The 144179-nt window shown below is 38.2% G+C and overlaps 5 protein-coding genes and 1 long non-coding RNA gene across 13 annotated transcripts; 3 read left to right on the top strand and 3 right to left on the bottom strand.

The window, feature by feature from the left end:
* The first annotated feature begins 20484 nt into the window (after positions 1-20484).
* LOC114268369 (DEAD-box ATP-dependent RNA helicase 31) lies at positions 20485-31433 on the top strand. The gene is made up of 10 exons (XM_028209537.2): positions 20485-21591; positions 22474-22580; positions 22969-23024; positions 23430-23654; positions 24180-24386; positions 24510-24596; positions 25106-25201; positions 25943-26158; positions 30442-30624; positions 30969-31433. The coding sequence occupies exons 1-10, from the start codon at positions 20663-20665 to the stop codon at positions 31194-31196; spliced, it is 2334 nt and encodes a 777-aa protein (XP_028065338.2). The 5' UTR covers positions 20485-20662; the 3' UTR covers positions 31197-31433.
* A 1291-nt stretch (positions 31434-32724) lies between these two features.
* LOC114268367 (uncharacterized) lies at positions 32725-46129 on the bottom strand. Of its 5 annotated transcripts, none has more exons than XR_014362685.1 (10): positions 45068-46097; positions 43988-44176; positions 42705-42797; positions 42411-42593; positions 42228-42330; positions 41935-42120; positions 35558-38013; positions 34976-35242; positions 33931-34533; positions 32725-33083 (listed from the first exon to the last, which is right to left on the bottom strand). XR_014362685.1 is itself a non-coding variant. In XM_028209534.2 (9 exons), exons 1-8 carry the CDS (start codon positions 45278-45280, stop codon positions 33931-33933), a joined length of 4026 nt encoding a protein of 1341 aa, XP_028065335.2. In that variant the 5' UTR covers positions 45281-46129; the 3' UTR covers positions 32725-33061. The 5 variants fall into 5 exon arrangements, 2 of the variants coding, with proteins under 2 accessions (XP_028065335.2, XP_028065334.2); XR_014362684.1 differs by having other exon boundaries at positions 35129-35242; XR_014362683.1 differs by lacking the exon at positions 34976-35242 and having other exon boundaries at positions 33711-34533.
* Positions 46130-71544: 25415 nt separating this feature from the next.
* On the top strand, positions 71545-89930 carry LOC114304286 (uncharacterized). 4 transcript variants are annotated; one of them, XR_014362686.1, is made up of 4 exons: positions 71545-71769; positions 78105-78398; positions 81016-81435; positions 89527-89930. It is a non-coding gene; the product is annotated as an uncharacterized LOC114304286 (long non-coding RNA). The 4 variants fall into 4 exon arrangements; XR_003644006.2 differs by having other exon boundaries at positions 71550-71769; positions 78105-78367; XR_014362688.1 differs by lacking the exon at positions 81016-81435 and having other exon boundaries at positions 71549-71769; positions 78105-78300.
* On the bottom strand, positions 79152-83039 carry LOC114268383 (phospholipase A1 PLIP1, chloroplastic). Its single transcript, XM_082917156.1, has 5 exons — positions 82457-83039; positions 81023-81547; positions 80654-80713; positions 80115-80531; positions 79152-79712 (listed from the first exon to the last, which is right to left on the bottom strand). The coding sequence occupies exons 1-5, from the start codon at positions 83024-83026 to the stop codon at positions 79293-79295; spliced, it is 1992 nt and encodes a 663-aa protein (XP_082773282.1). The 5' UTR covers positions 83027-83039; the 3' UTR covers positions 79152-79292.
* Positions 89931-90547: 617 nt separating the features above from the next.
* LOC114304248 (phospholipase A1 PLIP1, chloroplastic-like) lies at positions 90548-102506 on the bottom strand. The gene is made up of 7 exons (XM_082917153.1): positions 102085-102506; positions 101751-101839; positions 93882-94632; positions 92444-92968; positions 92075-92134; positions 91536-91952; positions 90548-91134 (listed from the first exon to the last, which is right to left on the bottom strand). The coding sequence occupies exons 3-7, from the start codon at positions 94605-94607 to the stop codon at positions 90715-90717; spliced, it is 2148 nt and encodes a 715-aa protein (XP_082773279.1). The 5' UTR covers positions 94608-94632; positions 101751-101839; positions 102085-102506; the 3' UTR covers positions 90548-90714.
* On the top strand, positions 92722-130314 carry LOC114304271 (protein MAINTENANCE OF MERISTEMS-like). Its single transcript, XM_082917154.1, has 6 exons — positions 92722-92856; positions 127758-128408; positions 128592-128753; positions 128847-129428; positions 129510-129608; positions 129823-130314. The coding sequence occupies exons 2-6, from the start codon at positions 127908-127910 to the stop codon at positions 129946-129948; spliced, it is 1470 nt and encodes a 489-aa protein (XP_082773280.1). The 5' UTR covers positions 92722-92856; positions 127758-127907; the 3' UTR covers positions 129949-130314.
* Positions 130315-144179: the final 13865 nt, after the last annotated feature.

Here is a 144179-nt window from a genome sequence, read left to right as displayed (position 1 = left end):
CTCATGTATACAGGAAGCCTATATACTGGATCAACGTACTCGAATGGATTGTTACCGCATTCAGACATTACAGTGAACATATGGGAACATGGATAGTGTCTTATCTCATATTTCCCACAACTGCACGTGGGTTGATTCATCCGCACAATCTGTCTATTGTGACCTCGTCCACGGCGAAAAGATGTTTGCACCTCAAACACGCGGCGGGGCCTATAAGACAATATTGATACAAACTAATCAAGTTCATGTTTTTAGGTGTAATTAACTTAACAACATAACAATAACAATTTTTTCACGTTACAAACTAACCTGTCATACGATATCAACTGGAAAGTATTTCCCCTTGCGATACCCTCCTCGATAGTTTTTTACATCTCTCTAGGGTATTGGAACTCATTCCGTACATCTGTTTCAGCTTGGGCTCCCATCTCGTCAAAATATTTGACGAGCCGTCGAAATGTAAATTCAACCATAGCTGAGATAGGTAAGTTCCTTGCACCTTTCAAGACGCTGTTAAAGCACTCTGCATCATTACTGGTCAATTACCCCCCAGCAATATCCACCGTCATATGCAAGGACCCAGTCCTCAGGATTCATCTTGTGGACCCAATTGATGGCTTCTTAGTTAATAGCCTGTATCTGTTCTAAGTAACCATTACACTTTCGTCGTTGATCAGCAGTCCCTGCTTTCCATAGAAGTTGTTTGAGCTCCTTATTTTTGAACTTTGTGTTAAAGTTACTGCAAACATGTCGAAGGCAATGCCGATGATATCCAACACATTGGAGCGAGGGATTCAGCCAATGCCGCCTCACAGCAGCTAAAATACTCTCAGCTCAATCAGATATCAAAGTCATTCCCTGTCGGTCCAGGACAATATGTTCCTTGATATTTTGAATGAAGAACGACCAAGACTCCAAACTCTCCTTGTTGACAACAGTGAATGCAAGCGGTAATATTTTGCCATTGGCAGTGACAATCATTGCTACAAGCAACACACCAGTGTATTTACCGTATAAGAATGTACCATCTATAGTTATAACAGGCCTACAATATCTAAAGCCATCGATGACGGGTTTGAAAGACCAGAAAACAAAATGGAAGACGGGTATAATGGTCGTATGCCTGGTATATCTATGCTTCCATTTGACGATGGTGCCAGGATTAGATGTCTGTAATGCATGCATGAATTTAGGCAACTACCTATATGATTCATCCCAATCACCGAATATCATTTTAATTGCCTTTGCCCTTGCATGCCACGCCTTCTTGTATGATATACTATAGTTCATGGTCTTTTTGATATCTTCGATGACATTCTTAATTAGCATATCAGGTTCATTCTGCATACGACAATCAAATATGAGTTAGATTATCTGGGTGTGAACACTATAAACAAACAAATATGTATATATATGTAAACATTTATTTTTTATACTAACCGCAACTTGTCCCAAAATATGAGAAGCAATGTAACTGGAGCTAATATTAGTGTGGTCCCTGTTCATTCGTGGGTATAAACAATGGTGAGGACCCCTGTACTACTTTATTTCAAAAAGACCATGTTTCCTACTAAGAGATGCACGCAATCACCAACTGCAGTCGTGCTGTAGACACCCCATTTTTGACCGTCCTCAAGACTTGGACGTCACCGTTTGAACACCCGGTGATCATCCATGTTTGTGTTCGTTTGGAGTTCCCGGAGGTCTCGGCTACGCGCCTTACCTCAGGATCTCCGAACTCAACTGTTTAGTGTCTGGTTTTGCACCAAACACTTGTGTTTTGCCTTGGAGGGACAGGGAATGCCTTGTGAGGCATCCCCACACATCACCGGCCATGGCCAGAGGCCAGAGGCTGGTGTTTTGTTGCCATCGGCAATGTATATTGCCGGTCGACATTCTTTGTTGCCGGTCGGCAGCCCATTTTGTCAAGATGGCGATTTTGAGCAGCCGACTACTGTTCATCTGCTTTTGCAGATATTTTAATACAGCTGTATGGCATTTTGTTCCCCTCCATACACGTGTATGGAGGGATGGCCTTCTTGTTAGCTTACCTTGTAAGCTTTACAAGATTGGCTCCTCTATAAGAGGAGCTCCCCTCTCCCTTGCTTAGGGTTAGACATTTTAGAGAGAAAAAACATTGTTAGAAGCTCTGGTTCTAGGGTTAGAACTTATATACATTCTATCTCTATATCTCTCTCTCTTGAGTGTTCTAGGTGTATTTGTTCATAGTATTGCACACAAACACCTATTATTACACCTTCCCTTGGCTATTGAGGTTCTAAGGGATTGTTTTCAGAGTTTTGGAGCTGGTTTGGAGCTTCATTTGTGAAAGAAGTCTACAAGGGTAAGAAACCAGTCCCTTTATTCCCCATTTTTGCATTCTATTTTGGCCTATCTTAGAACTATTTTTGAGCTTGGTGTATAATATAAAAAAGTTATATTTTTAGGCCCTCTAATAGTTTGTTTAGGGTGTTTTGTTGTTTGAGGGTGTTTGACCCCTCTTAGGCCTTGAGAGGCCCCATTTTGTGCTATTTTGAGTGAGCTCCGGGACCTTGGTGTTTGGGCTTCCTCACCATTGAAATCTTGAGGGATTTCAGAGGTGAGGATGGTGCCTTGAGGTCCTAGGGAGGAGAGGGCCACCCCCTCTCCTTGTTATCCTTGAAATGGACCATTTTTGGCCTCTTGAGGGAGCACCTAGCTAAGCTTCATGTTGACCATGCCTTAGCTGATTTTTGTACTTATTATGTCATAATATGCTTCTGTTTTTAATTGGTTTTGGTACACCATGCATGCTTAGCATACCTACCTTGTAATGCCATGTTTAGGCCGTAACATGCCTTAGGTTGCAAACCATTGTTCAAGCATGTTTTAGGTCTAGCTTTGTGAAGCTTTTGTGCTTATTTTGCCATGTTTGAGATCTGTCCTTAATCATTTTGGTCGGCCATGACATGTTTAGTATAGCCCCTTTGCATTTTGGCTTATTGGCCTTAAGTATGTGAGGGTATAGCATGTGTTACTTGCTTTATTTCAGTGGTTTAGCACCATTTGTAGCATCATTTCAGTCCCCTTAGCATGCTTGTATGTTTGCCTTGGATGCCCCTTTGATGCCTTATGAGCTTGTGTGGTATGCTACTTGAAAGTGCATTTGTGCATGCTTTTGAATTCAAGCCATTTAGATGCCATCTAAGTGGTCTTTTGGGCTTTGTTTTATGTACTAAAACTCTGTTTTGGTCATTAAATCCATGCCATGTTTGATCTTGCTAAGTGTGGTCAAATACCCCTTTTAGCTTGCCTTGAATCTTGGACCATTGTCCCATGCTTAGCCTATCTTGTTTGCTTGGTTTGGCACCATGTTCTTGTATGATTTTCAGAGCTTAATGCATGACGTTAGTCCATGTTTGCATCCTCTTAAGTGTGCTTGAGAATTGCTTTTAAATGCTTGAAGTATTGGACACCCATTGCATGCATGTGCGCGTGTGTGTTAGTCCTTCATTTTGGGCACTTTGGCCACTATTTTAGGCCTAGTTAGGACTGCCTAAATCATGTTTAAGTCCACCTCTTTGTTTGTTGCATGTACTCCTTGTATGTTGTAGCATATTGGTGAGTTGTTGCATAGTTGAACTTAAATGATTGAATGAAGTCACATGTTTGATTACATGCTTAAACACCCACATTGTGCCTTGCATACTTGTTGGTTGCATTATCTCATGCCTTGCATGTCTTGTATGCTTGCTTGCATTATCCATGTTACATACTAGTCAACATGCTTAAGATTGCATTGCATTGGCATGCATGCTCTACCTCTTGACCAAATCATGATAGAGGTTGAGCCCCATTGGTTTGTTGGTTTGCATTGCATTTGACATCAAAATGTGCACACTTGGTCCCTTGGGCCATCATGCATGGAAATGCGCGATTGATGGTCCGAGAACCAAGGACCATGTCCCTTTGAGTCATACACATGATAAGGGATAGGATTGGTGCATATATTGCTTGAATTGCATCACCATGCTATGCCTTGCCCTCTGTTGCTGTCAATTGCAGATTCTGCAGGAATTTTCTGCCGACCGACAGAGTTTAGTGCCGACCGGCAATCCTTCCTGGGCCGATACCTTCATCAACAGCCGATGATCACATAACACTGCCGGTGGCTATTCTACTCAGCCGGTGGTGTCTCCCAATGCCCAGGGAAACAATTCTGAGACTTTGGCAATCTTTCAAGAGGCAGTGCAGGGAAAACAGAGGCAGCTTATGCATGGCAGTGCACTTCCGAGCAAGACCCGAGCATGCGCGCATCGAACCCTCTTCCCGAGGCCCTTTTTCTTGCTTTCTTAAATTAATTAATTCGTTTAATTAATTTAGTTGGTCTGTAATAATTAATTAGCTAAGTTAGTTAATTCATTATTTGAGTTATATTATTCTTTTGGTCCCTTCGAACGAGGGCGAATTTGTAATAAGTGTGGGTGAGTGTTTGCATGTCTTCCAACCCCCACTTCTTTCTCCCTTTTACTTACCTGCTTTGATGGTTAGTAATAGGACATGTTTAATTTAGCATACCTTATGCTATGCATGCGTGCATCATTCATCAGTATTGCATACACCGGGCTCGGCGCATCATGCTAACTGCATTAGTACTCCAAATCTAACTTGAATACATGCTACTTGTGCATTTTTACATGTCATTCATAGAATAGCCGAGCCTACTCTAGTGACATCCTGCATGCGTTGCATTAGGCATTTGAACATGGACTTGGATCATGCATTGATTGCTAACGAGTTCCCTGTTTTAGCTTGGAGTACTATGTAAGTATTTATGCTTTAGCATCTCGCATACGTGTGAATGTTAACATGATAGCATGCTTACCATGTGGCTAGATGCTTATGTATTATAAACTGCTTGAATGCCTGCGGGTGAAGGTTGGATTGTCTGAGTTGGAAAAACTCGTTGAAATCCGTATTTTAGCCTACTTGCGAGTAGCAAATTCCAAAATATTTTCCAAAACAAACGGATATGCAATGCTTATTCCCAAATTAGGCAATCTAGTCTATACTTGTTTGCTGTGCGCATAATGTAGTAATTCTAGGCTAATAACCGGAATAAGAACACATAACGTTTTCAAAAACAAATATCATGGTTAGTAGAGGCCGATCTTCAGATCGGGCAAGAGGGGGTGCTCATAGCTGACCTTCCCCGATCGTACCCAAGTTCCCGAGCCGAGGCAACTTTGGTGATGACGGACACGTGGCCTTTGGCACCGAGTCAGGGTTTCCTAAATTCCCCCATAAAAAAATATTTAGGTGGCGACTCTGTATCTGGCAAAGCAGTCCATGTTTGGCACTTCTTTTCAAAAATCTGTTTCTCAAAACGATTTGCCGGATTTGGACTCTTTGGTTCAGATTAAGAACCGTGACACAAAATCGAGTCCGAACTGTAGCGGGCCCCCCACGCGGGCGCGTCTACACGTGCCTACAAGCAGACACCCAAACGTCTCGCTTGATTGTTACGACCTTATACTCTCGATTATTTGTTGCATGGTACAATTTTACAGCATGTACAAGTTGCTTCTTATCAACAAAAACCATTCCTCTGTCCAACTCTGGATTTTTAGCGCTCCAGATCCGGTTACGGGGAACGACATCACGGGTACTAATGTCAAAATCACCACCCATGTGAATGTTGTCATAGAAAGGGATTTCAACTCTAGGTGGAATTGGGGCATTTTCAGGGTCAACGGGAGCCTCGGCGTCATCTTCTTCATCATCATCATCATCTGATCCGCCCAATAAATTTTCTTCATCACACATTTCATTGTCATCATCGTTTAGGGTGACATCAGGACCGTACATGTCACTATCAGCAAACTGCACATTGTTCACTGTTTCTACCATATTACCAGCAACTTCAACCGGAATGGTATGATGGCTGCATGTGGGCACATCTTGTGTGTTATTGTCAAATTCATAATCATATCCACCACGTGAACTTGATTCTACACCATGGCCCTCAAATGACTGTTGTGTGTAGCCCAGTGGATAACATTGATCTGATTCATACATAGGAGACTGAAACACTGTTGTGTTAATCTCATGCGTCAGCAATGTAGTGAACGGACGAGAATCCATCTGTGTCATGTTCGGGATATTGTGTACAACCTTTTTATCAATGTAGACTTCCAAACAATTTGGTGCTTGCCATTGGCGATAAGGATATCTACATTTAAAGGTCAATCGGACACTTTCCCCGTAACTTGCCACCTTTGACATAAACATCTCCTCCAAATTGCTAAGCGTGGTGCTAATTTGCACCGCATATATCCCTTTCGGCTCAGCATCATATGAGACGCCTTCATCGGGAACCCGAATTATGTTTCCCCCCAGTAGAAAATAATTGGAACAGTCTCCATATACTTGCTTCAATTAAGACAAAAAACATTAAAATAGCAACAATATACTTATATCTGCTTGTACTTGTAAAAGAATTACATGAATTTTAACTCATTCAATTACAATTACTTGTGACGCAAAAACTTTATTTAAGTAATCAGCAATTGTAATCCAACAATCATTATTGATTTTTTAATTAAAACATGAGTTAAAATAATGATAATGCTTTAGATTTTTTAGCTTTTTAAGAAACAAATCTTATAACACATACAAAATTAACATCATGCTCTTGTGCTATGCTTTTTACATTATTTATTAGGATTAAGATCATGCTCTTGTGCACATTAAATGTAATTCAGCTAAGTTTTAGGTCTGAAAATCTTTTATTAATTTTGGATTAATTTTGTATAAATTATATAAAAATGATTATAAATTATAAAGTAACAACATTTGTAATCATTAAATAAATGTAATTGATGTAAGTTGATTTAGGTAATTGATAAATTATAAATCTAAGTAATTTACATAAACTTATGAGTTTAAGTTGTTAATCTTGTTACTTTGAGTGTAAGTAAACTTATGAGTGTAGGAAAATCCAACAATCTTATGAGATAGGTAAACTTATGAGTGTAGGTAAACCTAACTTTACATCAAAGTAACAATATTTCTAATTTACCTAAATTTCTAATCATTACATAAATTATGAGTGTAGGTTGTGACTTTATATAAATTATAAAGTGTTGGTAAACTTGATTTATACATAAAGAAATTTGATTTATACATATTCGTGACCACGCTTGTAAGTAAAATATGTGAAAACGTGTTTTCAAAACACATTTTGAACAAAAAATCAAAAACAGCACTCACTCTTCTTTGTCACACACAAACACACTCACTCTCTCTCTGTCTCTCTCTGACAAACACACCCACAACACACACTCACATCAAACATATAATTTTTAATATATATAAATTTTATTTTATAAAATTCAGAACAATTAATTTTTTTTAATTTAATTTTTCTTTTGGAATAATTTATTTTTCCAATTAATTTTATTTTTTTTCTAATGAATTTTTTTTTTCAAAGGTGGGGGAATAACTGTCATAAACATAAATCTCAGGGGGTGTCAGTGTAATTTACCTAAATAAAAAAATTACATTTTAAGAATTAAAGTAAAAAAATAATCATTTTATATAGTTGATTATTATTTACTATTATCAATTATTATATATATTTAATATTGGGCTGAATTTTAAAAAATAAAATTTATATATGTTACAAATTATATATGTTTGATATGAGTGTGAGTGTTGTAGGTGTGTGTCAGAAAGAGAGATAGAGAGAGTGGGTGTGAATGTCTGTGAGAAACAAGAATGAGTGCTGGTTTTGAATTTTTTGTTGAATTTTTACATTTTGCTTAAAAGTGGTTATTATCCACGGGTCAACAGTAAAACCGTGGTTTGCAACCACGTTTTCTGAAGATAAAAAGAATTACTTAACAAAAGCATGGTTATGTATAAATCAAATTTCCTTAATCAGATTTACTTTAAAAAAATAATTACTTAAAATTTTATGTATAAATAAAATTTCCTTAAAAGCGTGATTTGTAACCACGTTTTGTTAATTAAAAGTGTGGATTGTACCACGCTTTTAAGATTTTACAAATTGTCCACGGGAGGGCCACAAAAACGGTAAAAGCGTGGTTTGTATCCGCGTTTTAGCTTAGATTACTATATTGCCTTAATTTGGGAAAAGCCCCAAATTTGAGCAATGATTTAATCATACGCATGTAAATGGTAACAATTTAAAAAACACTTATTTTGAGGATATTTTGATAAATCTTGATCTATTTTTTTAGTATTTCAATAAACTAGACAGATATATCAATAATTTTAAATGTGAAGACATTATGAAGATTCTTCTTTTATTTTTCTGTTCATATAATTTTATAATATAATTTATATCAAGTATTGTATTTATTCAGTGCGATTGGACAAAATTGGACAAGTCATACAAAAATCTTAAATCACAGTGCAACTTTTTTTATGAAATTATTATTTTTTTCATTGAGTTGAAATAACTCGACTAATTTTGTATGACTTGTTCTTAATTTTTATTTCAAACATTGTTCACGTAATTTTTTAAAACTGGTGGTCCAATTAGTGAGATTTAAGGACAATTAAAGAGAAGTTACTTTTATTTGCTCAAGCTTCTGCCATTAGGGACCTTAATGATAAAGTTATTTGGTAGGTTATTTCCTATGAGATTATTCCCTTAGGGAAATAACCTCATACGAAACAACGTAAGAAATAACTTAGGGAAATAACGTAAGAAATAACCTAAATAAAAAATTAATGAGCTCTCATAATTTTAAGCAATATAAATAACAGAACAAAAAAATTATCAACCTGAACCGAGTCAAACTTGAGTTTCATTAATATTAATGAGTTCTCATTATGTGTTAAAAATTAGGTGTGCTCCTTTCAGGTCTCAAGTTGAACTATCAGTATGTGTCATGTTTATAGGTATTAATTGAGATTTGTCGGATCTACGTGGAAGAGACGTTTGGTGTGGATTGTAAGATTAGTCCATAAATACGTAAATTGATTCAGACATCCGACTATCATAAAAGGTTAAAACTTAATTGAATAAACATAATGCAGGCGCATAGAGAATAAGTCAATTGGATAATTCAAGTCGGTAAAAATTATCGAGAATGAGTCATTTTATAAATCAAATATTTTAATTTTTCAAACATAATTTTTAAACAATTGTTTTTTATTTATATCAAATGTTTTGATAATAGCATTTTCCAGGACGACTTCAAAGGCCTCTTTTGGCAAAGAAGTAAAAAGTCATTTTTTTACTTCTAATTTTTTGTGGATCACCTCTAATGTTTATATCAAATTTTTTGTGGATCAAATTTTTTGACCTCTAATGTTTATATCAAATTTTTTGTAAAAAGTCATTTATTTATATCAAATTTTTTGACTTCTAATGTTTTCGTAATTTTTTGGCAAAGAGGTAAAAAGGAATTTTAGTATTTTTTTTACACGTTTTTCCAAAAAAAAATTTAAATACAAAAAATTAGCTTTTAACTTATTTCCTAAAACAACCCAAAAAAATTGTTTGTACTAGTTATAGTGGCCTAATGATGAAGCTGAAGAGATAAGCGAAAGAATAATAAGATTTAACCATAGCGACAGGACTAAAAAGCAATCAGAAATTAAATTTTCAATTCAAAAAATATAGACAGGATTCACAATTCAAAATTCAAAAACCTAATTTGTAAAAAAATAGATAGGATTCACAATTCACAATGCAATAAATATATACAGGATTCACAATTCAAAACCCAAATTCCTGAAACCATAACCCTAATTTCTGATTTCACAATTGAAAACCCTATAAAATATATTTGTAATTCACAATAAGAAGAACGTCGTCGATGACCATCTTGGGTTTCACTCAAACTATTAGCGGCGAAGGACACGGCCACCCTCTCACAACTGAAAATTTTCTCCCCCTTTCCCTTAAATTTTCTCCTCATTTTCTTTTGGCTGAACTTGCTTTTCTTTTATGCCAAACATCCCCTTATACTTTCCATAATAGAGAAAGAAAAAATGATATAATGATCAGTTGGATCTATGGACTCGGGATAATTAGTACTAGACTAACCATGACAACTTTAAACATAGTTCCTTGTAATTCAATTTTGTATGACACTGATATATATTATATGATTCTATTTTTTTTTTAATATATCGTAAATATTGTTAGGCTGTGCTTAATTTATTGGAATGAAAATAAAAGGGAATGGCATGATTATTCCTTAAATATGTTATGATTAAAAAGAAAAATTTGTGGAAAGTGAAAGTGAAAGAAAAAAAAAATAATAATTTGGAAATTTTGAAAAAAGGGATAGAAAATTTTGAAATTTTAATTATAGATAATTTTTATATAGACAAAATTAGATTTTCTTGTATTTTGCCATGTTTTTTTCCAAGAAATTATAAAGTTAGTTACGATAATGATATACAAGAAAATTATTATTATTATTATTATAGATAATTATTTGTTCCTAAAAAAAATCATATAACATTATTAAAAAAATTTAACTTATCATAAATTTCTTAAACGTTAATTTCTGATTTCACAATTTAAAACCCTAACCCTAATTGAAAAATGATTTCACATTCATCAATTCAAAACCCTAATTCAAAATCAAAACCCTCATTTCTGATTTCACATTCAATAGAAAACCATAACCCTCATTTTCTCATTTCAAACATAATATTTAAATTTTTCTAAATAGATTCAACATTCAACAGATTTCACATTCAACAGATGTCACATTGAACAGAAATCTGATTTCACATTCAACAGATTTCACAATTATAAATAGATTTCACATTTCTAAACAGATTTCACAAATTTTTAAACAGCTTTCACAATTCAAAACCTTAATTTCTCAAACCGTAATCGTAATTTCTGATTTCACAATTATAAACCCTAACCCTAATTTATTATTTCTAATTTCACAACATTTTCACATTCATGAACCCTATTCTACCAACATTATACCCACATTCATGAACCCTATTCTACCAACATTATACCCACATTCACATTTTCACAAACACAAAAACACATTAAAGTAGATAAACAGAGAGAGACAGAAGCCATACCAACGAGAGAGAGCACAGAGAGCGACAATACTGAAGCAGAGGGAGCTCGAGCACAACGAGCGAGAGAGAGCAGTAAGAGCGAGAGAGAGAGAGCAGGCAGCGAGAGTGAAAGGTGTTAAGTGTAACAAGCGTGATTGCAAAAGACGGGGCTGGGGAGATTTTATATAAGTTTTAAAAGCGTAGTTACAAACCATGCTTTCACTTAAAGAAAAAAAATCGTATAACAAGTGTGGTTCACAAACACACTTTCAAAAGAAATTTTTTTTTGCCAAAAAGCGTGGTTAATAACCATGTTTTCAGAAGAAAAAATTTTAAGCTAAAAGCGTGGTTCGTAACCACGATTTCAGAAGAAAATGTTTTTGGCTAAAAGCGTGGTTCACAGCCGCGCTTTTAGAACAAAAAAATGTAAGTTAAAAGCGTGGTTCAGAACAGGGATTTCAGAAGTAAAAAAATTTAATTAAAAGTCCTTTTGTAACCGTGCTTTCTTAATTAAAAGCGCGTTTTGTAACCACGCTTTTAAGACTTCCCAATCCTCACGCGGGACAGTGCACAGACGTGAAACGTGGTTCTGAACCACGTTTTAGCCTATTTTGGGAAATCTTTCAAAACTAGGCCTAGTTTGGGAATTGAATTGATAATTTGGCTTATTTAGGGAAATGGCTTGAGATCGCGCGATGCCGACGGTGGAGTTGTTGGCCGGCGGCGGCGGAGGTCTCGTCGCCCTCTCATTCACTGATTTCTCTCTCTCTCTCTCTATGTAGTTTGTTCAATCTCTCTCTTTCATTTGCTTCGTGTGATGTGTGATTGGCTGATATGGGCTATATATATAGGGTTCGTCTGAGACGTTGGTTGATGTTTTTCGATATTTTTTTGATTATTTTAGTCTATGATTAAAAAAAAATTGTTTAGAATAGATTTTTTGATTTTTTGATTTTTTTTAATTTTTGTGAGAAAAAATGAAATCATTATAATTTAAATGTGATATTTTATTTTATTAAGCTAAAAAATCTATTTTATCTTTTTATGGCTAAAAAAGTCAAAAAGTTTGCCATGCCAAACAAAGGCATAAGCATAATATGTTAGATTAGAGATCTTAAAAGTTCTATTAAATTTTTTTATCAAATATCTTATGCAGGTGTAGGACCGACTTGTAAGTCTCACTCATGTGAGACATCTTATAAAAATTTTGATATAACTTTTAAAATCTATAATATTTTTATTTGTCATTTTGTCTAAACATGTCTTGTGGGCATAAGATTTTAACGCCTAAGCTAAACAAAGAAAATCTAAAAATGAATTTAAGACGTGAGCTCCCTTTTAATTACTCTTTCAATTTAATGGTTTGATGATAAATTAGGAATGTAAAAATGACCTGTGGTTCAGGGGCGGCTCGAAGCCCACCCGCTGCCTAGAGTGAGCCGGACTCGTTTAGGCCCAAGCCCAAGCCCAACCCGAACTCTGGGCCTGGGCCTAGGCCTGGGCTATCATTTTGAAATCCGGCCCATCGGCTCGCTTAAGGCCCGATTTGCCCAAAGTCCAGTGTCTTTTTTAGTAGAAAATAATAAAATTTTGATAGAAAAAATTAAAAACAAAAAAAAATTGTTTAGGGCTGCCCGAGCCCGAGCCCAGACCTAGGTCCATCGGCCTCGCCGGAGGCCCGAATATCCCCTGGGCTTAATTTTCTGGCCCGTAGGCAGGGCCGACCCGACCTGAATTTTGGTAGGAACCCGCAAGACTCAACATAGACTGGGCCAGATCAAATTTACACCCTTATGATGAACTAACTAAAGTTGGATATATTTAAAACTAATTTATGTAAATTTGGCTCAAATCTGATTTGTTAATTTTATACTCGCTATAGAACTATATAAAAATAAAATATTAAAATTCATTTGACATTGGCTAAAAAATAAATAAATTTAAGTGCATTTTTAAAAAAAAACCTAGTTAGGCTTTTAACTAATTTAAACAATTCGACTCGTTTATCATTTTAGTTATGAAACAAATTTTGTGTGCACAAAAATGGACGGGAATGGACAAATTGACATCTCTACCCATTTGTAACTCTTTATTCTAGTGTCGTGAACTATGTCAATTTTCACTGATGTTGGGCACATTTTCCCTCGCATTTTCCATAGTGAAAACCCCTCTCTCCATCTTCTTAGTCAATCACTGCCCACTACCCAGTCCTTTCAATTTCCATTCTAAGGCCTCGTTTGGCAATTACATGGTTTAGTCAAAAAGTAAAAAAATCACTATAAGTTATAACATTATTCTCTTTACTATTTTGCACATCTTTTCGTAAACAATAAAAAAGTTACTAAAATAATTTGTTCCCAAAACAAAGCCTAAAATGTCCTTGTTGAAACTTTTATCTCTATCATAGCCACCTCATTCTTTCTTCTCTAATCCTCACTACTAGGGATGGCAATTTGAAACCGGTCCGACGGGGATCTGACCCCGCGACCCCGAATGGGACGGTTTTTCCCCGAAAAAAACTCTCCACGGGCCGGGGATGGTATTAAAAAATAAATCCCCGATCATTTTTTAGCCGGGGACAGGGATAGATTCCCTCGGCCCTGGCCCGAGTAATCCCCGAATATATATTCCGCATATATATATATATGTTTAGGTTACTTTTGAGACTCATTTCATTTGAGCCTCTCCCACTCACACTCTCTCTTCTCTCGGCCTCTCTCTCCCTCTCTCTGCTGCGATGCTCACGGCGTCGGCGTCGGCGTCGGTCGCTCCTCCTCTCTCCCTCACAACGTCACTCCTCCCTCACGGCATCACAGCAACGGCTCCTCCTCCTCTCTCTCAATGGCGGCAGTTCCTCTCTTTCTCTCACGGTATGTCCTCTCTCCCTCTCTCTTTCACGGTATCTCCTCTCTAGTTACTCTCTCTCTCTCTCTCTCTTTCTCTCTCTCTCTCTCTCGCTTTGTTTTTTGATTTTGTTCTTCAGATCTGGAAGTTTTGGTCACTGGTGCCAAGATCCGAGTTGAGGAGTGAAGAGACGAATCTGGGTGTGTTGTTGATGATCCTCAGATCTGGAGCTGAATATTAAATCTATTGTTGTTATTAAATCCATTGTTAAATCTGTTGTTGAATCTGCTGTGTTGTTGTTCATCAAGCTCTTTTTTTGTGAATCTGTTGAATCTGTTGTGTTGTGTTGTTGATCTAGATGGAAGCTCTTCTTTTTTTTTTGGGCCGGGGACTCTTCGAGGTCGGGGAAACCCGATCCCCGTTAGGGGACGGGGGCGGGGGTGGTGACAGGTTCCCTGTCGGGGATCGGGGCCGAAGACGGGGGAATTTCCACCATTGGGGATCGGGGACGGGGAGGGTGATCCCCGCCCCGTTGCAATTCTTACTCACTACTACTTCATAAGTACAAATTATGTTAGTGTAAACACAAAATATTTCGCTTTCATCAGGAAAACTGCATTGGACATATTTTGTGGAGAAGTGAGGTTGGGGGAAGTGATGGTTGCTGTTGACTAAGTTTCAAAAAGGGTTCCTAGTGGAAAAATAAATGATTGGCGTACATGAGGGAGCAACTAGATAGAACAGAAAGGTAGAAGAGGCATTGAATGTAGCAATATAGTATTTTGCAGTGGACTAGTGGTGGTCGACGATGGAGAAGAAGCAATTAGATACAAGAAGGGTTAAAGAGGTATTGAACATAGCAACAAAGGGCATTACAGTGGACCAATAGTGATCGGCGATAGAAATCTTGCAAAAGAAAAGGAACGAAAAGAGATAAAGGAGTTATTTTATCATCAAAATTAGATTTCATGTAATTAATATTACTTTTATCCATTTAATTTGTAAATAAGTTTTCCAAATCTTACAACCTCTATTTGCTTTCACTATAGATAGATACACTATATATACAAATATATAATAGGATAATTACATCTTAGTAGATGTCAGAAAAATATATATATTTACAAAAAATTTATAATTTTAATTATTAATATTAACTTTTTTTATTAATTTATAATTATTTTCTCAAAATCTTTCTTAGTGTAATATTTTTCCATATATAATTACGTGAAAAAACGTCAACGTTTGTTCCTCATAGCCTTCAAAATTTATTTAAGATACGAATTGTCATTGTAATTTAAAAAATAGGTAAATTACACTGACATCCCCTGAGATTTATATTTACTACAGTTTTCCTCTCATCTTTTAGAAATTACATCTCCTCTCCTGAAGTTTAAAGTTTCATTACAAATTCTTCCCCTCAGTAATTTAATTTTTTTAAATATCAATTTTGCCCTCACTGGGTAAATTACATTGACATCCCTCATATTTTAGAAATTACAATCCCCTCCCTAAGGTTTAAAGTAGCATCACCAATTGCCCCCTCAGTTAGTATTAGATGGAAAAAAAAATTAATTGAAAAAAAAAATTATTAGTAAAATTTTAAAATTTATGTTTAAAAAACTCAAATTTACAAACTGAAACAACCATTTATAAACTAAAAAAATTATCAAACAAGTTTTTATGACAATTTTTAAAATTTTTGTAAATATAAATTGAAAACTGAAAACGAAATGGTTATCAAACAAGCTTCAGATGGTAAAAATGTCGTAAAATTAACAAATAATTAAATAAGTTACCAACATAAAAAATGACTTATCAAAAGATTCTTAAGCTATGTATGGTTTGATTTTTATAATTTTTTTAAAAAAATTAAAAATTAATTTGGTTAAGAAATAAAAAATAAAAAATAATTATCATTTTTATATAATTTTTATCTTTCAAGTGGTTAGAAATATTTTTTACAAATTAAATTGAAACAGCCATACGTATGTATATAACCTGGTCAAAAGTTAAAATAATAATTATTTTTTACCCTTAAATGATAATTATTTTTTATTTTTTATTTCTTAATCAAACTAATTTTTAATTTTAAAAAAAAAATTCTAAAAATCAAATCATACATAGCCTAAGAATATTTTGATAAGTCATTTCTTATGTTGGTAACTTATTTAATTATTTGTTAATTTTACGACATTTTTACCATCTGAGGCCTGTTCGGTAACCATTTCGTTTTTAGTTTTCAATTTATATTTACAAAAATTTAAAAATTTGTCATAAAAACTTGTTTGCTAATTTTTTTGGTTTATAAATGGTTGTCTCAGTTTGTAAATTTGAGGAAAAAATGTAAATTCAAAAAATGAATTTACGTTGGTTTTTAAACAAAAATTTAAAAAAATTACTAACAAAATTTTTTTCAATTAATTTTTTTTTCAATTAATTTTTTTTCCCAACTAATACTAACCGATGGGGCAATTGGTAATGCTACTTTAAACCTTAGGAAGGGGATTGTAATTTCTAAAATGTGAGAGGTGTCAATGTAATTTACCCAGTGAGGGCAAAATTGGTATTTAAAAAAATTAAATTGCTAAGGGAGGGAATTTGTAAGAAACTTTAAACCTTAGGGGGAGATGTAATTTCCAAAATGTGAGAGAAGAACTGTAATAAATATAAATCTCAGGAGGTGTCAGTCTAATTTACCCTTAAAAAATTATAAAAATTGTTCCTTATTAGAATTTTTTATTTAACAGAATTAACTGAAAAAATAAAATTTCTAGCTATTCTCCTATACAATGATAGAATACTTGAATTATTAATTAAAATAAATTTTTGATATCATTAAAAATTATTAATTGATTTGATAATTTATTAATAAAAATTAGGCGTGGGCGCGGGATGGTTGAGGCCACGGAATCTCCAATCTACCATCCATCCATCAGATTGGTGGATTGGCGAAAATCAATCCGCATCCGTATGCTAAATCGGCAGATGTGGATTAAGCGGATTGATGGATATATGCGAATCGGTTTGGCGGTTTAAAATTTTATAAATTTTCAACATAATTCAACTTGTGCACTTCCTTAAAAAAAAAGAAAAAAAAAAAAGAGTATTACAATCAATGACTTAAAAAAGTATTACAATTACTGCATGCCTTATCCAAAGAAAGAATGTTTAAAACTTTAGAATATTATATAGTCACTGCATGACTCATTTACAAATTACAAACACAACATGCCTCATAAAGTATTACAATCTGTGGTTCTTAAAATATAAAAACAATTCAAACCACCAAAACCATGAATAGAGCAGTAGTAGAGATTGTATACCTCTATATTGTTACATCTATATCTATTTTTGAAAACAAAAATCAACCAGAATATATCATCTTTTTTATTTATTATTTTTAGAGTTAGATTTAAAAACCAAAAAATATAAACAAATAATACATTTATTTTTTTCAATTCAAAAAATATATTCAAGTTGAAAACTTTTTGTGATGCCCTAACGTTTTGTAATGTTCTCAAATGCTTATAATTGAAGAATTTCAATAAGAAACCTTGTTTATCAATTTCTTGCAAATTAAACCCTGGAAATCATGAGCGACTGTGCGAGCTAATCAGCAAACCCTAATCAACTTTGAGAACTTAAGAAACATTTTAAAATCCTGAATTAATGATTTAGAAACCCTATATTGAAAAATTATAAGAGAAAAATCCTAGTTTTCAGTAATCGTAGTTTTAGCCCGGTATCTTGCCTTTTGTTGCGAATTAGCATCATGTGGCCCGAATTATTTTTTTCCATCATTATTTTATTAATTATATGACTTAAGCATATGTTTTATTTTAAGATTTCAGATTTTACCATTTTCTTTCTTAATTATTGCATTTTGGCCCTAAAACCTTAATATTTTATTCAATAAAGGTACAACCAATATTTTATTAATTTATACAAAATATCCTCTGTATTTTATTAACAAAAAAAATCAAATTTTCATATGGGTAAATAGGGTAGCTGGCTATGGGTGGTGAAAAGGACCTAGAAGTGTATTTTTTTTATACATAGCAAATCTTGTACAAATATGCAACAAATCTTTGACCAACATGGAGGAATGGGGAACATTTATTGCTATATCTTTTTTGTCTTCCAATTAACTAGTAAATATGATCATTTTCTCATAATCAAGATCAATTAACACAAAACCTAATTTGATCCAATTATAAACCAACCAAACTTGAGTAGTTTCTATTGAAAACCAACCAAACCAAACCAACCCAACCCTTCTCTCTCTTCTTGGCCTATAAATACAAGCCTTTCTAGCTATTTTATTTCACTCCATACACACACAACACACGGTTGAGAGAGGAGGAAAGAGAGAGCAAGTGAGCTTAAGAGAAAAAAAGAAGAAAATAGAGCAACAAGTAGGAAAAAGATCTAGCAAACCAAGGTAAATCTCATACATCTCTCCTCTCCATGAATCATCATGTTTTTCCCCTTCATAATACATGCTAAAAATATATTTCGCGTGATATTAAGAGTTAGTACATTGTTAGATGATGTATGGTTTGAAAATGAAATGTTCATCTTCTTCCTTGTAATTTCCAACAAGTTTTTTTTCAAGGTTTTTGATTTTATTTCCATAGCAAGCCTTCACCAACTCAAAATATGTTTTAAAGGGGTATTAATTGACATTTATAGAGTATGTGAAAATTTTGGCTAAGACCATGGATGTGTTTTTATGACTCCTTTTATTTTTCTAAATACTTGGTGCAAGAACCTATTTAAAACTGGAAACTTTGAGAAATTCTAGAAAATTATAGAAAAATGATCTCGCATTCATTCTTATATCAAAATCTTCCTCTGAAGGTTAGCTTTCAAACAAAATTTGTTTCAATGAAAATGAATCAGTATTTTAAGAGAAACGTCAAATTTTGTAACCTTTGTCAAATTTGGACAGAGTCTGTGTATTTCTTAAATATCTAAAAATCAAAAAGGGTCACCCTACTTCTATAAAATGATTATGAAACTAGACTTGATCCTCTACAAATAATCTAGAAGCCACATTTCTGAAACCCTTAAAAAATATTTTTTCTATATTTATTTTTGAACCGGTGCAATGCTGGAAATCTGAACAGTGTAGTTCTTGTTGTAGCCAATGCTTTTGTGCTATCATGGCATATTTGTTATAATATATGTTATACTCGTATGCTTGAGTTTCACCTTGTATGGCCTTATTTTTCTCTTACTTGTGCTTGCCACTAATGTGTATTGAACTTAATGTGAAAAATGGGAAAACTAAATGGGTTGGTAAAGGCGGTTAACGACCACACTAGTCATACATCATCAGTGATGAGAATGTTAAGTTGATATTAGTAGTGGATTAAAATGAGCAAGTCTTGCGCAACTGGTTGTTCGGAACCCTTGAATGGAGCGGTTATATTCGGACCCTATGTAGTTCGGTGTAAGGAGGGATTTGGGCTAGGCCCATCATTACCATCTCTTTTGAGGCCCTCTGTTGGTGCTACGCGGTATATAACCGTTAGTAGACATCCAAGATAAGGTCTGCAACAAAACAGCAAAAAAGGGGGCATACCGAATAATCCGTGTCCAATTCTTGGAGTTGGGAGGATGAAATCTCTTTGGGGGATTTTTAGACTACTAACAGCTAACCATATAATCTGTGCTATGAACTTAAATGCCATGATCCTTTCCTCTATCTTTTTGTAAATGTTGTTGTGTATTGGACTGGGAAAATGGATGGGGTGTGTGTGCGTTTACTGGACATTCAAAGCCCACGGTGTATCATGCCAGGTGCCGAAGAGGAGCTTATAGTAGGAGACGATGAGCCAGAATCCTTCGAAGACATTTGACTATCTTAGAAAAGTTAGAAATTTCCCTTTTGATGTTTTGTAAGGCTTATATGAAAATTAAAATTTTCTTTTGGGATGTAATGTTAATGGAACGAGCTTTTGTAATTAAGGATATTCGTAATTATTATGTACCTATATTCTAACATCAATATAACCCCTGACGTCGCTTATGAGACCTTGTGTCAATACCTCTTAAGATCTGTCAAAAAGGTAGTGCGCTACTTAAGAAAACTGAACTTAGAAGGGAGGCTAATTTGACACCTTCGGCGATCTGGGATCTTACTTGGTTATTGACTATAGGACTTATTAATGACTTTTCTTTGACTACAACTAATAGTGTAGATTTGGGGCGTCACACTTTTTTTTAACAAAACATATTCAGCAAATATTTAAACTATTTTTCAATTGAAAACACAAACAGAATATCTAAATAAATTGAAAACACAAAGTCTTATAAATTACTATGTGTACTTGCAGTTTGACAGTTCAGTGGTTCGATTGCGCCCAAAGAGAATCTTAAATTCGCTATCCATAAAAAAATGAGGTGAATTGAAAAAAAATTAATCTTCAATTGTGTGCTCATCATCACGCATCCATCCAAAATATGACGGATCGGTTTGGTTCAGTCAGTATGAATAGATCAATATATCTGCTGCTCATCCCTAATAAAAATGATCATTTATTATAAAATTAAAAATTTTAAAAGATGGGTGGAGGATGTATTTGTAATTTGTCTAAAAATAAATCACCTTCTCCTTAAACCCTCCCTCTGCTGACAGAGGGCGGATTGGGCTTAAACCCCACCATCCCTCTCCACCCTCTCGCGCCGCAACCAAAACCCAAACCCTAACAACTGGTCACCTGGAAATCAGGTTTTCAGTTACCGGAATTTCTCTCCCATGCGAGTCAACCTCCTCTCACACCTCCGTCTCCTCTTCAACCCTTCTCTTCCGGTAGCCCGTTTCTCCACCATGATGAAGGCGAACCCACCCTCCAAACACTCCTCTCGGATCCTCCCGATGTTCTCTCGGATCTTCCCTCATAAGCTTAAGTACCAATCTCAGCTCCCTACTCGTCGATTTTCGACCCATTTTACCCGACCCAGACCCAGTTCGAGAGCCGAGATTGGGGGTTCGAAGAGCCTTATTGACGACGAGGCTGAACTCAGCGATTGGGTGAGTGGGTTGAGATCGGACTCGTTTGATGGTAATGGCATTGGTTCGGGTAGAGGTAACGGTACGGACTGGATTTCTTCTGGGAAGAGGCAAAGAGATGGCGATTCGGGTGATGATTTGATGGCGAATAGGAAAATGGGTAGGGATTCATTTGGGTCAATTTCGAGGAAGTCGAGAGGGAAAACAGTGTTTGGTGGTGAATTGGATGGAGAGGATAACGGGTTTGTGTCCCGGTGGAGGGAGAGGAATTCGACAATATCTAAAAGTGGTGGGAGAGGTTCGGAATTTGGGTATGGGCGGGACCAAGGAGGGAGTGGTGGTAGAGGTGGGAGAGGTTCAGAATTCAGGTATGGGCGGGACCAAGGAGGGAGTGGTGTTGGTGGATTGAAGAGAGGCGGTGGAATTTTGCGAAAAGGCGGTTTTTTAACATCGGACGAGGAAATTGGCAGTAAGGATGAGGAGGGAGGGAAAGATGGGTTAATGAACAAATTTAGAGGTTTAATGAGTGTGGAAGTTAGTGAAGAGGAAGATGGTGATGGTGATGGTGATACGGTCAAGAATGCAGGTCCTTTGTGTGCAGCAAAGAAAGAAGCTAGTCAAAGGGCTGTGCCTAGTTCACCTGGAAGAAGTGAATCATACTTGAGTGAGACCAGGTTTGGCTCATAACATTCTAATTATGTAGCATTTTCATTTCTGTTAATTATAGTTTTGGGAATATTGCAAATTTTTGTTATGGGATTGAAGGACAGGAAATTAGAGAAACATGGTCGTCAGAATCATGGATTTACAAGGGAAACCTTGGGTAAAAGGAATTGTTAGGTAGTGTTTGGTTCCCTGAAATGGAATGATCATTCCATCCAAATATTCATTCTCATGTTTGGTTGACTTAAAAACATAATAAAAAATATATTTCAAATGAAATCACAATTCACCATTCTAAGGGAATGATCATTCCATAGGAGAACCTAAAGAATGACCATTCCATCCATCTCATTTCATTCCATTGAACCGAATGGAGCATTAATGATTACAGTGAGCGAAAAATGAGTTGCTTAGTTTGTTCCCTAATGCATAATTTATATAATAATAATAATAAATAAATAAATAAATAAATAAGAATATTGCTAGTTGGTTTATTTCCCCAAATGGCATTTGCAATATTTGATTGCAATACATTGCTTGGAAGCTTGCCATTGGAATGCTGTTCTTAAAATATGTGATATGTATTTAGTGAAAGTATGAGTGGGAATGAGGATGTTAATGAATTTGAATGGCAATAGATTTGCAAAGATTTGACAAAAAAGAAGGTAGTGTCTAGTGCACAGGGCTCCTACTTAAAAATAGGGCGAGAGTTACTAGGTAGGCAACCTTACCCCACTTTTGTGGAGAGCTCAATTCCGTGATTTGAACTTGTGCCATAATGCTGTGGGATGACAGCTGCTAATTTGGATATGAGGCCCTGTTTAGTTGAATTGAATGGACACACTCTCTGTTTGTTTGCTTTATGAAGATTTGATTTTTGTGAATGTTCTCAGGTTTGATCAATGTTCAGTTTCTCCCTCGTCCTTAAAGGGAATTAAGGATGCCGGATACGAGAAGATGACTGTGGTTCAAGAGGCAACACTTCCTGTTATTCTCAAAGGTTTGTCTCTTCCAAGCACATTTTGTTATTTGTAAGAAAGAACTGTGACTAAAAGATGTAATGTTTTTCTTTCTTTATTTTTTCATTTCCTTTTCTTTCTAATCATCATCACCTTCTTTTTAAGATTAAGGGAGCATAATTTGGCGGGAAACTGGAGTCAGACATAATTTTTTTCATGATATTTGGGTATTTCTGAACTAATATGGTACACACAGTTACTGCTTGCAATGGTGTGCACAAATTTACCATTTGGGTAGTGATGAAAGGAACTTTTAGTTATTCGTTTCTTACAACAACAACCAAAAAAAAAAAAGAACTACTTCTTTGTAAATTATCGTAATTCATGATTCAAGCTTCTATTTATATGACAATAATGTTGTTTTTTTAGGTAAGGATGTTCTCGCCAAGGCAAAAACTGGCACTGGAAAAACTGTAGCATTTTTGGTAAATCATTTTATTTAATTTTTTTTTTTTGGTTAGTTCATGCGAACTTTTGAATCAAGGGAAGATTGGTGGAGAATAGCACATGAATTTTTAACTCTCCTCTAGTGAATAGGTTGAAGTGCAAGGACAAAATATTTTTACAGCCCATGCCCCACCTATTTTCTTCTCTCTTAAATTAACCCTTATCTTAGATTAAATTAGTGAAAAGGAAGAATTGAAAAAAGTGGGGGAGGGAGTTGATTTGGTTGGTTATTGATTTCAACCGAATTTATGTGCCAAGTTGTTAGAGGATATGTAGGGAAGAGACGGTGAAAATCATATCTGGGTTGATTTTCATTTGATGCATTGTATATAATAGGTCTCAGTTTTTTAGCTGACTCAAACATTAATCTTCTCACATTTCAGCTTCCATCAATTGAAGTAGTTGTGAATTCACCCCCTGTTGGCCGTGATCAAAAGCGACCCCCAATTCTTGTGCTTGTAATATGCCCTACTCGAGAGCTTGCTAGTCAAGCTGCTGCAGAGGCCAAGAAATTGTTGAAGTATCATCCTTCTCTTGGTGTTCAAGTTGTGATAGGAGGTACAAGACTTGCTCTAGAACAGAAACGTATGCAAACAAATCCTTGCCAGGTGAGTTTCTTATCACAGTAAGTCTATTGACACATAACCACCCACATAAAACATAGTTGGAGAAATCTAAGCGAAATTGCTTCTTTTATTATGGGTCCCTTCATCTGATATATATGGTCAGGATTGTTTTATGTGGTTGGTTCTGTGTCCATAGACTTGTTGCTCGTATCATTGAAAGAGAATGCATCATGTATCAGACTTGCTTGCTGAGTTCTTTTTGCATCCTCTTAGGAATCCCAGGCCATGCATCAAATTAAATTTAGAAAGATAATGCTTACCAATTAAATCATTAAACTTCCAGCCATAATGTGGTGGAATCCCTTGCAAATAGAGAACTAATAAAAAAATAATGTTTTAATTTATTCAATAAAAAGTTTTCAAGTAAAAGTAATACAGTTGAACACTTCACCGTTTGCATGTTTGCATATATAACTGTGTGCATGCAACCTAGTAATGCTACCTTGACTAATTTCATCTTAATGTACTTTGTCGGATATTAGCTGGTAATTTTTGCTGCTTACTCAGATTCTTGTAGCTACACCTGGAAGACTCAGAGATCACACTGAGAATACCACCGGATTTGCAACTCGGCTCATGGGTGTGAAAGTCCTTGTGCTTGATGAAGCTGATCATTTATTAGATATGGGATTCCGCAAAGACATTGAGAAGATCATAGCTGCTGTACCAAAACAGCGACAAACACTTCTTTTTTCTGCTACTGTTCCAAAAGAGGTTTTGTTGTAATCTCCATTTTATTGTGTGCTAACATGTTCTTTGACGACTTCTTTTTTTCTTCCCCTCTTAAGAAATTAAAAATAAAAGAAAGAAAATCTGATTGTGCTTTTTGGTATGTAGGTCCGCCAAATCTGCCATATTGCTTTGAAAAGAGAACATGAGTTTATTGATACAGTTGGAGATGATAGTGAGCAGACACACTCACAGGTAGGCTGAAGGCCATCTGCAATTGTGTTTCTTAGGGTAAATTGTACTTTGCAACCCTACACTTTACATTCAATGCCATTTTGGCCCCTAACCTTTTAATTGTCCCAATCAACCCCCCAAAACTTCAAGTCGAGTTGCAATGGGGCCCATCTGCATAACGCCGTTTTGAAAACTAACGTAGAACAACCACGTGATAGTATTAATTACACTTAATACCCATGCACATGATAGTAGTTTTTACCAAAATCCCACTTTAGTCCATCCATTTTAGCCCCTCTGTCAATTCTCGAAACGACGCCATAAGATTGAGCCCAACTGTAATTTATCAAAAAAACAGATTGAGCCCAACTGTAATTTAGGAAGTTGATTGGGACAATTGAAGATCAGGGCAAAGTGGGATTGAGTGTAAAGTACAAGGGTGCAAAGTGAATATTTTCCTTTCTGTTATATATTTTGTTTACATATGAATATACTGGCATCTCAAATCTTATAACTTTGGATAATTACAGGTCAGACAGATGCATCTAGTTGCTCCTCTGGACAAACATTTTCCAGTACTGTATGTTAAACTGAAAGAGCATATCTCAGATGATGCTGATTACAAGGTACAGTGTAGTCTGAAAGTGCTCTTGTCTGAAATATCTTGACCCAAAGTATTCTCAAAAGATGATTGTAATTGTTTCAAATTCTTGTGGAAAATACGGGAAATGCTATGTGACTCGCATAGTTGAACATTTTCCAAGTTGACCGCTGATTCAAAATGACTGTTTTATGGTTGGCGTTTGTTGTATTAGTTAGGAATGGTAATGGAGTAGGGTGGGCCCAGGTTTGTGGTGTTCTTTCCCACCCAGTTCCTTGTCTGGGCGGGAAAAATCAGGGAGGTGGCTATGAAAGTGACAGTACTAATGAGAGAAATGATATAACATGTAAGGGGACAAAGATTGATGAGTAATGAGAGCTAAAAAGATTAAAAACAAGAGAATAGAGAGGTGAAAAATGATATATATATATATATGAATGTTTAGATGTTTTAATCTCGTTATATTTAATAAATTAAATTGTATATAAGCATATATATAAGCCAAAGATATTTAAGTAATATAATTGACGGTAGGGCAAACAAAGCCCGTCTACTCCCTGTTTTCTTATCAAGGTAGCGAAAATCCGTGCAAGACAGGGAGGTGACGGGGAAATTTTTATATCCCTAATGTTAGTTGGTTGTTAGTGTAATGTATACCATAGTGCTGTGAGATTGTGGTCTTTCTCTGAAAGTCAATGACTGTTTTGTCAAAAACTGATGATCATTTTTGTGCTTGCTTACCCTTTTTATTTCCATTTTTTGGTAGGTTCTTGTATTCTGCACAACTGCAATGGTCACAAGGCTTGTTGCTGACCTCCTTGGTCAGCTCAATCTAAATGTTCGAGAGATCCATTCCAGGAAGCCACAGAGTTATAGAACTAGGATCTCCGATGAATTCCGGAAGTCCAAGGGGCTTATCCTTGTGACTTCTGATGTTTCTGCACGCGGTGTTGATTATCCAGATGTTACCCTTGTTATACAGGTATCGTGTTGATTCTGTGTTCTCTTAAAACAGTTGAATCAAGTGATACTTATTAAAAAGCCATGAAATGTGCATTTTAGATTATGTATAGAGACTCTGGTTTGTGTATTGATTAAATGGATATTTCAATATGCCTTTATTTTGGTGAAAAAACTATGGTGTATATAGACTCAGATACGTGTATCAGATGTGGGTGCGTGACCAAGCATAAGTCTAAATTTTAGGATATTGGTATATACATCTAAAGGTTGGGTATAGGAATGGGGACATGACTCAAACAGATATATATTGCATATTGTATAATATTCTTGGATAAGATAAGATGTTGTAAATTGTTTAGAAATATACTTCAAATTAAATGGGATTTTGGAACCCTGTTCGTCTAGTAAATTAGAAATGTTTCTTTATTAGCAAATATAAATGTCTTTTTCTTCAAATATTGTTAAAATTCACCTACTACACACCTACCACTACCACCTACTACACACTCACCTACTTCACCTACTCTCCACCTACTCCTCACCTACTACACACTCACCTATTCTCTTCCCACATCCTCTCTTCTATATATAGGAATCATTGTAATATATCAAAAAATCAATCAATAATACATCTATTTTAACATGGTATCAGAGCGGGTTTAGAACCTAATATTTTAGCTTCCCCGGCGGGCGGCAACCTCACCTTGGCCGCCCGCCGGACCTCAAAAAAAAAAAACTCACCCTTGCCGTCAGATCCATCTCTTTCTCGAAACTCATCTTTCAGTCGACTCCACGCCACAGCACCCGCGTTCGTCCCTCACAGCAACTCCTCTTCTTCTTCGCCTCGGGCCACCGCTGTGACTTAGTCCCAGCCCAGGATTGCTCAGTTCTCCACAGCTTCAGTTCTCCTTTACCCGTTAATTCAAATTTGCAAGCTAGTTTTGACTTATATCCTCCACGACGATGGCATCCCTGTCACCGCAGAGAAGATTGCGACACTGGTTAAGGCTGCCAACGTGCCTATAGAATCGTCCTGGCCAGGCCTCTTTGCCAAGCTTTTTGAGAAGAGGAACATCGATGACCTCATCATGTTCCGGTTCAGTATCGTCCTCCGTCCTCACCATGCGCATCGTCCTCCGTCCTATGGAGTTGGGTTTGTTGATCATCGGAAGGCTTCTGTGCAAGCTCAGCACTCAGGTCCTGTTGAGCCCGATCATGCGCCTCCATTAACATAAACAAAACCAAAACCAAACAATGGTCTATCTGAGGAAGCTACTCAGCAGATTCTCACTGAGGTGGAGTATTATTTTAGTGCTCTAAATTTGGCCCCTACAGCTCATCTAATGAGGTTTATCAACAAAGATGCTGAAGGATATGTGCCAATATCTATTGCATCTTTTAAGAAGCTTACAGCTGTAAATCATCCACTAGCCCACTTTTGTCCCCTCCTCCACTTATATATTCTTTTATTATACATATATTTTATTATTTTCTTTTTCACCGTAGGCACTCCTAATTCCACCAATACTATATATATTTTATCCCCACACCAAAAACAAAAACAAAAAAAACAAAAACAAAAACAAAAAAAAAAAAAAACACAAACATTCTCACCACTTGATTTTTTCTGCATGTCCTTCCTACCATTCGGGTTTGCACAACACATTTGTTTTATTCATATTGGGGCTTAACCCCGATCAGCATTTTACACCACCAAAAAAAAAAAAAAAAAAAAACAAAAACAACAAAACAACAAAACAAAACAAAACCAAACACACATCCACAGGCAGGATTTTTCTTCTCTACTCTGCCGCCGGTCTCTTCTTCTTGCCTCCGTCCTGGATGGCCCTTGCCGGTGTTGCCTCCGTATTTCCCACTCCACTGGGCATGATCACTACTCCCTGCTCCTCCACTGCAGCATATGACGGCCCTCCAAATCAGAACATCACAGTGGCCTTCCGCTTCAGCTCCTTGTTTTCCGCCTTTAGCACACTTATCTCTGCTCGCGCATCCTTATACATGCGTTGGAGCAGAGCCAGTTGGGCGTTTAACTGCTGCACCTCATTTGTACTACTCTGCAGCCGGTTCGACAAATTTGTAACCGCAGTCATGGTTTCCACACATGACTTTAATGTATACTGATTGGCCTCCACATCCGACTGCACTGCCATTCTTTGCTCCACAGACCGCATAGGAAAGTTCAACGGAGCAAACTCCGGGGCGCTTGGTTGAGTTTCCAGTGCCACCGCACCAGTTATTTCTCTTGTGGACTCGTTCAGGTCTGGAAAGAGCGTGAGCAGACCACGGGAAGAGGATGCCATGTTCTGGGTAGCTAGACGGGAAGAAGAGGCCATGTTTTTTGGGTTGCTGAGTGTTTCAGCGAAACAGCGATTTCTGACTGGTACTTTCAGAGAAGGACTGAGCAACAGAGTGTTACAGCGTATCTCTCAGAAAAGGAAGAGTTTTTTTCAGAGGATTTTAGCAGGTTTTTTTGTCTCAGCCTCTGCCTCAGCCTAGGTTAAATAGCCAAGGCAGTCACACGCATCGCGCGCCACTTGACGCCAGACGACAAAACGGGCGCGCCAGCCAATGTGGTCACGCGTCTAGCCATCATGTCCGGCACACCTTTTTATGGAATGGGCACGCCTTTTGATGGCACGCCTTTTTATGGATTTGGCACGCCTTTTGATGGCACGCCTTTTTGAAAGATTTGGCACACCTTTTGAGGGTGCGACTTTTATGGGTCCGACAAGACTCTGTAAACTGTCCCGACATTGGTTCCGGTTAGTTTCTACAAGGGTCCGACAAGACTCTGTAAACTGTCCCGACATTGATTCCGGTTAGCTCCTTTATGGGTCCGACAAGACTCTGTAAACTGTCCCGACATTGATTCCGGTTAGCTCCTTCATGGGTCCGACAAGACTCTGTAAACTGTCCCGACATTGATTCCGGTTAGCTCCTTTATGGGTCCGACAAGACTCTGTAAACTGCCCCGACATTGATTCCGGTTAGTTTCTACAAGGGTCCGACAAGACTCTGTAAACTGTCCCGACATTGATTCCGGTTAGTTTCTACAAGGGTCCAGCAAGACTCTGTAAACTGTCACAACAACTGTCACAACATTGTCTGCTACAACGGTCCGACATGACCCCATAAACTGTCTCCTACATCGGTCTGACACCGCCATCCAGTGTCCTCTACACCGTTATGACACCACCATACAGTGTCCTCTACAACGTTATGACACCCCCATACAGTGTCCTCTACAACGTTATGACACCACCATCCAGTGTCTTCACCAATGGTCTGACACGACCATACAGTGTCTCCTATCCTCTTTTATTTTTATGTATTTTCTTGTTTTGTTACTCTCTCCAAACTCAAGTTGGTTAGTTCCTATCCCCCTTGAGTTTGCGGGGGGCTGTTAAAATTCACCTACTACACACCTACCACTACCACCTACTACACACTCACCTACTTCACCTACTCTCCACCTACTCCTCACCTACTACACACTCACCTATTCTCTTCCCACATCCTCTCTTCTATATATAGGAATCATTGTAATATATCAAAAAATCAATCAATAATACATCTATTTTAGCAAATATCATATAAAATTAGAGGATCCTAGTGTCTAAATTCAGCATGTTTGTTTGGACGGACTAGATAAGGGGGGATTGAAATCCATCGGATTGTAATCCTGGAATTCATAGTCCTGGGAACCTAATCCCATCGGATTAATACCATGAGAAAAAAGATATTTAATACTAGAGGGTCAACAATGTAATTTGGCAACCTAATCTCATGGGATGAGTTATCCCATGATTTGTGCAACCCCCCCCCCCCCCCCCACAATGGGATACAATAGTCTCACAGATTTGAGATTAATAGTCCGATGCAAAAAATTTGAAACAAACAATGGACTATAAGTCCGGATGAACTATTGGTCCAATCCCATCCTTCAATCCCACCAAACAAACATGCTGATTGGGTACGAATGTTAGACACATCCCGCACCTTTATCCATGTCATATCCGGTAGACACATGTTCATTGGAAGAAATAGAAGGGTCCATGTAATACAAAATAGTAGTGCTTTTGAGTTCGCCATTTGACCAAAAAAGTTTCCTCGACGAGCTCACTTGCTTCGGTTTGCAAAACCACACTAACATCGGAGGAGGTATTTGTTCTTTTTCCAAAATTTGTACTAATATATTTTTTTTTTTGTTGTACAATTTCAGATATAATTTTTTGTTTTTTAAGCTGCCATTGGCTGAAAGAATCATATTTGCAAATGCAGGTTGGCTTGCCATCTGATAGAGAACAGTACATACATCGACTTGGTAGAACTGGTCGTAAAGGCAAAGAAGGGCAGGGCATATTGTTATTGGCACCTTGGGAGGAATCATTTTTGTCTTCTGTTAAGGATTTGCCAATTACAAAAGCCCCGGCACCTTCTGTTGATCCGGAGTCGCAGAAAAAGGTGAGTGTAGATGGAACTTACAGTTCTTTCTCATCTTCATGTTTGCTGTCGTTTTTCTCATCAGCCAAATACTAGTAAGCCAAATTGAAACAAACACCACCAAGAGACTTTACCAGCATAAAAGACTGCTAAACTAGTTAGCGCCTTTAGATTTCTTTTATTTGGATATGTGTCAGTATGAGTGATACAATCATATATTAGTGAATATTAGTATTAGAAGTCTTAAAATCACAATACTTAATTGGCCAATATTTAAAACCCTAATTTCTGTGCAAATTCTTGTTCTTTAACAGAAATTCTTGAGCAAACTTTTTCGTGTACTACTAAAACCTTAATCTGGACAGGTGGAACGAGCATTGGCCCAAGTAGAGATGAAGAACAAAGAAGCAGCATACCAGGCATGGCTCGGTTACTACAACTCGACTAAGATTGTGGGTCGGGACAAGCACAGACTCGTGGAGCTTGTAAATGAGTTCAGCCGGAGCATGGGGCTCAACAACCCTCCAGCGATTCCTAAGCTTGTCCTTGGCAAAATGGGCCTTCGAAACATTCCTGGGTTGCGTTCTAAGTAGATTTTGCTGCTATTCTGGTGATTTTTTAAACCTTGGAATGAAAACTTCCAGCAAATTTTGGTCTTTTTTGTGCCCTGCCCTTTGATTTTGGAGGGGTACATAGTTAACCCTGCTCTCGAACTTTAGGCCATGTTTCTATTATTTATTTTTTCTTGTAAAAGGTATTGAGCTATTATTATGATTAATATTCGTATAAAACAACAAGAAGGAAAAGATGATTAGGAGGTTTTAACCAAACTATGCGAGTTGTTTTTAATTTATTTTCTAAGTTTACATTTTTTTTAAGTCATTTTCAAAATTGTTTTTAATTTATATTCACAAATTTATTTAATTATTTATTTTTTACAATAATTTAATTGGAATCGAAATTTGAAGATGCAACAATGTTACTTGGCAAAACATGAATTTAGGAAATAAATTGAAATTGATTAGTCTAGAGGAGGGCGGAAGGGAGTCCATTTTGCAAAGGGCCTCACATATCAATTAGATCATGCACTAAAAAGGTTCAAGGAGAATATTAAGGCTTTGTATGAATTTTTTGAATTTGTGAAAATAAAAGGAAAAGGAATGTAAATCAGGCCCATTTGGCAATTGACGAGTTTAATTATTTTTTTATAAAAAGACATACAAAAAATAAGGTAACATTATAATTTATAATAATTTTTTTAACTTTTTGATTAAAAATTCAATTCCCCAAACGGGTACCCAGTGCATGCTTAAAACCCATTCACTGTCTAAAAAATATTGAAGGCTTTAAAAATGTTATAGACCCATAAGGTATGTTTGGTATAATTATAATTAATAATTAAAAAGTAAAAAGTAGCACCCTTTGTCTAGTTTTTAGTCCTGTTTAGTAACAGTTATAAATTAACTTACTCCGAAAAAAGCTAACTAATGGCGTTTGATTGAAATTTTAAATTATGATTTATTTGGTTATTTTTGTTTGATTTATTAAAAACTTGTTAGAGATTGACTTTTTCTATAGTCAACTAAACTAAAACAATGTAATATTTGACTGACTTGGCTCATTTACAGACCTAGTTATACACAGTTTCATAGACACTACAAGAACAAAGACAAAAAGAGGCAGATGAAAGGGGCCATTTTATGCAAAAATAAATAACTAAATAAATAACTCGGAGAGTTGAGAATGTAATTTAGTAATCACATACATTTGGCACGTGAATTCAATCTTCAACAACAATACAAAAAATTACTAGAGAAAATATGCACAGGGAACTTTTTAGAATCAAAGTTGTTAATAACGGGACAACTACCATTTAGAATCTCTGTAGAAACATGAAAGCTTCAAATGAAAAATGAGACTTTTTCGACTTTGTCATCTAATTTTATCTTCCTTATTTGTTTTTTTTTTTTTTTTTTTTTTTTTGGGTGATATTGCCACACTAATAGCAAGCATCCTGAACAAACCCTAGTGCACAGTGAATTTATGAATCAAAACGTTAAGAAAATGTGTTAACAAAGGACCTGACAGCGATATAGCTTTATAGCAATGTAAAAACCCTAATTTGTAAACCTCAGAAGAGTTTTTCAATTGAATTACAAATCTGTCAAAACCTACATAGAAAATGGCTATTGGTTAGAAGATGACTTGGTAGTTTACATATACAAGCATGAAGCCGGGCATCAATAGTGACCGAGTTCATTAGTAAAATTTTAAGCAATCATGTCCTCATAATTTGTGGGGGTTTTTTTTTTCCTTTTACAAGTGAGAGAACAATAAGCCCCAGTCATTAGAGGTTTTCTCATTCTAATTTCTCCCATTATCATTTTCTACCTGGCTCAGAAATGCAAGGGCTGCAAAATCCTCATCTTTCAACTGATAATTCCTTTGAGCCACCAATCTGGCAAAATAATCAAGCACTCCTGTTAAGACAAATACATTGTTAACATCAAAAGTGATTCCAGTGAAGAAGAAAAAAAAAAGGAAATAATTGTTAAAAAAATTGCCTAAAATCTCAAACAAAAACTAAAAGAATAAAATGGGAAATAATAGGTAAGCAAGCCAAATACAGCCACAACATTAAACATGCAGTGCATAGTTCATTTCTAAGAAGTACGGATACTTCTGTGAAAAAGACACGTCGTGTCATGAAAGACATACATCAAGGTTAGAACGGTGTTGGAGATAAGATTATATTGTCAAATATATGTAGGATATTAGAATATATAGAGATCCCATGATTTATATTTATTATGATTTTTTGTATATTTGATTTATTTAAATTCCTTAACTGAAGAGATTTGATTGCATCTCCCACTCTATACATATGGTGCATCATGTAAACAAAAATATCAAGTTGAGTGAATGAAAGATGTAGCCTATAGAGCTTTGTGTGTGTGGATGTAGACCAATATTGGTTGAACCACGTAAAACCTTTGTTCTTTCTTTTCTCTTTTTTGTCTCTATTATTTCTCCATATTCAACTTTATTGCCTTATTACAAAATTCAACTAATGGTGGGGTCAGGGAAGGAGGGATCTCGGTCCATACCCGTCCATTGCTATCTTTCCCCAGAAGCTATGCCCTACTTTCGAGACTCTTCAAATGTCATACTGCCACTTCAACCATATTGTTGAAAATTGTAAAAAGGACGAGAAGGAAATCTATATCCATGTGACTATTTAAAGCCCAACTTTATCATATGAGAGCTCAGGCCCAACATATTATAGTAATCACACAAATTCCCATCAGCTTCAAAAGGAGCAATTACCTAAGACCTTTGAAGGTGGGGTGAGGATGGCTGATCTGGTGAATATCGTTGCACAGAGCCCCCATCAAACCTTTGTTCCTCAAATGCTCCCCTCGCTTGACTTCCTTCTTTTAGCTGTTGTGGTTGCTCATTCATACTAGAGAAACCCACTGGCCCAAGTGATCCGAACTCAAGCTGTTCGGCATGTGAACTGTAACTTGCATTATGCTCAAATGGATAGAACATAGCAGGTGGAACAGTCGGTCCATTTGCTGACACGCTACTGGAGTTCATGGCTGGTAAAGGATACATGCCATATGCTACATTGGGAGGACCACTTTGGCTGGAATTGGAGTGCTGGACACCATTTTGGGATTGGTAAGAAGGAACGGAGTCACGTCTGTATGAGCCCCCCAACCTGCCTGCTCGGTTTTCACTGGAAGCCAACCGGTCTAGCCTGGAGTTTGACTTCTCAGTTTGGTTGCGACTATGATTGCGCCCAGAAGATCGTGATTTTGAATTGGCATTCCAATTCCCCTCCCTATCACTGTGGTTGTCACTTCTGTCATAGCTGTAATTCCCCCTTCTTGCACCTAAAGAATGCCGGTCCCTTATGGAAAGCTTCTGAAGAAAACCGGAATGAAAGGGTCAAATATGAAGCTAATCAACACTTACAATATCAAACAGAAATTTATCAAGTTCACCCAGTAATGAAGAAAACCGTGATCGTGTTTTTTTTACAAGTCACACATGTAACAGTAAATAGCAAGCAAAAGATAACACTATGAGAGAAATTTTATATTTTTCCTAAATCCTGTTTAATTTTCAAGTACATTTTTACAAAATTTACATCTTATCTAAAAATATTGGCCATGTTTGGTAGAGATTATTTGAAGCTAAAAATTGATAATCAGAAAGTATAAGCTAATTAGCTCTCCCCCATCTTCTAGATAATCAGTTTTTTTTTTTTCCGCTTATTTAAGTTATTTCTGCCTAATAAGCTATAAGTAGTAACTGCACCAAATAGTCTGGCATAGACTCCCAAATTAAAATAAGCTATAATCACCTCTTTTTAAGTTGTAACAAAGACCCCCATTGTACAATATGCAATATATAAGTATCCACGACGCATCCCGTACGCATATCCAACATTTTGATATATCCCAATATCCTAAGATTTAGGTTTATGAAGGTTTGACGCTTGGATATACACTCGCACCTGATACTCGTACTCAAGTCTATGAAGGTCGTACAAGAACCACCATTTTGTGCAGCATTGATTAACATCGTACACATTAACATTGAAACACTAAATGAAAATCAACTTGCAGACCTGCAACCCAATTTTTTCAATAAATCCAGATCAAATACCATAAAAAAATAGACCTGGATAAGATAGCGGTGTCATTACTAGAAACCTAGTCCATTCAGCGGGCTACAAATTAAAAAAAGCACAAAGGTCAACATTAGTGACCAAATAGCATGTGAAAAACACAAGGATCGAACATATATTAACATCTTTTATCCAACAATATGGTACTTGGCCTTTTCATTGGCGTCAATACAGGCGAAAAAACTTTTACAGCCGAAAAATAGTAGCATTAATATTAATGGACATAGAAATAGATAACATAAAGAGCTATCTTACAGGATTTGGCAGATAGGTCCCAGTCCCAGTACGATGTCTCGGCAACTCATCAACATACTGTTGATAGATATTGGGAGGTCTATTAGAAACAGATTGGAGTGGAGCAACAGGAATAAGCTGAGGGCCATAACCCATAAGCTGAGTGAAGAGATTCATGTTGGCTGAAAGAGGTCTTCCAGGACCATCCCAAGGGAAATGACCTTGCATGTACATGGGTGGCACAACAGGGGAAGGATAAACCACAGGCCCATGGTACTGTGGGTTTTGGCAAAACCGCCCATATTGCAAATTTTGCCAATGGCTAGCAAAGTCACTATTAAGAATGTCAGCCTTGTGCTCATCAGAAGTCTCAACAAAACCAGTCCTGCTTGAAGAATTAGTAGTACTTAATTCCTCAGATTGATCAAGCCCCATGGATGAATCAAAGTTCTGACCAGAATCGCTACTATCCAGGCCCCCTTGCCCACTAAAATGGCTTGTCAACGCATCAGAAGTTCTGGTCTCAGGTGGAATATCATAGAAAGGAAGCATTGTAAGGAATGGAACAGGTGGCCCTGTAGGATAAAATGTAAATTGAAGAGGCCCAGAATTATCCGTCATTCTTTGCTGTGAACCAGGACCTAAGAGCACTGGAGCAATGGGTAACATTGAGTCTGACTCACTTGTCTGAGGTAGTTCATAGCCTGGTATGTGCTGCCTCGGACCTTGCAAAGAACCAACAGACTGAGGTACTGAGCTTCTTTCTGCCATTTCACTGCCAATGGTTGAGAGTGGATTCCAGTCCCTGTCATCCTCCTCGGCCTGAATACCACGTTCGGACATGGTTGTACTTTTCCCATACACAGAAGACGGTTCTACAAGAAATGTTTTCTTTCCCCGTTTTTCCCTTGTCGACTTTGAGACCTTTGGTGATGATCCATCCCAAGAACTCTCTGAAGAGGTTTTACTTCTCAGAGAATTACTGTGGGCAGCAGATGAGAACCTTGAACTCATGGTTCTGTCATCTGAGTAAAAATCATTTCCTCTGTTATCTTGAAATGAGAAACTATCTTGATGATATTCCTGCATTGACTCTCGGTTTTCTTTGGTGGATTTCTGCTTAACTCTCATCGAGCTGCCAGAAACAGAAGATGAAGGAACAAAATTATTGCTTACTGAACTTGATTGCGGCTTATCATCGGATTGAAGCATTTCATAATTTCTACTATCAGACTCAACATCCTGCTCCTGCCAGAAATCATGATCAGCCTCTCCTGGATTCACTTCCATGGAACCAAAATTTTCATTGTTTTGTTCAATAATATCTTCTGATTTTGAGGCCAATCCAATGCCAGGGCAGTAATGGGTTAGTCCTGGAGAAAACAAACCTTGAGGAAAGTGCATGTTAGAAAAAGAAGGATCAATCAAGTTCAAGGGAAAATTTGGGCGAACCATTCCTGGAAAATTTCTCTGAGAATACCCCATTGAAGCTAGAATGGATGGCGAGATTGGAAAAGGTAGGTTAGCCAAAGATAAATTCAAAGGTACATGAACCTGTCCATTAAGACTGTGAACCGTAGAAGATGCAATCATGTTCACAAGATCTTGTTCTTCCTGATGCGTCCCTTGTGTCCCACTGACAGAAGAAAATTCTTTACCAGTGGCAGCTGAGCCTGAATGACGATGATAGCTATTTAAACCACTACTTGGGTTGACAGTAGCATCAAGGCTTTGATGGGATGGCACATGCCTGACAGAGGAAAGATTGCTGGTTGAAGATCGAGCACTATGGTTTGCTAAAATTTCAGATCCTGGTTTCTTCCTCCTGTCCGTATCTTGTGTTGCAGCGGTAGCCTGAGCTTTTCCACTTTCCGGTGCTTTGTTATGCTGTCCTCGAGAAGAGACATCACTATGTGTCTCAGTAAGCTCGGGACTAGAGCGTGTCCGTGCAAAAAGAAACCTACCCTGAATGTCATTCACCAAATGATCAAGGTTAACACTCTGACCTTTACCAATGTTCATACCCAAATTAGGACTAACTTCTTGTACAACCGGATCTGATATCCTTGAGCTGTTCAGGTTGCCATAATTCTTTTGGCTTTGACTACAAGTAGCTGAAGAAACATCAGTAGTTCTGGTCGTACTTTGTAAGGAATAATTACTATGTTGGGAGGAAACATTACATGAACGAGTTCCATCAACTTCGATCTCATGACCAGAAGCATTCTCATTCAATTTTTTGGCACTTTGATTGTTCTTCAGATTCTCAGGCCTCTGTAAGTGATCTGGAATTGACAATCTCAACTGCCCAATATCAGTTGTCGGTGCATCCGGGCGATTACCACTTCCATGTCTGTCCCATGTATTCATAAAGAACTGATTTATTTCATGAACTAGGTTCTCTTTGGGGCAGTCAAGTAATCTTGCCAGCCTTTTAGCCCCAAATGCAAATGCACTGCGTATTCTAAAAAAATTACCTGGTAATAAAACAAATTAAATCAGGACAAATAGATAAAAGATTAATTTATCCAAAAAATATTACCATTCAAAAGCATTTAGAAAATCTACCAGTCATATAACTGCATACATACATATAAGACGAAATTAACTCCATGGACATCATTACATACATAGTGGATATGTGTTTTTATGTCTCTCTGTCAAGCTTGCTTCCTGTTGATGTGTGCGAAAATATGCAGAAGGGAAGAAACATCATTAGATTTTAACTTTCTCATAACCGTATGTCTTCCTCGTGCCTTACTTATCAAGATGCACTACTAACTTTTGTTATGCAACTTTTCCACAACCTAGATTAGTATTTGAATGAACAAAAAATGCACACTACAAAAAAATAAATAAAAAAACCTAAGCTGGCAACAGTTTCTCCTCTTTTTTAGGAAAGGATATGAAAGAGGAAACATTTGTGACTTCACCAGCATGGCATTCATGACCCAAGATAAGGGTAAATAACTAAAAGGATTCATAAGCAACCACGAGCAAACAGAAACTACGATCTGTGATATTACACATGGCTGTTGCTATGCTGACTCCCAATGTGTGAGATTTACGGCCTTGCTGCAAACATACATGATAATAAACGGCCGTTACACGGCAACTATGATAGGGGAGGGCATTGTAATTTCAAAAACGACAGGGGAGGTCCATGGAATTGTCGGAACTCATGGGAGATTGGTCTAATTATCCCAAAAAAGAAAACATATAACAGAAAAGTTCATTTAATACACTAAAATGAAACAACCTGAGGAAAAAAAAAAGGGAAAAGGAAAAGTAACCAACAAAATTGTAAGAATTTATGTATTATTGATTGATGTCTTGATTGATAGATTACAAGATTCATGATTCCTATATATAGAAGAGGGTGAGTGTGTAGTAGGTAAGAAGTAGGTGAAGTGGAGGTGGTAGTGGTGTAGTGGGTTAGGTTTAGTGGAGTAGGTGAGGTGGTAGTGGTGTAGTGGGTTAGGTTTAGTGGAGTAGGTTTAAGTGGGTGTAGTGGGTTAGGTTTAGTGGAGTAGGTTTAAGTGGGTGAAGTAGGTGATAAATTTTAACAGCCCCCCGCAAACTCAAGGGGGATAGGAACTAACCAACTTGAGTTTGAAGAGAGGAACAAAACAAGAAAATACATAAAAAAAAGGATAGGAGACACTGTATGGTCGTGTCAGACCGTTGGTGAAGACACTGTATGGTGGTGTCATAACGTTGTAGAGGACACTGTATGGTAGTGTCAGACCGATGTAGAAGACAGTTTATGGGGTCATGTCGGACCGTTGTAGAAGACAGTTTATGGGGTCATGTCGGACCGTTGTAGAAGACAGTTTACGGAGTCTTGCTGGACCCTTGTAGAAACTAACCGGAATCAATGTCGGGACAGTTTACAGAGTCTTGTCGGACCCATAAAGGAGCTAACCGGAATCAATGTCGGGACAGTTTACAGAGTCTTGTCGGACCCATAAAGGAGCTAACCGGAATCAAATGTCGGGACAGTTTACAGAGTCTTGTCGGACCCTTAAAAAGTCGCACCCTCAAAAGGTGTGCCCAATCTTTCAAAAGGCGTGCCATCAAAAGGCGTGCCCAATCCATAAAAAGGTGTGCCGGACATGATGGCGAGGCACGTGGGCGCCTTGGCTTGCACGCCCGTTTTGTCGTCTGGTGGCAAGAGGCACGCGATACGCGTGGCTGCCTCGCTATTTAACCAAGGTTGATGCTGAGGCTGAGGCAGACAAAAAAACTTCTGAAAATCCTCTGAAAACAACTCTTCCTTTGCTGAGAAAGAAACTCTGTAATACTCTGTAACCAACCCGTCTCTGAAACACTCAGCAACATGGCCTCTTCTTCCCGTCCAGCTACCCAGAACATGGCCTCCTCTTCCCGTGGTCTGCTCACGCTCTTTCCAGAACTGAACGAGTCCACAAGAGAAATAACTGGTGCGGTGGCCAGTGAACCTCAACCAAACACCTCTGGTTTTGCTCCGTTGAACTTTCCGATGCGGTCGGTGGAGCAAAAAATGGCGGTGCAGTCGGATGTGGAGGCCAATCAGTATACCTTGAAGTCATGTGTGGAAACCATGACTGCGGTTACAAATTTGTCGAACCGGCTGCAGAGTAGGACAAATGAGGTGCAGCAGTTAAACGCCCAACTGGCTCTGCTCCAACGCATGTATAAGGATGCGCGAGCAGAGATAAGTGTGCTAAAGGCGGAAAACAAGGAGCTGAAGCGGAAGGCCAGTTTTATGTTCCGATTTGGAGGGCCGCCATATGCTGCAGTGGAGGAGCAAGGAGTAGTGATCATGCCCAGTGGAGTGGGAAACACGGAGGCAGCACCGTCAAGGGCCGCCCAGGACGGAGGAAAGAAGAAGAGATCTGCAGCAGAGTAGAGAAGAAAAATCCCACTGTGGGTGTTGGGTGTGTTATGGTGGTTTTTTTTTTTTTTTTTTTTTTTTTTTTTTTTTCTCGTGTAAAATTATGATCGGGGTTGATCCTGACATGAATAAAATAAGTGTGTTTGGCAAACTCGAATGGTAGGTGTGGTAAGGCAGAAAAATCAACTGGAATGAATTTTTTTTTTTTTTTTTTTTTTTTTTTTTTGTGAAAATAATAATAATAATAATAATAATAATAATAATATTAATATGGAAATCATGGAGTGGGCGGTGGTACAAAAATATTGTGTAGAAAAAGAGGGAGATGGTGGAAAAGAGAGGCCACTCATGTTATTAAAATAAATTAAGGAATTAAAAAAAGTGATATTGGTTTTGTTTTCAAAAAAGATGGATTAAAATAAATATAAAAAAAGAAAAAGAAAGTGGAGACCATGATGAAAGGTGGGAACAAGTGTGCTGGTGCTGTGTTGTAATGGTCAGAAAGAGAGATAAGAAAATAAAATAAAATAAATTTCAAGGTGCTGTGTTGTAATGGCATTGAAATATCCACCATCATAAAGAGTATCAGTGGTGCTGCATATGTTTATGAGCATTATTTGAGGCCTTTCTTTCTTAACCCACAGCAGACTGTTAACGTCTAGTATGTCCCAAGGAAGAAGGACATCTTCAGTAAGCCAGATGACATTCTAACTGCTGCTGAGAAGTACATAGAAGAACATGGCCCGGAAGCATTTGAGAAGCTTGTTAGCAAGGATAGGGAAACCAAGTTCAGGAGTAGCAATTACACGTATTTTGATGAGGACCACAGCTATTGAGCCTTGTTTGGCTGAGGGAAACACCTTTTTTCCGCTGCTGTTAGGAGTATCTTTCCGGTGGAGAAGCTGCTATGGACTATTTGGGGAGAGTGATGTCGAAAGCCGGAGCCTTGGATCTCGCCACCGGCGTCGGCGGAAAGATCGAGAAAGACGATGTTCTCTCCGCTGTCCAGAAGTATGAGCAGTATCACGGCTACTATGATGCCGAGAGAGAATGAGATGTTATGAAGATATGATGAGGAGGTAGGTATGTAGTAGACAATTCTAGCGGACTAGGTTGAGGTCCGGCGGGCGGCCAAGGCGAGGTTGCCGCCCGCCGGTGAAGCGAAAAAATATTAAATTCTTAACCTTGCTCTGATACCATGTAAGAATTTATGTATTATTGATTGATGTCTTGATTGATAGATTACAAGATTCATGATTCCTATATATAGAAGAGGGTGAGTGTGTAGTAGGTAAGAAGTAGGTGAAGTGGAGGTGGTAGTGGTGTAGTGGGTTAGGTTTAGTGGAGTAGGTGAGGTGGTAGTGGTGTAGTGGGTTAGGTTTAGTGGAGTAGGTTTAAGTGGGTGTAGTGGGTTAGGTTTAGTGGAGTAGGTTTAAGTGGGTGAAGTAGGTGATAAATTTTAACAAAAATACTTCCAACAATTCAGCGACATGAACCAAGAATTTAATGTTTAAATAAATACCTTTACTAACACTACGTCCAAGATTGTTGTTTATGCGTAACGGATCAATAACATTGAAATGTTTGGAAACAAAACTTTGTCCCTGATTTTCTTGGCCACCAGGGAAAACAGCATATACTGAGCTACAAGCATCAAGAAACAATTTGCTAAGTAATAACTCTGCACTGTCCTTTCGGGGAGGTTCCGCTGTAAAACATTTAAATCAAAATATTAGAAGTAGAAATGTCAGATTGGCCAAACATTCTGTACATTGGTCATTCAATGAGGCATCACAAGCTCCTGTGAGTTATTACCAGTTACATCTGGAAGTGAACTAATGGCTACAGGACCCCATAGACTAACACAAAAGTTATCCCAGTCAAAGTTACTAAAGAATTCCAGAAAACGGTATAGGACCTGCAATTGCAAAGAAAAAGATTCAGACGAAAAATCAAATAAACAAAACAATATGAAGAAAGTAAAATAACCATACCAACCTCTAGTGGTCCTGTAAAGGAATTGTTGAAAACATGAAATATGTAAAGAACCAAGGTCTCCAGGGCATAAGTAGAAATAAGCCCATGGTGAGCACCCAGTATTCGGCTCTCATAGTAACACCATGCCTTAATCAATATAATGCTACGCTTGAATAAATGGTTCTGATTTATCAAATGATCAACCTACAGAACATAAATTGTTGTTCAATAAAGAGATACTAACATTGTCAATATCAGGGTTCATATTTTTTAAACTGTAATAATAATTCAAAGTTTTTGAAACACATAACTCACTTCCTCTAGGAAACAAAGTGTGCATAGCCCACCAAGCTGGTTAAAAGATATGTCTACCACAATATTTTCCACAAGACACTTTATTATCTTCACCTGTAAATAGATAAGGAAGAACAAAGACCATATAATAATCATAATAGTGCTAAAGTTTGAAACAACAACAAATTTGGATAACAAAAACTGATGTGTTTATATATGATTTGTATTCAAGGATTCTCAATTTAAATTTTAATTTAAAAGGAAATAGAAAAGGTTTAAATTTCTTACATCTCATAAGGTTTAAATTATAAATCACAGAAAACAAGTCATTAAAGCAAGCTACCGTGTCCTTATTCGAGCCACTACGTACTTCAACAAGGCAGCCATCCCTGTATCTACTAAACAAAAATGGAATCGTTTTGCACCCAGATCAAAAAATGGATGCAGTTTTCTTCTCCCCGAAAAAAGGTGGTTCACTAGATAATCTTGTTAGTAAACCACATCCTGTATAATACCTTAGAAGAAAACTGAGTTTTCATGGCATCTTCAATTCCATGGAACTAATAAGGGACAACTGCGATACTAATTCCACCAATGTCTAAGATGAGATACTACAGCCTCACAGCAAAGGTGTAAAAATGCAAATTGGACAAGGACAACCCTGAATACCAACAAGATGAAACAATCACTACCCGCGCCTACAATTCTATTTCTATAGCTTCTACAAGAGGCCATTCTATTCCTAAACTCAACCGTTATTTGCACAAAGTGACTGCCTTAGAAACAATATACCCAAGCTTTTACTATTGTACCAAGCAATGGATCCTGCTCTAAGGAACTGCCCAAGCAGATTATCTTTCGTTATAATAAAATTGTCTAACCAATTATCATTCCCCGTGCTTAGAGAATACATGTCCTATATATCAGTCTCATCATTTGAATCCACAGCTACCATCCTCTGATAAGATAGAGGCAAAACTATTAACCTCTGAAATATCTTGTTGATTAGAACTTCTAAGAAGGATAGTATCTGCAACAGACATGGAATATTCTGCTGTTTTTTGTTTTTTTTGGTTCACTCTGTTCAAAAAGATTGATAAGTAGAATGTCATAAACCATGTTCCCAATAAAACAAAATAAAAGTAACTATGAAGCAAGCCTTTGAAGCTAAATGTCGAGCAGAACACGAATATCTATAATTGCAATTAATAAAAAGAAGTTGCTAAGAAAGCAGGCATAGTGGGAAAAGGCTGAGACAATTTGCATAGAGAAGTTGAGACAATGAGAGTTCACATAGGAAATACTTCTGCTTGAATGTATTGAACTTCTTTTACACGAAACTCAGCGTTCTTGTTCTTCTCCTCACTCTCCAGCATATGGCGGACCTGATTAGCCCATGTTTCCTTCATGTTTTCATTGTTACTAAAGGCCGTTAAGTCAATGTCTCCATCGGGTAAATAAGTCTTGAGCGGTACAGACCCGAAAGTGAACACCTATTGGGAATCAGAAGTTTGAGTATTAATAACAATGAATTAAAAATATGGGAATATTGCATGTTTATGCAAGAGACATATCATAGTATTAAAATATTAAAGCATGAGAAAATCAAAGGAGTTATTGCACAATAACTATGAGCATTCTCCAATTCACTAAAATGCAGAAAAAGCTCAAACCAATGAATCATAATTCCAGATAACTTTACTTGGCTAAAAATCTGGTCTCACCATTTCAATCAATCTAAGGTCTTGACTCTTCAATTACATTTAATTATGTATCATTTCTGAAGTGACCTCTTAAACATTACTCATATGGGTCCTTCAACGAGTCTCGTACCTCAAAGAACACCCTTTCTACTTTCCCCTTTTTCCTCCTAGCAACTCCCACCAGCCCACTTACCCACAGAAAAATAAAGAAGTCTCCTAGAAAAATAGAACCTAATAGTGCTACTTAAGAGTTTCTTAGGGCATCACCAACCCTTACCCAAATCTTGACTCAAACTTAAATTTGAGTAAAAAGCCACTAAAATCCCATCCACTCCTTCAATCAAACCTATACCAAATTGAGTTTTACTCAAAAGAAGGGGACCCATTTCATTTACTCAAATTTCTATCCAATCACAACTTGAAATGTGAGTGCTTCTACCCAAATTTTTCAAGTTCTCCTTTACTCCAAAATCCTAGCATCCACTCAAAACTTGACACTTCGCAATTTCACTCAAATTTGGGTTTATCCATTGGAGTGATTCTCATCAAATGAAGCTTTTTACTCAACCTTGTACTCAATACTCAATTTGATTAAAATTAATAAGGTTTGGAGACGGCTTTGTAGTAACCAGATAAGAACCACAAGAACATGTGGGGAAGATTTACAAGTAAAAGCACCACCTGGCATGAGAAGCACTTCATAATGAGCCGCTGCACGTAATCTGCAACAGCATTTCGGCGTCCTTCTGATGGTGGATTTGGCTGAATGCAGGCAATAAGCTCTGCGGTTCTCTCCTCGGCTTTTACCCATCTCTCCGATTCGAGGACCTGAATCAGTGGACTTGCATTGGGCAGAAGGCCACTTGGCTGCGCCCAAGCCTCATGTTTGCCCATACACGGCTGTTGGATCGCTAGCCTGTGCTACTTCTTCCAAAACAACTATACTTTTTGCACCCAAATCAAAAACAACCACCACAAAAGCAAAAACAATAACTTTTTAGAGTAAACAGAGATGAAAATTCTCAACTTTTTCCCAGATTATCTCTGATTACCAAGAACCCACTTCACTTTGACCAATACTCACTATATGTTATTGCTTCAATGCTAGAAAAATAATGAGAATTGGATATTATTGTTGAAGAACTACAACAAGCATAGAACAGTAAATCAAATACTCAAAATGGGTACTCTTTTTCCCAAATAAACTGTGAGCATTGAAACTTAATTATGGGAAATGACGAGAAATATAAAAATATATATATTCTTGATGATAAAATAATATAATTATATAAACCCTATAAACAATATATGGAAATGGATAGGGGGGCAATCCCGATCACTCAATCGGTGAGATTAACAAAAACCCTAGCTGAAACTGAGTGGTTCAATATCGCGAACAGTACAACAATGTCGACGAATCAGGGTTCAAAAGCATATATCAGATTGAAGCAACAGAGACTGGTGTCGCTATTGGGGATCGTACAATGAGAGAGAGAGAGAAAAAGAGAAAGATTAGAATAGAGCCTGTGTAGGTTGGAAGGCAGGAATTGGACTGTCTGAAATCAAGTTGAGAGAGAGGTTTGACGTTGGTGATTTTATATGGGTTTCTTGCATAGAAGAGGAGAGAGAGAGAGAGAGAGAGAGAGAGAGAGATTTTCAAATGAATTTTAAGGCAAAGTTTGTTTGCAAATATGGGAAATGATTGATGAAATATGAATTAATGTAATTATTGTAATTATTAATACAGAGATGATAGGTAGCTCTAATTGAGAATTTCTAAACAAAGCTCTATTGAGGTGGCAGCCAAAAGAAGATCGGGAAGTCCATTTGCATATGTAGTGCGTGCGTTTTACGCACTATGGAAAAAAAAAAAAATCGACACTTTCTCGTATAGTTCTCTCCTTCATTGTCTATCTCCTCTACTGTCTGATGTCTAGAAAAGAAAAAAAAATTATAAAACGAACCCCCGATGGGTGTAATATTGCTACAGGTATCTCAAATGGCTTCTCTAGTTTTCTCTCTCCTACTATTTCTTCACCTCCTACCTCATCTCCCACAACATAGTTCTTCAACAACCCAAAACCCATCAAGAACAACACAAACCTCTTCATCCTCCTCCCTCTCTAGAGAAAAGAAAAAGAAAAATTGGTGAGGACCACCTCCGACGACCACCATCAAAAGCAACCCACCAATGCAAAAAAGAAAAGAAAAATAGACCTGAAAATTTTTGAAGCAACCCACCGACGCAAAAAAGAAAAGAAAAAAAAATAGATCTGAAAATTTCTAACTTGTTTTTGAACAAAAACCTTTGGATTTTTTTTATTTATTTTGTAACTCAATCTCTGTTACTTGTTGAATTCAAGTTCTCAAGATTCCAAGGCCTAGAATGTGAATAAGTCTATTAGATTATAAATATAAAGCAAGAAAGAAGAAAGAGAGAAGGGGGCAGCAGACAGTGGGGAAGGAATAGAGGGCTTGGTAGGGTAGCATCGACCAATGATAGGGGAAAGGAGAAGAGGGGTTGCTGCTGCGGCAATAGTGGTGGGTTCAACAGCTTTTAAATAGAGAAGGGAGATCAGTTGTCAGTGAAAGGAAATAGAGAGAAGGTGATTGGATATCGTCGTCGTTGGTGGAGAGGTCATTGGTGGTCGGTGAAAGGAAATGAGGAGGATGAGAGTAAAGGGATTTGTCTTGGCAGAAATGAAAGAGAAAGAGAAAAATAAGAGAGAGAGAGAGAGAGATAGCGGGGGTTATTTCCTCACATAATGTGTTCCACATCATTAGAGGTCTAGTAGGGGTCTTGAATTAGAGTTCTGAAATATTTTTGTTATTAAAAATTAATTTAATTAATTACTTGTGATAGGGTGGCTTACGATAAAATGATTTATGTGAAAAATACAAAAATACCCCTCTCATATCTAATAAGTATGAGTGCTGCTATTAACACCCCATCAATTATTTTGAATCCCTTTTGGACTTTCACTTATAAATTGTAAAACCTTAAAAAAAAAAAATTATCCTCCCACATAATACCAAAATTATCCTTGTAAAAACATTTCACTCATTCAAATACACAACCCACACCTTACACTGCCCATACCCCAAAAAGTCTCTCTTCCAAAACCCTAACAAAATCCACAACGGTAGAACCTCCCAAAACCAATGAAAAAAATTTGTGGTGATTAAGAAATTTTTTTTTCTCTGCTTCATTACGAGATTTGTCAATCTATTTAATTTTTTTTATTACCTCTTTTCACATACACAACACAATCCACTTTCATACTTCTTTGGTTAGTTTTCTATGATTCATGCATGGCCTCACTGTATTTGTATGCTTTCTGTGTGAGCAAAATTGGAGAGGAACCCACCGATCAACTTCCTAAGCGTAGTTCGATCTCCTTTGTTTGCCTGTTTTTGCTGCTGCTTTGGTTATCTGTTCCAGAACAAATAAAAAATGTTCGGGCTTATGTTCTCAAATTTCAGCCATATGTTTGAGAGTTCAGTCTCGAAAAAATGAAGAACAATTTTTATTATTTTTGTCATTTTTTTTTCAAGAAACTTACCTTTACAAGGCCAATATTCTCTAAGCTAAGAACACCATCAAAGTTATGAATCTCTTCTAAATTTTTATTGTTGTACTCATCACATCTAATGGAGTTGTGGTTGGTAAAAAAAAATTTCTACTCATTGTCATTGTTGGAAAAGTATATGTAATCAAATGGTTCTCACAGTTGTCGTCAGAATTTTGCCGCCAAAGGGTTTTCAAGGTTTTGAGGATGGATAGATTTTGAAGGTGAGATTTTGGAAAGATGGATGGGTGGTGATGGAGATGGGTGCTCTCATAAACCCTAACTCATGATGTAGTGGGTATGTGGACTTAATTGTGAAATGGGGTGTCCCAAATTATTAATGTCTATTTTAGTAATTTCACTTGAGGCCCCGTTTGTTTGAAGTTATGGGGAGGGGATTGGATTTGATAGTGAGGAGGGGATTGAGAATGAGGTGTTTGTTTTAAGAGATAGGGAGGGGACTAGTAATCCCTTGGTATTAGTAAGAATGAGGAAGGGGGATTGGTAAGGAGGAGGTAGAGTTGGTATTAGAAAAATAGTGAGGGGATTAGAAATTTTTTTATTTTTTTTAAATATGATGTTTATTTTTTATATTTTTTATTTGTTTTATTATTTTATATAAAAATAATTTAACAATTCCTCACTATCAAACCCCTCACTGACAATCCCCTCACTATTAATCCCCTCCATTCTATCTCCTAAAACAAACGGGGCCTGAGGTTATTATTGCAATAAAAAAAGCTAAAAAATAGGAGGTCCAAAATAATTGATGAGATGTTAATAGCAGCACTTAATAACTATAGAAATACTTTTTGATTTTTTTTAGAGGGTAAATATTACATCGATTTTAAGAAAATAATTACAAATTAGTAATAAATTTATAAATATTAATAATTATAATTATAACATTGGAATGTAATTTTCTCTTTTTTTAAAAAACTAGGCATAGCGTACGTGTGCAACATACGTTGCACGTGATATTTCATTTGGTATAATTATATTTTTTAAATGATAAGTTTTTAATAATATGAAAAATTGATATAAAGTAAAATGCTACATGTAATTTTTAATTGTGATATTTAGTTATTGATTTTGTTTTGAAATTTTTCATATGAATGACATTTATTTTGAAACAACGGCCTATTTTAAGAAATAGGTTAAAAATTAATTTTTTTTAAAACGTATAAAAAATAAAGAGATTATATGACTAAAAAAAATTAACTTTTTTTGCGGTATTGCCAAAATAGACCAGCATTACATTTCTAAGAAAACAAAAATACCCACAATCGCTTGTAGTTCCAAGTAAAAAATTGGCAACAAGACCCTTTGTATGAGAAGGGTTAAAGAACGTCGTTGGAAAATTCGAAGATCTTCGAAGATCCTTGAAGAAAAATTCAAATTCTCTAGAAAATAATAAGAGGTTTAGATTCTTCAATAGTCTCAACTAAGAACATAAGAGCAAAGAGATGATGAAGATAAGAGATTGGGTGAAGAAGAAAGCAAAATAGTTAGAGAGAGAATAATGGCAAGACTCTCCTATGAATCTCTCACTTTCACTCTCAAGATTGATAATGGAGAAGGGAAATTAGTTATTTCCCAAGAGTTATCTCTCCAAAATTTATCCCTTGTAAAGCTATGGGTGGGTGCTATTTATAAGCACCTCAAGATGTAGGATGAAACCCATGTGCAAAGCACATGGTGAATATTCTCTCCAACCACCTTGTTTGAGGAAGTGACCTCTTCGAGGATGAGGAAAACCCCGAAGAGGAGATCAACCTCTCGGCGAACCCTTCTTTTTAGCCACACCTAACCAATGATCCCCAATCATCCCAAAGGGTCAGGGGTAGTCCCAGAGGACGCCCTGCCACAAAAGGGTCAGGGGTAGTTCAAGAGAACGCCCTGCCGCAAAATATTACCGAGTCTCATGGACCTCCCGGGGTCGTGCCACCTCAACCCGAGTATAGACTAGTTTAACCGAAGAGTGAATTTTTCTCCACTCACCATCCTCGAGATCGAGTCCTTTGTTCGAACTCCAATACGTCCATGGTTCTGGTGCATAGATCCCGGAAAGCTCCGAGCCCGCAAGTGTTTTGAGACTCATTAATGGAGCAGCTTCTAGATTGTGTCTGAATTCGTTCGAAGCCAAGTGCTTCGAATCTCTAGATTCGTGGATCTGAACCCTTTCGAGTTCGGGCCCGAGTAAGTCTCTAAGTTTGTGGATCCGAACCCTTTCGAGGATTAGAGCGATTCAGCCCTTTTGATGGCGATAAATCCGGGCCCACCAATCTTAGACTTATGATAAATTCGGGCTTACCAACTTTGGATTATTGGGCCTAATTAATTTAGTGGACTCAAATTAGCCCCACTTACACCCTTATTGAGTTTAGTGTGTTTGAGTTGGTGCTCCTTGGGATTGCCACATCATCATCCACGACATTCAACTTGCTAGTTCTAGATGTCAAATTTCTTTTCTTTGGACTCCTATAATTGCAGATCGGGTTGTCCATTGGTTAGTCTCATGTAATCTTAAGGTCATGTTTATTTGAGTGGATATAAGTTTGGAATTAAATTAATAATTCAATAAAATTATTAATTCGATATTTGATTAAACAATTGAAGTACGAACTAATAATTTATTCGAATATGGTATCCTACATATAATGGACTATTCAATCCCATAGAGGGGGGTGAGATATAAATTGAAAGACTAAGCCAAAGTCTGGACTATTAGTCCATCTTTATAATCATAACTTAATCCAAATATAGGATAGGATATACAATTTAAAGGAATTCGTAATCCTAAGACTATTAGTCATGAAAATGTTAATACAGCCTAATCCAATCCGCCCAAACAAACATGGCCTAGGTTGGGATGTAAATCCCCCTCTTAGCTTTTGGCTCTTTATCTTTTAATACTTTTTAAGCCTTTTGTCATTTTCTAGTTCACAAAATATATATATGAATACTCTTTTTTTTTTTTCTTTAAATAACAATTTACTTCTTACAATAGTTATCGAAACTAAATGGTTGTTAATGGCATTAAAAGGAGATTTATTTTATTTTTTTAAATCTAAAAGGTTGTTAACAAATATTGCAAATTGATTATTTTAGCCTTGGTAATTTATTAATTATCTAATATTTAAATCAGTCATCTACTTATGCCTTTTACAAAATAAATTTAGTAATTACACCTACTACCTTATTAACAACAGTCAATATATTACCGCTCACTATTCTTTCTTTTCATTGTATAATATCCAACTAGTAAAGGGTGACTTTCGACAACCTTCTGTAGACACTCCATTTTTGACCGCCCTGAAGACTTGGGCACTACTAATGGTTTACTTGGTGGTGAAAGGTGTGCAGGGCAAAGGTTCAATTTCTTTGGCAAGGAGAGAGTCAAATCCCAACTTCATACCCCTTTTGGACCAAAACAATCTTGATCAAAATATTTTAGACCTTGAAACCCTCTCTTTCAAAATAGTTTTTGAAAAAGTTCCTACGATGTTCTGACGCTCGCGTTTGGTTAAATGTTGCCCTTTTCGGTAAACCGAGCAAAGGACAAAGTGGAAATGAATGAAAGAGAGATGAAATCTCTGAAAAATATTTCAAAATATCTTGTTTAGGGGTTTGGAGTTGAAGAAAAGAAGAGAAGAGGAAAGAAACCCAGTTGGGGGAGAAAATAGGCATGAACCGTTAAGAGAGAGTCGAGCAGCCCTCGCTGAATCGGGCCTATTCATTTGCATACTTGGATTTCAGCTATGAGGCCACCACCGTTGGAAATCTTACTTTTGGGGCTTCATTTTGCACTCAAGAATCTCCTAAAGCCAAGTCCAAACAGGGGAGATATGGTTGGTTGAAGTAGGGCATCAATCCGATTGGACCGAAACTGCGCGGCTTTACCAAAACAGGCATAACTTTTTACACAGTTGGAATTTTGATGCAAGGCTGGCGCCATTGGAAATCTAACTTCTGGGGCTTTAATTCAGAGACTTGCCAGCCATTTTTTGGCCTTATAAGCCACCTGCCGACCACTTTTCATTCTTGCATACCACTTTTTCCTCTAGAAAATCAGAAAAAGTAGCTGGCCGACCAGTGCAAGCAGTTGGCCGACCACTTCAATTGGTCGGCATCTTTCCAGCACCTTTTTGAAGATCTTTTCTTGCCAGTTGTGCCATCTGGAAGGCACAGAAAGCATCCTCTAAACACATGTATGGAGGGATTGCTTGGAGCTCTTAGTGTGTTTAACAAGGTTGAACCTTGCTTTTCTATATAAGGGAACCTCCCCCCTCATGCCTTAGGTTCAGAAAATTGTGCTTGAGCTATACATACATCCTTGTCTCTATATCTTTTTGCTTGCTCTATATTTGTGCTTGAAAGTGTAGTTTTTCCATACTATTGCACACAAACACACACTTAAACACCATACTCTTGTTGCTGAGGCTCTTTGAGGTTGGTTTTGGAGTCTTTGGATTGGTTTTGGTTCAAAAAGAGTGCTGAAGTTGCAGCTTTGAATGTGTTCTTCAAGGGTAAGCTTCTAACCCTTTAAACCTTGGCTTTGGTTTAAGTTTTTGGACCTATTTGCATGCTTATTTTGGCTTGACTTTAAACTACAAAAAGGTCTGATTTTACATGCTTGTAATGTTTGTTGAAGGTCTCTTTTGTGTTGGGGGTAGTCTACCCCCCTTTAGGCCTTATTTGGCCTTGTTTTTGTGCCATCCTTTTAAGCTATTGGGATCGCCTTGTTTTGACCTTCTCACCACTGAAACTCAGAGGAATTTCAATGGTGGAAATGGTGTTTTGAGGTCCCAAATAGGAAAGGGTCATCCCCTCTCCTTGTGTTTTATATGCTTGCTTTGTATGCCTCTTGTTTGAGCATGTTTGTTAAGCTTTTGTTGGCTTCATCTTAGCATGTATTTGGGGTTATTTTGACATGGTATACCACTATTTTGACTTGGCTTTGTCATTCTTTGTATGCCTTATACACTTGTAGTGTAAATTTTGCAAACTAGTCTTGCATGCCTCATGAAGTAACATGTCTTTATAGCTTGTTTTGGGGCCATCTCAGTAGGTTTTTAGTGTTTTTTTAACATGCCTTAGATCTGTTTTGGGTTGGTTCAATAGCCCCTTGCATACTCCTTGTACTGGTAGTGCATTTCCATTCACTAGCCTAATGTGTATCATGCTTTAGACCATCATTCTAGCATGATTTTGGCTTAACTCTAAGAAACTTTTGTCCATGTTTTAGCATGCTCTAGCTCTGATTTATGATGTTTTGGTCATGCATGCATTGCTTTGTATAGCTATAGTGCATTCTAGCTTGTTAGCTTTGTGTGTTGAGTCCACTAACATGCATTACTTGGGCTATTTGAATGATTTGGTATCATTTGTTATGTGATTTCAGTGCATGTTTCATGTTCATGCATTCACATCTTTCACTCTTTTGATGCTTTGGAGGGTTGGTCCTTTATGCCTAGGAATGAGTCATTGCGTATGCCTTCATGCCTAAGCTTGCGAGCTATCATTTCAGTGTGTTTTTGGGGTTATTTTGCCATAATATAACTCTGATTTTTGTTGGCGAATCCATCTCATGCTTGGTCTTAGTAGGTGTAGTGTAATTCTCCATTTTGGCCTTGCATATTTCATGCTTCATGCTCACCATGCTAGCTTATTTTGGTTTCCTTCCATATATGTTTTAGCATCATTCTGACATGCTCTAGGACTATTTTGGGTTGTATTTGCTATATGCTTCATGTATTGTATAGCTGTAGTGCAATTGGCCTTGCTAGCTTTAAGCTTTGAGCACGATAGCATGCTTCATTTGTGACATGTGCATGATTTGGCATCATTTACCATGTTATTTTAGAGCATATAGCATTGCCATGTTCCCATTCTTTCATCCTTTGAGTGCTTCTAAGGGTTGTACATTGTTGCCTTGTTTGTGGCCTAGTGTACGTGCATGTATGCGTAGACATTTGAGCCCTCATCTCAGCATGTTTTGGTCTTTGTCTTAACCTACTTGAGCTGTGTTCATAGTTGGTTCATTCATTTGTGCCATGTATTGCATGTCTCTTATGTGGTCCTCTTTGGTAGCTTTATGCTTTAAGGATCCTAGCATGCCATGCTTATGTTGATTGGATGATTTGGCATCATTTCATATCTTATTTTAGTGCGTATAGTGTAGCTACACTCTCACATTTGTCATTCCTTGAGCACTTTTGAGAGTTATACTTTTATGCCCAATTGATGAGCCATTGCATTGAGCATGCATTGTCTTGCATTTCATGCCTTTATTTTAGCATTATGGCCACTGATTTGGGCATGGCTGAGGTCTGTCCACATTCGGTTTAAGTCCATTTAGCATGTTTATTTGCATGTTGTTTGCATGCTTATGTTACATTGCATTGAGTATGTCATGTTGTTCTTAGCATTTAGCATTGTGTATGCTATGTTGTTGTTTGTATTGTGTATGTCATGTTACATTGCATTGAGTATACCATATTGTTGCATTGCATTTGTTTAGATTAAGTGTTAATCTGAGCACGAAAAACGAGGGACTTTTGATACTTGAAATGATAAAACGTGCCTCAATTCTCGGTCGCCGACCCTCTTGATCATACATGATAGAGGTCAAAGCTTTATGTGTTTATGTGTACATTCATTTCACATTGATTGCATGCAATCTTAGCTTCTCGGGCATCATGCATCGAGATGCGTGATTGGTGGCCCGAGGGTTGAGAACCGCACTTCCTTAAGCTTATGAAATGATAGGGAGGGTGGTTGTGCACACATACATTGCAAACACATTGTCATGCCCCTTCTTATTTTCTGTTGCAGCAAATTGGAAGTATGGCAGCAAAACAAGTCGGCCGACCAGAAAAACTAGTTGGCCGACCACTTTTTCTGGTCTGCAGCAATGGCAAGTGGCCGGCAGGTAGTCTACAACACCAATAACTGGTCGGCAGCCCTCCTGAGGGTCCCCAAGGTGAGTTAGAAGCTTTCTGGAGCTTGGTGCAAAGTTCTGAGAACAATTGCAAACAGAGGCAAGTTGAGGCATCGCGATGGGTTTCCGAATGAGGCGACCGAGCATGTACGCGTTTCTCGCTCTGAGGCCCTTTCTAATTTGCTTTACTCACTGCTTTGTTAAGCTAGCTCATGCTTTGGTTCTGTACTTAAGTAGTTAATGCATTTAGCTGCTTATTTGTGTTGTAATAACTAGTTAGTTAATTAGCTTCGTTTTGTACTTAATTAGTTAACTAGGATTAGTTAACTAGCTTTGTTTTGTAATAATTAATTTAATTGGCTTAGATTAGCTAATTAGATTCTTTTTCGGACCCTCCATCGAGAGGGCCAAATGTTGTAATAAGCGTGTGTGTGTGTGATGCATGTCTTCTAACCCCAATTTCTTTCTCCCTTTTACTTACCTACTTTCAGTGGTTAGTTTTAGGACATATTTGAATTAGCATCTTTATGCTTCGCATGCGTGCATCCATTCATCTGTTTTGCATGCACCAGGTTCGGCGTATCATACTAATTACATTGTATTTCAATACATTTACTTGAATACGTGTTCAACAGCATGTTATCAAGTTGCATTCACATGACATCTTAGAATAGCAGAGCCTATCTTACTTGCATTTTTGCATGTGTTGCATTAGCCATCTTAACATGAACTAGGATCATGCATGATTTCTAACTAGTTCTCTGTTTTGGCTCGAAGTATACTGTGAGTATTTACGCTTTAGCATACTGCATGAGATGTGTATGTTGCCATGTTAGTATGCTTGCCATGAGGCTAACTACTTAAGTGATTAACTGCTTGAATGCCTATGGGTGAAGGTTGGATTGCTTGAATTTGAACAATTCATCAAAATCATGTTTTCTAAGCCCACTTGAGGGTGGCAAAATCCACGACTTAGCCTACTTGCGAGTAGCACCTGTAAATCTTTTTTAAACAAACGAACATGAAATGTTTTACTCCAACTTAGGCGATCCAGTCTATACTTGTATGTTGTGCGCATCACATAGTAATTCTAGGTTAATAACCGGAATAAGAACACATGTGTTTTCAAAAACAAAATATCATGTTAGTAAAGGCCGATCTTTGATCGGGCGAGTGTGGGTGCTCATTGCATGACCTTCCCCTCTCGTACTCAAGTTCCCGAGCCGAGGCAACTTTGGTTATGACGGACACGTGGCCTTAGGCACGGGTCAGGGTTTCCTAAATTTTTCAAAATAAAATATTTAGGTGGCGACTTTGTATCTGGCAAAGCAGTCCATGTTTGGCACTTCTTTATTAAAATTAGTTTTCCAAAACGATTTGCCGGATTTGGACTCTTTGGTGATTTATCGGTCTCACATTGCACTTTGTGAGATTAGATTCAGAACCGTGACACGAGTCCGAACTGTAGTAGCTAAGAAAAAAACGATCCGCACCCTCGCGCGCGGAGAGCGGAGTTCTCAGGGCGGTCTACACCTTCCGACATGGCTTCAATGCAATTCTTTTTTCCCACCGACCGATTTCACCTCTCTCTCTCTCCTCCTCCGTCTTTCCCTCCACCATTTTCTTGTTATTGGGTGATTTTTCTTGTGTGTTTTTTCTTTATTTTTTAGTGTATCCATGTATCTCACCACCATTTTAATTATCGTTATTCTTTCCACAAGTTTTCATCGTTTCGTTGTAGCAGTACTTTCCAGATTTGGGCTAATTTGTTGCAAAAACCATCTTCATACACCATTTAATGTGTCTATCTACCTAAGCGAACACCCTTGTCCCTTAGGGTTTGATATGTTTCTTATGTAGTAGAAACTGTGATTTTTCAAACTGATGGTAGCAATAATAGATTTGTTGAAGATTATATGGTATTTTTGTTAGTGTGTTTGTTTTATTTGTTTTTGCATGGTTTTTTTTTATCTTTATTTTTTCTCCCTGCGTGCATGTTTATTTCTTCTTCCTTTGGGTGGAGGCTTTCATCCGTTCTATATAGGGGTTTCATTTCTTTTCTATTTTTATACTCATCATTAGATATGCTGTAATTCTTTGAAGTCATAACAATGTTTTCTAAATAAAAACTCTCTCATTAATAGTGAGACCACAACAAAAGTAATGCTATGCAATATTAGTCTATCCTTTAACTATGCTTTTAATAACGGTGGCAATATATTGTTAGCTCATAAAAGTCTATACTACAATTCTTCTTGGGTATGCAAGTCTTAACAATTTTTCCTACATAAAACTCTATCTCATTAATGTCGATATCAGAACAATAAAAATACCTATGGCCACTATTTCCACCACGCGACACCATAAATTTTATTTTTTACCTCTACCATCTTGATGAAAACCATGTTTCATTATTCCAAAATCTTTTATCTACTTTATTTTATATAGACAATGTTTCCTTATTTACTTCTTCATCTACTTTGTGAGGCATTACTCACTTATTTTCGTTCATATACATCAACGGACTAACTTAACGAATAGTCTAAGTATACAAAAAAATCCCAAATGCAATTGACCATTGTTTTAGAGGTTGCACGACATAGAACATGTGTCACTTCTTTAAATTATTTTGGAGTGTAAAGTATTTATGCTCGGTTGATATTCAAGTTTGGAATAGAAAATAGAGAGTTGCCACTTGCAAATTTATGCGAGACGAGTTCTTAACAATTCTTCCTAAGCAAATCTTATATCTTGTTAAAACAAAAGCGAGACCTATGCCACGACTTCTTAACATTTATTTTCTACTTGTAATGTTGGGATAACAATTAAGCACCTCATCTATTCACTAACATTTTTTTAGTAATTATATGCGTAATTAAAAGTATGAAATTATCATATTTTTGCACGTAAACTGCTCAAATTTCACACTGCCAAAAGTGTAAAATATCATAATTGCTATGAAAAATATGTAGGACAATCTTCACTGTATTTAAAAAAATAAATTTTGTTTGTGTACTCAATAACAAACGGAATATAGAAGAAATAAAGAATATGAGAGAGTTTGTTTGATTACAAAAATCAAACCAGAAAATAAAATAAAATAAATAAAACATATTTTTATTTTGTTACAAAAAACAAAATGAAAATCTGAAACAGAAAAAATAATAAAATAGAAAATAAATTAATTACTTACCAAATTAATATATTGAACAAATTTTCTGATCAAGTCCAGTGTTTGACACTGTGTCCTTAAGACAAATTCGTCCTCTCCACAGTGCTTTCAAATTGTGGACGTCTATCTCCTAGGATAAAATGATCAGTAGTAAACAATAGCAGCACTACAAATTGTTTGCATAATGAACACACTTTGTGTTTACACTCTCTCTCACATAAAAATAATGTAGCAAAATGTAGAGAGAAATTGCAGAATATTTTGGACGAAAATTGAAGTAAAAACATCAAATAAGGGGCTGCCTATTTATAGATGGAGTGATGGATGTTTAATTTGAATTAATCTGGTATAGATTTGAATGAACAGGTATGATACCTGTTCAATTTGAATAAACAGATACAAATCTGTTGGGTTCAAATTTTGAGCAAATAAAACTTGCATTAAACATATTTGAATCTGTCCGGGTAGGAAAAATAAAACCGGAGCCAATTTTTTAAATTAATTTTCGAAATTCAAATTCCAAAAAATTAGAATTTAATTTTAGAAAATAAAATTCAAACGTTTTTTGCCAAAAAATATAGGTATTGGGCCGGACAAGCCCAACCCAACCCAACCACGCACCAGCGCCCAGTCTGCCCGACTGACCAGACGGACAGCGGCGCGCACGTGTGTTTATCTTGGGTCTAATGGGTCTAGGCCACTTTGCCCATAACTTTCCTCTCTACAAAACTTGGGTGCCCCTTGGAGCCTACCACAAGTTTCAATCTCAAGCCTTATAAACCCACTCAAAGTTTCTCACCAAATCAATGTGGGACAAGCCTTTATTCAAACCTTTAGGAAATTTCACCAAAAACACCATTTCCATGGAGCTCTCTTTGGCTTCAATTTTCCATTCACTCGATAATGGTTTTGAGCAACCAAATATACAACGTGAATCACAATGCGGCATAGAACACGTTATCACTTAGACCCGCCAAATTTGGTGCATGGGTCCCATCTAAAAAATAGACCAAAGTTGAGGAAAAATCTAATTTCCAAAACCATTTCTAACAATCCCCCACATTAATGGAATTTGATGACAACGGAAATGCAACAATATGCAGAATTTGTCGAAAGAGTATAAATTGAAAATATCTTGCATTAGGATAGGTAGCTTTCGGCCTTTAACCTTCCCTAATAATAACCTATCGGACGTACCAGCTAACCAATGGACGCGATGCCTTGAATTGTTTAGCCATTTGTGTTAGCTAAGATAATAGATTTCACACAAAATATCTTCTGACACATCGTAGTTCTCACAGTTGTGTTCATTTTGGCCTTGAACGTTTCTAGTTGTTCATGAGTGCTTCTAAAGAATTTAGCCTCTTCATTCTCATAGAACCGGCCCCAGTTCGACACTTGTATAGGTGATTTTTATTGTGAGTATCTCTTATACTCGTCTTGATTTTACGCCTAAATCAAGATATAAGTAATCATTAAAAGCTAAGCTTATCCTTAAATCCCTGCATACAACACATGTTGCAAATATTACTCTCACCATAGAAATGGGTAGGAAATTTTAATCCCTTGGTGATTTCTAGTGAGCCACATATAACTTAGTTGTCCCTTTGAACTTAGTTCTTGGGATCTCCAGTCATATAAGTAGGTTTACCATTATGATGACTCTTATGTAATAGGCTTTAATCCCATCCCCTTTGATGAACTATACACTTGCTCTTTTGTTAAACCTTTTGTTAACGGATCCGCAATATTCTCTTTAAATTTCATAAAATCTATTGAGATTATTCCATTTGAGAGTAGTTTCCTTACGGTATTATGTCGATGATGAATATGTCGTGACTTGTCATTATACATATGATTTTGTTCATTGCCTATTGCAGATTGACTATCACAATGAATGCAAATAACTGGCACAGGTTTTGGCCACATTAGAATGTTTTCTAAGAAGTTATGAAGCCATTCTGCTTTTTCTCCTGCTTTGTCTAAAGCAATGAACTCTGATTCCATTGTGGATCGTGCGATGCATGTTTGCTTCGTGGATTTCCAAGAAACAGTAGTGCCTCCCAGAGTAGAGACATATCCACTAGTGGATTTTAAATCTTTAGTATCCGATATCCAATTGGCATCACAATAACCTTCGAGTACTGCTAGATATCGAGTAAAGTTCAAACCATAATCACAGGTAAATCTTAGATAGCTAAAAACCCAAATGATCGCTTTCCAATGATTTTCTCCAGGGTTACTAGTGTATCTATTCAATTTACTGACAACATAAGTTATATCAGGACGAGTACAGTTCATTAGGTACATTAGGCTTCCAATAATTTGAGAGTATTTTAACTGAGACACCGCATCACCTTTATTTTTTGATAAATAAAGATTAATGCCTACGGGTGTTTTAGTTACATTCATATCATTCTTGATAAATTTACTAAGAATTTTCTCAATATAATGTAATTGAGATAATGCATATCCGTCAGAGATTTTAGTAATTTTCATTCCTAATATTACATCTGCGACCCCCCCATATCTTTCATATCAAATATTTTGTTCAACATTTGCTTAATTGATTTGATCATGTTTTGACTAATTCCAATGATAAGCAAGCCATCCATATAAAGATAAACGATGACATAACCTTTGTTCGTATTTTTAACATAGACGCACTTGTCACATTCGTTTATCTTAAATCCATTAGTAAGCATAGCATGATCAAGGCATTGCTTAGGTGCTTGTTTTAATCTATAAAGAGATTTTACAACTCGACAAACTTTTTTTTCTTGTCCTGGCATTGCAACCCCTTTGGGTTGCTCCATATAGATCTCTTCATTTAGATCACTGTTTAAGAAAGCTGTCTTAACATCAATTTGATGTATCTCTAAATTATACAACGCTGCTATGACAATAAGCATGCGGGTGGATGTTATTCTTGTCACAAGAGAATATGTGTTAAAATAGTACAGACATTCCTTTTGTCTGTAACATTTTACTACAAGTCTTGCTTTATACTTGTCTATTGAACCATCTGCTTTCATTTTTCTCTTGAATATCCATTTATATCTAAAAGGTTTAGAACTAGATTGAAGATCCACCAATTCCCAAGTATGATTTTGCATAATAGATTCAATTTCATTATTAATAGCCTTTTTCCATAAAAGTGCTTCAGGACTATCATTGCTTCCTTAAAGCTTTGAGGTTTATTTTCTAATAGGTATGTCAGAAAATCTGGACCAAAGGATTTTGATGTTCTTGCTCTCTTACTTCGTCTTGGTTCATCATCAGTTAAATCCTGTTGGTTTAGACCATTACTAGTCTCTTGTGTTTGATTACCATTAGTCTCTTGACTTTGTGTACAATCATAAGTCCTTTTCTGTGAACTAAATTCATGTCATTTCTTGTAAGGAAAGACCTGTTTAAAAAATGCAGCATTCCTTGACTCTATAATAGTGTTCACATTTATATTAGGTATTTTTCATTTATAAGTCAGAAACCGATATGTACTACTATTCTGAGCATAACCAATAAACACACAATTCACTATTTTTGGTCTTATCTTAGTCTTTTTAAGAACATGAACTTCTACCTTTGCCAAACACCCCCACACTTTAAGTATTTGTAGGAAAGTGGTCGACCTTTCCATAATTCATAAGAAGTGCTGTTGGTTTTCTTGTGAAATATTCTGTTAAGAACATAATTAGCAGACAATATTGCTTCCCCCCACAAGTTCTGCGGTAAGCCTGAACTTAGTAACATGGCATTCATCATTTCTTTAAGGGTTCTATTCTTCCTTTCAGCAATTCCATTTTGTTGTGGAGAATAGGGTGCTGTAGTTTGGTGAATAATGCCATGTTGTGCACAAAATTCATTTAATGGTGCATCATATTCACCACCACTATCACTTTTAACCATTTTAGTGGTTTTACCAAGTTGATTTTCAACTTCAGTTTTGTAGAGTTTAAACATTTCTAAAGCTTCATCTTTACTTCTAAGTAAGTATACATAACAATATCTTGTGCAATCATCGATAAATGTCATGAAATACTTCTTACCTTCTTTAGTTTGAACAAATTTAAGATCGCATACATCTGTATGAATTAATTATAGAGGTTCGATTTTTCTTTCAACCGATTTAAATGAAGCCTTAGTTAGTTTCGTTTCTACACAAATCTCACATTTGTGATTAAGATCAATTTCAAACTTTGGTATATAATCCAAACCAATTAATCTACGCAAAGCATCAAAATTCACATGTTCTAATCTACTATGCTATAAATTCAACTCAAGAATAAAAGTAAAAGATGTGTTATTCTTATTAATAGCAAATTTTGGTACAACCGTTATTACATTCAACTTGAAGAGACCATCACTCATGTATCCTTTACCAACATACATACCACTCTTTGTTAATACAAATTTATCAGACTCAAATACAAGACTAAAACTATTTTTACTTAACAAAGAACCAAAAACTAAATTCTTCCGAATGTCTGGTACATGTAGTACGTTGTTGAGGGTAAGTTCCTTCCCTGATATCATCTTCAAGATCACTTTTCCTTATCCAGTCACAGTAGAAGTAGAAAAATTTCCTATGAAAAGTTGTTCACCATTTACAGCCTCATTGTAAGTTGTGAACATTTTCTTGTCCGCACATATGTGATGAGTTGCCCCAGTGTCAACCCACCATTCCTTGGGATTTCCAAACAAATTAGCCTCAGACACCACATCAGAGAGATTGATGTCATTTATCCCATCAGAGATGTAATCTCATTCTGTCACATTGGCTTGATTGGTGATCTTCTTGCTTGTACTTCCGCGATCCTTCTTAGAATAGCGGCAATCAAAAGCTCGATGTCCAGTCTTGCTACAATTATAACATACCTTTGAACTTTTTATTGCCATTGTTGTCGCCTTGTTTGGGACCATCTCCAGTAAACTTCCTTTTTTTGTTATGTGGTTTGTGCACTTGTTCAACTATATTAGCCTTGGACTCAATGGAATTTTTACCATTCTTCTTTTCAGCCTTTTTGTTATCTTCCTTAATTCTTAGTCTTACAATCAATTTATCCATGGTCATCTCCTTACGTTTATGTTTTAAATAATTTTTGAAATCTTTCCAAGCCGGTGGTAACTTTTCCACTAAAGCAACGCCTTGGAAAGACTCGTTAAGAGACATACCTACATAATGAATATCATGCAAAATTATCTGAAAATTTTGAACTTGAGAAATTACCGTTTGAGAGTCTTCTATAACGAAATCCAGAAATTTACGGACAACAAATTTCTTTGTGCTGGCATCCTATGTCTTGTATTTTTTCTCCAAAGAATCCCATAATTTTTTTGCTGTTTTCAGAGGGTTGTAAACATTATACAACATGTTGTCAAGACCATTGAGGATGTAATTTCTGTGACATTCCAAAATATTTAATTAATACCACAACCAACCACAATTATTAATAAAAAATAATAATAATCTATAATAGAAAAATAAAATAATTAATTTTGTGATTGTATGCGATAAAGTAAAATTTAATAATAATAAGAAGAATAATAATAATAATGGAAGTAATAAAATAAATAAGCTATATGTGTTATGTAAATTAATTTGTCATTGTGGTTATCAAATATGTGATGAGAAAATTTATTTAGGGCTAAATTAATCACTAATTAATGTGAAAAGATTAGCATGTATAAATATAATTAAACGAATTAAATACCACATAAATATTTATACTTAAATATAATTATAGCTGTAAGTGATGATATATTATTAAATAAATAAATAATAATAAATAATATATAAATCTAATTTGGCATTGGGTTATTAAATATGAGATTAATTAGAAATTATTATTTGAGACTAAATTAACAAAAATACAAAACTATAATGCTAATTAGGTCGAATTAGAGCTAAAGATAGTAAATAAATAATAATATTAATAAGCCCATATGAGATAAGGCCAATCAGTTTCATCATTAATTAATATATTATAATTTTAGATTATAATCTTTCAGGAGAGATAGTTAATTGCCACCCGTATCATCTAACTTTAGGAAGCATGAATCACCTTATGTAGGCATCATTGGTTTGTACGTATATAAGAAGTTGGGGAGGGGGGATTGCGTCAAAGAAAAAGGAATAAGGAAAATATATGAGAGTGAAATAAAGAGAGACTGAAAGGAGGAAGAGCAACTTTGAAAAGATAGGAAAAATAGAAAGGAAATAGTAAGACTTAATCTTAAGGTGAGTTATATTATACTTTGAGTTACCATAATATATTTTACGTATGTTTTGACTTACCATAATTTATTTTATACAAGTTATATTTTATAAATTATATTAATTCAAGTTATGTTTTAAAAATATTTTAGTTGCGTGGATTAATTTCTAAACTTTATTTGTTTAAATTTTAAAGAATATTTGACTATAACCTTATAAACAATTATGTTTTCTAAGTACCATCACGGGAGTCCCACGCCTTGGGGGACTTAAATAACCATTGGCTTCTGTTTGGCTACTTTGTGGTCATCTGTTTATCATGGATCCATTGACCTCTGTTCTGATTGTCACTTCCGTGACCTTTGTTTTGTTCTGTACCGTGGTTATGGTTAGTTATTTACATAGTTTCTATATTTTAGTTTCTGACATTTAAATGATTTATTTACCAAATTAAGTTATGTAAATGTTTTGGCTTAACTAACTATCCATGGTTATTTTGTATTCCCTATACTCTTGACATAATATTTCTCACTCTGCTGTGTGCTTATAGCTGTTACCCTTTCAGGTGACGAGATATAGGGGAAACCCATAATCTCACGAAATGGAACCCACACGTGGATTGATGTTGAACCATTTTTTTTTATCTTTTTTTTTTTAAAAAAAATATATTTTTGCTTCATTTTGTTCTACTTGGGGCCGGTCACTGAATAATAAAATAATAAAAACCCTATAAATGTATTTTCTCTTATTAAAATAGTAAAATTGAGTAATTTCCTGTTTAATTATTTTAGTTTTCGCTTGCGCAGTTTAATTTGCTACGAACAAGATAAGTTAGTAAGTTGCGGTTCCAACCCTAAGCCCCTAGGGTTGGGTCGTGACAGTTTCTGCACAAGAAATCAGAATGTTTCCAAGCGTCTACAGCGGTAACAACTTGTCGATCACTTTCATTCTCTCTAAGTACTGAAGCCTTTTCACATAGAAACCAGGCCAAATTTAGAGTTGTAAGATAGAACATCATTTTCTACTGCCATCTCTTAAACTCAGTGCCATTAATTTTTTTTGATTTTTCTTCATGATTTATTGGAACTTGAACATGGTTCTGGATAGAGACCGGAGTCGTTGTAACGATCGGATTTGGAATACTACTTTCAGCAACCATAATATCTGATTACAAAAATCAAAAAAATCAAAACACAAATTAATTTTCTAGTTACTAAAATCAGAAAATAAATTATAATACAAAATAATTTTACTTTTCTTGTTATTAAAACTAGAAAAATAAAATACCACATTAATTTTCTGTAACATAAATTAATATTCTGCAATTGTTAATGACACAAGTATATTACTACTAGTTATCAAATAAAATAAACAGTATATTACTACTATTTGTCAAATAGTATATTACTACTATTTGTATTTTCCAATCAGAATATCACTTTGTGAAAACACATAAAAATAAATACAATGAAGACACCAAAAATTAATCTATCTTAAGATTGTATGACAATCTTCACTTTTTTAAAAAATAAATTATGTTTGTGTACTTAACAACAAACGGAATATAGAATAAATAAAGGATAAGATATAGTTTGTTTGATTACAAAAATCAAACTAGAAAATAAAATAAACTAAATAAAACAGATTTTTATTTTGTTACAAAAAACAAAATGAAAATTTGAAACAGAAAAAATAATAAAACAGAAAATAAATTAATTACTTACCAAATTAATATGTTGAACAATTTTTTTGATCAAGTCCAATGTTTGACACTGTGTCCTTAAGACAGATTCGTCATTTCCACAGTGCTTTCAGATTGTGGATGTTTATCTCCCAGGATAAAATGATCAACAGCAAACAATAGCAACACTATAAATTGTTTGCACAACGAACACACTTTGTGTTTATACTCTTTCTTACAAAAAAATAATGCAGCAAAATGTAGAGAGAAATTGTAGAATATTTTGAACGAAAATCGAAGTGAAAACATCAAATGAGGGGCTGCCTATTTATAGATGGAGTGATGGCTGTTTAATTTGAATTAATCTAGTACAGATCTGAATGAAAAGGTATGGTACCTGTTCAGTTTGAATAAACAGATACAAATCTGTTGGGTTCAGATTTTGAACAGCTAAAACCTATATTGAACATATTTGAATCTGTCCGGATGGGGAAAATAAAATCGGAGTCAAATTTTGAAATTAATTTTTGAAATTCAAATTCCAAAAAATTAGAATTTAATTTTAGAAAATAAAATTCAAATGTTTTTTGCCCAAACAGATAGGTATTGGATCGAACAAACCCAACGCAACCACGCACTCGCGCCCAACCATCCGGACGGACGGCAATGCGTGTGTTTATCTTGGGTCCAATGGATCTAGCCCACTTTGTCCATAACCTCACTATCTACAAAACTTAAGTGTCCTTTGGGGCTTACCCTAAGTTTCAATCCCAAGCCTTATAAACCCACTCAAAGTTTCTCACCAAATCAATGTGGGACAAACTTTTATTCAAACCTTTAGGAAAATTCACCAAAAATACTATTTCCATAGAGCTTTCTTTGGCTTTAATTTTCCATTCGCCAGATAATGGTTTTAAGCAACCAAATATTTAATGCGAATCACAACGAGGCATAGAACGCGTTATCATTTAGACCCGTCAAATTTGGTGCATGAATCTCATCTAAAAAATAGATCAAAATTGAGAAAAAAAAAAGCAACCAAATATTTAATGCGAATCACAACGAGACATAGAACGCGTTATCATTTAGACCCGTCAAATTTGGTGCATGAATCTCATCTAAAAAATAGATCAAAATTGAGAAAAAAAAATCTAATTTTCAAAATCATTTCTAACAAAATAGTGTAACTTCAATAAAGGGTTAGTTTCTACACAAAATTTTCACACGTATGAGCAATTTATTACACATTGCGTGATTTGTTTGATAACTTTACAAATAGACTACAACCAAACCACCAAAGTGTTATTTATTATAATTATTATTTTTTATAAATTTAGCATAAAACTCAACAAGGAAAGTTTATTGAAGGCAACGATCCAACCAATAAAGCGTGACACTTTCATCTTTCCAATGTGATGTTTTACTAAAATAAGCTAACAAACACTAAGGTTGTGTTTGGTAGAGTTTTGTAAATATAATTTGAGAGTATGAATTATATTTTAAATTTGTGAGTTGTGAAATTATGATTTGAGTGTAGAAAATTTGTTTAGTTATGATTTTTTAATAGAGTGTTGAATTGAGTTTTAAATTGAGTGTGAAATTGAGTTTTGAAAGCTTGATTTGACATGTGAAGTAAGAAAATTTTTTTGATTGTGAGTTTTGAAAAGAGTTTTTAAAACTTAATTCAAATTATTATAACTCATAACAAAACACACTACTTTCATATTATTAAAAATTCTGATTAACACTCATAACCAAACTCTTTTTAAAATTCAATTAAATTTTTTTATTATTAACAGAAAATAACATTAATCAATTTTTTAATTGAAAATACTACAAAAGAAATAATTTTTTTTCAAAATAAATATTCAAAAAATTTAACTCATAAATATTTAAATAATTTAAATATTCTAAAAAATTTAATAAGTAAAAAATTAAAATAAATATTCAAAAAATTTAAATTGTAAAAATTTAAATAATTTAATTATTCTAAAAATTTAAATAATTTAAAATGTTAATATTTTAAATTTAAAACAACTCTACACTCAAATGGTAGCCAAACACATAAAATAAAACTCAATTAAGAAATTATTTTTAAAACTCATAACCAAACACATAACTCAAAGGGAAAATCGGTCTAGGGTCCCTCTCCTACTTTTCGTAATGGAAGAGATCCACAAAATTATTTTTTGATGTCTAAGGTCCCTAAACATATATCAGAGAAATTTCAGTCCTTTATACTATCTTCATCATCTGATCCACCGCCACCCCAACAACCCGACTCTGAGTCCTCTTTATCTTCCAACACTTCCCAAAGCTTTACCTAGTGGAGATTCCCACTCCCAAACTCACGCATTTCACACCACTCTCACCCACCACCACCATCGCCGCAGGAATCTGACCCATCACCACCCCAAACTCACCGCCATTCTTACCCACAACCACCGCCTCCAGAACTCTTTCATCTCGCCGAGCTCCAACTCACTTCAGACTCCGATTCTGACCGACTCAATGCCCTCCACATGCTTTTTCTCTCGTAGAAGCCATTAACCTACGAACCGTGGTCTCGAATCGAAAAATTGCAGTACAAAGTGAAATGGCTTTTAAGAGGCAGCACTTTTGGACTCCTGAATGTCCAACTCATGCTCTGCTACCATGATACATGAATCTGCTTCCAAAGGTGAGGCCACGCTCTTACTTTTTTTGTAGTGAGTTGAGCATTTCGGTTATGCACTGTACATCAGGTGTTATGCCAACCTGATCTATGTCATGAAGTGCTGGTAATAAATACTTCGCAACTGTGACTAATATAGTTGATCCATCATGTAGCTCTGTAATACTCTGTGGCACAAAAAAAAAAAAAAACCCAGAGAAAATTGAATGAACACCCACAAAAAATTTCAATTTAGAGAAACTTGAACACCTAGAGAAAATCTCAATCCAGAGAAAATTGATTTTCTTTGGGAATTGATCAGTGAATTTCTTTGAGTTTTTGTGATTTTCTCTTGGAATTTATCAGTGAATTTCTCAGAGTTTTTGTGATTTTCTCTAGGGTTTGGAATTTAGAATCTTGTGTTTGAATTTCTCTGGTTTCAATCAAGAGAATTTATCTGGTTTGGAGAGAATGACTCTGGTTTTGAACCAGAGAAATTTGTGGGTTTGTAGGTTTGTTAGACATGGGTTTAATTGTAGTTAATAGAGTTAGAGAAATTTGCGAAGTCAGAGAAATTTTATGGTCCTGAGCTCTGCTCTTCTTTGACAATGGCTCCGGTGAGGAACAGACCAACACCGAAGCTGATGCTGATGATGCCATGGCCCATGAGTCGTTCAGGCTGTCGGAGCTGAAACAAACATCTGTGACACAATTTGGGCTGCTGGACTTTGATTGGAACTTTTGTTTGTTGGATCGGTGAATCCCTGATGTTGATTCTAGCATTAGCTTATGGAAATCCTCCACTTTGTCTTGTTTTCAACATACGGGTATATACATAAACAATCAAGATTCAAGAACACAATGATGGAAATAATTGGAATAGATCAATGCATTGACAAGAAGGTACAAACCTTGTAGATTTGAAGAATACCTAAGAGCTAGTTTTGGTATTCTATTGCGAGACAGGGCTTTAGATTACTGAAATTTCTCTGGATCCTGTTAAGGGACCTTAGACATCATAGAAATATTTGATGTCCTTTATACTATGAGGTCTTAATATCAGGGACCTTAAAAAAAATTTCCCTAACTCGAAACTCCATACTACTTTCATGACTCTATACTCAAATTGTAACCAAATACATAACAAAAAAAATTAAAATATTTAAAAATATTTTTATAAAATAGAGTTTGAATTTATTTTTATAAAATATTTTAAAAATTAAAAAAATCGTAACATATTTAAATATTAAAATATTTAAAATCTTAACAAAATTAAAATATTGATTTGAATTGAGTTTTGAAAAGAGTTTTGAATTATGTGTTTGGTTATAAGTTTTGAAAAGTAATGATTATATTTTGAATTAAGTTTTGAGAAATGAGTGTAGAATTATGATTTGAAAGCTCAAAACAAACAACACACTCAAATCAGTGAGTGAAATTATAATTCAAAACTCTTACCAAACAGAGCCTAACATGTGCTATTCAAATAAGCATACATAACAGTGGACAAACATATTCAAAAGGTCTCATTTGGCTGAAAGTAAAAAAAAAAAAAAAAAGTTTTTTGGACCAATCACAAGAGACCCCAGCATCCTCACTGGGGTCTCATGCATTTTCCGATACGGCAGTGGTGGGGACCTCCAACACCCTCACCTCCACGTGGGAGGCTGCCAAACCGAGACTCAAAAAAAAAAAAAAAAATTTTTTTAGACCAATCACACTCCACTGGACGCCCTGGGGTTACCGCAGTGGGGGTCTGTCACTTTTTCCGAAACGATAACAATTAGAACAATGGCAACAAACAAAATTTTATTACAACAATATGGGTTGCTCCATAATTATTGGAACAAACACCGCGTGCTGCATGATGGTTGTTAACGATTAGTAACATCCGATTACTGCATAATAATCAATCCGTGATAACAATTATAGCCAAAGATCTAGAATCGTATTATTTGTTGGAGATCTCAATAATAGTTGGAACGATAACAATTAAAACGGTAATAACAAACAAAATTTTGTTACAACATTTTGCTCCGTATTCATTTGAAATGGATTATTAGGGCTTATTAGGGAAATGATTATTTTAATTATTTTTTTATTTTTTTATAAAAAGATATGTAAAAAAATAAATAAAATAATGTGATCATTCATAATGATTTACAATTAAAAATTTCTAATGGAAAGAATTTTAAATTTATTTATTATTATTTGAATTTTGAAATATATTTTGTAAGACTGACAACAAATAAAAAATAAAAAAAATGAATTGTTGAGGATAATTTTGATACCACATAAAGTGGGTGTTTGGAAAGTGAATTTTTTTGTAAGTTTTTTTAGTTGTAGGATATTATTGGAGAATTTATTTTTTTGTGTGTTGGGAAGATAGTTGGGTTTTTTTGTAGTTGGATGTGATGTTTGTGAGAGAAAAAAAGTGAAATAATTATGGGGTTTGATGTGATATTTTGTTTGGATTTATTTTTTTTGATTTTGTAACCAAAATTGTATTTTAGTGAAAAAAAATAAAAAAACCAAAAAACCAAGTTCCCAAAAGTGTTTTGGGAAGTTTTTTTTTTGGCTTTTTTCTTTTATCTTATTTTCGTCTTTAGTGAATTTTTCTTAAATTTTTTTTAGATTTTTTGATTCAGCTCGATAAGACAAACTGAAAAATTATAATTTTTTTAAAAATTCAAAAAAGACAAAAATAAATATTTTTTTTTGGTTTTTTCTTGTCTTTAGTCATTTTTTTTAATTTTTTTTTTTCATCTTGATAAGACGAATCAGGAAAAGGAAAAATTTTAATCACCAAATATAAAAAAAATTAAAAAAAGAATGATTTTTTTGTTTCTTGGTTGTCAAAATGTGTCAAAATTAAAACCGACTTAAAATAATAATAATAAATAATAAGTTGATAAAAAAAACAAAATGTTGAAGCGGACAAAACACATCAATTTGGCGTGATCGTTCTTATATCGATTAGCAAGTACAAACTATATACGGAGGGAGAATAAGAATAAAGTTATACAGGCATTTGGATATTGTTGCGATCGAATTGGCTTCGCGATCTCAATCTCAACCTCTCTCTCTCTCTCTCTCTCTGCGCCGAGGCGAAGAAGACGCCGGAGACGATCAAATATTTGTCTGTAAGGTTAGGGTTTCAATGCCTCTGATTTCACTAAAAAATTCTTCAAAATTCCCCAAATTCTTTAGTCTCGTTTGTGATTCTTACTGTGTTGGATTTTTGTATAGTTCATAAATTTTGTTCGATCATATCATGCAGATCTATATGTATTCATATAAGCCTCTTGATACAGGCGATGCATGTGGAAGTAACCGTCAAGAACGTGAAAGTTTATATTTGCTGTGTTGGACTTTTGTGTAGTTCATAAATTTTGTTTGATCATATGTATATGTGGATGTATATATATGCATATATGCCCCAGGCGATGCATGTGGAAGTAACCGTCAAGAAGGTAGAAATTTTAGAAATTACCTTTACTTGGATAATTGTTGACAATTGTGGAGGATAATTTTGAAAAGAACACCAATTGGGGTGTTTAGATATTGTAATAGTATAGATATTCTTCACAATGTCCCAATTTTTCCGTCTCATTTGTGATTCCTCTGTGTGTGCGCGCGTGTGTGTTTTTTTTTTTTTTTTGAATTATTTTTAGATTTTCTGTGTTGAACTTTTGATCATATGTGTGGATGTATATATATATATATATATATTCGTACACTGCAGCTTGATACAGGCAGTGTATGCGCAAGTAACAGTCAAGAACATGAAAGTCTTAGAAACTACCTCTACTTTGATAATTGTAAGCAATTGTGGAAGATAATTTTGAAAAGATCAGGGTGTTTACACATTCATAATTATAATAATATAGGTATTATTCTTCAAATTTTCTCAAAATTGTCTGTCTCATTTGTGACACTGATTCCTGTTTTTCAATCATTACTAGTGGTGGGTGCAAACACAATCCGTTCTCAACTATATATACATACTATATATTTTTGATGATTTGATGAATGGAGAAGATAAGTTAAATTTGATAACTCCTGGTAGTTATTTTATGAAACAGTTAACAAATATTGCCAATTTTGAAAAAATAAAAACCGGTACAAAGCTTCAAAACCTTGCGAGTTGTTTGCTTTATATAATAATATAGATAGTATATATACATATTTTTTTTGCTTTACTGTATTGAACTTTTGTTTATAGTTCATAACTTTTATTTGACCATATTTGCGGGTGTACCATGTACATATGCTTATACACACAATGCATGTGCAAGTAACTGTCAAGAATGTGAAAGTTTTAGAAATCACCTGTACATAATTGTAAGCAAGTTTGAAGGATGATTTTGAACATGAAAAGCGTTGCATACCATTGTTCACACAAAGTGTGTGTTACATATTATAATAGTATAGACATTGTTCAAGGTTTCAGAAATTCTTACCCACTCATTCGTGATTCTTGTTTTTTAATTATCTATACTATCTATACTATATTATTATTATATAAAGCAAAGGCTTTAGTTGGTGTCCTGAAGCCTTTGCTTCTCTTTATGCCAAGTGTCACATTTCTCTATGTGAAAAAAACAAAGCCTCACTTTGTATTCGAGGATGGGAGGACTTGAATCTAATATACGCTTACCAGTTGAGCAGCACACAACATATAGCGAATTTTTTGTTTTGTTTTGTTTTGTTTTTATTTATTCGAATTGCACACATATCACGTGTTCCAACCGCTAGATATTGTCATATGTGGGTGTACATAGATTCATATAGCCTATTGGTGTACACAATGCACAAAAGACTAGACTAGGAAGGCTAGCTACTAAGCTAGGTTCCAATCCTGATCACCTCTAAAAGAAATTTGCTGTTGAAGTTCTTACGAGACCATAACAAAAAAAAATTTGATAGAGATTTTCAATATAGACACTGACATGGGCAAAAAGGATCTTCATTACATCATTTAATGGTCTTAAAGCAGTCATGTGAATTTATCATTATCTCATATTAAGAAAAAACAATTATAATTATTAATGTGATTTTCTATAGTCGTGATGAAATGGAGATCCCCCATTACAAGAAGAGGATCTCAATCTTATATAGAGGGCACGTGAGAGGAGAATGTCCATTTTGAGATGTGTATCATAAAATTTGCAATATATGTTTATATATGTAAATATATACATATATATATATATATATATATTTTTTTTTTTGATAAATTGTTTATATATGTATATATACTAGAAGGGTAAGCACACTACGTGTGCAATCAAAATGATTATGGTAGTTGTGAATCCCTCTCTGTATGTTATTCTTTGTGAGTCTGTATATTTGTCCATAACTGCTCTTGTGGGTATATAAAGGTAGTTATACAGAGCTATAAGGGGTATTTAGGAATAGGGCAAAACCGTGACATAAACACCAAGTCAAGCCTTTGCTTTGTATGATAGAATAGAAGAATAGATAGAATGGATATATATGATTTTTAGTTTTCCATATAAAGAGAGAACTCTTTAACAAATTATCAGTTCTAGCTAGTTATCAAACATCACCAGCTAACTTCCGGTTTCTATATGTGTGCTTGTGTCCAATTTTGTTTACTTATTTTTATGATGGGTAAATATAACCGCACCTTTTGATTGGTTCTAGTACTTTGGTTCTTTTATTAAAAGCTTATCCTTAATTTAATAAATTACCCAACCTATACTTCATGCTATTGCTCTCTTTCATCACACATCGCTGACTTTGACACTAGAGGACAACAATTTGCTTTTCCAACCTGTGTCAAACAACTCTGTCAATGAGAGCTCTTGGGAGTCATCAGCCTATTATCCCCGGCCTACCTTTGATCTGTTGAGCGATAACCCGTCCACACAGGACTCCCGGATCACTATGGCCGACTTTTGTCTTTGTTCAACTAGTCGGGTCTCACATTTAGGTAGGCTTATACCATTATGCTCAAAGGTAGAATCTTAGCTTCAGCCTACCTTCGCACACCTCAGTTACTCTTTAGGGGATAATTTTGAAAAGGAAAAGCGGTAAGTACCACGTTCACACTAACTGGGTGTTTACACATTATAATAGTTGACATTGTTCAAAATTTCCCATTCGTGATTCTTGTTTCTTTAATTATTTTATTGTTATTATTTTTAGCTTTATTGTCTTGGACTTTTGTGTAGTGCATGGTAATTTTTATTTGATCATATACATGGGTGTACATAGATTCATACTAGCCTAGCCGCGTACGCAATACATGTGTAAGTAATCATCAAGAACATGAAGAACATGAGAGTTTTAGAAACTCTCTCTACTTTGATAATTGTAAGCAATTGTGGAGGATAATTTTGAAAAGAAAAAAGCGTTACACAAGTCATTCAAACCAACCGGGGACAATTTTTTTTAAAATTATTTTTATTTTTTCACTTTCCTTATTGATGTGGCTGTTTGGTATGAAAACAAGCAAGATTGGCGTTACAAATTTTTAGATTTTTATACCGAAGCTAGGGAATGCCATACACCAAGTCTCATGGTTAGTCTTTTAAAGCAGTTTTGCAATTGGTTGCAATAAGGACAATTGAAAGAATTTTGGTAGCTGGACCAAATTGCCTCTTTGCTGATTAGATTGTATATGGATGTGGCATAGTTTCTTATCATTCTTAATGGATGTTTTGGGCTGCATTTTTATGTTTTAATGTCAATGTTTAGCGGACAATACCTCTTAAAAATAGCAAGGTCGAGTATGCAATTTACTAGGTCATCTGATTAATCATCCCTAGAAAGGGTTAGGCTCTTGTTTAACGCAATTATTGCATAATATGCTTTGGTGTCCAGCCCGGACTCATCCTGTTACCTTAATATGGTTCAACCATTTAATTTCAGCTTAAGCTGTTGAGTGTTATGTGAACTTATGATGCAATGTAGATAATTATATAAGATGCAGGAAATTGTTAGGAAAGTTCAGAAAATGTTGAGCACTTTTTTTGTGTGTGTGGATATTTGTCATCTAGAATGAATTTATATGTAGCGAAATACACATGAAGATGGCTTCCTAAAAATTCTTCCTCATATTCCTCACTTCGCTTATGAAATTTAATAAAATAAAAAAAGTAAAAGCAAAACCTTCGTAAAGTTTATGAAATATTCAATTTTAACCCCTTAACCCTCAACTCCGTTGCATAGGATATTTTTGAAAAATTGATATGTTTTATTAAATAGAAATATTTTATAATTTGGTTATTGGCTCTGAACCTTCAAGAAATTGTAGCCTCCCCAGAAAGGTTTGAAATTGGTTGCCTGCTTGTTCTCTTCACTCAACACACAAATTTATGTTTAGGAGCAGAACTTGGAAGTGTCATGTTATAGGTATACTCATTCTACCAAATTTCTCATTTTTGTCTGGAATTTTTTTTTTAACCTGGCTAAATGTATGAAATGAGACATTTCAATTAAGTTTAGATTTGTTAGACTTTTGGTTTATTTTCTCTCGTGGGTATTATAATGGATTATCCTATGGAGAAAATGCAACTTGTAATATTGCATGGTTACAAACGCCAATACAAAACAAGGAATGCTAGGATCATATAAATGTTATTGATAAATGTGGGAAAATTTGTCACTTCATTCTCATTATGTGAATATTGTGTTAATGCTTACAAATTTTCGAAGTGCATGCCGAATATCTAATTCTAGTGTCTGTCTGGATTAATTGGAGGTGAATTGAGATGATTCCATGTTTACTTTGATCCAAGTAGGAAGTATCTGTCTGGCTTATATCACTTGAAAAAAGTAGGGATTGAAGTAGGGAAGCAGAGTAACAACTTAGACAGATTTATCTAGTATGTTGATTATGGAATTAAATGCTGAAATCTGGGATATTTTGTTGAGAATCACCTTTACTGTAATGTCCTGAATTGGTATTGCAGCGAACAACTTACTTAAAATGCCTTGCCTACATGATATTTGCTGTGACTATTACAGAGATTTTTATCTTTGCAGACCCAGGCTTGATTTTGTCTTCACTAATATCAGTTGCCATACACTTCTAGGAATGGAGTATATGATTTCAAAATTGCATCCACAGGATTCTTTCCCTTCTGGTCTCAATTGTTTTGTAGAGTTTAGAGAATTGTGTGTTTGTATAAAGATACAGTGGCATAGCTTGTTAATGTATACTATACACCCTCAATTTCAGTTCTTTTTCTAAATATATTTTACTTATCTAAAACAAGAAATGACGATGTGATGTTATGCAATTATATTGTATAAGTTCTATGTTCAGTCCTAGAAGGTTGTATGTGGGTGGGCAGATTTAAATTCAAAGGGATTTTGGATTCCAATTTGCAATTATATAGGACGATTTATTTTGGAGACCTAAGGAGGTGGATAAAATAAAATTCATTAGAGTGGTGATATACAAACAGAAAATATATTATACATAATGAGTGAGCTGGGTTTTGAGCCTATCACTTTAGAACAAAGAGCCCATTGACGTGCCTTTAATTACACAAATGACACTGCTACATCATTCTGGTGCAAAATCCGGAATAAATGTTCTGGTGTGTTAAGTTATGTACTTGAGGGTATTAGTGTCATTGTACTTGTTCTCTTATTATTATAAATACAAGTGCTTAGTGAGGTAAAAAACCTAATTAGGTTTAGTGCCTCTTCCAGCAAATCTCTCTCTCTCTTCAACTATTATGCTACAGTTTTAACTTGGTATCAGAGCGGGTTCTTATTCTTTGTTCTTCCATTTTTTTTCTTTATTTTTTATTCTTTTATTCTTTCTGTTCCTGTCGCATAATGTAAAAAAAATAAAAAATCCCTACCATGATCGACTAAGATTGGGGGGGGGGGGGGGGGTTCTCAGAAAAGTAGGCCTACTTTTTCCCACTTTTTTTTTTTTCTTTCTTTGTTTTTGGAATAGTAGGCCTATTTTTTCGATTTCTGCCTTCTGCTGTTTTTGCTTCAATCCAACCCTTGGGCTGCCTTCTCTAGCAGCCGTATCTGGATGGTGTTTGATTGATTTTCAGCCCCTCGGTGCTTCGGTTGATTGCTTTTGGGTCTCCACAGGCTTGTTTTTGGTCTCCTGCTTCAGTGTGATTGTCTTTTTTGCCCTATCCTTGCTGCTGTTATTGGGTTGTGGCTGGATTATTCTTTGGGTGTGCTCACATTTTTTAGCATTTTTCAAATGGTTATGATCCTTGTGCATCTAGAAATCCGTTTTGGCATGTAATTTTTTTTTGGCAATTTTGTATCACTATCTTTTTGTGAAATTGGATTTTTTTCATTTCCATTTGGTACAGTTGCTCAATTACAGCAGTAGAATATGGTTTAGAAGGGGATTATATTAAATGCTTCTTTAGCTCTTTTTCTTTACTTGTTTTAGTTTATTGCCATGTTGCACATATTTTTTCACATTATAAGCCTTTTAACTCTCTCTCTCTCTCTTCCTTTGGTTCACAGCATCATGCCAAGTACGAGAAATGCTTCATATGCAACAAGTATACCAATGGCATATTCAACACCGCTTATGAGATAAAGAAAAAGATGGCTGCCAAGGGAGTGTAAATAATGTTGCTGAGCGTGGTATTGGGTTACGGCTTGCTGAGCATGGTATTTGGTTACGGCTTGCTGAGCGTGTTACTGGGTTATGGCTTTGGTATGTACGTGGAGTACCCCACTCACTGAATGGTGCAAGTCAACTTTTCACCTGATCTTCCTTGATGGTATTAGATTCAGAATTACATTGAAATGCATGTATACATCCACAACTGAGCTAGTGTAATCTGATTTCCACAATGATAAGCATTTTGTACAAATTCAGGCATGCGAGTTGATTGTCAGATCTTTTCCTTTTTTCCTTTATAGATTTGGAATTCTTTTTTTTTTTTGTTTTCTTTTCCTTTTCTGTTCACAATCGTATGCATAGTAAATGTGCTTTTTTAGATAGTGTACACCACCATCCAAGCCCTGGATCTTTGGTTCAGTTAGGAGGTGAAGTATTTGTTTTGGTCCAATTAAGTGTTAACTGATAACGCTAGAGTTTTACATTTTAGAACACATTTTTAGAACACACATTCTGAAACATGATTCATTTTCATTCCAAAATAGAAATTTAGCGATGCAAAGTGATCTCAAATTCTTCCTATATATTTTGTGAAGAGTTTCTCATATAAAGAGGAATTTTTTTTTTCCCAAATATAATGAACTAAAATTTAGACTGGTCATAATACTTTTAGAATTGTGTTTTTACATGATTAATTCTAGAATTATGTTTTTACACGATTAATTCTAGAATTATATTTTCACATGATTAATTTTCAAATTGAGTTTTTACACTATCAATTCTAGAATTGTGTTTGCAAAGCTGCTTGTAGACGTGTTCTGTAAGCAGATGAGAACACTCGCAAAATATTTTTGATATGTAAACCATCTTGTGAGTGCAGTTTGCGTACAAGTCTATATATATACATGTCATTGGAAGTGTGAGCAACTGTACCTTTATAAATTTGTGGATAACAAACATATAAAATTGTCACTAGGAAGTGTAGGCAACGTATGTACATGAGATAGGTGAGAAAAAAAAAGAAGAAAAAACTGTACCCCAAACTTGAGCCGTTATGAACATACTCTACATTCTGTGATAATACTTTAGACACCGGTCATCACTTCATTAGTTACCAGCCTGTTACCCTCTAGGTCACGTTCATGGCTCCATGCGTGTGGCGATTTTGAAGTCAATAGCGGCCACAAGAGACTTCTCTGTTTCCTCACCTTCCTGACGACCATCTTTGTGTTTTGCCTTATAACCGCGTTGACAGCCTTGAGGTAGTTGCCTGAATCATGGTCTCTGAGGATGGTACCTTCTGAACCGTAGGCTGTAGGGTTCTTTAAAGTTTCCAGTGGGTGGGGGGAATTGAGGAAGGCACCGAGGGCATTGTTGGTAATGCTGCATTGAGTGTTTTCTAGGGCATAGAGGGCACTCCCTGGAGGGAGTAAAGGGTGAGGAGGAGATGTCTTCTCGTCGGGTTGGAGAATGAATATTTTACCCATAGGAGAGTACAATAGTTTCTGCGTAAACAATAGCATGTGTAAAGTAGAATTAGATTGCCAATTGAATCTAAACGAAAAATTATGAACCTTCCTCTTAGGACGATTGTAAAACGAACCGAGTTTCTCGAGTTTGACTCGTTAAAAGCTGGTTTGAGATCGGTTCATTAGGTAAATAAATCAAACTTGAACACATTTTGAAGTTAGCCAAGTTTTCAAGCCAAGCTTGAAAAACTTATTACTCGGTTGAACTTGGTTATGTGCTATTTAGAAAACCAAGTTGCTCAAGCTCAACTTGTGATCGGCTCGATTAAAGTTTGTTAGAATTCAACTCGAAAGGTAAACAATTAATGTTGAACACATTTTGAAACTTGTTAAGTTTTCAAACACGTTAAGTTTAAGGAGTTGTGAGATGAGAGTTACCTTCTTATTCAGACATGGGTGGGATGGGAAAGAGCCATTCAAATGCTTGAGGAGTAGGGCCACATGGTTGGGGTAGTTGCAAGCGAATGCTCGTGGGACAATATCTCTATGCATCATCACACAATGGACACGGTCCTCATCCAAGCCCAACTCGTTAAGAAACTTTTGGCCTCCACAGAACACGAACGGTGATCCAAAGGTAACAACTGGTCGCAGAACATTGGGCTTGACAACCTTCCTCGACAAGAGCATCAAGTTGACTAAGAGTGAAAGGCTACCGCCAAGAGAATGACCTGTGAATTGAAGCTTTGCCCGTTCCCCATGGTTAGTCAAATGCTCCATAATTTCCGGCATGAATTGCTCGTACATTCCCTTTGCAGCTTCATAAATTCCTCTATGAACAAGCGCTTCCGTACCCTACAAGAAATACTAAATTGTTTATGAATGATTCTCTGGCTTCTCTCCTCTGCAGTGTTTCTGTCATCACCATGCTATTAAGAACTCAAGTGAAGTGCTAAGAGTTTCGCAATTGTGCTTACCTCGAATTTAGTGGGTTCAAAGAAGAGATTTGCCTGCCACGATGCTAGAGAGTCCGATCCCTGTAATTTGTGGATAAATAAAACGTCAAAAGTTGTGACGAGAAGGGAAAAAGTGTCGGATGAGGAAAGAATTGAAAACTTTTTGAAATTTAGATTTAGATTTAGACTTATTTGGAAATTATATCAAATTATAATTTAAATATTATGTTTAGTAACCGTCATTAGGTTTTCTTTAGAAATAGGCAATTATGTAATAGGTGTATACGGACTATGATATTTAATTGAGTTTTTGATATCAAGATCAAAGATTTTCGGGTTTTTATTTTTCTTTTATTTTACATTGACATTGAATATGAATGCAGCGATTACCTGGATGATGAAGTTGCGAGTATATGTGCTCGGATCATCACAAACAAACCATTCACAAGGCGATGAATGAAGCGATTGAAGGTCCCTTGCCGCCTCCTGTTTTTCTGTCTCACCTGCAGCGACCACTGTTATCATAGTTGAAGCCGCCAAAGAAGCAGCCATCTCTGATTTGTATACTCGAGGTGACGAACTCTCTTCCTCTTGTCCGTGATCTTCATCACCATCTGATGCCACATCATTGCCTTCTTGTTCGGTTTCCGAGCCAAGGGATGAAAGGTCCTTGGTGTACGAGTGGACATATGATGCAGCTGAAGCAGCAATCTCATACGCAACAGTGGGGCGGTTTACACGTTTCTCGTCAGATATTCCTGCTTTCTTTGGATCAGATACAGTGGGAGCTGAGGCAGTCACAGGTACGCCATTGGTTTCCCTATCTGGTTTTGCTTTTAGTGCTTCTGCTTCTGCTTTCTTCTCTAAGGAAGATGTTACGAGGCGTAGACCATAGTATCGTCTTAAATCCTTAGCCTGCATGTTAATGGGATCAAACTACTTTATTTTTCTGAAAAACTGAAGCAAATTTACTAGGAAACGATATTTTCACCAAATATTATCATCTCCATCTGATATTTTATGAATTTATATAAAACATTTGTGGAGAAGGACATGAAAAATGAAAATATATGGAGCATAGTATTCATTAGATGATACCCATTCTTGCAGGCTGAGGTTGCACGCCTCGGTTTGGTTGAGTTTTCAGAATTTATTTTCTAAGAAAATCTCAAAAAACTAGTTTGGTGATTTAAAAAAAATATAAATTAAAACACATTATTTTCATATGGACTTCTCTTTTTTGGGACACAAATAATGTTTTGATGTTTATTTTTCTCAAACTAGTTTCAATTTTTCAAAAAACAAGTTGTGAAAACTTAACCAACCAGAGGTCCTAAAATACCACTGTGGCACATGCACGTAGATCTCCCGACTAATGAGACCTTGCAAAAGAGGAATAAATAGAGTCGATCTTCTCTGTTAGTCAATTGACCTATGTTGGTTAGGTTAGCTCTACCTATTCTGTGACTAAAGCTTTATTGGTCCGAGATCATCATACTAACATGTTGAGTTGGTGCTCTCGACTAGGGCACTTAAGGTTAAGTATTTGATGCACAGTAATGGCAAAAATGTAGTAATAGTAAGCTGACCAAGGTTGGTCAGTTTTTTTTTTGTTTTTGAACAAAAGGTTGGCTTTATCTATTTCGTTAGTAGTGCTCTTATTGGTCTGAGAGCATGATACTGGCATGTTAAGTTGGAGTTCCGAACTAGGGGGGCTTGAGGTTAAGTATTTGAACCATGTTAGGTGTCACTAGTTAAACAAGATTACAAGGAAAATTGATTCAACCATTGGCAATAATATTTTAGGGTTTAAGCAAAACGTACCTTAATCTCTGGTATCACATAAGCCATGTTGCACAGGAAGGCTAGCTGAGCTAAAAGCTTAGCATCAGACCACAGAACTTCAACCAACAACCTTGAGAATGACTCGCAATCAATTTTTGGCTTCCCCTCTTCTTCTTCATCGCCATAGTCCGCTTCACAACCACCCTCATCTTCATCGCAATCTTGGTGGCTATCTGCATCGCCAGCCACTTCATCTTTCTGTTGCCTCTCTCTCCAATGGCTTTGATGCTGCAGTAGCCTCTCGACCCAATTTGCTCTCTTTTTCACCTCCTCCTCGTCTTCGTCGCTCTCTGTTGTGGTCTCCGTTATGTTCATCTCCTCCTTACTCGTCTCTGTTATATTCATCTCCTTACTCGAATCTGTTATGTTCATCTCCTTACTCGTATCCGGATCAAATAGAAATGACCGAAGCGAGCTTGGGAAAATTGAACTGGACAACTTGAAATTGAATATGCCCATAGAATGGCTATTCTTTAGTTCTGGTTGCTGCGTTGTTGAGGCCCGAATTTGGTTGTAGTAAAGATGGTTGTCGGAATATGATCGTGTCATGATTTTGCATCGGTTACAGGCGATGCATGTGGAAGTAACCGTCGAGAACGTGAAAGTTTATATTTACTGTGTTGGACTTTTGTGTAGTTCATAAATTTTGTTTGATCATATGTATATGTGGATGTATATATATTCATATGTGCCCCAGGCGATGCATGTGGAAGTAACCGTCAAGAAGGTAGAAATTTTAGAAATTACCTTTACTTGGATAATTGTTGACAATTGTGGAGGATAATTTTGAAAAGAACACCAATTGGGGTGTTTAGATATTGTAATAGTTTAGATATTCTTCACAATGTCCCAATTTTTCCGTCTCATTTGTGATTCCTCTCTGTGTGTGTGTGCGTGTGTTTTTTTTTTTTTTTTGAATTATTTTTAGATTTTCTGTGTTGAACTTTTGATCATATATGTGGATGTATATATATATATATATATATATTCGTACACTGCAGCTTGATACAGGCAGTGTATGCACAAGTAACAGTCAAGAACATGAAAGTCTTAGAAACTACCTCTACTTTGATAATTGTAAGCAATTGTGGAAGATGAATTTGAAAAGATCAGGATGTTTACACATTCATAATTATAATAATTTAGGTATGATTCTTCAAATTTTCTCAAAATTGTCTGTCTCATTTGTGACACTGATTCCTGTTTTTCAATCATTACTAGTGGTGGGTGCAAACCCAATCCGTTCTCAACTATATATACATAACCCCCTCCGTCCCATAATATTAGTCCCTTATTCCATTTTTCATTGTCCCAAAATATTAGTCCCTCTTCAAAAATCAAGTACAAAAATAATATAAAATTCTTATTTTGCCCTTCTTTTAAATTCATAAATAATATAAAAAGTACAATTATGACATTGATATTCCCAAAAAAATGTACTATCAAAGGGTAATTTTGGAAAATCAACTTTTTTAAAGTACTACCAAAAAAAGTTGGATTCCCCAAAAGGGACCATTATTTTGGGACAGAGGGAGTATATATTTTTGATGATTTGATGAATGGAGAAGATAAGTTAAATTTGATAACTCTTGGTAGTTATTTTATGAAACAGTTAACAAATAGTGCCAATTTTGAAAAAATAAAAACCGGTACAAAGCTTCAAAACCTTGTGAGTTGGTTGCTTTATATAATAATATAGATAGTATATACACATATTTTTTTTGCTTTACTGTATTGAACTTTTGTTTATAGTTCATAACTTTTATTTGACCATATATGCGGGTGTACCATGTACACATGCTTATACACACAATGCACGTGCAAGTAACTGTCAAGAATGTGAAAGTTTTAGAAATCACCTGTACATAATTGTAAGCAAGTTTGAAGGATGATTTTGAACATGAAAAGCGTTACATACCATTGTTCACACAAAGTGTGTGTTACATATTATAATAGTATAGACATTGTTCAAGGTTTCTGAAATTCTTACCCACTCATTCGTGATTCTTGTTTTTTAATTATCTATACTATCTATACTATATTATTATTATATAAAGCAAAGGCTTTAGTTGGTGTCCTGAAGCCTTTGCTTCTCTTTATGCCAAGTGTCACATTTCTCTATGTGAAAAAAACAAAGCCTCACTTTGTATTCGAGGATGGGAGGACTTGAATCTAATATACGCTTACCAGTTGAGCAGCACACAACATATAGCGAATTTTTTGTTTTGTTTTGTTTTTATTTATTCGAATTGCACACGTATCACGTGTTCCAACTGCTAGATATTGTCATATGTGGGTGTACATAGATTCATATAGCCTATTGGTGTACACAATGCACAAAAGACTAGACTAGGAAGGCTAGCTACTAAGCTAGGTTCCAATCCTGATCACCTCTAAAAGAAATTTGCTGTTGAAGTTCTTACGAGACCATAACAAAAAAAAATTTGATAGAGATTTTCAATATAGACACTGACATGGGCAAAAAGGATCTTCATTACATCATTTAATGGTCTTAAAGCAGTCATGTGAATTTATCATTATCTCATATTAAGAAAAAACAATTATAATTATTAATGTGATTTTCTATAGTCGTGATGAAATGGAGATCCCCCATTACAAGAAGAGGATCTCAATCTTATATAGAGGGCACGTGAGAGGCGAATGTCCATTTTGAGATGTGTATCATAAAATTTGCAATATATGTTTATATATGTAAATATATACATATATATATATATATATATATATTTTTGATAAATTGTTTATATATGTATATATACTAGAAGGGTAAGCACACTACGTGTGCAATCAGAATGATTATGGTAGTTGTGAATCTCTCTCTGTATGTTATTCTTTGTGAGTCTGTATATTTGTCCATAACTACTCTTGTGGGTATATAAAGGTAGTTATACAGAGCTATAAGGGGTATTTAGGAATAGGGCAAAACCGTGACATAAACACCAAGTCAAGCCTTTGCTTTGTATGATAGAATAGAAGAATAGATAGAATGGATATATATGATTTTTAGTTTTCCATATAAAGAGAGAACTCTTTAACAAATTATCAGTTCTAGCTAGTTATCAAACATCACCAGCTAACTTCCGGTTTCTATATGTGTGCTTGTGTCCAATTTTGTTTACTTATTTTTATGATGGGTAAATATAACCGCACCTTTTGATTGGTTCTAGTACTTTGGTTCTTTTATTAAAAGCTTATCCTTAATTTAATAAATTACCCAACCTATACTTCATGCTATTGCTCTCTTTCATCACACATCGCTGACTTTGACACTAGAGGACAACAATTTGCTTTTCCAACCTGTGTCAAACAACTCTGTCAATGAGAGCTCTTGGGAGTCATCAGCCTATTATCCCCGGCCTACCTTTGATCTGTTGAGCGATAACCCGTCCACACAGGACTCCCGGATCACTATGGCCGACTTTTGTCTTTGTTCAACTAGTCGGGTCTCACATTTAGGTAGGCTTATACCATTATGCTCAAAGGTAGAATCTTAGCTTCAGCCTACCTTCGCACACCTCAGTTACTCTTTAGGGGATAATTTTGAAAAGGAAAAGCGGTAAGTACCACGTTCACACTAACTGGGTGTTTACACATTATAATAGTTGACATTGTTCAAAATTTCCCATTCGTGATTCTTGTTTCTTTAATTATTTTATTGTTATTATTTTTAGCTTTATTGTCTTGGACTTTTGTGTAGTGCATGATAATTTTTATTTGATCATATACATGGGTGTACATAGATTCATGCTAGCCTAGCTGCATACGCAATACATGTGTAAGTAATCATCAAGAACATGAAGAACATGAAGAACATGAGAGTTTTAGAAACTCTCTCTACTTTGATAATTGTAAGCGATTGTGGAGGATAATTTTGAAAAGAAAAAAGCGTTACACAAGTCATTCAAACCAACCGGGGACAATTTTTTTTAAAATTATTTTTATTTTTTCACTTTCCTTATTGATGTGGCTGTTTGGTATGAAAACAAGCAAGATTGGCGTTACAAATTTTTAGATTTCTATACCGAAGCTAGGGAATGCCATACACCAAGTCTCATGGTTAGTCTTTTAAAGCAGTTTTGCAATTGGTTGCAATAAGGACAATTGAAAGAATTTTGGTAGCTGGACCAAATTGCCTCTTTGCTGATTAGATTGTATATGGATGTGGCATAGTTTCTTATCATTCTTAATGGATGTTTTGGGCTGCATTTTTATGTTTTAATGTCAATGTTTAGCGGACAATACCTCTTAAAAATAGCGAGGTCGAGTATGCAATTTACTAGGTCATCTGATTCATCATCCCTAGAAAGGGTTAGGCTCTTGTTTAACGCAATTATTGCATAATATACTTTGGTGTCCAGCCCGGACTCATCCTGTTACCTTAATATGGTTCAACCATTTAATTTCAGCTTAAGCTGTTGAGTGTTATGTGAACTTATGATGCAATGTAGATAATTATATATGATGCAGGAAATTGTTAGGAAAGTTCAGAAAATGTTGAGCACTTTTTTTTTGTGTGTGGATATTTGTCATCTAGAATGAATTTATATGTAGAGAAATACACATGAAGATGGCTTCCTAAAAATTCTTCCTCATATTCCTCACTTCGCTTATGAAATTTAATAAAATAAAAAAAGTAAAAGCAAAACCTTCGTAAAGTTTATGAAATATTCAATTTTAACCCCTTAACCCTCAACTCCGTTGCATAGGATATTTTTGAAAAATTGATATGTTTTATTAAATAGAAATATTTTATAATTTGGTTATTGGCTCTGAACCTTCAAGAAATTGTAGCCTCCCCAGAAAGGTTTGAAATTGGTCGCCTGCTTGTTCTCTTCACTCAACACACAAATTTATGTTTAGGAGCAGAACTTGGATGTGTCATGTTATAGGTATACTCATTCTACCAAATTTCTCATTTTTGTCTGGAAATTTTTTTTTAACCTGGCTAAATGTATGAAATGAGACATTTCAATAAAGTTTAGATTTGTTAGACTTTTGGTTTATTTTCTCTCGTGGGTATTATAATGAATTATTCTATTTTCATTTTATAGCATCTGGAGAAAATGCAAGTTGTAATATTGCATGGTTACAAACGCCAATACGAAACAAGGAATGCTAGGATCATATAAATGTTATTGATAAATGAGGGAAAATTTGTCACTTCATTCTCATTATGTGAATATTGTGTTAATGCTTACAAATTTTCGAAGTGCATGTCGAATATCTAATTCTAGTGTCTGTCTGGATTAATTGGAGGTGAATTGAGATGATTCCATGTTTACTTTGATCCAAGTAGGAAGTATCTGTCTGGCTTATATCACTTGAAAAAAGTAGGGATTGAAGTAGGGAAACCGAGTAACAACTTAGACAGATTTATCTAGTATGTTGATTATGGAATTAAATGCTGAAATCTGGGATATTTTGTTGAGAATCACCTTTACTGTAATGTCCTGAATTGGTATTGCAGCGAACAACTTACTTAAAATGCCTTGCCTACATGATATTTGCTGTGACTATTACGGAGATTTTTATCTTTGCAGACCCAGGCTTGATTTTGTCTTCACTAATATCAGTTGCCATACACTTCTAGGAATGGAGTATATGATTTCAAAATTGCATCCACAGGATTCTTTCCCTTCTGGTCTCAATTGTTTTGTAGAGTTTAGAGAATTGTGTGTTTGTATAAAGATACAGTGGTATAGCTTGTTAATGTATACTATACACCCTCAATTTCAGTTCTTTTTCTAAATATATTTTACTTGTCTAAAACAAGAAATGACGTTCTATGTTCAGTCCTAGAAGGTTGTATGTGGGTGGGCAGATTTAAATTCAAAGGGATTTTGGATTCCAATTTGCAATTATATAGGACGATTTATTTTGGAGACCTAAGGAGGTGGATAAAATAAAATTCATTAGAGTGGTGATATACAAACAGAAAATATATATTATACATAATGAGTGAGCTGGGTTTTGAGCCTATCACTTTAGAACAAAGAGCCCATTGACGTGCCTTTAATTACACAAATGGCACTGTTACATCATTCTGGTGCAAAATCCGGAATAAATGTTCTGGTGTGTTAAGTTATGTACTTGAGGGTATTAGTGTCATTGTACTTATTCTCTTATTATTATAAATACAAGTGCTTAGTGAGGTAAAAAACCTAATTAGGTTTAGTGCCTCTTCCAGCAAATCTCTCTCTCTCTCAACTGTTATGCTACAGTTTTAACTTGGTATCAGAGCAGGTTCTTATTCTTTGTTCTTCTATTTTTTTTCTTTATTTTTTATTCTTTTATTCTTTCTGTTCCTGTCGCATAATGTAAAATAAATAAAAAAATAAAAAATCCCTACCATGATCGACTAGGATTGGGGGGGGGGGGGGGGTTCTCAGAAAAGTTTTCAAAAATTTTTGTTCTTGGTTGCCTACTTTTTCCCATTTTTTTTTTTTTTTCTTTGTTTTTGGAATAGTAGGCCTATTTTTTCGATTTCTGCCTTCTGCTGTTTTTGCTTCAATCCAACCCTTGGGCTGCCTTCTCTTGCAGCCGTATCTGGATGGTGTTTGATTGATTTTCAGCCCCTCGGTGCTTCGGTTGATTGCTTTTGGGTCTCCACAGGCTTGTTTTTGGTCTCCTGCTTCAGTGTGATTGTCTTTTTTGCCCTATCCTTGCTGCTGTTATTGGGTTGTGGCTGGATTATTCTTTGGGTGTGCTCACATTTTTTAGCATTTTTCAAATGGTTATGATCCTTGTGCATCTAGAAATCCGTTTTGGCATGTAATTTTTTTTTGGCAATTATTGTATCACTATCTTTTTGTGAAATTGGATTTTTTTCATTTCCATTTGGTACAGTTGCTCAATTACAGCAGTAGAATATGGTTTAGAAGGGGATTATATTAAATGCTTCTTTAGCTCTTTTTCTTTACTTGTTTTAGTTTATTGCCATGTTGCACATATTTTTTCACATTATAAGCCTTTTAACTCTCTCTCTCTCTCTCTCTCTCTCTCTCTCTCTCTCTTCCTTTGGTTCACAGCATCATGCCAAGTACGAGAAATGCTTCATATGCAACAAGTATACCAATGGCATATTCAACACCGCTTGTGAGATAAAGAAAAAGATGGCTGCCAAGGGAGTGTAAATAATGTTGCTGAGCGTGGTATTGGGTTACGGCTTGCTGAGCATGGTATTTGGTTACGGCTTGCTGAGCGTGTTACTGGGTTATGGCTTTGGTATGTACGTGGAGTACCCCGCTCACTGAATGGTGCAAGTCAACTTTTCACCTGATCTTCCTTGATGGTATTAGATTCAGAATCACATTGAAATGCATGTATACATCCACAACTGAGCTAGTGTAATCTGATTTCCACAATGATAAGCATTTTGTACAAATTCAGGCATGCGAGTTGATTGTCAGATCTTTTCCTTTTTTCCTTTAAAGATTTGGAATTCTTTTTTTTTTTGTTTTCTTTTCCTTTTCTGTTCACAATCGTATGCATAGTAAATGGGCTTTGTTAGATAGTGTACACCACCATCCAAGCCTTGGATCTTTGGTTCAGTTGGGAGGTGAAGTATTTGTTTTGGTCCAATTAAGTGTTAACTGATAACGCTAGAGTTTTACATTTTAGAACACATTTTTAGAACACACATTCTGAAACATGATTCATTTTCATTCCAAAATAGAAATTTAGCGATGCAAAGTGATCTCAAATTCTTCCTATATATTTTGTGAAGAGTTTCTCATATAAAGAGGAATTTTTGTTTTCCAAATATAATGAACTAAAATTTAGACTGGTCATAATACTTTTAGAATTGTGTTTTTACATGATTAATTCTAGAATTATGTTTTTACACGATTAATTCTAGAATTATATTTTCACATGATTAATTTTCAAATTGTGTTTTTACACTATCAATTCTAGAATTGTGCTTGCAAAGCTGCTTGTAGACGTGTTCTGTAAGCAGATGAGAACACTCGCAAAATATTTCTGATATGTAAACCATCTTGTGAGTGTAGCTTGCGTACAAGTATATATATATATACATGTCATTGGAAGTGTGAGCAACTGTACCTTTATAAATTTGTGGATAACAAACGTATACAATTGTCACTAGGAAGTGTAGGCAACGTATGTACATGAGATAGGTGAAAAAAAAAAAGAAGAAAAAACTGTACCCCAAACTTGAGCTGTTATGAACATACTCTACATTTTGTGATAATATTTTAGACACCGGTCATCACTTCATTAGTTACCAGCCTGTTACCCTCTAGGTCACGTTCATGGCTCCATGCATGTGGCGATTTTGAAGTCAATAGCGGCCACAAGAGACTTCTCTGTTTCCTCACCTTCCTGACGACCATCTTTGTGTTTTGCCTTATAACCGCGTTGACAGCCTTGAGGTAGTTGCCTGAATCATGGTCTCTGAGGATGGTACCTTCTGAACCGTAGGCTGTAGGGTTCTTTAAAGTTTCCAGTGGGTGGGGGGAATTGAGGAAGGCACCGAGGGCATTGTTGGTAATGCTGCATTGAGTGTTTTCTAGGGCATAGAGGGCACTCCCTGGAGGGAGTAAAGGGTGAGGAGGAGATGTCTTCTCGTCGGGTTGGAGAATGAATATTTTACCCATAGGAGAGTACAATAGTTTCTGCGTAAACAATAGCATGTGTAAAGTAGAATTAGATTGCCAATTGAATCTAAACGAAAAATTATGAACCTTCCTCTTAGGACGATTGTAAAACGAACCGAGTTTCTCGAGTTTGACTCGTTAAAAGCTGGTTTGAGATCGGTTCATTAGGTAAATAAATCAAACTTGAACACATTTTGAAGTTAGCCAAGTTTTCAAGCCAAGCTTGAAAAACTATTACTCGGTTGAACTTGGTTATGTGTTATTTAAAAAACCAAGTTGCTCAAGCTCAACTTGTGATTGGCTCGATTAAAGTTTGTTAGAATTCAACTCGAAAGGTAAACAATTAATGTTGAACACATTTTGAAACTTGTTAAGTTTTCAAACACGTTAAGTTTAATGAGTTGTGAGATGAGAGTTACCTTCTTATTCAGACAAGGGTGGGATCGGAAAGAGCCATTCAAACGCTTGAGGAGTAGGGCCACATGGTTGGGGTAGTTGCAAGCGAATGCTCGTGGGACAATATCTCTATGCATCATCACACAATGGACACGGTCCTCATCCAAGCCCAACTCGTTAAGAAACTTTTGGCCTCCACAGAACACGAACGGTGATCCAAAGGTAACAACTGGTCGCAGAACATTAGGCTTGACAACCTTCCTCGACAAGAGCATCAAGTTGACTAAGAGTGAAAGGCTACCGCCAAGAGAATGACCTGTGAATTGAAGCTTTGCCCGTTCCCCATGGTTAGTCAAATGCTCCATAATTTCCGGCATGAATTGCTCGTACATTCCCTTTGCAGCTTCATAAATTCCTCTATGAACAAGCGCTTCCGTCCCCTACAAGAAATACTAAATTGTTTATGAATGATTCTCTAGCTTCTCTCCTCTGCAGTGTTTCTGTCATCACCATGCTATTAAGAACTCAAGTGAAGTGCTAAGAGTTTCGCAATTGTGCTTACCTCGAATTTAGTGGGTTCAAAGAAGAGATTTGCCTGCCACGATGCTAGAGAGTCCGATCCCTGTAATTTGTGGATAAATAAAACGTCAAAAGTTATGACGAGAAGGGAAAAAGTGTCGGATGAGGAAAGAATTGAAATTTTTTTGAAATTTAGATTTAGATTTAGACTTATTTGGAAATTTTATCAAATTAGAATTTAAATATTATGTTTAGTAACCGTCATTAGGTTTTCTTTAGAAATAGGCAATTATGTAATAGGTTTATACGGACTATGATATTTAATTGAGTTTTTGATATCAAGATCAAAGATTTTCGGGTTTTTATTTTTCTTTTATTTTACATTGACATTGAATATGAATGCAGCGATTACCTGGATGATGAAGTTGCGAGTATATGTGCTCGGATCATCACAAACAAACCATTCACAAGGCGATGAATGAAGCGATTGAAGGTCCCTTGCCGCCTCCTGTTTTTCTGTCTCACCTGCAGCGACCACTGCTGTCATAGTTGAAGCCGCCAAAGAAGCAGCCATCTCTGATTTGTATACTCGAGGTGACGAACTCTCTTCCTCTTGTCCGTGATCTTCATCACCATCTGATGCCACATCATTGCCTTTCTGTTCGGTTTCCGAGCCAAGGGATGAAAGGTCCTTGGTGTACGAGTGGACATATGATGCAGCTGAAGCAGCAATCTCATACGCAACAGTGGGGCGGTTTACACGTTTCTCGTCAGATATTCCTGCTTTCTCTGGATCAGATATAGTGGGAGCTGAGGCAGTCACAGGTACGCCATTGGTTTCCCTATCTGGTTTTGCTTTTAGTGCTTCTGCTTCTGCTTTCTTCTCTAAGGAAGATGTTACGAGGCGTAGACCATAGTATCGTCTTAAATCCTTAGCCTGCATGTTAATGGGATCAAACTACTTTATTTTTCTGAAAAACTGAAGCAAATTTACTAGGAAACGATATTTTCACCAAATATTATCATCTCCATCTGATATTTTATGAATTTATATAAAACATTTGTGGAGAAGGACATGAAAAATGAAAATATATGGAGCATAGTATTCATTAGATGATACCCATACTTGCAGGCTGAGGTTGCACGCCTCGGTTTGGTTGAGTTTTCAGAATTTATTTTCTAAGAAAATCTCAAAAAACTAGTTTGGTGCTTTAAAAAAAATATAAATTAAAACACATTATTTTCATATGGACTTCTCTTTTTTGGGACACAAATAATGTTTTGATGTTTATTTTTCTCAAACTAGTTTCAATTTTTCAAAAAACAAGTTGTGAAAACTTAACCAACCAGAGGTCCTAAAATACTACTGTGGCACATGCACGTAGATCTCTCGACTAATGAGACCTTGCAAAAGAGGAATAAATAGAGTCGATCTTGTCTGTTAGTCAATTGACCTATGTTGGTTAGGTTAGCTCTACCTATTCTGTGACTAAAGCTTTATTGGTCCGAGATCATCATACTAACATGTTGAGTTGGTGCTCTCGACTAGGGCACTTAAGGTTAAGTATGTGATGCACAGTAATGGTAAAAATGTAGTAATAGTAAGCTGACCAAGGTTGGTCAGTTTTTTTTTTTTTGTTTTTGAACAAAATGTTGGCTTTATCTATTTCGTTAGTAGTGCTCTTATTGGTCCGAGAGCATGATACTGGCATGTTAAGTTGGAGTTCCGAACTAGGGGGGGCTTGAGGTTAAGTATTTGAACCCTGTTAGGTGTCACTAGTTAAACAAGATTACAAGGAAAATTGATTCAACCATTGGCAATAATATTTTAGGGTTTAAGCAAAACGTACCTTAATCTCTGGTATCACATAAGCCATGTTGCACAGGAAGGCTAGCTGAGCTAAAAGCTTAGCATCAGACCACGGAACTTCAACCAACAACCTTGAGAATGACTCGCAATCAATTTTTGGCTTCCCCTCTTCTTCTTCATCGCCATAGTCCGCTTCACAACCACCCTCATCTTCATCGCAATCTTGGTGGCTATCTGCATCGCCAGCCACTTCATCTTTCTGTTGCCTCTCTCTCCAATGGCTTCGAAGCTCCAGTAGCCTCTCGACCCAATTTGCTCTCTTTTTCACCTCCTCCTCGTCTTCGTCGCTCTCTGTTGTGGTCTCTGTTATGTTCATCTCCTCCTTACTTGTCTCTGTTATATTCATCTCCTTACTCGAATCTGTTATGTTCATCTCCTTACTCGTATCTGTTATGTTCATCTCCTTACTCGTATCCGGATCAAATAGAAATGACCGAAGCGAGCTTGGGAAAATTGAACTGGACAACTTGAAATTGAACATCCCCATAGAATGGCTATTCTTTAGTTCTGGTTGCTGCGTTGTTGAGGCCCGAATTTGGTTGTAGTGAAGATGGTTGTCGGAATATGACCGTGTCATGATTTTGGCTCGGTTACAGAGGTTCTTCCAGGAAAGAATCCGGCAAAGACCATTATGTTCTTTGAATGTATTGTTAGGTACTGTTGGGACTGGAGAAGTGGTGGTTATGGACATTGAAGTACATGCCATGATCACAATTCTCACCTTGAGGTGCCTGAAAAATGAAACAATTTTTTTAGATAGACCCCTCCCCCTCTCTCTCTCTTCTTGAGGAGTTCTTGGAACCAAAGGACGGAAAAACAAGGGACTTTATAAAAGATACCGAAGGTGACAAAGTAACACCTTGTTTACAACGAGAGCAAATAGGGATGATACCATTTTACATCGTAACATACGTAGTCTCTGTTCAAATGACTACTAATTAACTCTGTAATTTGAACTGTTTCATCAACTCTGTACTCTGTTACAAATGCTTTGATTTAAATGATTGACTGACATTAATCAGACGGCTGAGCTGCAACCCAACATATCATGGCCATAAACCTAAGGTTTGACCATTAAACAAAATGTTCACATGGGCGCCACGTACCATTTTTCATTTAAAAAAACGTAGACTATTTAAGCTTTAACGGAGGTAGGGTGTGCCTATTCGTTGGTGGTTAACAAGCATTGATGAGCTGATGACCTGTAATAGGGGATAGCCCACTCATAGCATGTCCGAGGCCTGACTTTGATACCAATTTACCAAAACTTTAAAATATTCACATTTTAAATTTTGAAAGAATGCATAATATTTTTGGGCCCAAATGTCTAAGCGGGTTACATGTCTTGCTACTTCTTGGTATATATGATAGATGGATTTTCGAACAATTCGGAATTTTAGGTGGGATCATTATGAGGGATTTGTAAATCGGATTAAGGATCATAAAATTTTACTTTCAATACAAATTAAATAAAAAATTACTGATAATGATAATGTCGGAGACATTAGAAAAACAGTTTGTCGAATTTTTTTCCGTATATATATATACATACGAATATATAAGATAAGAAATATATAATTAAAAGAAATGGTAGGATTGAGATTATTGTAGAATTGGGATTATAATCATTTCGAGATCATACTAAATTTAAGATTCTAATGTGATCTGGAATGTTTGGCCCAATTTAAGTCACATAATCGTAATTTCTTACGATGTGAATTGGGATTCTAATAAGAATGCAGATTGGGATTCTAATAACAATGCAGATGAGTATTTGACAACAAAAATGAAAGAGTAATGGTAGGTGATCATATTTGGGTACTTAACCAACAACATTATGTGATGAATTTTACTTTTCTATTTACATTTTATCCAACATGATGCGATTAATGGTTTTGTTTGGTATAACTTATTGTGCTGCTTATATATTATATATATGAGATTGATCATATTACTGATATTAATACATATCTTATACCATTATTTAAAATTATGTAACAAATACATATCTTATACCATTATTTAAAATTATGAAACAAATTATTTATAATTTTTTTTTATGGTGTCGACATTTCCTTTAAAAATTGATCATAACTTGCGCTACAAAGCAACCTCATGCAAGTAGCGTGACTATCTTTGATCACTTCATGATCAAGGCAATGATCCATTGATGATTTATGTCATAAAGGAAAGTGTATATATATATAATCAATGCGTACAAACACGATGTGTTTGATAAATAAGAAAAATTATTTAGCAGTTATTGAATCTTTCAGTTAGTAGAAAACAAAAATAAGGTCTGGCTGTTGATATCAAGGTGAAGAAATTTAACTTATAGTTCTAGTGCGTTTTAAACTAAGATCTCCTTGCTATTAGAGTCCGTCCTTACCACCCAGCCTCACCTAAACAATATTTTATCAAACACGAGCATTAGAAGAAACCGAGTAAGACAAAGAGGTGCACCGAAATAATAATAAAAACATAGGTAGTAACTACGCTCAAGTAATAATCATCATCATCTTAGATATTTACATCTCTACATAAATTTTCCTATCATCTTCATTCGTATATATACCATTCTTGCACAACCCCAAACACAACTTTATGGAGTGAATTCAAGTGACATTTATTTGAAATGAGAAATGTTATATGTAGCATTTTGTATTTTTATTTATATAAATATAAAAATAATAATATCTCGTCACATACTCTAGTAACATAAATATAATTTAAAAAGCTAATTATATATGGCAGTTCAATATTTAAATCATACTAGACAAACAAAAAATTATAGAACATTTTTATACAAAATATAGAGAGATTACGAACTCAAAATTATTATCCAAAAATAACTTTTATGACTTAAATTTATTTCATATATAAACTCACACTTCACCAATTTAATCTCCATCACTAGACATAAATCTGAGTTGATGGAATTACTCTACAAAATAACATCACTAAATTTGAACCTTGTAATCTTTTCTTACAATCAGTAAGAGAGAAATAGTAAAACGAGAAGTTGGATAAGACTCGAACGTAGATATCACTTATGAGAAGAAAACGCTTTATTCACCTGGCCAACTCATTAGACCTGAACCTTTTAAAATAAGAACAACCAATAAAATAACTTTCAATTAAAGAAATAATTAAATAACATCACCACATTATTTGGGGATTTTTAAAAAAAATATATTTTTTGTAAGATTAGAATTTTATTTGGGCAAGCACTACCAATTGTATATAGAAAAATAATACATATCATTAAATAAATCATCAAATTCTCTTTTTTAATTGATTTGCTCATGACAAATGACACTTATATATGTAAGTTCTAAATGGAGTATATACATACATTCGTTGAATAAATTCACATAGAAAAATTAATGAAAGTCATCCAAAAATAAATAGCAGGTGACTTGGTATATTTTTCTCACCTAACATATCTTTATCACTCTCTGTACATGTCTAGGAATAATCGTTGTAAAAGTATTGGGAAAACAAAACTCTCTGAAACTCATGAACACTTCTACAAAATTCGGAAATATCAATGGAATAATATCTCATGGTAATATTCCTCGAAGAAGTGGGGGTGTTTGGTTTGGGAAGAAGTTTTTTTTAGCTTTTTAGGTTAAAATAGTTCTAAAAGACAAAATAAGTTATAATAGTTAATAAAATAAAATGTTGCATCAAACTTATAATCATTTCATTTTTTCTCTCATAAATATCACATCTAATTACAAAAAAATTCAATCATTTTCTAAAATACAAAAATTTTAACTTACTAAAATAGCTAAAAATTATAATAGTTTATGAAAATAGCAATTTTCCAAACGATGTGCCATTTTAGGAACATAGTAAAAAGTCACGTTTTTGGACAAAATGTCTTATCCAAAAATGCAAGTGTCAAAAACGCCAGAAAATTGGTTTGGCAAGTGCTAAAAATGCAGGTGTAAAATTACAAATTAGGACCTATGAAAAAAAAAATTTCTTATGTTGGGTAAGGGTATTTTGGTCATTTTAATTTGATTTGACACCATAAATAAATATTAAACTAAAAAGCAAAAAGTCAACTTTTTACTAATTTCTCAAATCACTTTCCAAAAAGCTTAATAAAAAGTCAAAAGTTAACTTTTTACCAATAACACTGAAAAAATAAAGAGGGGAAATGGCAGCCACATAGATTGGAGTGGTTATTGGATGCTTCTAGAGCATCATGTGTTTCAAGACTAATCATCATATACCATATCTTCTTATGTTATTTAATCATCTGGTATAAAATTATTGACCCTATTATTTCTACCAATCACAACACCTTGGAGCACCATGTGGCCGTGTTCAAGGAGCAACCAATAACCACTCCTATGGAAAAACTATTCAATGAGAGGGTATAAAATTATTGACCCTATTATTTCTACCAATCACAACACCTTGGAGCACCATGTGGCCGTGTTCAAGGAGCAACCAATAACCACTCCTATGGAAAAACTATTCAATGAGAGGGTATGGTGTATGATGATACGTGACACTCCAGAAGTGTTGAATAGTTTTTTTATAAGAAAATCGAATCAATTCCAAAAATTTGAGTCCGTGAGCTCAGATCGTGTCAATATTTTCTCTGTACTTGCAATGATTTGTTTGAAATTAAAATAGAAGACATTATTTTAATTTTAAACTTGAAACGTTGAATTATGCTTTTCGCTGGTGTGTTTTAAAAATCACAAGAAGATTATTATAGAAAAAAAATAACAGAGAATTCAAGCTCTAAGAAATAAGTCTCTTCCCTAAGGTTCTATTTCTTTTGTATTGAAAATAGCAAAGAATAGGGTGAAATACACTGCTAGCCTGTTTTGAGCAAAGTTTTACTTTGATCTCTTTAATTTTAATTTTTAAAAATTCAAAATTTAAATTCTATACTTTCAATTTCATTTTAATACGTCATTAGCATTTTGAATGAAAAAAAGGGCACAATAGGCATTTTTGTAATTTGGTGTAAGAAAAAAAAAATTACATATCAATGCTTCTTATAGTTTCTTTTTGAATCCATTTTGGTCTACTTTTTGAGATGTTTTTTTGGTCCAAAATAATATAAAATGTCATTTTCGGGCCCAAAATAATAATGATTACTGGTAGATGAATTACATGAAAATACAATTAGGAGAGTTTAATTGATAAAATTAAAACTACATGATCAAAATGAAATCTCACGAAAACTATTCCGTAGTGTTTAATCATTGGAATGAACGTGAAAGTCCACTAAAAAATATTAGGCAATTCTTTCCATCACTTTTTCACTGGGGTCGGCAAAATGCCAACGGTAACCTCTTTGGTAAACAAATAAAAGACAAGAAAAAAGATACATTATACATAAGCATAAATAGAAAATTATTCAAATAGTGACATAATAACTTTCCAAGATAAAATAACCAACAACATTTTTTTTTATTTATAAAAATTCATTTAGAATGATGTAATATTTTTGAAATTATGAATTATGATTTTTTTTTGTTTGAAAATTTCATTCATACAAATTTTTTATGTGTAAAAATTATTTATTTATTTATTTTCTCAGTGCAGACCATCCCATTATGCACACAACCTCTATTGTGTGTAGAAGAATGAAAAAGTCAACCTAAAAAAAATGTGTATAGTAAAGAGTCAAAAATTGTGTAATTTATATTTTCTGTTGTGTTAAAATGTGTATATATTCTCCAAACATGAAGGTGTAATTTACCCTTTTTTAATTACTTTTCTGAACATAACAACGCTATTATATTTTCTCTAAAAAAAAATATTAAAAAAAACCTGTTTGGTTTAGAGTTTTCAAAAACAATTTTCTTGAATTTTCTTTTTGTGTTTTTATATTTTTAATGATTTTTTGAAATATTTTAATTTTAATCAATTTTTTTACTTTTTAAATTTACTTAATCCCGATTTATTAGAAAATGTAAAATTTGTACAATTTTTTTTAAAGAAAATTTATTGAATACAATAAAATATAAAAATATACTACATGTTTGTAATTTTTTTAATATTTTTTGTATTTGGTGATTTTTTTTTTTAAAAAAAATTCACAAATGTTATACTTTAGTAAAATTTTTATAATTTTTTTTTAAAATTTATTGAATATAACAAAATATAAAAATATATTGAATTTTTGTAATTTTTGTTTGTATTTAGTATTTTTAAATTTTTTTTGATCAATATTATACTTTTTAAGGGTCTGGATTATGTCTATTTATAAAATAAAAAAATTATGTAAAATATTTAAAAAAATTATTAAAAACAAAAAATATGAAAAACAAATAATTTTTTTAAAAAGAGAGTTAAACCAAATTATATAATATACTATTATATAAAATATACAGTGTTTTTTTGAGAAGCTGATAAAAAGTCAGTTTTTTATCAATTTTGGGTCACATTACCTCTCACATAATTTACTCACAAAAAGACAAAATAAGTTAAAAAAGTCAAAAAATTAATTTTTTATTAACTTTTCAAAACACCTCACAATTTAAAAGAAGCTTTGTCACGACATTTGTACACCTAATTCTCAGATATCAAATGTCACACATAGTAAAGCATTTATCACACAATTTTCATTTCCAAAAAAAAAATCAAAGCAACAACATAATATTCTGTACTTCTTTCGTTTCAAATTGTTTGTTCAGAATGAAAACGATAATGGTACATGTATTAATTAATGTATTAATTAGTATGTTGACATTAATTATTATATTATTATTGACTCTACTCATTAGATAAATTACAAATATTAAAAATTTCTTAAATTATGCAATATCATCAATTAGTATATTAGTTAGTACACTAATTGGTACATATAACATTATTCAAATGAAAACAAGAATTTAAAACTTATTTTTTATTTTTCGTGCGGAACAAAAAATTTGAAATAGAGGTAGAGTTATCTTTGGTTAAATGTTATTGTAAGTATTTATCAAAAAAAAAAGAAAAAGAAAAAGTTAAATGTTATTTTAAGGACCAAAACATAAAATTAATAAAAAAAAAAATTTGCCACTACCACACACAAAACTCTCTCCACGCTACTCTCAACCACTATCTCCAAAACCGTTTCAATTGCACTGCACACGTTAGTCCTCTTCTAATGACTAATATATATATATATATATATATATATATGTATATAATAGTCAAAAGACATAACAGTTTGGTAAAAATTAGTCGCAACAACAATTTCCAAAACACTTGCATTACCTTCAACAACACATAAGCAATTCTGTAATACGCCATTGACTGTGATTGTAGCAGCTTATTTTATTTTAGGGCAAATTACCAACTCTTCGAGATTTGATTAAAATATAAATTTTTTTTTGAGGTTTGAGAAATATCTCGTCTCTTGAGCTTTATATTTGTATAACAAATTGTCCTCTCATTTGTTATGTAAATATAAATCTCACGAGGAAATTTATAATTTTTCAAATCTTAGGAAAATCTGTATTTTAGTCAAACCTCAAAGGGTGTTGGTAATTTGCCCTTTATTTTATTTATTTTTCCCTGAAAAGTTGTAGAAATTTTTTTGAAGACATTATTATGTTTTTAAAATTCTGAACTATTTTTTTTTGAAAAAATAGAAATTAATTTGTGAAAATAAACATAAAAAATATATTTTTTAATTTTCAAAAATTATTCCTGCTCTCTAAAAAATCAATTATATAAAAACGATAGTACTTTTAATTTATTTTTTCTTCACAAAACTAATTTTTTGTTTTTTTTTTTAATTTTTAAATACCAAACACATGCAATTTAGAAATAATAGCATAAATGTATAACAGTCATTTTTTTTTTTTCAAAATTCAAATCACAATACCTGAAAACTTCAAGAACTTTCAATCAGATATGTTGATCGAATTGTTTCGGCAGACTACGAAGTGCACGGTGGAGATTGCTTCTTAAGATCTGTAGAGAACACACAAATTAATCACACAAATCGGCGCGACAACTCCACACGAAACTCACATTCATCTCATCTCTATTCTGAGAGTGAGAGAGAGCTGTATACGCATATGTATAATTCAGAGCTGAGTTTAAACAAGTCTCTGCTACGTTGCGAGTTCATTCAATTCACTTTTACATAAATATATATATATATATATATATACACTTCGAATAGCCATTGATATTCGAAATTCAAATCACAATACCTGAAAACTTCGAGAACGATCACGTTCAATCCGATATGTTCATCGAATTGCTCCCGCAGATGACCAATCAGACGGTAGAGATTGCCTCTGAAGAATCAATCAGACGAATCGGTGCAAAAACTCCATACGAAACTCACATTCATCAATTCGGAGGGAGAGAGAGAGAGAGAGAGAGAGAGAGAGCTGAGTTGAGTTGAGAAAAATCTCTGAAACAAAGCGAGTGTTGAAATATTGAATGAATTCAGTTTCACAATATATGTATGTATGTATAAATAAATACACACATCATATATGTGAAAGCTCAGTAGAAATCGTTACTCTCTCTCTCTGATTTAGTGAGTGAGATCTCTGGACCCCTGAGCTCGCCTTTATATATGCGAGAATGAAATGAAGGAATTGCACCGAAGCGGCCTCAGACGAATAATATCACGTGCATAAGAGTAAGGTTAGAAATCAAACGTTTTACTAAATTTTTACCCCTTCCGTCTTAAAATATTAATTTTTTATTTTATTTTTTATTAATTCAAAATATTAGTCAATTTTTTAAAATTAAAGACAAAAATAATATGAATTTTTTATTTTTTCATTCTTTTAAATTTATTAATAATATTAAAAGTATAATTACGATAATTGATATTTCTTAAAGAATATATTGTTAAAAAGTAATTTTAAAAAATCAATATTTGTACTATTAAAAAAAAGTTGAATTCTTCGAAAGAGACTATTATTTTGGGAAAAAATGAGTACCAAATATCTTACATGAGTATGTAGGAGAGGGCTCAAGAAAGGAGTTGGAAAATTCGAAAATCTTCGAAGATTCTTGAAGAACAACTTCGAATTCTCTAGAAGATGATGAGAGGCTTAGATTCTTCAATAGTCTCAACTCAAGAACACAAGCGTAAAGGAGATGATGGAGGTAAGAGATTGGGTGAAGAAGAAGGCAAAATGGCTAGAGAGAGGATAATGACAAGGCTCTCCCACTTTCACTCTCAAGGTTGATAATGGAGAAGGGAAATTAGTTCTTTCCTAAGAGTTAATTCTCCAAAATCCATCCCTTGTAAAGCTATGGGTGGGTGGTATTTATAGGCACCTCATGATGTAGGATGGAGCCCATGTGCAAGGCACATGGGGAATATTCTCTCTAACCACCTTGTCCGAGGAGGTGACCTCTCCGAGGATGAGAAAAATCTCGAAGAGGAGATCAATCTCTCGGCGAACCTTTCTTCTTAGCCACACCTAACCAATGATCCCCAATCATCCCAAAGGGCCGAGGTAGTCCTAGAGGACCCCCCCGCCGCTAAATATTGCTGAGTCTCATGGACCCTCTAGAGTCGTGCCACCTCGACTCGGATATAGGCTAGTTTAACCGAAGAGTGAATTTATCTCCACTCACCGTCCTCGGGATCGGGTCCTTTGTTCGAACTCCATTACGCCCGTGGTTCTGGTGCGTAGATCCCGAAAAGCTCCGAGCCCACAAGTGTTCTGGAACTCATTAATGGAGCGACTTCTGGATTGCGTCTGAATCCGTTCGAAGCCAAGTGCTTCGGATCTCTAGGTTCGTGGATCCGAACCCTTTCGAGTCCGAGCCCGAGTAAGTCTCTAAGTTCGTGGATTCGAACCCTTTCGAGGCTTAGAGCGATTTGGCCCGTTTGATGGCGATAAATCTGGGCCCACCAGTCTTGGACTTGCGATAAATTCGGGCCTATCAACCTTGGACTATTGGGCCTAATTAATTTAGTGGGCTCAAACTTAGCTCCTCTTACATTTGCTCCTTGCGTGTATGAGAAATTTTAAATTTCTCGGACATGCATACTGTCATTTCTTCGACCCTGCTTTGCATCACGTCCCAAAAAAAAAAAATATTGTCTCGACAGAGCCTATGGATAAAGTTAATGAGGCACTGTAATTTATAGCTAAAATTGACAAGCATAAAAATGATTTTTTTTTTTTACTTTTTTTTTTTTTCGTGCCATTACTATTATAAAATAAAAATGTAAGGACAATACTCACACATTTTTTCCTTGTTTGGCAAGTTAGTGGAGTCAGCAGGCCGTTATATGTTGTATGGATATACACATTTAAAAAATATCTTGAGGGAATATTCTAGCATCATACAGCATCGCACCTCCCATTTTTTTTTTCTATTTAAAGAAAGGGGATAAAGACCTAATCAGTACATTTTTATTTTCTTGAAACCCTGCGGCGCACACACTCTCTCACTAAAACGAGAGCCCACCCCAGGTTGCCTTTCTTCTTCAACGAAGCTCCATAGCCATTAAGCTAACGCCGGTTGCTCAAAAGGCCAAAGCTGCTGCCGCTTGCGCAGACCTCCATCGCGGCTCCAGGCCTCGTCACCGCCGTCGTCACTGAAGACCCAGCTCCGACTGCTACAGACGCCATGACCCAGCCGTTGATTCGCTCTAGTTCTGACTACTGTGGACGTCGCAACCCCGGATGCTGTTATTCTATGCCATCGCCAACTCCATTTCACCGTAGGTGCTTTATTTCAGCTTAGAGATCCAGACACTCTGGAGCTCGGTTGTGCCGACTCACACGACGCCGACCTCTCTGCAATGTCACTGCTCTTCTGCGTCGTTACATCTGACGCCGAACTTGACTGCCCAGCTACTCCGGAGCTCGGCGTTCGCTTCACTTTGCTGCCACTTCACCGCCGATCACGGCTGTCCAGTGTTCTTCCTCATCTTTGCTTTTGGTAAGCATTTCGAATATATATATGTATATATATGTATCTATTGATTATGATATATATATATATATATATATATATTTTTTAGAGCTTAGATTACCCAGATCTTAGTTCTGTTTGCACACGACTACATTGCCGTGGCCCCAGCTTCCATTGGCCTCTTGCTGCTCCAGCTCCAACCAAGCCGCCATCGATCTCTCTCTGCTCTACCTCCGGTTATTGTTGGCTTCAAAGGTTCCAACGCAGACCACATACGTTGCCCACTCAACGTGACGTGTGTGGCTGCCGACTCTGCTATGACATCCCCGTTGTCTTCGTCCTCAACCATCCATTGTTGACCACGCCGTTGCCCATTCAACGTAACGTGCGTGGTTGCTAACTCTGCTGGCTTCGGATTGTTCAACGCCACTCACACATGCCGCCCTCTCAACGCGTCGTGTGTGGTTCGGCCTAGCACGGTTTCGGTGATATATTTTTTTTGGAGCTTGGACTACTCAGATCTTGGTTTTGCTTGCACACCCACTGAAATCCACCACCATTGGTTCCTACCTAAGCTATTATTACTGCGCACCAAAGCTGACACAGCTTGCTATTGACTATCGTAGCCGCTGGTTCTCTTTCTCACCCACTGTTTTCGTGCTTGGTCTCCAATTTGTTCACTATTTCTGTAAGTCTTAAAGACTTTGATACATTGAGCTTTGGCATTTTTGACTTAAAATTGCACTATGGAGCTTGAATTTGTTTGATGTTATCACTCCCACTGATGATGACATTTGTAGTGCTTGAGGGTGATTGACCCATTTTTTTTATTTGCTATCCCGAGAAAAATAGCTCCTTGATTCTGGATTTATTTAAATGGTTTTCTGACTTGAAATTTGCCAAATAAATTCTGGGTTATTGCTTATATAAATTGAACCATTGCTGCTGAATTTTGCACTTGTAATAGAATACTTGCCACTTGAATTGAGCAATTAACATTGACTTGAGAGGAACATTCTTGTAATTTGCATGACAATCCATTAAATCTTGTTACTGATGAGCAATGTAATATACTTTGGATCTCGGACCTGAAATTTGCTATTGAGCTTCACTTTATCCAAATTTTGAGCCCCGTATAAATTGGACCTTTAATATGGAACATAGTGATTTTGAGAAAATGACTCGCTTGAACTTCATCACAAAATGGCCTATGACATTGCACCTCTTATTGATGATAGAAACTTGAAATCTGTATGTTGATGATACACCCATTGGTATTACAATTTGTTGAGCTTGAAAAATACCCGAGAAAATGAATTGTTGATGACTTCTGAGGTTGAATTTGTTGATAAACCCATCATGTAAATCTTATTATAAAAATGATTGATTGTTGCGACCCTTAGCATAGTAGACATCATGCCTGAATTCTTGGTGTAAAAATTCCTCGTAGAATTTGTTGAATTCATGGATTCTCTGAGAAATGAATAGTTGATGCCGAAATTTCATTCGAATGTGTTATTTCAATTCCAATATTTTGAATTTTAATACAGTCAACTCCTTGCTATTTATACCTGTTGTTTCAGCCATATGTCTTCTCGAAAGAAACCCGTTGTCCCGGGGTCATCAGAACCGGCTCTCATGAAAGAGAGGGATGTACCTCCGGCGTCTGAGTGGAGGAAATCTCCTTATTTTGGTCGGAATGACCCCTTCTGGTGGGCGGCTACCTCCACCACTTCTCTTCTAACTCCGAAGGGAGCTCCATTATGTCTCACCGAGGACACTGACTCTAGACATGAGGCCCTTATTTCTCCTTCTTCGGTGCTACACTTTAGGATTGAGCGAGGGGACTTTCCATAATGCTATCCTCAGTTCAAGGCCTTCTCAAACCCTTCTTTTGGTTGGTAGGAGTGGGTCGATGATGTCCTCTTGGATAGGAGCCTCTGTCAGCGGCTTCAGGAGGCCCGGTTATTGATCCCGGTGAAAATATCTCGATCCCTATCCATCCGTCGCAATAATGCCAGCCTTGAAGCCATGGCTCTTCGATGGAGCACCGAGACACATACCTTTATACTTGGCCAGCACGAGATGGGGCCCACCCTCGAGGATGTGTTCATGTTGTTGCGTCTGGAAGTGACCGGCCCTGATGCCTTCTACCCTAAGCGGACACCCCCTGAGGATGACTCTTTGATCCAATCTTTGAAGCTAAATCTTTAAGCTTGTGGCCGATGGAGTTCTGTATTTGATGGTTCAGCGAGGAGGACTAGTCGAGTAAGGATAGACCGTGCCTCCTATATCGCATGGATCCGCCACTTCTTCAAGGATCTTTAGCCCTTGGCTAGAGATGCTAACCCCGATTCTTGGGAGTATGAGGCCGGCCCGATGTATGGCTCTAGGCTTTATTTCTTGGGATTTCTGGCTTGCTTCCTTTCATTCTTCATTCTTCCGAGCACACCTCCGGATTCTCTCAATCCCTTTGTCTTCCCCTTGGCAGTTAGGCTCTTTAAAGGGGATCGGATTCCTTTAGCTTCGCTATTTCTTGGGATTCTTTATTACCGACTGGATCTACTACATCGAGACATGGTTCGCTCCGTGGGTCGATATGAGCCTGTCTCCTTCATTCACAACCAGTTCCTGCTTTGTTTCTTCTTCGAGAGGTTCCCAAAGTTTGCCCCCACTCCGACTGTATTCGACGTAGAGGTTCTTTGGGAGATAGTAGATAAAGATGGTATCCCCGTGCTCGGTACTGATGCCTCTCGGACCTTTGAGAAAGCGAAGTCTTGCCAGCCGTTGATTACACGTTGGTCACGTACCATTTCCACCTTATCCTTGAATACTCTAGTGGATGATCCCCGGCGCTTTGTGGCACGGCCGTATGTATGCCCACCGGTGGGTGTGGCAACACCACTTATTTATCACGGTTCCTCCCGCTCAGTGTCCTTTCCTTTGCCGAAGAACATCCCTGCACACTTTGTTGATATGCTGATAATGACCCGTCCGAGTTCATTATCGGTATGGCATGAGGAAGGCGTTGATAGTGCCGTTTATAGACCTAATCGTGTAGCATGTCAATTCGGGTTTGACCAATGTGCCCTGGGGCCAGCACCTCATTTGTTATCATTTTCAGAGAGCTACGGGCACTTCAGTCGCGGACTTGTACACACCATGCTTCCTATATCCGGCTCTTTGACGATGCCAGGCTTGAGCCGAGTAGGGGGTTTCACCCCCTCTTTTAGGCGATATTGGCAGAAGACTATCGATGCATTTATTGAATTTGTCCAAAGCAGATCGACCATATGTTTGCCTCCGCCAATTTATAAGAAGGACTCTTCTCTTCGGCTGCCGGAGAGCCGGAAATCTGATCACATGTACGAGAGTTTCTTCACTTCATCTGCTCCAACTGACCCCTTAGCTTAGGCATCTATTTCTAGCTTGGCAATTACTTCTCCAGAGCCAGTCCCTTTGAATAAGGCCTCTGGTCCTCGGACGACCCGCCTTAAGAAGATGGCTCACAAGAGGGCTTCTGACGCCAGTCCTTCCGCTCCTCGCCTTTCCAAAAGGCTTCATGAGGTACCCGATTTTTTTTGATTTGAAGTTACTTTCCTTTTTGCGACTAGACCTTCTTAAATGAGCACTTTTTATTTTCCCTTGTTGTGTAGGACCCTACGGCTGCTGACGTTCTTAGTACCGTGGCTACTGGCCATGCTTCCTCCACTAGGCCGAATTCAGACTTGGACGACACCCTCCCTTTGTCTGCAAGACTTGTAAAGATGCGCACCCCTCGTATAGCGGTTATAGATGATGATGATGATGATGATGATGAAGCTGAGTTCTTCGATCATTTTTGTGACCTTATCCCTCGCATGCGTCGTCACTGTTCTATCGTAACTGAGGAGGAGCGCTATCTTGGTGACGAGGTGGTCGAGGCTTGCCATTCTGATGTTGAGATTGCTGAAGGGACTGGTGCCACAGAAATTGATGCCGCAAGCCATGCTTCTAGAAGCAATGTAGAGATGAGGTGCGCCTCTGGGAATGGTGTGGAGGTGGATGTGGTAGAAATTTCTGAGACTCGCTTTGGCACTTATGGTGATTCTTATCCTCCGGCCCTCCTTCCTTCTTCAGGGATGACTGCTATTGTTCAGGCTTCATTAGACATTGAGATCGATCAGGTGCCCTTTGTACGGCTAAGTGACTTTGTTGATGCTAGGAGTCCTTCAGTTGCTCCGGCTTTGCATAATGATTCTCCTTCTGGTAATCTTTTTTTTCTGAAGTTTGTCATGTACTTCCATCTGTGAAAAATCTTTACTCAAATGGCTTTACTGTTCCCCGCCCCTAATAAGACTTCCTCATTTTTTTTTTCTTCAGTGTTAGCTGCCATTGGGGTCCTGCCTTCACCTGCCTCAGACTCTGCTCCGACTCTCTTTGTGACTCCTCGTGGTTCTCCTTCTCAAGGGGAGACACCTGCCTTTGAGACGACTGCTAGAGGTCCCTTTGGTAATCTTTCTTTTTGAAGTTTGTCATGTACTTCTATCTGTGAGAAATCTTTACTCAAATGGCTTTACTATTCTTCACCCCTAATAAGATTTCCTTATCTTTTCTTCAGTGTTAGCTACCACCGGGGTCCTGCCTTCACCTGCCTCGGACTCTGCTCCGACTCTCTTTGTGACTCCTCGTGGTTCTCCTTCTCAAGGGGAGACACCTGCCTTTGAGACGACTGCTAGAGGTTCTTCATCGCCAGTTCCTTCAAATGTTTTGGATTTGAATCTCAGTGATTTCCACTTTGATAGTGATGATTTTGGTCTTTCCCCTTATCACTCTGCATTCTCAGGCTCGGGACCTCTTCCCGAAGTTACCCCTCGGGGTGGTTCATCTAATCCGCTAGATATTCGGGAGATTCCTGAGACTAGTAGCTTTCCAGCCCCAATTCCTCCTTCGGCCTCTGGAAAAGTATCATTTCTCCATTATTGGATAGCTTCTGAGTTTGCTTCAGTTCTACAGCTTGTGCATTCGAGTTACCCGGAGACCTTTGCTTCATTTTGCTTGCCAATGTCCACTCATTCAGACTGCTCTTCTCGAGTCTTTTGCCACTATCTTATATAGCTTAGACAGGCAACGGCTGTGTGACTTTAATGGGAAAGTAGTCGAGACAGCGTATTAGGGGATCTCTGACATGAAGCGTCACCAAGTGGATTTATCATGGCTTCGGAAGCGCCTGGATGTAGCTTCGAACGCCAGTCATCGGGAGGAAATTTTGTCTGTGCTTGCCTCTTATCGGACCTCTATAGATGAGACAAAGGCAACTCTTCGTGAACTTGAATCAGGCTATGCTCGGGCCTTGGAGACTTTAGAGGCACACTCTGCTGTTTGTCCTCTGGATGTAGATGTGACGGGCAGCTTCTTCGAGGGTGTTTTTAGGAGAGATTGAGTTTTTTTTTTATCATTACTTTCTTGCCCCTTTCGATAGAAATGTTTTATCTAGGACAATGCAATGAAATGACAAAATCTTTGCTGTTTGGATATTTTCACATTGTTTTCTTATTCTACTTGATAAAATTTTTATTTCGAATGATACAATGGAAAGAACAATCATCTGCACATGTTTATAAAAGCTGAAATATTCTCATTAATTCTTTAACTTTCTTGGCAAAAGTATAATAAATTCACTGCAAGTGATGGGATAAAACATACATCATAAAGAAAACCAGCTTCTTCATAACGTAAGGGAAATACAACTTTTAGACAAAGTAGGAAAATGAAAATGAATTTCAACATAGATGAGTCTAACTACGGGTAGTAATGCTTGATAAACTTTGCATTGAGCATGCCAGTTCGAAAGCCATCTTCAACCCTTACAAGCTTGTAGTACCCGCTTGAGCTTGCCTGAACCACCTTGTAGGGCCCTTCTCATTTTGGAGAAAACTTGGGCAAGGGTTGTCCTCGCATGATTGGGTCTACAATCTTCCATACTAGATCACCTTCTTCGAACTTTCTTAGCACCACAGTCTGATTATAAGCTCGGGCGATGGACTCATGATACCTTTCTATGACTTTTGCAGCTCTGTCATGCTTTTCCTCTAATGCTTCCAATCTGGTGGTTCGAGGCTCCAGTACGATCCCCGAGGCGAGAGCCATTAGAGCAGATGGTGTTTCTAACTCTATATGTAACTCTGCCTCGGACCCATACACAAGGGAGTAAGGAGTTGTTTGAGTTGGCTTTCTCTTTAAAGTGCGATACGCCCATAGGGCTACTATTAACTGTTCGGACCAAGTCCCCCCAAATTCATCCATCATCTTGCTCAGAATCCTTATCAGTGTCTTGTTTGTGGCCTCCGCTTGCCCGTTCCCTTTTGGATAGTAGGGTGTGGATTTGTGATGCATCACTTGGTAAGTCTCTAGGAGGTTCTTCACATTTTTGTTTATGAAGGGAGTGTCATTGTCCGAGAGGATGGTGTTTGGTACTCTAAACCGGCAAATGATATTTTCCTTGATGAAGTTCGAGACTACGGGACCCGTAGCTTTCTCTAGAGGGATTGATTCGACCCACTTTGTGCTTAATTCTGTAGCTGCGAGAATCCGCTTGTACCCCTTAGAAGGTTTGGAGGTAGGCCCTATCAGATCAAAAGCCCAGGTATGGAACGGCCATGGCGTTCGGATACTATACAGGTCTATAGCTGGAGCATGGATCAAATTTCTGTGTTTCTGACAAGTCTGGCACCTCTTCACGTGATGGATGCATCTGACTCCATGGTCGGCCAGTAATACCCAAGGTGTATAAGTTGGTCGAACAGCCAAGCCCCTTCTTGATGCTCAATTTCTTGGGCTCTTCCGAGGACTAGGTCTGACTCCTCCTTGGAGAGACATCTCAGGGGAGTGCCCTCAATACTTCTTTTGTAAAGCTTGTTCTGATCAAGAAAGTACCGCCTTGCTCTCCTCTTGAGGTGTGCAATGTCTCTTGGGTTTTCAGGTAGTGTTCCCTCTTTGAGATAGTCAATGTAGACTTTCCTCCAGTCAGGGGTATCAATTTCAAAGCAACTCTCATCCTCCCGAATGTATGACTGACACTTGGGGCATTCCTTCTGTAATTGATTCGAGGCATTCTCCATTTCGGGCCAATAATAGCCTTGTCTTTGGATTCTTCTGTACAGACTAATATCCCCATCCCCGCAAGACTTTTCATGGATCTGTTGTAGTCAGAAGATTGCTTCTTGTTGGCCAACACACCGGGCTAGGAATCTGGTACCCCCTAGGAAGTAAATTTCATCTTGAATAATTATGAATTGGGCAAGCTTGGCCATAGTCAGTTTTCCAACTTTGCTTCTGAGTTGTTCGAGGACTTCTCCTCTCCAGTCCTCCGGAAGGTCTTTGTCTTCGGGTATTATTGAAGGTTCTGTTCCCTTCTTGATGACAATTGTCGCCTCTTCCTCTGGAATGTCAACTCTTGCCCCTAATGTTGCGAGAGCATCTGAAAACTTGTTGTCGGAGCGAGGCACATGCTCTATTTCGACCTTCTAAATTTGTCAAGAAGCCTTTGGATTGTTGTTCGATATGTGGCCAAGGCAGGCTCCTTTAAGACGAACTATCCTGAAACTTGCTTCACTATCAGCTTTGAGTCCCCCCAAATCCGAATCTTCTTGATACTGTGCTTCTCAGCTGCTATCAAGCCTAAAATAAGAGCCTCATACTCGGTTTCATTATTTGAACAATGGAAATCCAGTTTATAAGACAAATATAATTTTTCCCCACTTTTGCTTGTAAGGACTATCTCGGTTTCTCCTTTACCTCCAGCTGCTGCTCCATCAAAGCTAAAGGTCCAAAAGCTTTCCTCGGAAGCCATAGCTGCATGCACCTCTTCTCTTAATTCTTCATTCACTGGTTCATAGTCACCACTTGAAAATTGGGCAAGGAGATCGGCTAAGGCTTGGATTTTGATTGCCTTGGGAGCTACACATGTGATCTTGAATTCACCCAGTGCTAACAACCATCTTGCCACCTTCCCGGTTAGAGCAGGCTTGCTGAGGAGGTATCGGATTGGATCACTTTTAGTAATAATCTGAATCTGATGTGCTAAGAAGTAATGTCTGAGCTTTTGGGCAGTGAATACCAAAGCTAAACAATGTCTCTCTACCAAAGTATATCAGACTTCTGCTCTTCGAATCTTCCGGCTGATGTAATACACCAGGCGTTCTGCTCCGTCTACATCTTGGACCAGTAATGCCCCTATGGACTTGGGGGTTGAGGTTAGGTACAACATTAGAGGAACCCCGGGCTGTGGGGCTATCATGGTCTGAGGCAAGGTCAAGACCGCTTTGATTCTCTCGAAGGCCTTTTGGTGCTCCTGGTTCCACTCGAACTTGGCATCTCCTTTTAATAATGAGCCGAAAGGGGTGGAGATCTCTACAAGTGCTGGGATAAACCTCCGAATATAAGACACCTTCTCGAGGAACTTCTTTAACACTTTATGAGAATGCGGGGACGGCATTGCTCTGATAGATTTGACCTTATCTTCATCTGCCTCGATACCATGCCTATGTACAAGAAACCCGAGGAACTTCCCGGCCGTTACCCCAAAAGCACATTTGAGAGGATTCATCCTCATTTTGAATTTCTGGCACCTCTTGAATACTTTCTCAAGGTCTCGGAGATGGTCCTCTTCTTTCTTAGATTTCACCACTAGATCATCAACATAATCTTCCACCTCATGATGGATTATGTCATGAAAGATTGCAGTCATAGCCCTTTGGTAAGTTGCTCCGGCATTCTTGAGTCCAAAAGGCATGACTGTATAGATGAAGTTTCCGAGAGGTGTTCTAAAAGCAGTCTTTTCTGCATCCTCTTCAGCCATCTTAATCTGATTGTATCCGCTGAATCCATCCATAAATGAGAACATCTGGTGTCCCGAGGTGGCATCCACAAGGGTATCAATGTGAGGTAGAGGGAATTCATCTTTCGGGCAAGATTTGTTCAAATCTCGAAAGTCTACACATACTCTGATTTGACCGTTCTTCTTCTTTACGGGCACTATGTTTGCCAACCACGTGGGGTACTGTATTAGCCGGATGAAACCTGCTTGTTGAAGTTTTTCAATCTCCTCCTTAATCTTCTCTTCGAGATCTGGATGATATTTTCGTGTAGCTTGCTTAATTGGCTTGGAGTTTGGGAACACATCAAGATAATGGGAGACTAGGTCAGGATCTAGTCTGGGCATTTCCTTATATGACCAAGCGAACACATTTGAATACTGGCTTATCAACTTTAACAACTGTTCCCGCTTCTCTGGGCTAAGGCTCGAACTTATGAATATCGGCCTTTTAGCATCTTTTCCATCACTCAGATCTATTTCAATAAGTTGTTCGGGCTGAGGCTTCGGCCCATCTTGCATGCATTCTGGAGCCACTTCAGGCTTTATCACTATGTCATTGTCAGGAGGTGTAGACACCCCATTTTTGACCGACCTTAAGACTCAGACGTCACCAGTTGAGCACTCGGTGATTTTGCATATCGTGCTCGTTCAGAAGTTGCAGAGTCCTGGCTGCGAGCCCTGCCTCCGGACTTCCGAACCCTCTTCTGTGCCTTGCCTCGGTTTGCAAACCAGACTCGATTTTCTCTGTTTCTTTTCCTGAGGGGAGGAAGAGGTCCTGTAGACCATCCCTTAGTGGCCGTGGGCTACATTTTGTGGCCGCGGGCCATTTTGCCCATTTCGGAGTCCGGTTCCCGGTTTTCGGAGCCGTCAGGCCGTGTGCCTCGGTTCGGGACTGCTTAACCATCTCCTATTGCTCTGGTTTTTGGCATACTTCTTATTTGCTCCCTTTTGAGGGACACTGAGGTCTGAGAGACCCACTTCGTGGTCGAACGCCACTTTTGGTGCTTGGCAGCCCATTTTCGGGACCCCGAACTGCGTGTTTTGGCCCCCGAGCATTCGTTTTGCATCGGTTTGGGCTCATTTTTGGTGGAGACCTTATTTTCACTGTTAGAAAGCTTGTAGGAGGGTGGGAGGCCAGCAATTTTGCTGAAAAGCCAACTTCTTTTTGGTCAAAAGTGGTTCAGCATGAATCCGGGAAGGAGAAAAATCTGCGCGGCTTCACCGAAACGGGCGTAATTCTTTGCACAAGAGGAATTAAGATATGAGGCCACCACCATTGGAAAGATTACTTCCAGGGCTTCATTTTTCACTCAAGAATATCCCAATTCCAAGTCCGGGGGGGAGAGATGTGGTTGGTTGAAGTCTGCTTGGACCGAATCTGCGCGGCTTCACGAAAAAGGGCATAACTTTTTCTACAAGAGGAATTTTAATGCAAGGTTTGCGCCATTGGAAAGCTAACTTCTGGGGCTTCATCCTAGGGGGTGGCCGGCCACATTTTCCCTTTGACCTAGCCGGCCGGCTAGGGGAAGTGGCCGGCCGGCCACCTGCAGCCAAAATGTCAGGCCGGCCTGCTTCTTCAGGTTGAGTACATTCCAGCTGTGCCTTGGTTTTCCCCCAAAAATATCTACATCCGGGGGACCCTTTTGGAGGGAAAAAAGGCCTCATTTTCCCTCCACTTTGGCTAGACTCTTCTCTCCATCTCTTATCCATATAGAGAGCCTCCCAACTCTAGAGAAAGGGTTACAAGAGTTGCTTGGAGGAGATAGATACATATCACCCCATTTCCTTCAAGTTTTGGGCTCCATTTCTTCATCATCTTCAAGCTCTACCATCACCACTCCATTCCAGCAGCAAAGGAGGGGATTCCAGCAGCTTAGAGTCACCAAATCTGGTCCAAGAAGTAACAAAAGTGTTGGTCTTCAAAGGTAAGTCCAATTGCCCTATTTTCTAGCTCATTTTGGCACCATCTTTAAGCCATACATGCTTGCTGAGTTGAGCTCCGGCCATAACTGAAAGTGGCCTTCTTTTGAGCTCATTTTCATGTCTCATTAAGGGCTCAACCCTGTTTGAGCCCTCCATCTTGCACTTGCTTCATTATCCCTCTAAAATGTCATTTTCTTGCATGATATTTTTAGCTTGTGTGTGATTTGTTTTGGAGCATGTTGTAAACTGATAATAGGCTTATTTTGAGCCCCTCTTCAACATTGAAGAAGGGCTCAACACTATTTGGGACTTCCATGTTGTACTTACCTTTATACTCCCTTTTTGGTCCCTTTTTTGCATGCTTTGGCAACCCATTATGCTTCCATTTTTGGTCATTTTACAGTTCTGTAAATAGGCTTATTTTGAGCCCCTCTTCAACATTGAAGAATGGATCATCACTGTTTGGGACCTCCATATGCCACTTCATGTTATATCTCTGTTTTGGTCCCCATTCTTGCATGTTTTGTTAGCCTATCATGCTTTTGTTTTTGGCCATTTTACAGTTCTGGAAATAGTCTTATTTTGGCCCGTTCTTCATGTTTCATTAAGGGTCTTTGGCCGTTTGTGGAATATTTTGTATACTTTGTGTTATAGCCTCTTTTGAGCCTCATTTTGCATCGCATTTCTAGCATGTTTTTATACTGTTTTGGAGTTTTTACAGTTCTGTAAATATGCATATTTTTGGTCCCTCTTCAATGTTGTAGAAGGGAATTTTTCAGTTTGGGCTTTGCATATACCACTTGCCTCTTTGGCCACCTTTTAGCCCTTTTTCTTGCATAAGAGTGCAGCCATACCTGTGTTTGTTTTTGGGTTTTTTACAGTTCTTGAAAACATCATATTTTGGGCCCCTCTTCAATGTTGTTGAAGGGTCCTAACTCATTTGGAGTTAGCAGTTGTGAGTTGCTTCTTAATCCCATGTTTAGGGCCATTTCTTGCATGCTAGTTTTGCCCTATCTTGGTTTGCTGTTTGGCCATGACTTGTACTAGTAAAATGCTAATTTTGGGGCAGCCTTGCTTCTGTCTTTACATTCCATGTACCAATTTTGCATGTTTGGTATAGCTATAGGCCATTTCGGGTGCCAAAATTCGTGTTTCGGGACTATTCCGTGCATCGGGTGTGTTTTCGCCTCATTTCGGGGCTGTTTTCCCCCACATTTCATTGCTGAAAATCCATTAGCATGCTTGCATATCATTTTCCATGCCATTGCATTGCGTATGCCATTGCCTCGGTTTGCGTGCCCGTGTGCACGCATTTCGAGGCACTTCATTTTCATCCACCGGCATCCTATGTGAGTGTGGCTGAGGCTCTCTCATGTTGGTATAAGCCCATATCATGTTTTCCATGCCATTGCATTACGTATGCCATTGCCTCGGTTTGCGTGCCCGTGTGCACGCATTTCGAGGCATCTCATTTTCACAGCATAGTGCATACTAGGTTGTATCTTAGATCGCATTCTGTCATTTTCTCGGTTTGCGTGCCCGTGTGCTCGGGCACGCATTTCGAGGCATCTCATTTTCACAGCATAGTACATACTAGGTTGTATCTTAGATCGCATTCTGTCATTTTCTCGGTTTGCGTGCCCGTGTGCACGCATTTCGAGGCATGTCATTCCATAGCATTGTGTATGTTAGGATTGTATCTTAGTTGCATTTCATGCATGTCATGCATGTTGCATCATGTTCGGAATAGGAGTTAGCCCGGGCACGGGAAACGAGGTGCATTCCGTACTCCGAGTGACGGAATGTATCTCAATTCCCTAGTCACCGACACTCTGGATTATCCATGATGGAGTTAGGTCTTGTTGTGTTTTCATGTGCATTCATCCTATATTGAATTGTGCAATTCGACTCCTCGGCCATCATGCATCGATATGCGTGATTGGTGGCACGAGGATCGAGGCATACATATATTTGTGAAAATACATTGCTATGCCCCTTTCCTGCTCTTTGTTGCAGCAAAATGAAGAATCAGCAACTTTTCAGAGCTTGGCACGCTTTCCAAGAATAACTGCTCAACGGAGGCTAATTGGGGCATCCCGGTGGATTTCCGCGCAAGACAACCCGGACATGCATCATCCATCAGAAGCAAGGCAGTCCCTGGCTTGCATGCCGGTTTTATTTATTTTCTTAGTTAATTTGTTAATTAATTAGGAATTTGTATATTATTCGGACTGTAATATTTGGACTGTACTATTCTCTTATTCGGAACTGTATTATTTATTCGGACCTTCCGTGCGAGGGCATAACTGTAATAAGTGTGCGTGTGTGTGTTGTATGTCTTCCAACCCCACGTCTTTCTCCCTTTTATTTATCCGCTTTTGATGGTTAGATTAGGGCATGTTTAAATTAGCATACAGTATGACAGCATGTTTGCATCATTCATCTATTTTGCATGCACCGGGCTCGGCGCATCATACTAACTGCATTGTATTTTCAATTCCAATTTGAATACATGTTAGTTGTAGCATTTCATATGCCATGTTTAGAATAGCCGAGCCTGCTATAGTTGCATTTTTGCATGTGTTGCATTAGGCATCTCTGTATATTAGGATCATGCATAGATTATAAGCTTCTTTTTTGGCTTGGAGTACTCGGTGAGTTTTATCCTTTAGCATCCTTGCATGCGTGTGAGTGACTGCCATGAATAGCATGCTTACCATGAGGCAATATGCTTATGTGATATAACTGCCTGAATGCCTGTGGGTGAAGATTGGGTTACTTGGATTGGAATAAATCATCAACTGTTTGTTTTAAGCCCACTAGATAGTGGCAAAACCATCTTTTCTAAGCCCACCCGAGGGTGGCAAAATCTGCATTTTAAGCCTACTTGCGAGTAGCAAACCATCTTTCAAATAAACAAGCATGAAATGTTTTGTTCCAATTCGGGCGACCCAGTCTTTACTTATATGCTGTGTGCATCACGTGGTAACCTAGGCTAATAACCGGAATAAGAACACACAATGTTTTCAAAAATAGATATCATGGTTAGTAGAGGCCGATCTTTGATCGGGCGAGTGGGGGTGCTCACGAAGTGACCTTCCCCAATCGTACCCAAGTTCCCGAGCCGAGGCAACTTTGGTGATGACGGACACGTGGCCTTTGGCACCGAGTCAGGGTTTCCTAAATTTCCCAAAATAAAACATTTAGGTGGCGACTCTGTATCTGGCAAAGCAGTCCATGTTTGGCACTTCTTTCAAAAAATCTGTTTTTCTCAAAACGATTTGCCGGATTTGGACTCTTTGGTTCAGACTTAGAACCGTGACAAATTTGAGAGTCCTGAGCTGTAGTGACCCCAAAATGAACAGAACGGGACTCACCCTCCCGGGGCGTTCGGGGACGTCTACAGTTTCTGGCGACTCTGCTGGGGACTTAGAGAACTTGACTCGAACTCATGATATTTGTTTTTGACTACACTTGTGTGTTTCTTTGCATTGCATTTGCATTGGTGCGCCTAGGACACCGTGTTTGCCATCTGCTATTCCTGAACGGTTTGCCGGAGGCTTGTCTTGTCAAGGCATGACGATAAGGCTGACCAATTGTGGGCTCTGCCAGTATGGGAACACAAACCCCGGTTTTTCCGGGGCACCCTCTTTGACCATTCGACCTAGTGCATATTCGGATCCATAGTGACCATTCCAAACTAGGACAGGTTGCTTACCCGTTTATAGGTTGTTTGAAGCCGCTGCGTGCGTAGTGAAACCCTAGCTCTTGACAAAATAGGACAGGGAAACCCTACCCCTTCATAGGGGTGTTTTGGCTCTCACTTATCTGTTATGTGCTTTAGAGTGCGTCTCTACAGGAATGCATGTATCAGTGTATGAGTTTTGGCATCAGGCCTGCGGGCACCAGTTTGCGAATTTTGGCATCAAGCCTGCGGGCATTACTATCAGTATTTTGGGATTCAGTTTACCCGAGGGTAACAGTTTACAGGCCGAATTTTGGGACAGAATTCAATAGAGGGCACACTCATTCAACTATGCTCGTATTTGTTCAGATGGAATCAGGCTGAGGTGCTATCTATTTTCTCTTTTGCTAGGTAGTCTTGGAACTATAGCTTCAGAAGGCTCCGATATCCCCCGAGGTTCATCGAACTTGTGCTGATAGACTTTGTCAGGTCAGAGATTCAGTTCAAGGGCAATCAGTGTTCCTTTGCCAGAGGCAGGGTAAAAGGGCTAGTCGGGCACAAATCACCGGTTCAGCAGTTACCAGGTCAGCGGCCCTTATCCACCCCACCAGTGAACAGTCAGGCTGAGGTCTCAGTTTCTACTGCAGGGATAGATACCAACCAGTCAGATGGATCAGCCAAACACATCAGAGATGGAGGCAATGATGCGCCAGATGCAAGAGAGTATGAAACTCATGCAGCAGGATGCTGCCCGTCAGGAGGAATTTGCCAAACGGCAGGCTGCAATCATGGCCCAGCAAGCCGAGCTCATCACCAAGCTGCAACAGCAAAGCGGCGCGTCCGCTTCACAACAAGTTCCTCCCCCAGCAGGAGTTCCAGCACTTGGGGAGATGCCAAATGTCCAGGAAGGTACGGACATTCCGGTAGGGTCGGCTCTGCCCCCAATTTTACCTCAACTATCCAAAACACCTACCAATCTACCGGACTCTCCCTCCAAGTTCGAGGTTGACCCCACAGCGTTGAAGTTGAGCAAGCTTGAAAAGCTGTTCAAGAAATCCCAAGGGGTAAAGTCCATCCCGGGCATTGAGGACGGGTACACCGACGCAGCTGTAACTCTGCCGGACAGGTTCAAGATGCCTCACATCGACCGTTTTGACGGGTCAGGAGATCCCATGGTCCACTTGAGCTTGTTTTCAGATGTTTTGCGCCCGATGGGTTTGTCAAGATTACAGAAGCTCTCCCTTTTTGGCAGGACCCTGTCGGGTATTGCAGTCACCTGGTATGCCAAATTGGAGGATTCAGTGAAACAAAGCTGGGAGGAGATGGCCGAGGCCTTCGTCGCACAATATTCATACAATACCCAAATCGAGATTACGACCCGTGATCTTGAGACGATAAGGCAGGAGCCGAAGGAGAGCTTCTCAGAATTCGTGACCCGCTGGAGAGCCAAAGCCTCAATGATGACCATTAGGCCAACGGACAAAGATCAAATTCGGATGATTGTGCGCAATCTCCAGCCCAAGCTAATGCAGAAAATGATCGTGATCCCCTTCCCTACTTTCTCAGATTTACACGAGATGGGAGTGCAGATCGAGGATGCTATGAAGCAGGGCCTCTTTAACCAGGAGAAGGAGCAGCCCAGGAGGGCGTTTTCCCGCAGTTCGAATGCGAGCACCAGTGGTGATGCAGCTGCAAGATCTTCTGATGTGGGCATGGTGGCTACCACCGTATCAAAAACAGCTACCCCATTCACCGGTGCGTCCGGAAGTAGCTCACACGGAACCAAGTACCCACCTCGAGTCAAAAGGGTTTTCACCCCGCTTTATATGCCTTTGTCAAAAGCTTTAGAGGCCTTAATCCGGAAAGGGCATCTGAAACCGTTGGAACAACGGCCCCTACCCGATCCTATCCCTGCAAAACATGATCAGACTAAGTACTGCGCCTACCATCAGCAAACAGGCCATACTACCGACGACTGCTTTCGTCTGCGCCATGATGTACAAGATCTGTTTGACAACGGGATCATCCCCGCGCCAGTCCAGCAAAGTCTATCGGCACTTGATAGGTGAACTTGTGGGGGGGATAATGTGATCTAATCAAGGAATGAACCACCTGCGGATGGCGTTCAGATTATTCCAGCTGTGGTGGATGGCATGCACTATTTTGAGCAATGTACAGGTGCTGTGGTGGATGGCATCCACGTGTCTATCATCACCAAAGTTTCCTCGGCTCGGGAACTTGGGTACGATTGGGAAGGTCACTTCGTGAGCACCCCCGCTCTCCCGATCAAAGATCGGCCTCTACTAACCATGGTATCGAGTTTTGAAAACATATGTGCTCTTATTCCGGTTTATTAGCCTAGAATTACTATGTGATACGCATAGCATACAGGTATAGACTGGGTCGCCTGAATTGGAACAATACATCTCATGTTTGTTTTTGGAAGTGATTTGCTACCCGCAAGTAGGCTAAAATGCGGATTTTGCCACCCTCAAGTGGGCTTAGAAAACATGATTTTGCCACTCTCAAGCGGGCTTAAAACTCACAGTCAATGCATTATTCCAATTCAGATAATCCAACCTTCACACACAGGCATTCAAGCAGTTATATCACATAAGCAGTTAGCCTCATGGTAAGCATGCTATCATGGCAGTCACTCACACGCATGCAAGGATGCTAAAGCATAAAACTTACTGAGTACTCCAAGCCAAAACAAAAGCTATGTTAGAAATCCATGCATGATCCTAGCTATACAGAAATGTCTAATGTAACACATGCAAAATGCAACTAAAATAGGCTCGGCTATTCTACAGATGGCATGTGGAATGCTACAATTATCAAGTATTCAACTCGGAATTGAAATACGATGTAGTTAGTATGATGCGCCGAGCCCGGTGCATGCCAGACAGATGAATGATGCAAACATGCAAGCATAAGTATGCTAATTGAAACATGCCCTAATCTAACCATCATAAGCTGGTAAATAAAAAGGAGAAAGACGTGGGGTTGAAAGACATACATCACACACACGTACACTTATTACAATTGTGCCCTCGCTTAGAGGGTCTAAATAAATAATACAGTCCGAATGAGTAATTAACTACTCTAGCTAATTAAATATTACAAAAATCCTAACTAATTAACAAGTTAACTAGGAAAGCGAATAAACTAGCATGCAAGCTATAAAATGGACTGCCTCAGCTCTTGTTCCGAATGATGAAAGATGCATGCATGCTCGAAGTTGCTTTGTCTGGTCATACATGAACCAAATGCGATGGTCAGACATGCAACAACACGAACCAAATGGCATACACAATGCAAGGTGGACTTAAACCAATATGAGTGGACCTCAGCCACACTCAAATCAGTGGCCATATGATGGAAATGAGACAACCGAAACACATGCAAACATGCACGGATGCAAAGGATCGATCCTAAGGCATAACATGCAACTCTAACTAAGCATGGTAGAGGATGAAGTATGGCATAGAATGACATATGATACAGCTCTGAAATGGCACAAAAGATGGTCCTGAAACATGTGAATATGTCACACAAGGCATGCTAGGGGGCCCAGGTACCGAAACTAGTGAAGTGCGTTACACTAGAGGTACCCAAAGCAATGCACTAATGGAAAAATCAACCCCAAACAAACCCTAGGCAGGTCTTAAACAGTGGGGAAATGGCCTAAAATGATGGCTTGAAATGCGAAGAAATGGAGCTCATTCAACGGTCCGAAAACAAGACATTCATGGACAACTCTCAAGCACACTTAGGGGAGTAGAAAACATGGCAATATGGCATTCGTACAAGCTCTGAAATATGATGTATAATGGACCCAAAACATGAACACACCTCAGTATATGCATGGAATGAGCCTCAAAACTCAAGGTTAAGCATGGGTATTGAACTACAAGTATGCAAAACAAACATCATTCGACCATGAGACCCAAAAATAGAGCTAAGGCAGTCTAAAATATGCACAACATCAGTTTAAGGCATGGCCAAAAAGTGCTAAAATCAAGGGTCAACAAAGCATGCAAAGAAAGTTAGTGAACCATGAGTTGTACTACAACTATATGAAGCGTATGAGAGATCAGCAAACCAGCCAAAAACATAAGTATTCCATGCCAAAATATGCCCAAAAACCCACTGAAACTCAGTCAATGCATGCAAGAATGATGGGCTCCTTTGAAAGGCCAATAAGGGGGTTGTTCTACACATGCATGATGGACACACACAATGAAAAAACCACCTCTGGACAGAGGTTCTGAGGGTCCTAAAACCCACTAAAAAGAGCCTAAAAGGGGTTTAGGAAACATACAAATAAAGGCCCCTTTGAGAGGCCTTGAATGAGATTGTTCTACACATGTATCAAAGACACAAAATATGGCCAAAAGGGCTCTAGACAGAGTCAAGGCAGACCTTGAAACTCACAAATAATGGCTTGAAACAAGACTTCTCAACATGCAAAATGGAGCTCCTTTGGAAGGCCAACAAAGCTAGTGAAGAGAACAAGGGGTGAGAGGGTCACCCCTCTCTGATTTTAGGGCTCAAAAACACATCTAAGCCACTGAAAATCCACTGGATTTCAGTGGCTAAAAGGCCAAACCAAGGCCAATGCAAATGCTCAAATGCATGGCTCAAAGCATGAGGAAATGAAGCATGAAAGGGGGTAGATGACCCCGAACAGAAAAATGACCTTGAATAAACTTGAAGAGGAGCTCAAAAAAAGACTTTTTTTAGTTTATGTCGAAGTCCAAAAATGCTTGCAAATAGGGCTAAACTATGGAGCAAAACAATGTCAAAATGGGGGAAATGAGGACTTACCATTGTAGCACAGCAATGCAGCAAGTTCTGGACCAAGAAGGTGAGTCTTCAACCTCTGAAAAATAGTTCCAAGATGATTGAATGGATGGTGGAGATGGTAGGCTATGAGGTGTGGTGTAATGGCCAAGAACAATAGGGTATTTGAGCTTGGATGAGAGAGATATGGGGGGTGGAGTATATATGCCTTGGTTGGTTTTTCTAACCCTTGCAAATGGAAGGGGAGTGTTGGTTTTATAGAGGAGAAGAGCCAAGACTTCTTGGAGAAGCCTTAAGAGAGGGTCAAAGCTTCTCAAAGAAGCTTAACCAAAAGGGTCAAGCTTCCTCAAGAAGCTTGACAAAAGAGTCAAGCTTCTCTAAAAAGCTAAGCAAAAGGGTCAAAACCAACTTAAAAAGACCAACAAAAGGCTCAAAATCTTGGATTGTGGGTCAAATGCTACACAGCTGGCACAGTTGTATGCAACTCAAGAAAGCCAAAAACTAGAAGGCTGGCCGACCAGCCAAAGTGGTCGGCCTACCACTTCTCCTGGTCGGCCGACCAGGGGTCAAAAGGGTCAAGGTGAAATGCTGGTCGGCCATACCAAAATGGTGGCCTCCCAAATGAGTAGAATACAGCTGTATGGTGGGAGACCAGAAAATGTGACCCAAGAGAGAGAAAAACTAGCTTTCTAGCAAGGTTCAAAAGGGTCAGGAAGAAAAACTGGTTGGCCTACCCATATTGGTGGCCTCCCAGATAAGTACAACACAATGGTGGTATGGGAGACCAGAAATTAAGGTCCAAAAGTGAGAAAAACTGGCTTTCTGTCAAGAAAACTGGTTGGAGGAGAGATAAAATGGTTTTCAAAAGAATTTCTGGTCTCCCACCATCCTACCACCTTCCAAACAATGAAAATAGGGTCCATACCAAAAATAAACCTTAACCGATGCAAAACGAGGGTTTGGGGGCCAAAACACGCGGCCCAGGGCCCCATAAACAGGCTGTTAGGTACTAGAAGTGGCGTGCGACCACGAAGGTGGTCTCTCGGGCCACAGTGTCCCTCAAAAGAGAGAAAATAAGGTGTGTGCCAAAAATCGGAGCAAACGGAGGTAGTTAAGCGGTCCGGAATCGAGGCACACGACCGACGGCTCCGAAAAATTGGTAACTGGTCTCCAAACGGGAAAAATGGCCTACGACCACGAAACATAGCCTACGGCCACTGAAAGATGGTCTACGAGGCCTCTCTCTCCCTTCGGGAAGAGAAAATAGAGAAAACAGGACCTGGTTCGCAAATCGAGGCAAAGCGCAAAAGAGCTCCGAAGTCCGGAGGCAAGGCTCGCAGCCGAGACTCTGAAACCTCAGAACGAGCACAATATGTATCATCACCGAGCGCTCAACCGGTGACGTCTGAGTCTTAGGGCCGGTTAAAAATGGGGTGTCTACAGTTGCCCCTCTTTGACAGAACTCAGAAGTCATAAGTGATGGGAGTGAATGTCAAAGCCCAGAGGCGACCCATTTTTGACAAGGCCGAAGACTTAGACAAACAGGCGAGATAAACAAAGATGTGGCCGCAGGCATGCCCGCAGGCAGGGGCAAAATGCAGAATGAAATACACCAAGCCGGACGTAACTCATGATCATGCAAAGCAGCAAGCTGTAATGAGGCAAGTATTCACAATAGATGCAACAGTTTTAAGCAAGAATGCAAAGCAACAACTACATTTCATGCAGTTTAAGAATGCGGAGAATTATTCAATTCTCGCCACGTCTCACACGGAGGAGATACAATACCTGCACGGCTCGTCTGGTCACACCAGCCTCAAATGAACCGTACATACAATATCGTGTCTGTAAAAGAGGGAAACTTAACAAGCACAACATAGTTAGCAACATATGTTCAACACTATGTTAAGCACAAATGAACAAGGTACCGGTGAGAAAGCGCATCGCAATGCAAAAAGAAACGTGCATGACAATGCAAGTTACGCATGGAGGCATGACAATATCAATGAAACGTGCACAACAATGCAAGTGATGTGCATGAGAATGCAAGTGACGTGCATAACAATGCAGGATAAGTGCAAACTCGAATGCGTATTTGACATAAAACAACGAGCAAAGAAATGCAAGTTTCGACGAGGGTGACTCAATCGCGGCCTCCGATTTACCTCCCAGAAGGGTCACAACATATTCAAAAAAGATACACCTCGCTCTTGACGAGTAACGATGAAACACGCATCGAAAGTTGGAGTTGAAGTTCCCGCGGAGGGATTTCGCGACGAAAAGTGCACTTTCCTTGTACTTTCTCGGGTGCCGGGACTCCGATCACTACCAAAATTTGCAAGGAGTTCAAAGAGACCTTGGAGACCACCTTGGGAGCACCACCGACCAGGTTTGGAGGCCATTGGAGGTCACCGACCATGTTTAGTGAAGGGGGGTGGTCGGCCTACTAGAAAAGGTGGTCGGCCGACCACCTAGCCCAAATTCGGGGCAATTTGGTACTTTCACACTTGAATCTTTAAGTATACTCGGTCAAAGCCCTTTTTGCTCACATCTTTAGATCCGAAATCACCTTCTCCTCCTTCCTAAACTATTTTCTCCCTCAGATCTGCACTCTATACGCGTTTTCCAATGTCCCACGCAAAGTTGTTTCGCGAAAACTTTCAGTTCTCTTCACTTTGAACCGATTAAATTTTGATTTCGGTGCTTCTTTCTCCATTTTCACCACTTGAGGTAAGTTTGTCTCAATATTTGGAACATTTTCTCAGGAGTTGACTTTTGTTGACTTTTTCATTTCCCGAGAGTTGATTTTTGTTGACTTTTTCCAATTTTGGCTTATTTTGCTCATTTTTGCTCCTTTTTACAGATTTTTCGAGATGGCGGGTCATTTTCCTTATGGTGGAGGTCCTCCCGGTGCCGGAGGTGATCCAGACATCATGTCCTTACCCCCGAGGATTCGGCCCTTCGATCCCGAGAGGTATCACCCTCGGGATCATATCCTCCTTCGGGCCGTCTTCTACCATTTTATCGATTTTGATGATCGAGCACCCGTGGATTTGCTATTACGGGAGCTGGAGTCTCACCTCTCTCATCAGGCACGGGAGGTATGCACCTCACTTTTACGTTTTTCGCAATGTATTATGCATTTTCTATGCATTTCATGCTTTCGCTATGTTTATCTGCTCATTCTAGCACACAGCTTGTTCTAAACACTTAGTCTATAACACAGTATTCCGTTTGCATCTTGAACACACAACCCAATCACTTGAATTTCTGAACACGCGGCCCGCATATTTATTGTGAACACACAACACACACTTGCTGAGAGTTGAACACACAGCCCAACTTTGAATTTCTGAAGTCTGAACACACAACCCAAACACTTGATGTCGAGCACACAGCTCGAACTTTGAGATGAACACACAGCCCACTGATTTTGAAATCTAAACACACAGCTCAAATACTTGACGTTGAACACACGGCTCGAACTTTGAGATGAACACATAGCCCACTAATTTTGAAATCTGAACACACAGCTCAAACTCTGAGTTTCTGAACACGCAGCCCAAATTTGAGGTGAACGCATAGAACACACTTGTATTTGTACACAGCTCACAGCATTATATCTGATTGGTTTGCACACAACTTATACATTTCATTTGCACGTAGCTTATTCATTTCATTCTGAAACTGAATACATGTGTTCATTATGAATGCAGGTGTCTTCCTGTGTCACACGAGGATATGACTCCATTGTTGCGAGGGAGTGGTACACAGAGCTCCTGGAGGTCGTTCGAGATTGGGTTGACCAGGCAGGGTTCAGACCCTTTTGCACTGGGATATCTCGCTATCCTACTAGCAGGACATTGATGGGGGCTCTTGTAGAGAGATGGTGGGATATCACTAACTCCTTCCATTTCTCGGCCACCGGGGACATGACTATGACCCCGTTCGACTTTGCTGTAATGACAGGCCTTGACGTGGGAGGCTGGGCGATCCCTTATGATGAGGATATGGGCGAGTGGGAGGCCGCCTGGATCTATCTATTGGGAGCTCGCCCACCGGTTGACAGAGCATCAGGCAGGATCCGGTACACTTGGTTCTCCACACATTTCAGGGGGACTGAGCCCGAGACTCCCGAGGAGACAGCGCAGTACACTCAAGGTTTTTTGATGTTCCTCCTCGGGACTACTCTGTTCTCCGATAGGGGGAACACCGTCGGACTCTATCTGCTGAGTGCCCTGGTAGACCTATCACAGGTCAGTCGGTATGACTGGGGTGGCGCCGGCTTGGCTATCCTCTATTGCTACATGAGAACGACCTCCCGCGGATGGGGGAACATAGTTGGCGGTTATTGGAGAGCCTGGGAGGTACTTTCTGCCCTCTTTGATTTACATTTCTACTTTTCGTTATCTGTACACTGCACGCACGACACACTTTACATTCTGTACGTTGCATTCTGCTCTCAACATTCTGTATTCTCTATACATTCTGTATTCACGTTCTGCACTCGGCATTCTGTATTCTGATGGCTATTGCCTTATTTTCTATAGCTCTGGGTTTTCGCGTACTTTCCGACGCTGGCCCCGGAGCTCGAGGTGGCGGTGCCTTTCACGACCCCTTATTCACTTGTATTCGAGGGCCAGTACAGGTCGAGGGCCCGAGAGACTTTGCCCTACTTGCGGCAGTATTTTCACACAATGCGGCCGACAGAGGTAATTCAGAACTCTCAGTTCTCCATATTTTCATCTTTGATTCATATTGCACATTTATGATTTCTAATCGGCTCATGCATTGGTTATCCGCAGATCACATGGCAGCCCTGGGCGCCCTTGGGTGGGAACACCCGATTTCAGCTTGCTAGGGGGTGGACCACTTCCTGGTACAGGATCTTATTTGAGGGGCCCGTTGGTAGGGCCTGGTTTTTGGGGGATCGCTTCATGCGTCAGACTATGGGCTACCCCCAGCAGAGTGTCCCCGCAGCACCTCTGGTCGACATGTGGTCCACTGAGGGGCTCACTCCCCAGGATGTTGAGTCGGCCATGTTGGGTACTGATGTACTTCTGCATTTGGAGGAAGGGGAGTACGCGACCTACCGTCATACATACTTGATGCCTCCGTTGACAGGTGTTCGTACTCCCACGAGGAGCTCTGCTGGCATGCCATCATCGAGTCGATCCCGGGCTGCAGATGTCCTTTCGACCAGCAGAGCCGGCACATTGAGAGGTGGGGCTGGACTGGTTCCCCCTATCCCCCCGACTTATCATCATGCCAGATGGCCAGACATTCTAACCGAGTTGACGGGTTGGCGATACGGGACTTCCTACCCGATTCCGATAGAGCATCCCATAGCTGATCATCGATACGTCAGTGATCCTGACTCACCACCGGTATGCTCCACTGCTTTTCATTTATCACTCAGATACTTAGACACTCATTTATTCATTGATGATTTGAGCTTGTATCTGCAGCCACCCAGAGAGTACATGGAGGGGATGCTCGGATTGGTGGCCTCACTTGAGGGCATGGTCTTGCGGAGGGAGGCACAGTTTTCCATCCTCGGTGTCTCGGTACTCTTTAGCTTTCTTGCATTTATCATACTTCTGATGACATGCTGAACTTGAACATTTCACTGCATTGATTGACTGTATGTGTAGAGCACATCTGACACACACCTCATTCATGTACTATATTTGCATACATCCGCTCTATGTAGCTTTCTTGTCTGTGCATCTGATATACATATTTTGGCTGATGTATTCGAATTGCACTCTTTCTTTTCAGATGCCTTCGTTATATACTGAGCCACAGGTCGGGCCATCTAGGCCTTCCCGGGGAGTTGGGAGAGGGGGTTCGACTCGCGGCCGAGGCAGACACAGAGCACCTATTGTGGAGGAGGAGTCCAGCTAGGAGGAGGAGCCTGCACATCCTCAGTTAGAGACATCCGCTGACAGAGAGGGTGGCTCTGGTTCCGATTCCGGTAGTGGAGATGAGGCTAAGGAGGGTTCCGAGGATGACAGCCCCGATTCAGATGACGATGATGGTGCAGAGGCTGTTCCGCAGAAGAGAACGAAGAAGGCCTCTTACTCCTGTGCTTGATAGCATTGATACAGTTGTTCCCTGCTTTATTTGCCTTTTTTTTTACTAGTAGTTGTAGCACATTGTACATTATTAGGCAGTTTTATTTTCTGTAAAACTTGTACCCTTGTTATAAAATGTTGTAACAAAGGAAGCATGATGGAATGAAATAGCTTTTTAAAAAAGTGTTGCATTTTATATTCTTAGCATCGCATCGCATCATTTCGCACGAAAATGAGATTGAATGGAATTGTGCACTGAAAATTGCCAAGTCAGGTAACGAACCGACACAACAAACTAAACAATCAACTTACTAAGAAAAGACACATACTTAGCATGTTTACAACTCGATAAACAAGACACAACAATGTTGATTAAACAAAGAGTAACAACTCAATATACAAAACTCAATGGCTCGACAAAACTTAACAACTCGATAAACTTAACAACTCGACAAACGAAACAACAACTTGATAAGCAAAACAATAACTCGATTTTGGGTGACGGAACGCATCTGAAACAAAGAAAAATTCGCACATTCAACACTCTCGATGCATGGAAATGCTAGGAATTCTCTTCCAAAAGCTAGGACAAGACCAAAGCCCTACTTTCCTCCATGGCCGACCATCATAGGGAGCTGGCCGACCAGCTTTTTCCATCAGAGACCAAGGGGGGTGGTCGGCCTACCAGAACAGGTGGTCGGCTGGCTACCTGGCTTAGCCACCACCAGATTCTTGACACGTGTCCCCCGAATAGTGCCTTACCTTTTATAAAAGTCTCAGCTTCGTGGTTCTTTCCTTTCATCTTAGTTTTGCATCAAAATGGAAGCATTTCTCATCCAGAATCTCAAAGCTTGGATTGCTTCTCTAGACGGCTCGGAAAAGTTGAACTTCCTGGGCTTCGGCTTGAATGCACTATTCACGCTGGGCCGTACTCCGCTGCATCTTCCTTTCCTCCATGCCGTGGCAAGGTTTTGGAATCCAATAACACACGTCTTTAGCTTTAGCGGGCAAGAGATGTGTCCTACCTTCGAGGATTTCCAAGTTTTGATGGAATCCAAGCGCAATGAGGAGATCTTGCCTCAACTCCGATTTGGCCACGTCCAAGCCCTAGGACGAATGTGCGGCCTCATTTTGCATGATACTCGATCATTGGTTCACAACGGGGAGCTGGATATCCCAAGCTTGGTTCGCTGGTTTTCTGATGCTGGTGACCGCGACGACCATCATTGGCAGGGCTATCGGTGACACGCGCTTTACCTATTCTTGCAATCTCACTTCTTGCTTGCCCCGGGTTCTGGTGGATTCAGTGTCCGGTTGATCGAGGTTGCCCAAGGTTTGAAGGAGGGCAAGAGCTGCATCGCCATGACATTGGCTGAGACATTGATGGGCTTAGACGCTTTTGTAACAACCCTCATACTGTTTACTGATTAATGACTGATTGATTACCGATAATCACCGATTACTGTTAAACGGAACTGATAATGACTGATAACTGACTGAGGATTGAACTGATTAAAGTACTGAACTGACTGACCGAAATTGAAACTGAATTGAGTGAATACATCTGTTTGAATTGTATTTTATCTGTTGACTGTTTGTTTGATCTGTTCGTGTTTTATGTTTAAACTATTAATTGAAGGCCTTATCGGCGGCCGAACCGGAAATGGGTTAGTGTATTATGATCGTCATATTTAATATGATTTTATGGTATAATTATCTGAAAACTGATTAGGTACGATTAAATTAGATTAAATATTGATCAATTGCAGAGTTGGCCTTATTTACCGAACTACCCCTAGTGGACCACTATCTCGCACACACACTTGAGCCTTATACATTGAATCAAACATTTCTTTGGCCTATTTGTGAGACCCTTAGCCGACCATAGAGAGAGAGAGACTTGAGGAATTGAGTTCATCTCAATATTGCTTGGAAATTGAAGAATTGTTGAAGGGTAGATTGCATATTTGAGCTCCCTTCTTGAACTACAAGACTAAAGGTAGCTCCATTGTCTTCTTGTGCATGTTTTAAGTTGATTCTTGCATGGTTCATGTCGTATTGATGGAGTGTAGAGCCAAAACATGGTTTAGATGTTGAATTGTGGCTTAATTGTTGCATGCATGTACATATATTGAAGTTTTGAGGTGGTAGTTCATAATACCTCACATGCATGTCCATCTTTTGGTCATACTCCATGAGTTCATCTTGTTTTTGAAGGTTTGAGCTCTTTTGAAACAGCATTAAAGCTTTGAAAATGATTTAAGATCATGCATGTTTGCATGTTCTCCATGTTCTTGGAAAATGGTTTGAAATTGGATTTGAATTAAACACCATTGGGCTTTGATTTCTCAAATTGAGCTTTGAACCATGTTATTCTATGTGTTTATAAATGTTTTCTGGAAATTCAGCCCAAGAGGATCGGTTTTGATGCATTTAAACTTGAGTTTGAGCTTGGAGGTGCAATCTGGGTTTTCCAGATTTCGCACTTCCGCTCGAGCGGGGAAGTTCCGCTCGAGCGTGGAATCCGAGTAACCAGTATCTCTTTGCACTGTTTTACAGTCCGCTCGAGTGGAGGATCGGGCGCTCGAGCGGAGTCATGTCTCAAGCTCGAGTGGGCGTCGAGCGGAGATTTCACCCATCCAGTACTTTTACAGTACGCTCGAGCGGGAAAGTTTACGCTCGAGCGTGTACCTTTATTGCATGACCGCTCGAGCGGGGAAACCTGCGCTCGAGCGGGACTCTGTTTTTCTGAAAATGCTTTTAAGTGTGCCTCCTTGCATCCTCATCCCACCCTAGGCATTCTTAGGCCTAGTTTAAGACATCTTATAGAGGATATAGAGGTAGAACACACCGAGGCATTAGGGATTAAGTTGTTATATTTCCCAACTGCGTAGGTTAGTGTGTTCAATCTGTTAACTGTGTAGGGTTGGCGACTGGGGAGACACGCTCTAGCTTACTGTAGCCCGAACTCTGTGAGTAACAATTGTGTAAAGATATGTTCAAATGATTATCTTCTGAATACTGAACTGAACTGTTTACTGAACTGCTATTGTTTACTGAATGAATGTATGTCCTATATTCTAAACTGTACTGTGGCATCCTTGGCATCTACTGTTACTGTTACTGTTACTGTTACTGTTACTGTTACAGAGATCTCTGTCAGTTCCCTCGTGGAACCACTACTGTTTACTGACTGATGGCCATCATTACTGTTCGGTCTTTAAGACCTACTGTTTACTGCTATGCTAATGGATGTACCACATATGATTGAATAACTGTTCTGACTGAAATACTGATTTAATGGACTGTTTTCATTACTGTAAGGACATTTCATTCATAACCCCTTTACGCATTATGTTATTCATTGGGCTTTAGCTCACACCAGATCGGAGGTAGGAGCGTGGGTTAGACTCCAGTTTTGTCAAGCCAGCCTTTGTGCCTCACTGCGAGGTTCCGAGCCTAACGTGTTAGGGCTTAGGGGTGTTTTACAATTCCCCCTTTTGTACTGTTTCACTGTTCTGTATAGACTGAATGTTTACCATACTGTTATCTAGGGTTGAGTCCCTAGTCTGAATGATTGTAAATATTGTGCATACCGTTCTGTACTGTCTACGTATAAATGTATGAAAAATCTTTTCATATAGACTGTCGCAGCTCATTGGGCAATGTTTATTTACTGTTTTGGCTTCCGCCAGGCCCTGTACTCTGTTTTACTGTATTACTGTCCTGCAGGCCTTCGGTAATCTCGGATTACTGGCCGGTTACGGTGCTAAACCCATAGGGCCGGGTTTGGGTCGTGACAGCTTTTCATCGCCGGGAGACGGCTAGGCTTGCGGGGAGCCCACTACTATTGCAGGTAATGTTTCCCACCCAATCTCACATATGTATAGCTCACATCACTCGGCTCTCAGGCTCGGTTTTTCTCACAAAACCCTTTCCTTCCTTTTCTCTCATCGTACATCTCTCTATTCTTTATTCTCTTATTTTTCATCCCTCCCCAGGTGTGGTTGATGGACAAGTTACAGATTGTGGAGCCTTGCCCAGCATACTCAGCTCGCGGCTACTTTTTTCGACAACGCCTGGTCGATGCCCTAGATGAGGAGTGGTGGTACCACTGGATGTGCAATTTGTCTGCAAACTGCATCGCTTGGTGCTGCCCTTGGCTCAATCTGCCGGCAATGAGTTACAACATGACCCGTCAACCTGGGATTCAATTGATTGGCATGACACACTGTGTCTTCTATTTTTCGTTCCGATTCCGGCGTCAGTTCGGGCATGATCAGACTTGCCTGCCAGTGGGGATAGAGTACCCTGCTGCGTTCCTAGCCCGAGGCGCACAGCTTGCCCGGTATGTCACAACATGGAGGACTAGAGAACTCCTGGCCCCACTCCCACTTTCAGTTGCACTTTTTCTGATGAGTGCTTGGATTGGCTCAATGAAGAGGCACAGGAAGGGCCCACTTTGGCATCAGAGGCTTCAACCAGCTCTGGGAGTGGGCGCAGGAACACCTGACTTATCTATGCCCCGGATTTATTGTTTTATTAGTACTTTCAAGTTTTCTTTATTAATGTAATAAAAAGCAACTTCAATTTGTATGCAAGAGTAGGAGAACTCGGTAGTGAAATCAATGAAATTGAAGGTTGTGGGTACTGAAAATTTTCCACTTTGGTCCAAAAATGGTCTATGTTGTAAAAAGATTAATTTTGAACAAAGTCAACTTTTATTAAAAATTTTCAAAATCATTTTCGATATGGATCAGAACTGGACACGCATGAAATCTATCACTGAGATGCACAACCTCAGATCCTAGCAATTGGAAAGTTGCCCCTAGTCTGAATAGTACCGCGGCACTGCACAGCAACGGAAAGTTGCCCCTAGTCTGAAAAGCACTGCACCGGAGATCATAACCGAACTCTTGAATGCTGAACAGACAAAGATGGCCGAGATGATCAAATGGACAAAGTTGATCGGGGAAAAGTTTATGGCTGAACTTTAGGATGAAGTTGCCTACGTATCCCAAAGATGGGAATCAAGCCTTACGTAGTTCAGGCTTGGGTTCACTCGAGTATTTTCACTCTCCTTTTACGCTCTAACTTTTGCCAAGGCCGCCCTTTGCGGGTTTTCAACCTTGCGAGCTCAGTTTTTATAATTTTAATTTTTTTTGTGCTCTGACTTTTGCCTAGGTCGCCCTTTCAGGTTTTCGGCCTAGCGAGCCTCTCAGGGGTAATATTTCTTCAACTTGTCCATGTTGATCAGTTGGGAGAACTCTAGGCCATGTAGGTCCATCAGAACCATAGCTCCACTTGACCAGATAGACTTAATGATGTAGGGACCAGTCCAATTGGGTCTGAACTTGCCCCTAGGGTCGTGGATGGGAGCTCGGTTGTCCTTGAGCACCAAATCTCCTTCTTATAGATTCCTAGACTTAACCTTCATGTTAAAAGCCCGGGCAATTCTGCGCTAATAACCTTGAACATGGTACAATGCTCTCAGTCTTCTTTCATCAAAGAGCATGAGTTCCTCAAATCTACTCTGCTGCCAATCTGCTTCGGCTATCTAACACTCAGCCAGTACTCGCAAAGACGGAACTTCGATTTCAATAGGTAGAACGGCCTCCATCCCATAAACCAATGAATACGAAGTCGCCTCAGTAGAAGTTCTAATTGAAGTTCGGTAGCCCCACAGAGCAAACGGCAGCTTATCTGGCCAATCTCGGTAGGTTTACCATCTTCTGCAGTATGTGCTTGATGTTCTTGTTGGCGGCCTCAACCGCTCCATTGGTTTACGGCCGGTATATGGATGACTTATGAAAAGCCACGTTGTATTTCTCCAACAAGTCAATCACTTCCTTCTTGAAGTGGGAACCATTATCTGAAATGACCTCGTTTGGGACCCCATATCGATAGATGATGTTATTTCTGATAAACTTTGCAACGTGCGACGCCTTCAGCACCGCATAAGATTGGGCCTCAACCCACTTCGTGAAATAATCTATCGCGATTAGGATGAACTCATGCCCATTTGACCCCTTTGGGGTAACAGCCCCGATCACATCGATTCTCCAAACTGAAAATGGCCATGGCGAAGTCATATTGTACAGCTTCGACAGCGGAATGTTCATGCGGTTTGCATGGATCTGACACTTGTGGCATCGCCAAACAAAGCCGATACAATCCTCCTCTATGGTGGACCAATAATAACCTTGTCTGAGGATCTTTCACGCTAGCATTACTCCGTTCATATGTGCACCACATTCCCCTCCATGGATGGCCTCCATCAGGCGCTTCGATTCTTCAGCTTCAACGCACAGTTTATGCATTCCCAAATGACCTCTCTTATACAATTTACCTCTGCAGATAATGAACTGAACGACTATTCTTCTGATTATCCTTTTATCCTTAGCATTTACCCCTGGTGGATATGCTTCCTTCTCCAAGAAATTCCAAATATCGTAATACCAGGGGTTCTCATCCTGAACCTCATCTATAGCAGCAATTGACTCGAAAGCTGGCACAAATTTCTGGTCGATAATGACTGGACGCATTCAGACTCCAAACGAGATGTCTATCATGGAAGATAGAGTTGTTAGTGAATCTACGAACCTGTTATTTTTTTTTAGTAGATGAGTGAAGTTTAGCTTTTCAAACCGAGGAATCAGCAGATCCAAGGTCTGGTGGTACATTATCATCTTTTCCTCTTTGACCTTCCAATCCCTCTTAGCTTGGGATACAACAAGATTCGAGTCCCCAATGACGTTCAACCGTCTTGCCCCTAGTTCCAGGGCTGCTTCTAGACCAACAATGCATGCCTCATATTCTGCTTCGTTGTTCAAGACTTTGAATCAGAGTTTGAATGCTAGAGGGATACGGGAATTTTCGGGTGCTATCAGTAACACCCCTATCCCATACCCGTACTGGTTTGATGCTTCGTCAAAGTACATCGTCCAAGTTTCGTCTTCGATATGCAAAATGGCCTCATCTGGGAATAACTACTCAACTGCTTCACCTCATTCCACGGGATGATTGGCTAAGAATTCTGCTACTGCTCTTCCCTTGACTGACTTGTGCGCCACATATTTTAGATCGAATTCGGAAAACAACAGCAACCAACGAGCTAGCCTACCCGTAAGTTTCGATTTCTCGAAGAGATATTTGATGAGATCTAGTCGTGAAACCAACATTACGGAGTGAGCTAACAGGTAGTACCGCAGCTTCCTGGTAGCCCATACCAAAGCTAAGCAAGCCTTTTCCAACGGTGTGTAGCGAGTCTCATACTCTAGCATCTTCTTGCTCAGATAGTAGATGGCTCTCTCCACTTTGTCCTCTGATTCTTGCGCGAGCATGCAGCCCATTGTGGTCTCAGTCACTGACAGATACAAAATCAACGGCTTCCCCGACTCCGGTTGTGACAGCACAGGTGGGTTCTGTAAGTATTCCTTGATCTGTTCAAAAGTAGCTTGGCATCGGTCGTCCCATTGGAACTTCTTTCCTTTCTTCAGGAGGCCAAAAAGTGGTTCACAAGTCAAGGTTAATTTTGAGATAAACTGTCTTATGAATTGCACTTTACCCAGAAAGCCTCGCACTTCCTTTTCAGTCCTTGGTGGTGGCATTTCTAGGATGGCCTTGATTTTGGAAGGATCGACTTCGATACCTCTCTGTATAATCAGAAACCCTAGCATTTTCCCTGCTGTAACACCAAACGTACACTTATGAGGATTCAGCCGCAACCGGAATTCTCTGATCCTTTGAAAGAACTTTTGCAAGGCGGTGTAATGGCCCTATCTTTCTTTGGACTTGACAATCATGTCGTCCACGTACACCTCAACCTCTTTGTGGATCATGTCATGCAATATCGTGGTCGCGGCCCGTTGATATGTAGCTCCAGCGTTCTTCAGCCCAAATGGCATTACCCTGTAGCAATAAGTCCCCCACAGGGTGGTGAATGCAGTCTTTTCTCGGTCTTCAGGTGCCATCACTATCTGGTTATAGCCTGAAAAGCCATCCATGAACGAAAGCAAAGCATGCCTCGCTCTGAAGTCCACTAACTCATCGATATGTGGCAAGGGGAAGTCGTCCTTCGGACTAGCTCTATTCAAGTCCCTGAAATTTACGCATACTCGGATCCTACCATCCTTCTTCGGCACTGGAACGATGTTGGCCAATCAAGTTAGGTATTCGGATACTAGCAGGAAACCTGCGTCAACTTGCTTGGTGACCTCTTCCTTAATCTTGAGAGCCCAGTTCGGGCGGATCCTTCTGAGTTTTTGTTTAACGGGTCGGGCCTCGGGGTCAAGAGGGATCCGATGCTGTACAATCTCAGGATCGATTCCAGGCATGTTTTCGTAGGACCACGCAAAAACATCTTTGAAATCTTTTAATAAAACGACTAAGCGCTCGCGTTCCTCCGAAGACAACGTGGACCCGATCTGGACCAGCCGCGGGTCCTCCTCAGTACCAATATTCACAGTAGTGATTTCATCCATTAAGGGTTTAACAAATCTTTCCTGCTCTTGTTCAATTAAGCGTTGCAAAACCGGAGGAATTTCTTTCTCGTCGTTTTCATCAAAATTTTGAAAGTCTGAGTTAATGCAATAAATCAAGGGCACAGAAAAGTACTCAGAAATCACAGCCACATCATTCTCATTAAGCACATCCAAATCGTCCGATTCTTCGATTACAACAGACTCAAAAGAGAAAGAAAAAGACGACCTGGACAGGATTGTGGTATCTGGGTTATCACTCCCAGGAATACCAGACTCAGACTCAGTCGAGCTGGAACTTGATTCCGACTCAACAGACTCGGTGGAATCAAATTCCAGCTCACTACTTGACTCAGTGTTGCTTGACAAAAATCCCTCTTTATACTACCAAATGAGAAAGGGTGCGATAGATGCATCCAAAATGTTTGCTGGTAGGCCCGCAGCCGTTTCATTCCCGATCATGCATACCGAGAAGCTATCCTCCAAGCACTTCTGTTCGATCGGAGGATCTGAAAGTAGACATGCCAGCGCTACCCCCATTTCACTTTCTGCGTCTTCAGACCCCACTTTCTTGCTCTGCTCGGCCTCAGCTAATGGGTCCATCTACTCTTCAGCAACGTCATTCCTGGATAACTGTAGGTCAAAGAAGATCTCAAAGCCTGGTACGCACTTCCTCTCCGCGTTCAACCATGGTTCCGGGAAGCCATAAAATGGAAAGTCTTCCCCCTCCTGGACAAAGCGTCCGTTTAGGGTACCCTAGATGGGTCGGTGCATTAACTCATATGGCTTCCCAGCCTTCTTTGCTCTGGCTCTCCCAGCCATCTCCTTACCTTTTCTCACCCAATCCTTTTTGGTGGGCAGATAACCCAAACCAAAAGTATGCGGGTTGTGTGGCGCCTCGGCCAACGCTGCAACCCTTCCGGCCTCTCTTTTCCAATCGCATCCCGGGAATGTGTTGAAGCTTGTTCAGGAGGTATACTGCTTGAGCACTGACATACACCCCCTCATTAATAGCCAAAATGTTCTGCACAACCCGAGCCTCAGCCAGAGTGAAACCGGAAAAGAACACATCCTCCATACCATGCTCAATTTCCAGGACTGGTGTAGACACCTCTGGTGGTGGATGGATCGATGAATTTCCAAAAATAATGGCTACTCCCTTCCCATGGGGGTATTTCACCATCTGATGCAAGGTGGATAAAACTGCCTTCACCTGGTGCAGCCACAACCACCCAAGGAGTAGATTGAAGGTCGCAGGAACTTCTAAGACGTGAAAGTCAATCTCATGCTGTCCCGGCCCAACCTTGGTCTGAATTTTCACTGTCCCTATTACTTCTCGACTCGTGTTGTCATATGACCGAATCACCTGGGCTGTCGGCACAAAGTCCGCGGACTTTAAACCGATGGCATATACTGTTCTTGCCGGGTACACATTGATGGTGGACCCTGTGTCGATGAGCACCACGGGTATCCATTTGTTTCCGCACTCCACAGAGATGTAGAGTGGCTTGTTGTGGTTTGCACCCTCAGGTGGCAATTCTTTGTCGGAGAAAGTCAACATTGGGGTAGCCCCTCCCGGAAAAACTAAACCCACCAGCTGTTCGGGCGTAGTGTCTATTGAGAGCTTGGCCTTGTCCATGGCCGATAAGACAGCTTGTCGATGCACTCGTGATGCCATAAGCAGTCCCCAGATGGAGATGTCTGCCTGTATCTTTTTTAACTACTTCAGTACAGCCTCTTCTTCGATTTGCTTCTCTTTTTGTTTCTCTGCCTCCTTATCTTTCCCAGACGCCTTTGGCTGATCTAGATGTGGAGGCCTGAAATACCGTCCACTCCTAGGCATATGGTCGACTTCACTAATGTACCAGGTATCGTCTGGTTGATTACTCCCCCAGTCCTCATCCGTGTGGGCAAGACATTGATCATCATCCTCCCACTACATTCCATCGGCAGCCAACAGACACCTGTCCAGCTCCGGTACAATGATACCCACAGTACTTTCCGTCCACATGCTCGCAGCATTCTCTATACCCGCGCACACGGCACTTTCAGTTCCCACGAGGGCTTTAGCTTTCCTGATTCTCTCAGAATCCCTAAATCTTTCTTATTCCAACTGCGTCAGTACGGCTGGCTATTCAATAATTCCTGTATTCAAAATGCCCAGATCCTGAGCGAAATTCTTAGCACCGGCGCTCTCCGGTGATGCATTCTGATTTTCGGCCCTTCCGGTCATAATTGATGTTCTTGCCCCTGCCGGGCCCTGTCCCAACTGAGTTTCGTCGACAACATCTGGTAGGTCATCAAGCCACCCAGTGACCTCTGCTGATTGCTCAAAATCTGACCAGTTGACTACCATGCCCTCTGGATCTTGTTCATTGAAAAATTGGAGGTTAGCAAAATCCTCCTCCACAGTTGCCAAGTCATCTATCCTCTGACCAGATTCACCCCCCTGTATCACACAAAGCTCTGCCCCTGCCGGCAATTCCGCAGTTGGCCCAACCTGGCCTACCGATAGAATGTAGTCACTTGGACTGTATACCTCCTCAGCAAAACTCCTAGATTCCTCAGATTCTAACTCAACAATCCCATTCTCCCCTGAAATCTCCCCTGTTCTATCTTCGGCAGTCACCACCATTGGTTCGGGTTGGGTTCTGAAGATGTCCAACATGCACAAATCAGTGCAGTCAGGAAGGAGCACCTCCGGCTTGGGTAGGTGGGACGGGGTGATATATATGCTAGGATCGTAAGACACGACCCTAGTCTGGATAAAGTTGATACGTTTGGGGGGTGGAGCTTGATTGTGCGGTGGGAGAGGGTTCGTCATGACATTGGGTTTTTCTGGAGGCACAATCACCTGCTTGTCAACGAGGTCCTGAATCTTGTGACGCAATCTAAAACTTGGTCAGTGTCGTGACCATGTTATTGGTGATATGCGCAGTATTTTGCTGGGTTATGAGAGGGAGGGAGTGGATTTGGCAATGGCCTCGGCTCCAGGGGCTTTAAGTGCCATTTCCTGATTAATACCGCCAGAGCCTTGGATAGGGGCATATATAATGGGGTGAAGGTCCTTTGGCCTCGAGGTTGGTATTTGGTGGTTTGTGTGTTGCTTCCGGATGCACCGGAGAAAGGTGTAGCTGCCATAAGTCTTGGAGGGGGAATGATGGTGACCATGCTTACTTTTGAAGGTCTAGCATTTGTGGCATTGCTGGTGCCTGTATTGTTGTTGCGGTTGAAGGTTCTTCTGGGTTGCTCTCTGTCATTATCAATCAAGCCCTGTTTCAAGGCATCCTCAATTTGTACTCCCATCTCGTGTAGATCTGAAAAGGTAGGGAAGGGGAGCACGATTATTTTTTGCATCAGCTTAGGCTGGAGATTGCGCACAATCATTCGGATTTGATCTTTATTGGTAGGCCTTAAGGTCATCATTGAGGCCTTCGCCCTCCATCTGGCTACGAACTCTGAAAAGCTCTCCTTAGGCTCCTGCCTTGTTGTCTCAAGATTACGGGTTGTGATCTCGATTTGTGTGTTATAGGAGTACTGTGCAATGAAAGCCTCGGCCATCTCATCCCAGTTTCGCTTAACATCATCTTCTAATTTTGCGTACCAGATAGCGGCCACGCCCGACAGGGTCCGGCCGAATAATGAAAGCTTCTGCTGTCTGGTGAGGCCCATCGGCCGTAGTACATCTGAGAACAACCGGAGATGCACCATGGGATCCCCAGATCCGTCAAAGCAGTCGATTTGTGGCATTTTGAACCTATCTGGCAGCGTCACAGCCACGTCCGTGTACCCGTCCTCAATGTCCAAGATAGATTTCACCCCTTGGGATTTCTTGAACAAATTCTCAAGCTTGCTCAATTTTAACGCGGTAGGGTCGACCTCAAACTCGAAAGGAGAGTCCGGTAGATTGGTAGGTGTTCTGGATAGTTGGGGTAAAATTGGGAGCGGAGCCGGCCCTATCGGAATGTCCGTACCTTCCTAGACATTGGGTGTTTCCCCGGGTGTCCGAACCCCTGGTGGTGGAGGAGCTTGATGTGAAGCAGATGCCCCGGTTTGTTGTTGCAGCCTAGCAATTAACTCTGCCTGCTGGGCCATGATCTCGGCCTCTTGTTTGGCAAATTCATCTCGACGAACAACATCCTGCTGCATGGCTCTCATGGTGTCCTGCATCTGACGCATCATTTCCTCAACTCCTGTCGTTCCTGCCATATTGCCCTGATCTATCTGAACTACCGGTAGGTCTAACTCCGGAGTAACCTCGGGAAGCTCAACCTGACTGTTCAAAGTCCACTGATCTGGCAATCTTTGCTCGGATACACTGCGTTTCCTCGATCTCCGTCTGATAACTGGGGGTAGAGAATGGAACATTGGCTGTCCGTCAACCAGATCCTCAGATCGATTGAGTCGGCAACCTCTTGTCCAGAGTGCTTGGGGAATATCTGCTTGGTCTGAAGCAATTGTGCTAAACTACCTAGCAAAAGATAAATAAAGCAATAATAAGGAAATAAACAACCAGACGAATGGACAGCATAACGGCTTAAAATAAATACACAACACACAGTTGGGCATCACAACACACAGTTGATAAGCTGAAAATGCTATTCTCCAACACTGATCATTATTCCCAAACTGAATCTGATACCCGCACATAACTGATTCCCAAAAATACTGAATTAGTGCTCGCAGGCCTGATGCCCGAACTTGCAAACTGATACATGCATTTCCTGTAGAGACGCACTCTAAAAGCGCATAACAAGCAAGTGAGAGCCAAAACACCCTTATGTTGGGGTAGGGTTTCCCTGTCCTATTTTGTCAGGAGTTAGGGTTTCACTACGCACACAGCGGTTTCAAACAACCTATGATTGGGTAAGTAACCTGTCCTAGTTTGGAATAGTCGCTATGGATTCCGATATGCACTAGGTCAAATGGTCAAAAAGGGTGCCCCGATAAAACCGGGATTTATGTTCTCGTCGTGGCAGAGCCCGCAACCGGTCAGCCTTATGGCACACTTCTCGAAGCGAGTCTCCAGCAAACTGTTCAGGAATAGCATACGGCAAACACGGTGTCCTAGGCGCACCAATGCAAATGCAATGCAAAGAAACACACAAGTGTAGTCAAAACCAGATATCACGAGTTCGAGTCAAGTTCTCTAACTCCCCAGCAGAGTCGCCAGAAGCTGTAGACGTCCCCAAACGTCCCGGGAGGGAACCCCCCGTTTCGTTCATATGGGCTCACTACAGTTCGGGACTCAAATGTCACAGTCCTGTATCTAATCTCGCAGAGTGCAATGCAAGACCGAAGAATCATCAAAGAGTCCAAATCCGGCAAATCGTTTTTGAAAACAGATTTTTTTGAAAGAAGTACCAAATATGGACTGCTTTGCCAGATACAGAGTCGCCACCTAAATATTTTATTTTGGAGAATTTAGGAAACCCTGACTCGTTTGCCTAAGGCCACGTGTCCGTCATCACCAAAGTTACCTCGGCTCGGGAACTTGGGTATGATTGGGGAAGGTCACTTCATGAGCACTCCCGCTCGCCCGATCAAAGATCGGCCTCTACTAACCATGATATCGAGTTTT

The sequence above is a fragment of the Camellia sinensis genome, chromosome 2, assembly GCF_055761805.1.
Source record: "Camellia sinensis isolate YWXY chromosome 2, ASM5576180v1, whole genome shotgun sequence".
In the NCBI taxonomy this organism is placed as follows: domain Eukaryota; kingdom Viridiplantae; phylum Streptophyta; class Magnoliopsida; order Ericales; family Theaceae; genus Camellia; species Camellia sinensis.
The sequence above is the reverse complement of the archived record's forward strand: the minus strand, read 5'-3'. Positions and strand labels throughout refer to the sequence as shown.

Bases quoted from the DNA above. Each gene is read 5' to 3' on its own strand.
- LOC114268369 (XM_028209537.2), top strand. From the start codon at position 20,663: ATGCGAGTCAACCTCCTCTCACACCTCCGTCTCCTCTTCAACCCTTCT. The intron at 21,592-22,473 runs GTTTGGCTCATA...GAATGTTCTCAG, and splicing joins TCATACTTGAGTGAGACCAG to GTTTGATCAATGTTCAGTTT. The intron at 26,159-30,441 runs GTATCGTGTTGA...TTGCAAATGCAG, and splicing joins ATGTTACCCTTGTTATACAG to GTTGGCTTGCCATCTGATAG.
- LOC114268367 (XM_028209534.2), bottom strand. From the start codon at position 45,280: ATGGGCAAACATGAGGCTTGGGCGCAGCCAAGTGGCCTTCTGCCCAAT. The intron at 42,798-43,987 runs GTATTTCCTATG...ATCTATTTACAG, and splicing joins TTCAATACATTCAAGCAGAA to GTGAAGATAATAAAGTGTCT. The intron at 42,121-42,227 runs GTAATAACTCAC...AATGTTTTACAG, and splicing joins TTCACTTCCAGATGTAACTG to CGGAACCTCCCCGAAAGGAC.
- LOC114268383 (XM_082917156.1), bottom strand. From the start codon at position 83,026: ATGACACGATCATATTCCGACAACCATCTTTACTACAACCAAATTCGG. The intron at 80,714-81,022 runs GTAATCGCTGCA...CACAAATTACAG, and splicing joins CTCGCAACTTCATCATCCAG to GGATCGGACTCTCTAGCATC. The intron at 79,713-80,114 runs GTAACTCTCATC...TTGTTTACGCAG, and splicing joins ACCCATGTCTGAATAAGAAG to AAACTATTGTACTCTCCTAT.
- LOC114304248 (XM_082917153.1), bottom strand. From the start codon at position 94,607: ATGGCATGTACTTCAATGTCCATAACCACCACTTCTCCAGTCCCAACA. The intron at 92,969-93,881 runs GTACGTTTTGCT...ATTAACATGCAG, and splicing joins ATGTGATACCAGAGATTAAG to GCTAAGGATTTAAGACGATA. The intron at 91,953-92,074 runs GTAAGCACAATT...TATTTCTTGTAG, and splicing joins TTGAACCCACTAAATTCGAG to GGGACGGAAGCGCTTGTTCA.
- LOC114304271 (XM_082917154.1), top strand. From the start codon at position 127,908: ATGGGGGCTCTTGTAGAGAGATGGTGGGATATCACTAACTCCTTCCAT. The intron at 128,409-128,591 runs GTACTTTCTGCC...TATTTTCTATAG, and splicing joins GTTATTGGAGAGCCTGGGAG to CTCTGGGTTTTCGCGTACTT. The intron at 129,429-129,509 runs GTATGCTCCACT...TTGTATCTGCAG, and splicing joins GTGATCCTGACTCACCACCG to CCACCCAGAGAGTACATGGA.